We start from the raw sequence: 144,179 nt of genomic DNA, 5'->3' as shown, positions 1-144,179 counted from the left end.
TCTTTCAAAATTCTGGGAGTGGCTTTGTTAAAGGATCATTAAATTTAATTGCATATAAACTAGGCCAAATTTTAAATACTTTTCAATAGTGTTATCTTCACATAATAGTTTTAAAGATTATTTCCTGAAAAATAATTAAGAAATCACTGACCTAAAATATTACTTCAGCATTAAAGAAAAGAAACGACTGTAACATACACTTCAAATAACAAATATTAAATGGGTGTTAAGTAAGATGAATAAATAAGTGAATAGTGGCTAAGTAAAGATATTTTAAAATTAGTACTCCAAAAGTATTTGAAAAATATTTATCTTTTCTCACAAAGAATCATAACTTGTAACAATCTTGAGATGACATGTTATATATATCCAGAGGAGTGCCAAAAGTATTTTCAATGATGGTACCAGGTATGATGTGGTGAAATGGCCCCAAGAAAACACTGTTACTAGCTTTATAAATTATGCAATGCTTTTGAGAATCATATATTTCAAGAATCATAAAGAAATTCATATCATAGTTCCTCCATTTCTAGAAATTTGTTCATTTATTTACTCAACAGATTTTTATTGAGTAGTCATGCTAGGGGCCTGGAACATAGATACCAACAATATATATTCCCTTCCTTCAAGAAGCTAATATATTGGGGTGCCCAGGTGGCTCAGTCGTTAAGCGTCTACCTTCGGCTCAGGTCATGATCCCAGGGTCCTGGCTGAGTCCCACATCGGGCTCCCTGCTCAGCGGGAAGCCTGCTTCTCCCTCTCCCACTCCCCCTGCTTGTGTTCCCTCTCTCGCTGTGTCTCTCTCTGTCAAATAAATAAATAAAATCTTTAAAAAAAAAAAAACTTAAAAAAAAAGAAGCTAATATATTAACTGAGGGCAGACTTGAGGTGAAAAAAACAATAAAATACTACCTTTTAGTTTAATAATTGCTTTTGTCAGATACAGTACAGAATAGATTATCCTAAGGAAGCCATCTAAAACAGCAAAGAGAAATTCATGGAGATGTTAGTGGGACACCTGTAATAACAAAAGCAAAATTGAAGGGGAAAAAAAGGTCAAAAACCCAAAATATATTGGCTTAATGAGACGGTTTATTTTTTTTTAATTTTTTGTTTTTAAGGATTTTATTTATTTGTCAGAGAGAGAGAGCACAAGCAGAGGGAGTGGCAGGCAGAGGGAGAAGCAGGCTCTCTGCTGAGCAAGGAGCCCGATGCAGGACTCGATTCCAGCACCCTGGATCATGACCTGAGCCGAAGGCAGACGCTTAACCAATTGAGCCACCCAGGCGTCCCTAATGAGAGAGTTTAATGAGAAAATTCTGATAAGGATAGACTATGACAATACCTTTAAAAATGAAAAATCATATTCACTAAAAATATGAGGTAGATGATTTATACAATATGATTATGACACATAAAAATACATAAAGATAATGGATGAAAATTGATCAGCTCAACTAAGAGAGCATTTTAATTAAAAATAGCATTTGATGTTAAGTTTTCTTTCCAATAAAAGGTAAACTACTTATCTGATAGCTTCTGGAAAACTAAAGAGAAAAACTATTCAGATTATAGAATTATAGAGATTCTGCCTAAATATTAAGGTAAAACTCTGATGTGTAAAATTGCAAAATGTTAAGACAACTTAAAATTGTCTTTGCACCATATCTTCCAAGTTAAAAATTCTTCTCAATTATGATCATTATAAACAAAATAGTACTGTTAAAAAAGTGGGTGTTGGTTGGTGGCTATTTCCATAATTTTCAGGTGAGAAAAATGAAACCAGTTACTTCAGTGATGTGTCATTTGCTGGTTACTGGAGCAGAAGCCTCTTTATCTCAAGTCAATAATGATTTCCAATGGGCTCACTAGTCTCTAATCAAAACTGTTAAACATAACTTTTTCTTTGTCTGCCCAACTCTGAATATAAAGCGCTGTGTTTTTTCCACCAGAGATTATTTTATAGCACTATAAAGTCACTCTGGAAGTCTAACTATGACTCTGCTTTTATAAACTAGAGAGACACAAAATTCTGAAAACAAATTTTAGCTAGTAAAACTTCTCAAGAAGATAAAATCCCATGAGCTTTTATTATCAATCTCTATGCACACAACATATTCTCATGATCAAAGCAAGGTAACTCTCAGAATTATACTATAATCAGATCAACTTTTCACCATTGACCTCTGCTGTTATTAGCTGGAATAATACTCTAAGACTTTACAAAATTATGACTGAAAATGCTTGTAACTAATTGCACTTGTGAATTAAATATCCATGTTTGGGTGGTACCTTTTTTTCCTCTAAAACTATTTGTAGTTGTACCAACAAACTTGATGGGTAGAATTTGACCTCTGAGAGGCGCCTGGGTGGCTCAGTTGTTAAGCATCTGCCCTCGGCTCAGGTCATGGTCCCAGGGTCCTGGGATTGAGTCCCGCATCGGGCTCCCTGCTCAGCGGGGAGCCTGCTTCTCCCTCTCCCACTCCCCCTGCTTGTGTTACCTCTCTCGCTGTGTCTCTCTCTGTCAAATAAATAAATAAAATCTTAAAAAAAAAAAAAGAATTTGACCTCTTACTCATAACTTTGAAAACAAATGTCCCATGCACAAGTTAGGCAACTATTTATAACAATTATGTTGGCTCCTGCTTTAAAGCAAATATTGTATAAAGTTGTTACATACTCTAATGTTTCCATAAAAAAAAAAAACCTTTAACTCTGTAAAAGTTGAAAAAGAAAGTTATATTTCCAAATGAAATTTGTTTTTAATTTCTCAAAGAAAACTACCTCACATGGTTAGTAATTTGACCTTGCATAGTCTAATCAGAAAACTGAAACAAATCTCTTTATTTAAAAAGAATTATGAATTCCAAGTACTGAGAATATCAAATTTTCAAGAATTATATCTGTCTATGCTTTCATAAAGCCAAATTTGTGAGACAGAAAATGTAACACTAATACTTTTCTCATTCTTTAAAAATAATGACTAATAAGAAAAGTAATAATGGTACTAACATTATATTTCTTACTAATGTTCATCCTTATGATTTCTGAATGTTTAAATATTTAGTTACCCCTGATTGTCTTTTCCCCTGTTCACTTGATTAACCACTCCCAAGTCCATATTTTAATTAATTTTAATCAGGGTAGATTAATAAATCCCTGTTTGTTCATGGGAACCAACTGATTCAGAATGAATCTTTCCTAATTGTTTTGTGTTCACATGGGTGTTCACTTTGGCTCCTCTCCAAGCTTCCAGCCAAGGGGGAAAATTACCTTTCCACACCCAAATAAAAACAGAGTCAGAGAATAATTCCTTTGGTGAGCAGCGTCACTGAATAAGCAGTTTTAGCGTGGTGTGTATTTTTTTAAATGAAGATCTGTGTATAGATTAGTCAAAAAGTAGTTTTCACATAGAATACCAGATCCTGCTGTTGCTTTTTTTTTTTTTTTTAGAAATCACATTCTGAAATTTATAATCTTTATTACCAAGTTTTATACATCCCAAAGGACATGTTTTTTCCTGGATGAAACAGTTTTCTTAAAAGCAAACTGGAATTCTTTTCCCAGCCCATGTTTTGTGTCCTTCACCTCTAATCTTCCAAAATAACATCTTCTTTTGATACCATCATCTTTCATGCTGTTCTAAATGAGAATGTTTTTGAGTTCTTTTTTTTTCTCAAAAGGTAAATATTAGTGTCCCAGTTAAAAAAAAAAAAAAAAAATCCTGACTGCAGTATGACACAGAACTTCTTACATAATTTCTTGCCTATCTGATAATAAAAGTCCAGAATCAGTACTTGTCTGGTTTGACCTGGAAAAGTACCCAAGCCCTCCAGAGAGGACTGGTCCAAGCTTCCTATGTCTGGGATCATTTTGCTTTAGGAAAACAACATAGTTTGAGTGCCCATAAAAAAATAAAAGAGCAATATCTCTATGAGCTGAGTTGGTATGTTAGAGGAAGATGAAGAAGCTTTCATAGAATAATGGGGACACATTGGTGAGGTTTTAGAGCCTTGGGTTCCTCTCCAAACCCATCTCCAGAAGTAACAGCCCCTCCTTCTTTCCAAGGTGATGAATCAGACAACCCTCTCATCTTGGGAGTGGTTTCCAGAGTGGCGGCTGCCAAAACGCTTCACTTGAGGGCTGATAAACACTTCTTGAAAATGGTGGTGATGACAGACTGGGTGGGTTTCTGTGATCTAGCTTATGAGAGTAAGATTCTAGATGCAGGATTTGTGAGGAGAGCTGAAGAAAATCCATATGTGTGGATATAGGAATACAAACAGAAATTTTAAAACCGTTCTATCTTCCACAAGGTGGAAAATAAATTATTTCTTTTCATGTTAAGGTCATTCTGACTTAAGATAAACATATAAATATCAACTATGCCATTTGTATTCTTTCAGAGTTTGGGGGAGCTGCATAACCTTGAAACATAAATGTGGTGGTTTTTACCAACTAGCGGCCAGTTTCTGAGAATTTCCCCCATTTTGTAATGTTAGCCAGCTAAGAAAACTAGGTCTCTTTAACTTTCTTTAGTCTATGCCAAGATCTCAATCAGACTGGGTAGGTTTCTGTTTTATTTTTCACAGATACAATAAATGCAGGATTGCATATGCAAGGACACAAAATCCACACCCTCGTATGAATGAATCTCAGGGAACACTTTAAAAACATTTAAAAACATCTCTCCATTTTCCTTAACCACATTTTTTCTTCCCTTATTTAATGTCCTTTTACAGTAAATTCTTTATTAAAAAGAGAGACACATAAATATTCTATTCTAATACTCCCAATTAAAGGGTATATAAATGGTGCTTTCTAATTGCATTTTTCAATATACAGTAAACTTTGTGGCCAATTATCTCCCCTTCCTTCCTTCCTTCCTTCCTCTCTTCCTCCCTCCCTCCCTTTCTTCCTTCCTTTCTTCCATGCTTTCTTTCTTCTACATACTGTTTTCCTTTATTTAGGAAAACAATCCACAAGCATTAACTAAGCACTTTCCATGAATTTACTCTCCAATATTAATTTCTTCTTTCTTTGAAAACATTAAGTTACAATATGAAAAACTCTGTGAAAGACAAGTAAGCCCCGATCTTTTTCTTCTAAGAGCTTACATTTGAGTGTGTGTATGTGTGTGTATGCACACACACACACATACACACACACGTGTGCACGCATGCATAAAAGAAAGGTGAATACTTGGGAGGGAATATGTAAATGGTCAACTGCAATTTAAGTCAGAATGAAAACAGCCATAGACATATTTCAGATGTGTTCCTTCTGATTGTAAGACATATCCAAAAGGTCAACAGAAGGAGGCAGCCTCTGGGGCTGGAGGTGGAAGCCAGGTGCTAAAGTGATGGGCAGAGAATGAGGTGGAGGCATTCTTTGCTGAGGCAGCCATGCTAGGGAATGCTGGGGGATGGCAAGGGCGCTGGGTGAGGGAGCTGAGTTGTCTCTCGGTAATTTAGCGCATTCCCATTTGCTTTTATCTCCAGGGAATTGAATGTTTCCAAGAGATGACCTTGATGACCACACATACTATCAAGTTAATCCACATACACATTAGTCCTGAATGAGTTGGATTTAATTTCTCTCAGAAAGTAGCCTCTCATCCAAGACTGGTTGCTTTTATAGTTTGAAGTTTTGCATTTAGTTTAGACCTTGGGAAGATAATGTTTGGATGTGGTTTGAGCCTTCAATTTTATGTACTTCTAAATCCTCATTAAAACAAAAAACTCAAAGCTAAAAATATTCAATCTAGAAATCTAGAAAAAAATTTTTAAGACACTTATTTATTTTAAAGAGAGAGAGAGCATGCACAAGAAAGGGGAGGGGCAGAGGGAAAGAGAGACAGAGAAGCAGACTCATGGCTCAGCACAGAGCTTGACTTGGGGCTGGATCCCAGGACCCTGAGATTACCACTGCAGGTGAAACCAAGAGTGGTAGGCTTAACCAACTAAGCCACCCAGACACCCCTCCAGAAATTTTCAAGTGGATTTCCCAGGATTACTTTGGGGGGTGCCTAAAAGAGATTTCCTTGAATTCTATAGATTCCCAACATCGCTTTCTCCATATTATCTTCCTTATTCTTTGATCATATTTTTTCTGAAAGGATTAAAAATCATTTATTTCACTTGATTTACTCTTTTACACAGCATTTATGATTGTATATTATGTTCTGAGCACTGTGTGAGAACTCAAGGAGCATAAAGAGTTTTGTTGGTTTTTGTTGTTGTTTTGTCTTGTTTTATTTTTAGGGATAGAACTAAAGCCTAAAACCTAAAAGGGAGAAATGCTCTGTCAGAAGTCCAGAGCACCCCAGGAGCCTGTAGAAAGAGTATTTACTGTCTGTCTAGAGATTCAGAAAGGATTCCAGAGCTCAGCCCAACGTGACTCTTTGAAGATAAGAAGTAGTCAAGCAGAGGGAGCAAAAAGTAGAGGAATATAAACTCAAAAAAGAATGTTAAAAACTGTGAGAAACTGAGTATGATGGAAAAATGTAACCATTTTTCAATAATAAATGTTTGCTGACCGAATAGACATGAAACTAACTATCCTTCCCAAGCTTTAACTTTCTAGACTGAATAAATACATTTCATTATATTAATCCTACTTTCCCATATAAATAATTTTTATGACTCCATTCTGGATTTTCTCAATATTCTTAGAATATTTGTACATGTTATGTATCCAACAGAACTCAACACTGCAATAAAGCTCATATATAGTTTGAGAGTAGAAGAATATTCACATTGAAATTCTCCAAATAGGGGCACCTGGGTGGCTCAGTTGTTAAGCATCTGCCTTCAGCTTAGGTCATGATAAAAGGGTCCTGGGATTGAGCCCCGCATTGGGCTCCCTGCTCCGCGGGAAGCCTGCTTCTCCCTCTCCCTTTCCCACTCCCCCTGCTTGTGTTCCCTCTCTCACTGTGTCTCTCTCTGTCAAATAAATAAATAAAATCTTTAAAAAAAAAAAAAAGAAATTCTCCAAATATTCTACCTTATTTATTATAGGGTTGCTAATTGATTTCTGATGTTATTCCAAAAATTAGAAACAAATTTACCCTAGAAGAAGAAACAATAAACCCGAGCCTTTATTCAATGACTAATATGCCTAACCTCTGATAACCATACAATTCGAATGGCAGATTATTTGCTCACTAGTATAACATCTCCCTGACCTCCTATAGACTCTTCCCACTATCACTATGAAACCCTATGGTTTCATATACTATAAAACCTTAAGTAATTATCTACTGGCTTCATGTACAATTCCATATTAGTAGAATCTGTGGTTCAAAGAGGATAAGTGACTCCTTCTTTGATCTTTTCTTGTAGCCAGCAACAGCTGGATTACTCTGGAAGATTCACAAGGGTCTTATTTGTTATTTCAAAGGAACCATGAGAGACTATGGACTCTGAGAAACAAACTGAGGTTCTAGAGGGGAGAGGGGTGGGGGAATGGGTTAGCCTGGCAATGGGTATTAAAGAGGGCACGTACTGAATGGAGCACTGGGTGTTATACGCAAACAATGAATCATGGAACACTACATCAAAAACTAATGATGTACTGTATGGTGATTAACATAACATAATAAAATATAAATACATAAATAAATAAATAAATAAATAAATAAATAAATAAATGTAACTATAATCCAATGGTGTTAAAGAACTGAATGTGACCAAAGTTTAGAGCTAATATGAGCTAACCAAGTGCAGCCTTGAGTCTAGCATGACTTTTACCCTGATACCACATTAGCATCATTATCTATCAAAGTTTCTTAAAATGTGGTTTTTTATCTGGTGGACAGATGGGTAGAGTTGATGGCAAGGTTTGTTTCTTGTTTTGTTTTGATGTTTGATGTATTATAGAGCTTGATGCCTTGGCAGCAAAAATGTGATGATACCTGGCTTAAAGTACGTATTAGTCTTCCCTGTTAAGATTTTACAAAAGATCTTTTCAGAGACAGGAGCTAGAGTACAACTTCTTTTACTTCATAGTTAGTTCTGTTCACACCAGAGCCTAGGAGTCAATAGGTCATCCTGGAATCAACCTGGGCTTTATAGTCACTAGGAATTTTATTTGAATACCATCTGCCTCGCTTCATTCAGCAAATATCTCTTAAGTGTCCATTTTATGCCAATTCTCATTTGGATTCTGGGTATAAATAGTTCAAAAAGAACACAAGTTTCCTGTTCTCATAGAGTTTAAACCCTGCAATTTTAACCTCTTTGGTTAAACCTAACAATATTATTGGGAGTTTAACTAAGATATGCTATGTAAAATACTGAAACAACTTATGTCAAGTGTTTAGACAGTACTTCAGTTTCGAGGGAGAATGGTATCCTCCTACCTAACCATGGTTACGCAAAGCATTTCCAATCTGGTATTCCACTCCTTGAGAGTGTCATCAAAGGCTATGTTGATAAAGTATTGATCTTTATGACATCAGCTTCAAAGATTAGGGGCTTACACACAGAGTTGGTTTGCCTGAAAGACCCCTTATTATTAATTTGCTATTAATGAATTTCTTTAAGTGTTTTTTTTCAACAAGCTAAGTGTCTAGCCACACATCAGCTCTTGGAGGTAATTTCTTTTTGAAGTGTTCTATTGTATAATGGGTCAAACACTTGAAAGAGAATAAGCCTGGCACTATCTCAAATTTGGGGGGAGAAAATGGGCCAGTCTTGTCAATTGCCTGGGTCTGCTTCATAGAGAAGATGAGAGAGTATGACTCTGATCTAATGACATCAAAGTTCCCTTATGCTTGCAAGATCTTGTGGTTCTACTTCCTTTAATCTTCTCACACATGCTTTTTAAGTTGCAAAGGATATTCCTCATTTGGAATGCTATGTTCATTCATATATTTTATAAATTTATAATATATTTTTTATTTTTTTAAAGATTTTATTTATTTATTTGACAGAACTAGAGAGCAGGAGAGCACAAGCAGTGGAAGCGGCCTAGGGAGAGGGAGAAGCAGGCCCCCCATGGAACAGGGAGCCTGATGCGGGGCTTGATCCCAGGACCCTGGAATCATGACCTGAGCCGAAGGCAGTCACTTAACCTACTGAGCCACCCAGGTGTCCCTATAATATATTTTTTAAATTGCTTCTCGATAAATGAACAAAAATTTAGAGGCTTCTTTACTTTGGTTTCCTCTTGTCATAATTTCTTCCATTTCTTGTATCTGTGCACATACAGTGTGTATATATGTGTATGGCAGCAAGTATCGGGCCAGTTGAAGCATTTTAGGGGAAATTCGTGTGGGAAAGACACGAGTGGTAAGAGCAAACTATCACTGTTCTTTTTTCTTGTTCCAACTGTGGCCTTGAGGAAAATTTCCATCTCCTGCTATGATGGGTGTCAGTCTACAGACTATAAGATTTCTGACTTTAACCTCCACCTTGAGCTCCTAAACCTAATAGGAAAATTTTGGTTATGATACAAGTCAAACGACCTCAAATAAAACTCAAATTACTGAAGCCAAATTTATTGGCTCATGTAATACTGAAAAATATAGGGGTTGATTTGTCTTGGATCCAGGGACTCCGGTGACATCATCAGTAACTATTCTGTCAACCTCTCTCTTCTCTTTTCTTTCCCTTTTCCTTTTTTCCCGTTCTTATCTCCACCCCCCCCACATACACCCCACCTTCCCCCACCACCCATTTTCTGTGCTGTCCTTGTTCTTAGCATCATTGTCTGAGCAGGCCCTTCCTATGTTGCCCTGCACTGAACCAGGAGGAAGGGCAGCCCCATCTGAACAGCACGTACAACAACTGGAGAACCAGCAGATGTCTGGAAGAAAAAAAGAAAAACATTCATGATTCTAATTTCCTAAGCCATTTCCCCATATCCTTTTTGAGATGCATTTGATAAGACAAAGCAAAATGTTAACTGAAAAGAGTCATGCCCTACTCCGTAAAGTGATAAATACATCATTTCAGAAAAAAAAAAAAATGTATTTCAGCATTTAGCCAAGAATCTATTTTATTCTTTTCTTTTTTTTAGATTTTATTTATTTATCTAACAGAGAGAGAGAGAGCACAAGCAGGGGGAGTGGCAGGCAGAGGGAGAGGGAGAAGCAGGCTCCCCACTGAGCAGGGAGCCTGATTCGGGACTTGATCCCAGGACCCTGGGATCATGACCGGAGCTGAAGGCAAACGCTTAACCGACTGAACCACCCAGGCACCCAAAGAATCTATTTTCAATAGGTTTTTCCTCAAAGATTCAGAATTATAAAGCAGAGAAGAAATCTCCCTTTTCTTAAAAAAAAAATCACCATTTCAAATGAAAATGCTTAATCAGATTTTCCTGTCAAATCATCTCAGTCCCAAAATGAAATGTTATAAAAACAAAACAACAACAACAATAACAAAAACAGGCAGGATTTAAAGAATACAGACCTTCAAATTATTATATTTCTTATTTCAGTTGATCAATCAGTCATTGAATATTCATGAGTCCTATTAGCCTGTCTCTCCACTAGGCATTTAGGAAACCTATGTGAATAGAATACAAACCTTGCTTTTATGAGTTAACAGTTTAGCATGGAAACAGGTGGACAGGTAATTACATAACAGAATATGTTAGGTATTATAATAGAAATAGGTATTGGAACACTAGTTCTTCCTAGGAAGTCAGGAAAGCCTGCAAAGAGAAGCCATTTGAGATGCATTTTATTTTTAATTTATTTATTTAAATTCAATTTCATTAGCATATAGTGTATTATTAACTTCAGAGGTAAAATTTAGTGATTCATCAGTTGCATGTAACACCCAGTGCTCATTCCATCAAGTGCCCTTCTTAATGACCATCATCCAGTTACCCCCATCCCCCCCAACTCCCCTCCAGCAACCCTCAGTTTGTTTCCTATGGTTAAAGAGTCTCTTGTGGTTTGTCTCCCTCTCTGTTTTCATCTTATTTTTCCTTCCTTCCCCTATGTTCATATTTTGTCTCTTACATTCTACATATGAGTGAAATCATATAATAATTGTCTTTCTCTGGCTGACTTATTTTGCTTAGCATAATACCCTCTAGTTGCATCCACATTGTTGCATCTCTACAGTTTATCAATTTGAGTGCATAACTATAACCTCTGGCTCATTTCTTGGGTGGTTCACTACCTCCTTAGAAAAGCCCCCAAGTAGATCACACTGAAAACCACACTCATTACCCTTTGCGCTTGTTCAGTTCATCATGAACTCAACAATTAGACCAAAGCTCCTCATCAGCTACAGAGACCAAACTTTGGACTTCACTAATGCAGCAACAGCTCTTTATTCTCACACACTGCATCCAGTACAAACTTCCATTTCTCACTGTTGGATTTAGCTCTTAACTGGCCTAAGAGCACTAAGCCATCACCTTGAGTCATAAGGAGTGGAGCATGTTGAGATTCTCATTCAACTGATTCAATCCTTTCCTTACCTCTCCCCCGCAACTTCTTTCACCCCCTTAATGCCCCCCTGCCCTGTCTATCCCTCTATCTTTTCCCTGCCAAGTTTTCAACCGTGCTGTTCTCATCTCATGCCATGCAAGTGCGAGCATACTTAAACATTTTCTCTCCCTTCTCCCAACCTGCATCCTGTCCTTTCCAGGACCAACATGTCTCATCTCAGCGGAGCTCTCCACCCCTCACAGCCCAACCCAGAGTCTGAGCACAGGTTGCTGCATGCTCTGGGGCTTCTCTACCTCCACCCTGTTATAGCTCTCCACCCACCGCCCCTGTCCTCTGCCCAGTCTACACCTGGAGGCAATTGCCTGCTCTCCCAAGCTACTTAGACCTTTATCTTCACTCCCCAACTGGAGAGCCAGTTTTACTGCTCATTGTTCACCAGAGGGGGAAGAAGCAGAAGAAAACAAAACTGAGGCAGCACTCCGACAGCTTTCAGGAGGCAGCTGCAGGGGAATTCAGATGCTCCAGAATAGTGATTTTCAAAGGGGAACCCCCCTTTTTTGACCGTAACCCATCATGAGAAATGCATTTTACACTCTGACCCAGTGCATACACATACTAACTGAAGAAAAAATAAATTAATACAACACACTAGAACAAAGAACGAGATGTACCAACTACTTAACGCACAGAATTAACTCACATGAACAAGCACACATTTGCAAAAACTGTAAACTTATATGGCATACATGAACTCTTTATTCTCTTATGTACATTTCTATGTTATAATGATAATAGGTAACACAAATGCAGCACTTGCTCTGTGCGTGGCACATATTTTAAATCACTTAATTCCCCTAACGCTCCAGGTTGGCCCTGTATCAGCCCTATTTTACCAATAGGGAAACTGAGGCACAGAGCGGGGAACTAACTTTCCCAAGGTCATGTGGATAGGAAATGACTGGACCAGAATTTGCATCCAGGCTGCCACACTCTGGCCCAACTACTCTCCTCTGCTACATTTAGACATGTAACTTAAATCACTACATAGGGTTCACAAAACAAAGCATATTGCTATTTATGGGTGATTTAAGGGTCTTTATAGGTTATCATCATCAGTGTGATTCTGCTTCCATTCACTTTCTTTATAATCTTACTCCCTGCAAGATGAAATTAACAGTAAATACATGTGACAGACACATTTTTTTCAAGTTTTGAAGATGGCTATCTTAATGCAATAAATTAATGTTAAGAATTAATATATTTCTACTTAAATATAAAACACTTCTAATAAGTTACATTTCTAGATCTCAGGACAGTTTGATATCATGAACAGAATACAAAAGACTTTCAGTAGTAATTTACTAGTGCATCTTTCTATTTTTCTTTTAAACAAAAAAGGGGAAAATATGTCCATTAATGCTATCACTATAAATTGAATAAAAGCTAGAAAAATGTACTCCTACAAAACCATAACCATGTGCTAGTGACCAAGCAATTTTAAAATCACAGACATTGGAAAACTAAACAAAAACCAAGTCTTTCACTTAAAAGAAAAAATAATACCAAAACTTGGGACCTATATTTCAATTATTGATCTTATTTTTCAATTATTGGCTTAAGTTTCCATTCTTTTTATAACTGTGAAGATAATACAATGCTTTTTGGTTCCTTTAATTCTAGGAATGCCCAGGTAGTGTATATATCTATCATCCTGATTGTCATGTTAGGGTAATTTCAATCTTACATCTGAGTGTTATTTTTTCTGTCAATAAAAATGGCTAAATTTATGAAATCTCACATTGAGAAGCTAAACCAATGTGGAAGAAAGCTCTACAGGATGCAGAAGACCTGAACTGACTTTAGACAAGCCCTTTTTGCCAGATTTGATTATTCTAAAACACACTGAGTACATACTATATGGTAAATTCTGGGGTATAAAAAGTAGTAATCTGCAATATATTGGATAGAAAAGTTTGCACTACATCAAAAACTAACGATGTACTGTATGGTGACTAACAAAACGTAATAAAATAAAATTTTAAAAAAGAGAAAAGTTTGCTATGCAAAAATCATCGGGGAATTAATTATACATTATGATAAGAACTAATTCTGCAGCTTTATTTAATGCAATTCCAAAGTTTTCTTTCTCTTAAGTTTATACCAAAATGTATTTATTACAAAATAGTTATTTCCCAGAATCACAAACTCTTAGAAGTAGGAGTCTTATTCCACCTACCAGAACATTTCCACTTTGTGGGAAAAAAGCTTTGAGACCCAGAGAGATGGCAACTTAACTCAAGGTAGAATTTACTTAAAAGGATATGGTAAAAAGGCTTTAAAAACATTAACCACAACTTCCCTTGCATATTGCCAAGAAAAACCCATTTTTCATGTTGGAGATTTTAAAACGGTGCTTAAAAAAAATCAGTTGATCTTCTTAATATTTCCATGACTTTGAAGTATTTAAAGTGCTTTGTCTTCAAACTAAGGTCTATGTGAGTCGGTACAGAGAAATAACAGGGCCACTGTGAAGTTACACTAATGGGTCACGCCTACTCAAACACACACACACACACAAACAAGTTTAACAAGTTCTTGCTGAGAACATACATTTACTAGACCTATTAATTTAGTAAAATAATAGTAATATTGTTATAAAGCAACTGTAGTAGGTGGTAAGATAATGAGATAGCAGTGGACATGGGACAATGGTCAAATTTCTCCCGCAATTCACTAGTTAGAGACAACCTATGCATGAATGTGAGGTGACATTTATGGTTTTGTTTCTATCTGGGAAGTATCTCTAAAGGAACAGATATGCCATTAAGCAGTAAAAGTCCATTCAGTTTCTAGGAGTGGCTCTAATTTCAGAATCATTTTGAAATCAAGGGTTTACCCATTAAATCAAATATTCACCTCAACTTAGAGAATCTGGCAACCATAAGTCACCACTTGTCCCCCTCTTGCTTTCAGGGGGTGGATCTGGGGATCTAGGGGATCTGGGAAGGTGGGGATCTGGGAAACTGCAGTATGTACCAACCTCACAATTTATCCACTGTCAAAGTTCAGGAAAGTCATTACCTGGCTAGACTCTGCAAATTCCATCTTGATGTATCAATAGCCCCTAGTAAGCAACCATCCCTTAATTAGGGTATACGAACAGGTAGTTTGAGAAGATGGATAAACTGTCACCGTCTACTTGTCTGTTCCTTGCTGGCAAATATTGGCTGGTTTTAGACATAACCAGGCCCCAGAAGCAGCCATTTATCTTTTAGCAAGTTCTGATAATCTTTAGTTTTAAGGGCCACAACTTCCTGAAATTCAAGGACAATAAACTATATATATAAGATTCTTAAATATAAAGATGTTTCAGAAGATGGTGACTGCTGCATTTCATAGTGTCTGCAAAAGAAATGAATGTTTCATTTAACTTACACTTTAAATTTAGGAGTGAAGGAGGTTTTCAAGGGCTTTCGTTAACTTGGACACTCTTTGGTCTTCTAGCTCTGTTGCAGTAAAATGCATCAGGCTAATAACCACACTACTGGAATTTCTGATTTTATGTTTGCTTTTATTTTTCAGTACTTATTCTGTTAATAAGCCTGAATACAAAACAATACTATAAGGAACTAGTTCTATACATTTATTAATTTTTGAACTTTGGAAAGTTTAAAATTAACAGTTTCACATCAAACAGGTGATATAAGAGGGTTATTCAAGCATCAAGTCAGAGAGCCAATTAGAGGAAAAATCTTTCCAATTTTTGTAGTAAAAAACATTTTTGCTGCATCCATTTTTTCCCTGCATTCATACTTGAAGACCATATTATTTATTGGGATCAATAACATTTTATTTGAAGCATTAAGAACTTTATGTAAAAACTAATGAGAAAAGTAGATTCACTGCACAGAAATAAATTTATCCATATATTTTATTAAATGGTTAATCTCACAAATATTTATCGGGTTTTTATGCAATATTCTGTGGTATATGCAGTATCTAGTTGTAGGTACTCAATAAATCCTAGCGGAATAAATGGAAGAATAATTTTAAATCTCAAAAACTCTTTGGAAAATTCCTTATGGGTGAAAAAAAACAATATTAGCGAATTACTCATTATTTGTTTCAAGATAAATATGTCTTAGGCTAATTCATGTTAATAGTTTAAATGGCTAGTGGTTCTTAGGTGATTTCTATTTTTAAAGTATTGAATTTCCCTTTTAAGTATTTAGGTAGTTTGTATTTATATAAAAACTTTTTACTAGATTATACTACTAGCTTCTACTACTACTAATATCTGTCAAGAAAATACTTAACTAAAGTAACGAATAATTTAATTTATATTTTATTACATTTATTTTATTTTACAAATAGAATCATTTTTATAAACATTTGATAATTTGAATAAATATTTAGAAATATTACTAATTATTTAGTAAACAGAGAATATATAAATTTGGATCTATCAATTAGATGGATAAATGTAAGATATCAGGGGCTCTTTGCAATAATTTCAACCTGCCAAGTTCCTGGCTTGCAGACTAGGCTGCACTGACCAGAGGAAAATAAATAGTACAAATATAAATACAAAATAATACTGTCATTTTCTCCACAAGGGCATCATGCTCTCTAAACTGTGACTTCCTTATGGATATCTTGGATCTCCAACTCCTAACATAGCATTTGACACATACTAAGAACTCAATCCACATTAACTGCATGAACAAAGAAGTTACTGAATTTCACTAATTGTCAGGTTTCTATAAATTCATTCTCCATCACTTTCTCCATCACTTTCTCAGTATTCCACTGACAGGATCTTTTTGTTTTAATAATTGATGGGTATTCTTAAACCAAATGAGTGTTTGCTGGGATCTGAGTGTGGGTGAAGGAGGGGGCATTGTGAGGAGCAAGGGGAATGAATCCCTGCTGCAAGGTGGACCACACCATGGACCGGACCATTCTATGGCCCACACTATGTGGTAGTGCAGCCCTATTTGTACCTCCTGTCTCAAAACAGTGAAGGTCTCTGGGAAATGTTTTCTTTAAAGAGTAATTAACTGCTGAATGTGAAACTGCTTTTCACAAAGAATTCTGGCTGGGAGGAACCCTGGCCCAAGCAGGGCTTTGCATATAATGTGCCAAAGTCAATGCCAAAAAGCCCTCATTTCTAGAATTAGGGAGAAAGGCTCATGGAGATTTTACAGTGGTATATCTAGCCCCAATTCCAAAAGTCTTGATAACAAACAAAAGGCAATGAGAGGACAATCTTTAGTATGCTGTGAGAAGTTTACAGAGAAGACACACACCCGATTCATACACGGGGAACGAACACACACACACATACACACACACACACACAGAGGGACTGAGGTCATCCTCCGGAGAGAAGATAAGCAACAGTAATAAATTGCTAGACAAATGTTTGGAAAGGAATACCTAGCATTTAGGAGAGTTGTTTTGGATTCTATTACATACATAAAATGAACACGAAACTTTCCCATCAGGAACCTCATTTTCAGCTATTGAACAAACACCGGGAAAGTAGTACTTGGCCTACAGAAAAGTAATTCTGATGTGAGCTGATGTAAGCAAGCTAGTGATGGTTGCAAAGGCATCTGCTGGGGTGTGTCTTGAGGAAACAATGGAGGAAAGAGAGAATGATAACCCTCTGGCACGACATGCCTGTAAGGCCCTTTGCAACCTACTCAACAGCAGGAAAAGGAAGTTCACTTGTATCTCCTCTTGGATTAAAATACAACATGGCCAATTACAGAAGAGCTAACTCCAAGAACAATCCTGCCAGATCCTACCTCTTTCAACTCTACAGGTTTGGGCTTATTGTGATATTGGTACAATTTCCCTCTAGAACAATGCACTCCCCTTGCCCACATCCTTCTCCATCTCCAGACATTCTCCATATTCCATAAGGTCCATCTCTATGAAGACTCCTCTCACTCTTTTTTTTTTTTAAGATTTATTTATTTATTTTAGAGAGAGAGAAAAAGAGCATGGAGGGGGTAGAGCAGGGGGAGAGGGAAAGAGTCTCAAGCAGATTCCACGCTGAGCATGGAGGCTGATGCAGGGCTCGATCCCAAGACCCTGAGATCCCGACCTGAGCTGAAACCAAGAGTCGGAAGCTCAACCGATTGTACCACCCAGGTGCCCCAAGACTCCTCTCACTCTTCAAAGCAGATTAGTGTTTTCTCTATAGAATTATTTCTATTTTTTTTAATTTAAATTCAATTTAGTGTATTACCAGTTTCAGAGGTAGAGTTCAGTGATTCATCAGTCTCATATAATACCCAGTGCTCATTATACAAATTTCTATCACAGAAGTTGCAGTGTAACATTTTAATTTTGTTTTTTACCTGCATATAAAAGAAAAACACTGTGTGTTAGTTAACAGCACATATACCTCAGTTATATTCATGTCTTCAAATCCTAGCCCAATGTGTGCTCAATAATTCTTGTTGATGCTTCAGCGCCAGTGAGTGTAACTCTCCCTGACTCCCTGGCAGATTCCACTGAGTTGCCAAGTTGTCACTGATAACCCTTCTTGCAGGAGATTAGCACTACCACTTTGCCCTCCATGTTCTCAAGGAATCTTAAAGCAACATCCCTATCATCTTCTTCAGGATTCTTTTTTTTTTTTTTTTTTAATTTATTTATTTGACAGAGAGATAGCGAGAGAGGGAACACAAGCCGGGGGAGTGGGAGAGGGAGAAGCAGGCTTCCCGCGGAGCAGGGAGCCCAATGCGGGCCTCGATCCCAGGACCCCGGGATCATGACCTGAGCCACAGGCAGACGCTTAACAACTGAGCCACCCAGGCGCCCTCTTCTTCAGGATTCTTAGACAGTGAGTCTTGGGTTGAATGGGGCAGAGATGGTTCAGGGAGAGGGAAGAAGAGTTACTTAGGTATCTCTAATAAAATAAAGCCCATGAGACTACATGCTAGGGTTTGAAAAACTATTACACCAGGCTCAAATGACTCCTTACGGCTATGAGACCATTCATAACCTGGCTCCCGCTGATCCCTCTGGTTTTGTCTCTCATACTTCCCTCCTCATACTTCATTGCTATTGAACTACTTGAAGACCCATCAACTCATCATGATTTCTCATGCCCCTCATTTAATTCCCACAAACTGATGCTATTAAACAGATTTCATTATCTCCATTTCTCAAATGAGAAAACTGAAACATGGGCATTGATTGATCCGGCCAAGGTTGGATAGTAGAAGGTCAGGATTTGATCTCAGTTTGTCTGTCCTTGAAGTCAAGCAATTTCTCCTATTTAACAGAAGCATTCAGGTTGTTCTTTTTTGTGGGTAATGTCAGAAACTGGCACTAACAGTTTAAATAACAGAATATAGATCTAGGGACTAACAGATCTAAGGATCACTGGGTCTCTGTAATTTGTGATACACACCAAGATAACTTAGGAATAAAATCAAGGTTTCAAACTTAAGATACATCCAATCCACTTTGGGCACTAACTAAATATATAGTTTTCTGGGCCTTGTACTCTAAAAAATATGTATTTGGTAAATGTAAGATAAGACCTAAGAATTAACAGTAAGACCTTTCTGAAAAATAATTTTCCATATATTTTTATTGTGCAAGGCATTTATTACTATGAAATTTAATACCTCTAAATGGAAGTAAATATGTTTGATGCTAAATACTTATATTAAGATTCTGTAGTTACTCGGTATTAGTCTGAGATGAGTTGATGATATAATATTGACACAAGATTCCTGATAGAATTGGGTGTTTCTCTTATACTTACTTCTCAATCAATATCTCTGAATATACACAGATTTTCCTGGGTGTTCTTCTCACTGACTCTAAATCCACAATTCTGTGACTCACAATATACAAGTCTGACTGCTTGGATGTGCAGTTACAGAAGTTAGTCATCAGCATTTCATAGTAGCTAGTAGATTATATCATGGAATTCTGATGATGTTTGCAGATGCTTGAGCTGAAAAACCCTCCCCAAAACCAGAAACATGTTTTAAAAACCTGTTCCCAGGTTTCTAGTTGTAACTCTGTCATAATTGCCAAAAAATATGCACTGTTCACTGACTGCAGTTACAAATTTATGCTTGAAATCCTCAATAGTAGAACATTAAACAAAAAAAAAAAATCACTGCTGAGATCAAGTGATGAGGAAATGGATACAACAAATATTGATTATTTTTCAAGAAGTTGTAATGAAGTAGAATTTACATGGAAGTAACTGTAAGACATCAAGTCTAAAAAATGCTATAAGAATTAAGGTGGCAGAATTTCTGAAAAAAAGGGGCTTTAATTCAGTTTAACTTAATATATTTATTGGGCATATATGGGTTCCCAGGCAACTCTAGGAAAGCAGAGGGCAGACATGATCCCCAGTTTTAAAGAGCCTTTTCTCAGGAAGCGTATATATATAATATCTAGAGTACAATTCATACCATCATAAGCACCAGTTCCTATGGCCACACCTAAGTTCTTATGGCCTCACTCTTTTGCTTCTAATACATATGTCTTTGACCTTAGTAAGATCTCTAGACTCCTAAACCCTGCCTTTCTTCAGAATTAATCACTTAGGGGATCTATTCCTCACTTCCCAGGACATACTCCATAGTCTATCTCTTTGGATACTCTTGACAATATTCACCTTCATGTTATTCACAAATTCACCAGTAACCGTCTATTTCATCAAATCATCAAATTTGTCTACTTCTTAGTTTTTACCATCATCCTTTTAGATCTCCTAACAAAGTTTAAGACACACATTCTTCTTGAAACTCTTTTTTGTTTTCACTCATTTATTAATTAAAAATATTTATTGACCACTATCATGTGCTAGATTCCAGAAACAGTTTTGATGAAAAAGAAAAAAAACCAGCATGGTTCCTGTTCTCATGAACGTAAATTTATAGTGGTGAGGACAGAGAGTCACAATCACACAAACACGTGTAAACTTGTAACTATAACTGCAAAGGAGATATACAAGGTCTTGACTTTTGTTCCCCTTTACCCTAAAAGCCATTAAAAGTTTTTAAAAGAGATTGATATGTTTAGGTTTGCTCTTGGAAATACTTTTTTCCGGCAATAGTGTAGTAAACAGATTAGAAGCTAGCCAGAATGGGATGCAGATCTGTTAGGAAGTTACAACAACAATCCAGGTGAGGCACCATAACTGTTTGGCTAAGATGGTGGTAGAGTCAAGATGGAGAGAAGGAAATGAATTTGAGAGCTATTTTAAGTGTAAAATCAATAGAACTTGGTGATAGATTGGAAATGGAAGGCTAAGAAGAAAATTTGTTGATAATATCTCTCAAGGTTCTGTCTTGCAGAACTAGCTAGATGGTGGTCTTATTGCCTGATTAAAGTGAAGGAACCTTGCAAACTGCTGTAGCCACTGTGGAAAACATTATGGAGGTTCCTCAAAAAAATTAAAAATAGAGCTACCCTATGATGCAGTATTTGCACTACTGGGTATTTATCCAAGAAATACAAAAACACTAATTCAAGAGGACATATGCACCCTTATGTTTATTGCAGCATTATATACAATAGCCAAGTTATGGAAACAACCCAAGTGTCCATCGATAGATGAATGAATAAAGAGGTGGTGTATATATGTGCATGTACATCTATACACACAAGGGAATTATTCAGCCAAAAAAAAGAATGAAATTTTGTCATTTGCAACATGGATGGATCTAGAGAGTATAATGCTAAGTGAAATAAGACAGTCAGAGAAAGACAAATGCTATATGATCTCACTCATATGTGGAATTTAAGAAACAAAACAAATGATGAAAGGGGGGAAAAAGAGAAAAACCAAAAATCAGACTCTTAACTACAGAAAACAGAGGGTTACCAAGGGGGGGGGGATGGGTGAAATAGGTAAAGGGGATTAAGAGTACACTTAATGAGCACTGTTTAATATATGGAATTGTTGAATCACTCTATTGTACACCTGAAACTAATATAACACTGTATGTTAACAACTGGAATTAAAACAAATCAAAACAAAAACAAAGTGAAGGGACCCTTTCTGAGAGGGAGAACATGAGTTTTCAACACTTTATCTGTATTTGAACTTTCCAAGAGGAAATGTCAAATAGGCATTTGGATATATAGGTCTAGAGTTGAATAATAAAGGCCTGGACTGAATAAATCCACCCGTAGATTGTTAGTGCATGAAATCAATCTAGGGGAACAGGATACAAGACCAAACTTTATGAAACTGTGCATCAAATGTATGGTTGGAGAAGAATATGCCTGCAAACAAACAGGAAAGCAAGAGTCAGAGAGTTGGGAAATCAATCAGGAGAATGTGCTCCATTTTTCTCTTATCTTCAGGACTTTCTAGAAACTACTCATCTTCAAATTCTTCCTGTGATTTAAATTACATTGGATTGAACCGGTTTGACCACATCTTCACCCTGCCCCCCCCAACAATATTTATTTATGTATTTTAATTTAAATTCAATTAACATATAGTGTATTATTGGTTTCAGAGGTGGAAGTCAGTGATTCATCAGCCTTACATAACACGCAGTGCTCATTACATCACGTGCCCTCCTTAATGTCCATCACCCAGCTACCCCGCCTCCCACCCCATTCCCCTCCAGCAACCCTCAGTTTGTTTTCTATGATTAAGAGTCTCTTATGGTTTGTCTCCCTCTCTGATTTCATCTTGTTTTATTTTTTCGTCTCTTCCCCTATGATCCTGTTTTGTTTCTTAAATTCCACATATGAGTGAAATCACATCTTTAAAACACTGTTTCCATCTCTTTTGCCAACTCTTCTTCTTCCCCTTTACCAAGCAAACGTAAACATGTAAGTTTTCTCTTCAGATATTTTCATGTCTTTCTCTTCAGGCTCTTCCTAGGTGATTCTACCACTTACACAGTTTCGTTGTCATCTTGAAACTGACAACTTTCATGTATATATCTCTAATCCTTATCTCTCCATCTGTCTTTAAATGGACACTTAAGATTATCTCTTCTATTTTTAAAAGGTCAATTACAAAGCTTCAAATATCTTTACTTTTTATTATAATATAAAGGCCTGCTAATAATAAAATCAGAAATGGATCAGAATACAAAGTTAAGCATACAATTTCTCTTCCAATAAACAGATTTTTGTGAACAATCTCAGAAAATTTCCGTGCAGATATAAAAATGTATATACACAACATGTATTTTTGCAGTGTTCTACACCTTGGTTTTTAAATTTACTGTAACTTAGACCTCTTTTCATATCAGAATATTTAGATTTGTCTCATTTTTTTAAAATTCCACTTATAAATGTACCCTAACTCACTTAACAAATTGTGCTCTGAGACATGTGGGTTGTTACCAATTTTTCACTATTACAATAATGCAATGAACATCCTTATATGTGTATTTTTTTATCAGTGTATCTGGGGCTAAATTCTGAGAATAGAAATTGTTGCATCAAAGCGTATGTATAAATTTTTGTCAGTTATTGTCAAATTACCTTTCCAAAACATTCTGCCAACTGCACTTCCACTTTCAGTCAAGAAGATGACTTCCCATTTTTCTACTTCCTCTCCAACAATGGGTATTAGATAATATTTTAGGAAATATGTTATCAAATGTTCATCTGATTGGTGAAATATCTTTCTTTTGTTGTTGTTGTTTTTGTTATGTGTATGTCCAATTCTGAGTAAGGTTGAATATCTTTTTTTCTGCCTATTAACTATTTTATGTTCTTTTAAGTGAAAGGCCTTTTTTTTAATCCTCTGCCTATTTTTCTTTTGAGTTGTCAACTTTTTCTTATAGATGTGCAAAAGCTCATTATATATTACAGGAACTGGACTTTGTTACACATGTAAAAAATCTTTTTTTCTAGCTTGCTACTTTTTTCTTTGCTTATGCTTATTTGCTATATACATGTTTTAATTTTTATGTTACCAAAATTTATCAGTCCTTCACTCTAAAGATTCTGGATTTAGATAGACATTCCCCATTTCAAGGTATTTAAATTTTTACTTAATTCTTTTCTTCTATGAATGGCTTCTCTTTTTTTTTAAGATTTTATTTATTTATTTGCTTGAGAAACAGCGAGAGTGAGAGAGCACAAGCAGGGGGAGCAGCAGAGGGAGAAGAAGCAGACTCCCCACAGAGCACGGAGCCCAATGTGGGCCAATCCCAGGATCCTGGGATCATGACCTGAGCCAAAGGCAGACACTCAACCCAGGCACCCAGGCACCCCTGAATGGCTTCCTTTCAATTTAAATCTTTTCTCCATCTAAAACTTTTTCTGGTATAAGGAGTAGGTTAGTTTTGTTCTAAGTAGATAGTTACCTGCCTCAACACTGTCTTTTGAATTATGTACATTTTTCTCAGTGATTTGAAAAGACATCTATATTTCAGACTAGAGGTCCTTTCTTCATCCATACGTTAAATATATTTCTGGAACCATTAATCTATTTCATTGATCTTTTTATTCATTTTCTGATTCCAAATTATGGTAATCACTGTAGCATGGTGGTTAATACCTTAGCCAGGTTTGACTTCACTCATTACTGTGCTTTTCAAATACTAGAATTTTAATTTCTTTTGATTATTTTTTATCCTACATGAATATGAAATCATTTTGTCAAATTCTACAAAAAAAGAATTTTGGGGGTCTCATTATCATATGGTGTCTTTCTGTAAAAAAAAAAAAAGGTATGTCTTTCTATTGATTCATGTCTTCCCCATGTTCCTTGGAAATCCTTAAAATTTTTATCATAGGGGAGAGGAGGGAAAACTCAATGGGAAGAAATCAAGGAGGGAGACAAACCATGAGAGACTTTTGACTCCAGGAAACAAATTGAAGGTTGTGGAAAGGGAGGTGAGTGGGGGGATGGGGTAACTGGGTGATGGACATTAAGTAGGGCACATGTTGTGATGAGCATTGGGTGTTATATGCAACTAATGAATCACTGAACACTACATCAAAAACTAATGATGTACTATATGTTGGCTAATTGAATTTAAATAAGAAAAATTTTATCATGCAGGTTCTATACATTTCTCCTCTGCTTCACAATGAGATAGTTTATGTTTATAGTAACTACTATAAACTATTATATTTCTTTCATTATAATCCCTAACTGATATTTATTTAGATTCCTGAATTTTGTTTATTAATTAGGTGCTCATCCAACTTAAATTTTCAAATTGTTTGCAATAATTTTTTAACTGATTTTCTTGGAATGCTCATATAGAAAAATACATGATCCGTGAATAATCATAATTTTAAGTCATTTCCAATATTTTTATTTGACTATTCATTACAGAAAATATTAAGTAATATAACAGTGGGATCTTTTTCCTGAATTTAATAAAAATGTGTTTATCATTTTGACACTGAGTAGAATGGTAGATTTTTGTATGATATACAATTTTTTCCAAGTTAAGGACTGTTCTATTTCTTCATATTCATTCTTTCATTTAAAAATAGATGATGAATTGGGCGCCTGGGTGGCTCAGTTGGTTAAGCAACTGCCTTCGGCTCAGGTCATGATCCTGGAGTCCCGGGATCGAGTCCCGCATCGGGCTCCCTGCTCGGCGGGGGGTCTGCTTCTCCCTCTGACCCTCCCCCCTCTCATGCTCTCTCTATCTCATTCTCTCTCTCAAATAAATAAATAAAATCTTTAAAAAAAAATAGATGATGAATTAAATCAAGCTTTTTAAAGCATCTTTTTTCTTTTTTTTAGATTTTATTTATTTATTTGAGAGAGAGAGAGAGCACGAGCAGGGGGGGAGGGAGAAGCAGGCTCCCCCCCCCTCCCCCCCGGAGCAGGAGCCCTACGCGGGGCTCGATCCCAGGACCCCGGGATCATGACCTGAGCCAAGGCAGCTGCTTAACCAACTGAGCCACCCAGGTGGCCCTGGAAGTTATTTTTTTAATTTGAGTTATTACAATGGTTAGACACTGCAATAGGTTTTTCTAATTTTGAACTACCTTACATTCCTAGAGAGCCTTTCAACTAGTCATAATGATTTTAATGTGCTCCCCAAAGCCATATGTCAATACACCATTTCAAATGTCAGCAATTATATTAATGCGTGAGATTGTTCCCTTTGGTTTTGTTATTATTGTTGCTTTTTGTTTTTGTTGTCTTTGTCTAGTTTATTTTCAGAATCATATTTTTATAATCTATCAGTGACTAAAATTATAAATGAAAATCTCTTAGTTTTATTTCCCCTGCATTTGTTCCCTTGGAGCATGCTATGCTTTTTTTACTTGATGAAAAATATTCATGACAATTATTGAATATTCATGACAAATATTCTCTGTGATATTTAATTATTATTTTTTTTAAATCTTGCTTCGATTAAACTATTTTTTATTTTGTATACCCTGGTGCTAAAAATCTTTAGAAAAATGGACATTAAAAACATTATATTTTCTAGGGTTAAAATATCCCAAATCAAAATTTTTTAATTGTCCCATAAAAAGTTCTTTATGACTAATCTTCATTGCCATTGAATGTTCTATGATTCAGAACAAAGAATCAAACATTATATGTTTAGTTGTTTTTTTTTTAAGATTTTATTTATTTATTTGACAGAGAGACAGCGAGAGAGGGAATACAAGCAGGGGGAGTGGGAGAGGGAGAAGCAGGCCTCTCGCCAAGTAGGGAGCCCGATGCGGGGCTCGATCCCAGGACCCTGGGATCTTGACCTGAGCCGAAGGCAGACGCTTAACGACTGAGCCACCCAGGTGCCCCATATATGTTTAGTTTTAATGTCTCCGTAGTCTCCTTTAATCTGGTACAGCCCCCCTTTTTATTTTCTATATATAACTGATGTTTTTAAAGGATCCAGGCCATTTTATTATAGAATATTCCCAAATTTATATTTTTCTGATTGTTTTCTCATTTAATGATTCAGGTCAAACATTCTGGGCAAGAACATTATATCAGTGACATTGCATAGTTTTATAGCATCATGCAAGGAGGCATACATTGTCAGTTTGTCCCAGTGCTTAGTCTCATCAGCTGGTGAGATGATGTGATATTTTGAGATCATGGAAATGCCTGATTTCCCAACAAATTTTCATTCAATAGTATTAACACCCATTAATGATCTTTACCTAAATCAGTTATTATTTTGCTGGGGGCACTATTAAAATTATCTAATTCTACTTTTCTCCATATATTTATTAGCTGGCAATCTCTCCTAAAGAAGAGCTTACTCTTCACCTCACTGCCCTTAAATGAGGAATGCTGTGGGCTCATGTATTCTTTTTTATTCTATGTGTCATAACTCATTTGCATCATTATTGTTTTTGATGCTTTTTGCATCAAAGACACAAACCTATGATTATATAGCAGAAGTCTTTGTTATTAGGAGATATATACTGTCATGATATCATATACGTCATGATATGTGCAACTTACTTCCAAATTATTCAAAATATATGAATACACAAATTATACAAAATACAAGAGAGAGCTAATGTGGAAAAGCAATTGCAAATTGTAAATCCGAATGAAGGTTTGAATTTTTTTAAGCAGAACAGGAACTAAACAAAGTACAAACAGATAAAATGTTAAAAACTGCTCAGTTCTTCCACCAAAACCTCAGTTCCTTTTTCTTTCATTGCACCTAATAGGAGAAGGAAGGAAGTGTTTCCCACTAGCCCCCAGCACCTTATTCCTTTGCCTTCCATCCAATCTGCCAGCTGGTAACTGTTTATTTTACTTTTGTCACACTTCTATTTCCTTTTCCTTTCCCACTAAAACCACACTACTTCAGGTTCTTCTCTATGCATTCCAAAGTTTCCATGACAAATTCCCACAGCACAACATTGACTAGGTCCATACCTTGCTCAAAACCCCCAGTGGTTCTTTGTCTGCCATGGAATATCATCCACATTCCTCAAAGGGGCATTTAAAGTCCTCCACATTCTATTAACACATCAGTTCTGGTCCCTCTCACAAATGGTACATAGAGGTCCAATTTGACTCCTTTTGGCCTGAAAAATTCGTATTCTTTTCTACCTTCTTTCTCATCTATATCTCCATTTGTTGAGAATGTAGTCAACCTGAAAATTTCAAGTTCTACCTCTTCCATAAAGAGTTCTCCAATTCCCTTAATGTGGAAGTTATTTCCCTTTTGCAGGGCTCATAAGACACTATAAGTCTTTCCTACAGCACATATCTCAATGTGTCTTATCATAGAGAGAAGCCTCATCATTCCTTTTGAGATCCAGTCAAGGTCATAGCCTTCCTAAAGACAGAAACTTCTATTACCTATTTTCATCTCTCCTGACGACTAGTACAGTCCCCAGTAGGCCTCAAGAAATATTAAATTGAATTTTTAAAACTACAGTCACCAATAGTTTCTGAAAACGACAAAATTTTTACCTGCTCGTAGACTATACATACACCCCTAAATGGAAAATACTCCAGACAGTATATCAGTATCAGTATATTATTCAGAAACCTATTAGTATCATCATCATCAAAAGCAGGGTCTTCAGAAGTGAACAGCAATGGTGGAAAATCTTAAGAATGTGGAGGGTGATTGCATTTTGTTTTCATCAGAGACACTAAATAACCTGGAGACATAAATTTGCTGCTGAAGAGTTCCAACATAAAGTCATGTCGATCTAGGAGGAAATATGAAGTTACTGTGGTTTTGAAATGAGACATGACATAAGGAGGGCAATGTTTCAGAAACGTTATTCTGGAAAATGAATGCAAAATGGATTAAAAGGGCAAGTGCTGAGGTACAATTAGAAATGTGTCACAGCAATGCCAGGTGGAGAGGGTCTGCAGCAGCAGAAATGAAGACAGAAAGGTAATGCGGAGACAAAAGAAGATAGAAATTTGAAAGCACAACACATGAGTTGATTTAGGCAAACTACGAAGAAAAGAAGAAAAAAATCCAGCATTTGAGAATTCAATTTTATTACGTCATACAGCTGTAGTTATAAGATTTCTCCAACGTCACCTCCAACTAAACAGGGCTAAGGGCTCCCAACACACCCCCTGCTTGCTTCTATTTAGCATGTTAGGGGAAAATCTGTTGTCTTTCCCATTCCAGCTAGCCTGGAGCCAGTTGAGGGCAAAGACCATGGTATATTCATCTTTATAGCCCCAGTCCCTAGTATAGTCAAGGCACATAGAAGGCCAAAAAAAAAAAAAAAAAAGGTAATAGAACTGCCCTGATGGTAATTTACTACAAGTAAAAGGAAGGACTGAATTTGCACATAAAATCTAAATAGTACACAGGGGTGGTAGCTAATAGACAAAGGTGTGTGAGTCTTCCAGAAGGGAGAAGTAATTTTTCTATTACACTATGTTTGCCTACCTCTGTAAGGGCAAAGTTCAAAATTATTTTGAATGTTCCACAATGCCTAGCACAGCAGTTAAAATGTAGTGGATGCTCAATCAGAATTATTTTTAAATTTTTTAAAAGAATCAACAATAATAGCTTAGTTTCTTTGACCACTCTTATTTTATCATAAAATATTTAAGCATTAAGATAGAGCCCCAGGTTCATAAAATAATCTGAGACTTTTCCTTGTTCACAAATATTCTTTTTATATAGAGAAAAATACATTAAGATGTGATGCTATCAAAATCTTATTCTAGAATTCACTAGAGAAAAATAAAATTAAGACTTCCCTTAAATCTGGTTTAAAAGAAAGGCAGAAGAGTTGGGCCGTAGATTATTCTAGTCAGTTAAACAGTCTTTCTGAAAATATAAAACCAAAAATATATTTTGATCATAAAGATGTATCTTTTCCTCAGTGATTAATTGCTTTAATTTTAGTGGTTACTTTAAGTTATCATGATTTCTGTTCCTACACTTTCAATCATTTTGTGGATTCTCCTAAGGTCAACTAATTTGTCAGTGAGTCATATTTTGTATTGTAAATTATAATCTGTTTACCTAGTGCAGGGGTCAGCAAACTTCTGTAAAGAGCCAGATAAGTAGTTATTTTAGGCTTTGCAAGCCACTTTGTCAAAACTATTCAGCTCCACTGTTATAGAGAAAAAGTAGCCATAGACAATACATAAGCAAATGAGCATGGTCATTTTTTAATAAAATAACAGAAAAGGCGGGCGCCTGGGTGGCTCAGTTGGTTAAGCGACTGCCTTCGGCTCAGGTCATGATCCTGGAGTCCCGGGATCAAGTCCCACATCAGGCTCCCTGCTCAGCAGGGAGTCTGCTTCTCCCTCTGACCCTCCTCCCTCTCATGCTCTCTGTCTCTCATTGTCTCTCTCGCAAATAAATAAAAAAAATCTTAAAAAAAAAAAAAAAAAAAAAAAAAAAAAAAAAAAAAAATAACAGAAAAGGCAGTGGGCCAAATTTGGCCCATGGCTATAATTTGCCAACCCCTACCTTAGAACATTATTTTAAATTTTATTATGAAAATTTTCAAATATACAGAAAAACAAAGAGGAAACCATATACTATCATTTAGATTTGGCAATTAACCTTTTGCTGTATTTACCTTATCTATGTTACTGCTAAATTACCATAAAGAAAATTTCTGTCACCAGTTTTGCCTCTGCATAATTTAGCATGTATCTTTAAAAATAAAGACATATTGCTACATAGCTTAATAAAATTTATAATAATTCCCCAACAGTCTACATTTAAATTTCACCAAATATCTCCAAAATCATTTCTATAGCTGTTTGGTTCAAATCAGGAATCCAATTAAGGATCAGACATTATATTGGTTGTTAGATATTAAAAGAAAAGTATCCTTTAATCTAGAGCAACAGCCTCCATCCCCCAGACTTTCTTGTGACTCACTAAGAAATAGCCTGATTTTAAACAATGTGAATAAGATCTGGAATCGATGTATCTCATAGGAACATTAATATAGAGACAAACACAAAGATTTTTGTTTATATTATCCTCAACATATTTACCTCAATTTTTCTATTTTTAAGATTTATTTTTATCTTTCACCTATTTTTTTAAACAACTTGTAGATCTGATTAGGGTAATTTGACACATATATGCAAGCAGAGTTTCACATATGACATAAAAGCTTATTTCACCAGGTTCTCTGAAATACATGAATTCACGCTATGTATATGAAGCAGGTAGAATGGTCAGGTACTTTAATTAGGCCAAAGAAATTCTAGATCAGGGGGCACTTGGGTGGCTCAGTCGGTTAAGCTTCTGCCTTCGGCTCAGGTGAGGATCTCAGGGTCTTGGGATCGAGCCCCACATCAGGCTCGCTACTCAGTGGGGAGTCTGCTTCTCCCTCTGCCTGCCATTCCCCCTGCTCGTGCTCTCTCACTCTTGCTCTCTCTCTCAAATAAATAAAATCTTTAAAAAAAAAGTAAAATCTAGATGGGTAGAATCCATCACCTTTAGTGAAAGATGCTGATTATTTTGTGTTGTAAGAAGGCGTTACAGTATCACATGCTGTGAACAAATACAGAAATATAGGCACTGGAGATGACATTCTGGAGTTTGCAAGTACCTTATAAGAGAGAGGAAAATCCCTTCCCAGGAGAGTTTTGATCACTGTGAGAAAATCTCTTATCAGGGAAATTCCAAACAGAAAAATTACCCCAAATTTCATAAAATGTCTATGAAATGAGAACTGTTGTTATGTACATGGAGGTCCACACACCAACCGATTTTCAGATAGAAACAGGGTCCAAGAAGCCGACTCGTGCCGCACAGTTACATGACAGTGTGTTATGAAATTACAGATAAGATGGCTGGAAGAAATAATTGAGAAGATGTGAATGTGCAAATGAGAGGAGTTTGTGTTGTTTTAAAGTATCTTAACTCATTGGCATTAGGAAATAGGATCGGGAAGGAGTCAGGAAGAGGGAGTGGGCCAACTCACATAACAAGAGCACATAAAGGAAAGGGAATCAAAAGGTGTTGACTGTAAACTCTGAAAGATAGAGGTCCCTCAGTTGAGAAAAGGAATAGAGTAGATTTAATTAAAGGGAGTTGAATTTATAAAGAACAAAAGGAATGAAGGCTTAGAACAAGATAGAAGATAATAAAAGCAAGGCTGTTCTAACCTCTCTGCACTGTGCCGATATGTTAACTACTGGTCACATGTGGTTGTTTAAACTTAAATTCACTAAAATTAAATGAAGTTAAAAATTCAGCTCCTCAGTCATATTAAGCCACATGTCAAATGCTCCGTAGCCACAGATGGTTAGTGGCTACCATACTGGATAGCACAGATAGAGAACATTTCCACATTTCAGGAAGATCTATTGGACAACGCTGTTCTAAGGAGATTAAAATGGTAGTAAAGAGAAAAAGGCAGGGAAAGAAGTGAAGGAGAAGGAATGATGATTCATAAACTCCCTTTCCCCCTTGTGCTCACTGTCACTAGTCCTCATGTGACAGTTAAGATAGGCACTGCTTTACTATATTAAGGTTCTGCCACACCTCCTCTCCAGAGAGGCGCTGGAGAGATCGCTGTCTGACAAATGCTCTAGGTGGTTGGGACTCTTGGAGCAGGGCATTGAGTTAGGGGTGGAGCCAGGGTTGGGATGAGGAAGGACCATTCAATGGCTGAAGAGGGCCTGTGCACAACCTAGCACCACACCCAGAACTCAAGGTGGATAAAACATTCACTTGTCACTGGAAAAGCTGCAAGAGTAGATTCTCTCATCTCTGGTGCTCAGTGAATCTTCAGTCATTCACACTCATACAATCCTACTACTAATAAATTGCTCAGACTAAGTCATAGGTTGATACTCACATTCTATCTTACTCCACTAAGAGAAATTTGGCCTGACCATCTCCTTTTATTTCATTAATTCATACCAACCAATTCTTATCATAAGCATTCTTAGTCACTGAAACTATATATAGGCATCATAGCTCCTTCTCCCTAAGCTCCATGAGGAAGAGCATGAAATTGCAAACCACTGCTGAGTAACCTTCTTTCCCACACATCTGTCATGAAATGACAGCATTTTGTAGAGCCTCTGACCCTCAGAGACATCTTCCCTTTCTGGGACGTGGTTAGGATCTTTTTGACCACAATCCACGTCTTCCACACTGCCATTTCAAGACTTCCCGCCACTCACAATATTTACAATGGATGTAGCCAGATGAAGAGAGGATAACCCAAAATACTTCCAAATGCTGCCCTGTGAGAGTCACTCTTTTCATAATCTCAGGGCTGCATCCAGTCTCCCATTTGCATGTGTGTGGGCAGCCATTTCTTCAGTGCATTGCCCATGTTCTAATTGGCTCACTATCCAGATTCTTGGCTCTGTGCTTGGGGCTCGTCATTGACTTTTCACCCACCTCACCTGCAGAGCAGCTTTCCGTGTTCCCATTAGCATTTCAGACACTGATCTTCATTCGTAAAATGATCAACAAGATTTTAATTGGTGGCTCTGATTTTTACTTTTAATCTGGCTTAGAGATACTTTAAATTTTGTTTTACTACATTTGAAAAGGGCAGAATCTTAAAGAGAGAAAAATAATTGGGGACAGAAGATACTCAGAGAAAAAATAGAGGCTTCCTTGGACTCAGGCTGTCCACTTAAAGGAACTGTGACTTACGCAGGGGACCTTATCATTGTAAGTAGCATAGTTCTGCTTGTTTGAATTAATACTTTTAAAAAAAATTCCCACTCTCAACATCAGTAAATTTTCTGTTTCTTTGATAACAGCTTAGAAAATGACTGAGTATTTCGTAACATCCACTGAAATGGACAGTTTATGACTTTCGATTTTGATCTGAGTGTCTGGCTATGAATATGAACTGGATAATCCTCTTTGAATAATATCAGCATCCAGACTACACTTGCCTTTTTAAGAGAGAAGAAGCGTAACAACCTGTAAATAGAGCATAGGGGGCAAAGCACCTTCAATTGTACGACTCTCCATACCTCTGATCATTTTAAATGCCTGACACTGAAAACCTTCATTAAAGGAGTAAACCTTCCAGCCCCACAGAGAGCTGCCTTTCAGTTGGAAGAAGGGTGTGTCCCTGAGCTTTTACCTGGGAGCAATGATGATCTTGTCAAGCATTTCAGTGAGACCAGCCCAAGTTTTTAGGGTGGGGATCTAGACAGGTTATACGTAGCTTCGTTCTTCTCCCAGAGAAGGCAGAAACACCTCAAAGCCTGCATGTAAGAACATCTACTGAGAAATTATTTTAATCAGACACCAGTTGAGTGGGGGAAAGAAAAAGAACAGAGAAGAACAAACAAAACTCCCTCAGTCTTGGATGTAGGAGAACCCAGCTGCAATGGACTGGCACTCTTTTACAACTGCTGCAGGGCTGTTCATTTTTCTGGTAAGTGGATTCTGTTCAAAACCCTCATAACCATGCTCATTAGAAACAAGGGAGAACTTTTTAGAAAGTGTTATTTAGTGTTATTTCTAACCTAAACCCATTAAAAGTTTATGTTAATGACAAGGTGATTTTATGAACTAGATTTTTAAATAGGGTTTCTCTCTTTAATTGAAGACTCGAGCATATTAATGCATCAGAGTTAACTCATCATATCACATCTCTGACACTGAAGTCAGTGCTAAGTCATGCTGGGAAAATACTGATTTGGGAAAATCTTACCACCACTTGCTAGCGTTTTGTTGTTCAAAGTCTTTTTTGTAGGTGGGCTCTTAAGCTAATATCACAGGTGTGTCCTGATCTTTACCCTAAACATTTTTCCATTCTTTGGGTATCTTTGCTGGCAGATATACTGTAATTTTAAAACACAAAAATAGGATACATATAAATTTAAACCATACATATAAATTTAAACTGGCCTCACAATCCAAATAAACTCATCGGTTCCATATGTGGTTGGGATCCTTATCACTAACATCAAAAGCTCCACACTGCTAAACTGTGATTTTATTTAAAACATTTTTTTTAATCTCAAAAAACATGGTGGTATGGGAGATTTATAAGTGATATAATAAGTGAAGGAATAGCTATAATTAAGGTGTAAGTATAATTATGATGATACTGGTTCTTACTACTGGAAAGTCAGTAATGACTGTGATATAAAAATTGTATATTTGATGTTTAGACAAATGTAATGCGATGCTTTATCACTGTCTACCTTACACGTTATTAATTTTCTCTTTTTAGAGATAACTAAGGTGCTGCATTAAATTTCACATAGGTTGGAAATTTTAAAATCATAGTCTTTCTCACAGTAAGGTTAATGTAATCTGAAGAGGCAAGTGCCAGGTAAATCGCCCTCCAATTTGGCGGGATGTAGTGCTGTGGTTCATATTTGTTTCTTTTTTTTTTCTCTTAAGATTTTATTTATTTATTTGACAGAGACCCAGCGAGAGAGGGAACACAAGCAGGGGGTAGTGGGAGAGGGAGAAGCAGGCTTCCCGTTGAGCAGGGAGCCCGATGCGGGGCTCGATCCCAGGACCCTGGGATCATGACCTGAGCCAAAGGCAGATGCTTAACGACTGAGCCACCCAGGTGCCCCTCATATTTGTTTCTACTTGCTTAATTTTTGAACTGGATTGTTGGGTTTATATAATAACAAGTTAGAACTTTGATTCAACTTATGCTGGCTAGTTTGAATTCATTTTATTAAGTAAGAGAGGTTATACCAGTGGATTTGTTACAAATAAGCATCAATAAGCTGGTAGCTTTAGTTCCAAGATGCCTTCAAAGACCAGCCCTATATCATGGACTTTTTAATGGATCTTTAGGACCAGTTATTATCATAATTTGGGATGTGGTAAGGATTAATAAGCACTATACACTATGTTATTTAAATATAGGAACATCTGTATATTGCAAGGTAATCAAATACTTTTATTTTTAATTTCATGTAAATCTGATCCATTGAGGCCTATTATAGCTTCAGTTGATTAGAGTTTATTCAGATGCTTATGTGCTTTCATTAAATGTATAAAATACCTTATTTCTTTATTTTCGTGATTATTCCTAATTAATTTCATCCTATGAAATTCCTTTCAATAGTCACTGTCTAGTTAGTCATTCTTCATAAAATGTACCATTTTATCAAAATCATGTATCCTCATTGACCTTTCTTCTTTATAGAGAGGTTTCTGGACATTTGTACTTTATTGTCAAATTTGGATAGTTTTGGTTTTTTGTTTGTGGACCGTTTGTTTGTTGCCATATTTTACTTTGGAATCAATCACAAGTTTCTCATTCCTCTGATGAAAATTATTTCTCAAAGAACTTACTCTATAATGAATTAAAATGTTTCTTTTTCATACTATTGTAACTTATTTTCTAAAACATTTTACTTTCTAAGGTTTGAAAAATCATCATTTATTTTTACTACCGATTTTACCAGATGATTTGGATAAATGTACTTTGGAGTTATACAATCTATTTTTGCTTTAAATTGTTTTTTTCCCCCGGGGTGCCTGGGTGGCTCAGTCAGTTAAGTGTCTGCCTTTGACTTGGGTCATGATCTCAGGGTCCTGGGATCGAGTCCCTCAACGGGCTCCCTGCTCAGTGTGGAGTCCGCTTCTCTCTCTCTCTCTCTCTGCCCCTACCCCCTGCTCATGCTCTCATGCTCGCTCACTCTCTCTTTCTCTCTCTCTCTCAAATAAACAAACAGAATCTTTAAAAAAATACAATAAAATATTTTTCCCTGAAAATTAACTACCACTATAGCAAGCTCTTCCACTTACCTTTCTGCTAGTCTCACTATGAATGTTTGCTTTTACCAAAAAAAAAAGAAAGAAAAGAAAAGAAATCTATGTAAAGTCTTTATTCTTCTCTGCTCAAAGTCTGTAATAAGTGAAAATCTACATTAGGGAGCATACTTGGACTATTTTAAAGACCTTTAAGACATTTAAACTGGTAATATCTTTCATGCAAATCCATTTGAGAGCTGAGAAGCCAACTATTTACATGTATGTTGTATAGTCTGCTTAATATACCTGAAAGTTTTAGGCCGTGGTCAGACTAGTGAATTAGATCAGGGAGAATAAAGCAGAAGAATCTGCTCTCAAAACAAGCAAGATGGTCACAGGACTATTTCATTTTTAGACAAGCCTCCTAGAGAGACAAGAGTTTATACCTGTTATAACACTGCAAGCCAAAGAAATGTATTGACCCCTCATTTATTTTCCTTTCTTTTCTGTCTCCATGAAATTAGTGTATTGGGGAGGGGGGATGTGGAATGTATTCTAGACCAGAGAACAATGTCACCTAGGTACCATACACAAGAAATTTCTGTGAATGGTTGTGACAGTGAGATAATGTATGGCCAGGCCATTGTAGGAAAGCAAACAGAAGCAGTAGAATTTTTATAGTTCTAATGATTTCTGAAAATTACTTGCAACTTTGCCAGATTCAATTAGTCAACACAAATGAATACAAACTCAAGTTGTCTTTTTCTTTATAGGTTAACGTCTGCAGCTTATCTTAAAAGAACAAGTAAACCTGTCTTTACTGATTTCCAAGAATAATCCAATTTGTACAGTTTATCATACCAGCTTAGCTTCTGCTCTTTCCATGGTTAATATTTCCTTTCTTTTTTTTTTTAAAGATTTTATTTATTTAATTGACAGAGAGAGACACAGTGAGAGCAGGATCACAAGCTGGGGGAGAGGGAGAGGGAGAAACAGGCTTCCCACGGAGCAGGGAGCCTGATGCGGGGCTCGATCCCAGGACCCTGGGATCATGACCTGAGCCGAAGGCAGACGCTTAACACTGAGCCACCCAGGCGCCCCTAATATTTCCTTTCAAAAGAAAACCTCTGACCACCTGATAAACCAGCTCCACAATTTGACTTAGCTGAAATAATTTAGGATAGAAGCAGGAGGTTTCAAAATATTTCTCAGCATTCAGACTAAAATACACAGAAAAAATACATACTTCATTACATAGTTCACCAACTTACTTGAACCAGACATCTTAAATTCCCATAATCGTGTTCATTGATGGAAGAGAAGCAAGAGGACTAAAAACTAATACAGACCAGCAAAAAAGTAAAAATCAGAGCCACCAATTAAAAGAGAGTCTTTTAGAAGACTAGCAAAAGAGAGGATTTTTTATGCTTTCCTGTGCATGTATTATAGTAATATATATTATAGATAATAGTACGTCAGTAAAATATTTTATAGAAAATGTTACTATTTCTGTTCACCTGTTCCAGCAAAATTTACAATTTGTATTTAAGGAAAATCATTTCCATTACATGTATTCTTAAAAGCTTTATTATTTCACTGAAGATTTAGGATCAGCATCTTCTTGCACCTTTGTGAAAACAGGGACTACAAATTTACCATCATTTAATTGGTTTGAGTTGCCACAGAGTAAAACATTTTGCGATGCCTGATTTAGGTAATAGAAAAACCTAAACCACTGAGAAATGCTGTCTCGAAAAATTTGAAGGCTTGGCCCCTAAGGGACAAGATTCACCTATTTAACAAGGCTTATGAGTGTAAAAAAGAAAACACTCTTGTCTATACCCAGAGCCCTTAATTTCAGGTAACTCTTTCTCCACTATACATTCTTTTTTTTTTTTTAATTATTTTTTTTTATTCTTATGTTAATCCCCATACATTACATCATTAGTTTTAGATGAAGTGTTCCATGATTCATTGTTTGTGCATAACACCCAGTGCTCCATGCAGAATGTGCCCTCCTCAATACCCACCACCAGGCTAACCCATCCTCCCACCCTCCTCCCCTCTAGAGCCTTGTTTGTTTTTCAGAGTCCATCGTCTCTCATGGTTCGTCTATCCCTCCGATTTCCCCCACTTCATTCTTCCCCTCCCGCTACCTTCTTCTTCTTTTTTTGTTTCTTAACATATATTGCATTATTTGTTTCAGAGGTACAGATCTGTGATTCAACAGTCTTGCATAATTCACAGCGCTTACCAGAGCACATACCCTCTCCAGTGTCCATCACCCAGTCACCCCATCCCTCCCACCCCACCCCCCACTCCAGCAACCCTCAGTTTGTTTCCTACAATTAAGAATTTCTCCACTATACATTCTTGAAGGACATTGGTGCCTAGTATCCCCATGTCCTAACAGGTATTGCCTAACAAATAAGCAGAAAGCATGCTCAGCATTGCAGTTACTCATTATGCTTCTGTCCATGAGGGAATGCCCTACAGAGTGCTGGGACATGCCACTCTTGCTGGTTATGCTTGCCACGCAAATTCCTTTAAAGGACTTAGGCAGGTCGAAGTAGTTGATCTATATTCTCTATTGGTCTTTGAGAATAGGGTGCAAACTTATACACTTGTCTAATGAAAAGCCACATCTCCACAAATTAATGGCTGCTGGTTGCTCATAAAACTACTTGACTGTAAGTTATTTGAGGACAGATTCTGTGTCTGAATCACTTTTGTATCCTTCGTAGTCCCTTGCACCAGTGCAAGATTGCTCAATAGATGTTTAATCACACAAAGTTGGGGCATCAGAAGGCAATTTGGGGATAGTTTATATTTCTCTTCCCCTACACGTTCCAAAAAATCATCAAGGAATTAAACATAGAAATAATCAGGTTGAATTTCCTTAACACTTATTTTTATGGTGTTTTATTATACTTACTTTACATTTCATCTAAGTTTACCATAGTATTTTTTAGAGCTTAAGCCCTTTAATCTGGTCTTTATTCCACATAATATACATTCAATACATATTTTTGTCAAATAAATAAATAAACCAATGAGCAAATAAGAAAAATCAACCTATCGAGATGTTGTCAACTCCAAACTGATAGTAATACAAAGACAAAAAGGTTTTAAAAAGAAGCAAATTGTTGTATTTTGGCTCGGTCTCAAGTTCATCCTTGTGATGTAAAATACGGTTATCAAATACGTCAGCATTTGATGCTTAACAACCAGCGAGTGGCTATGGAAAACCAACTCCCAATTAGTATATATTAGTATTAGTAGGTTTTCCTCATTGAAATTACTTATTACTTTTAAGACCATTTTATTATTTGCAAAGAAATGTAAACCTCAGTATCAAAGGAAAAAAAAACCTAAAAATGAATATAATTAGAGAATCATTGAAATTAGCATGTGTCTTGTGACTTTTTAAGTTTTTTATATGTGGATTTGCTCTTCAAATAGAAATGAAGGACAGACTCACCGAGGATGCACTTCAAGTGAATTATATCCACTACTTTTTTAGAATTTTTGAATTAGAAAGGGCTTTAGTCTCATGAACAGCCGAGGAAACGGAGGCACAGAGGGACACACCCAGTAGGCAAGAGAGATGAGATATACTCAGCCTAATAATGCCTGTATTCATTTCTAAGTGAATCTCCAGCACGAGCCTCCACAGTACATATTTTCAACTCATTTAGGAATCCAAACTGCTCCCCTGCTTGACAGAAAATAACCTTATCTTTACTCTACAGACAAGGTCTAAATCAATCGAGCGATGTCCTTCAACTACCTCTCACGGCCTATTGATTTTAATCTCCATCCTTCCTCTCTTCCTCACCCTCTGTCTTCAGAGTCTTTTCTTTCTGCCTATTCCCTTCTGCTCTCTCCATCACACTTCCACCAAATACTTTCTTTTTGAACCTCTCTTTCTAATCAAAATCTCCTACTTTCTTCTTTCTTCGCCTTCAAAAATCCATGTCTCCCTCTCCCAGAATATTTCCTTGTATGCCAGATCTCATTCTACCATTCCATCTTTGTTTCCTTTTACAATCAAATTTCCTGGAAAGGTGGCCATCTTTATGTCCTTTCCCCCTCCATTTTATTCACCAATCCCTTTCAGTCAGGATGGACTCATTCCATGGAACTGAAAGGATTCTCCTGAAGGTCACAGGAAACCTCAGGATTCACTCCACTCAAGTATTTTATGTCATCTGACACTTGTTCCCATCCCATCTCTCTTTCAGTTCTCCCTTCCTTTGACATCTGCAATATTGCATTATATTGTCTTCCCATTTCTTTGGCTATTTCTTTTCTCTTTTTCTTTGTTGCTTGTTTCTGTCATTGTTCTTTATTCTATCACTGTAGGAATTCCCCTAGTTTCATGCTCAGCCACAGGCTGTTTCTTTGTTGTATTCCCTACTTTAGGGTTTTCGAATTCTCCCATGATTTAAACTGTTCTACCTGAGCAGATGTCCCTCAAATCTGTGTATGAGGACTGAACTATTGTTCATGGTGCGGAGACATATTTCAAATTGCTAAGTACCTTCACCTGGCCGTTTCTGTAGCATCTCAAAGTCAATGTGTTCTAACCTGCTAAATCTCATCTCTTAGTTTGAAACTGCCATCACTTGAGATTCTTCCTTCTCTTGACTCCCATGTCCTACTTGTTCTCAAGCCCCATCAGTTTCAGTTGTGTGGAATCTCTCCCTTGATCTTCCTGGTCTGTGACCACTACTACTGCTCCCCTTCTTCTCTGCCTTATCTCTGATCTGTTTTGATGTGGAACACTCCACTACTCATGGCCTATAATCCTGCCTCTTCCCACAACCTGTGGTGAGAGTAATCTTGTAAACCCACAATTTTATCATGCCTTTTCCATGATCAAGTAACTTCGATAGTTTCCTACTGCCCACAGGGATTTGGTGTTAGAATTGGAAAGGTAGCTATATATAATTCAGTTTACCCCTGTCATTTTACAAATGAGAAAACTAAGGCTTGAGAACTTAGGAAGTACATTGAAAGCTTTCTGACTCTACCAAATACTTTTTTTATCTCATTATTTTGCCTTTGAAAGTCCAAGAGTGACTTTGTTTCATCGTTTATTCTAGACTCTGAGCAAAAGACAATAAGGCTACGTCAACACAACATATTTTTAAGCAGACTTGGCAGTTTTTTAATTACTAATTCAATTGGGACACTGACACTATGGTGAAACTGACTTGGTCTTCTGCCTAAATTGCCTCTCATGGGAAAAAGAATGACCCAGCTTCATAAAGTTGGAAGGTTTATTAGTCATCTGACATAGTTCTCCACAACAAACAGTAGGCTCTGACACTTCAGTGCAGAAGGGAAGTGCAAGACAGATAACAGATGCCTACACAACTCTGTAGCTATGAAGAAATGGCTTCCAAATAGACAAAGAAGGTATCCCCACACCCCCATTCCACACCCACAAATGAGAGGAGAGAGTGTTCATGAGTTCATAGGTAGCAAGAAGTAACATTATCTTAATTCTGCACCCGAGAGGGACTCAACAATAACATTTCAGTTACTCATCCAAACCATTTGTGCCATCTACTTCTTTTCCCCCTGGAATTCCTATTACTGTTGTTGTTGTTGTTGTTGTTGTTGTTATACATGAACATTCTTAATTGTAAGGCTAATATGAGATGAGATTAAAATCAGAATGGCTTGAATTCTCAAAGTTGTAATGTCAATTCTCCGCTGTATATTTTATTAGTAATTTAGTTGGAATAGGCTATCTTGCATTTCATTGTAAAACCCATACCACAAGCACAAATTTAGGCTGAATTGTATTGGGTAATATTTAGCCATAAATTAGTATTCCAAACTCAATTTCCTCATCTGTAAAATGGAGATAATGAAATTATAATATTGACCACATGTATTTGTGAAGATTGAATGCATGGATTTCTCTAAATACATTGTCTAGTAATTAGTCACTATTCAGTGAATTGTAACAGTGATAATAATAATAAACATTAAATATATACCATGAGTATATAATTCCTATAAAAAAATCTCTTTCCACTACTCTTATTAACCAAAAAATACATATTTTCCTGAATTATCAATTATAACAATTTTTGAAAAATATGTACTTGAAAACCAAAATTTTATTTTTATCTATTGGTGAGATTAAAACTATAAAAAGTAACTTACTATATTTTGAAATTACTCTTATTAGTATTTTTAAAATGCAAGCTAAAATTTCTTCTATCAGTGATAAGAAGAAGTCTGTGATAATTTTCATACATTGCAATTCTGAAAGAATTCAAATAGTTGAAAATTTTGTATTTAGGGATAAATAAAAACTAAGGATTTACACCTTCTTTAATGACTCCAAGTGCAAGTTAAAACTTAATAAATGCAAATTAACCTTCACATCTACACCTAATTTTTTATTTTTTTATTTTTAAAGATTTTATTTATTTATTTGACAGAGAGAAACAGCGAGAGAGGGAACACAAGCAGGGGGAGTGGGAGAGGGAGAAGCAGGCTTCCCGCTGAACAGGGGACCCCGATGCGGGGCTCCACAGGGCTCGATCCCAGAACCCCGGGATCATGACCTGAGCTGAAGGCAGATGCTTAACAACTGAGCCACTCAGGCACCTCTACACCTAATTTTTTAGATAGGTATTTTACTCTGTCTTAAGTATATTGACATATTAAACTTGATATATAGATGTCTGTCTTTTAGAAATGCCTTTGGGTTTTAGAGAAAAGTAATTTAAATTATCCTGATCTTTCACTACAAATCGTATGTAAAGATTGAGGCCAAGTTGAAACAAGGCAGACCTCTGCTTGAGTAGCTCATTTGTTGGGCAAGGAAATTGTTTAACGCTGGAGAAGAGACTAATGGAAGTTGCTTACCCACTAATTGGTCCCTACATGCCTACAATTTCTTCTCCTTACTATGGAACTATAGAAGGATGCATTTATATCTGCAGGAACTCATTTTTACAGAGGAAATTATTTGCTTTTATTTTAGAACTTTTTATTCTCATATTTCAAAGTAAATCTATCATCTTAAGATTTTCAAAAATACTAGAAAATCTTCCATTTAGAATTAGAATATGAAAGAGCAAATATTCTGGAACTTTTCAGATATTTTCCGTTTCATGTCCTTTCTTCACTCCAAAACACTTTTTTTTCTATTTCCGTCGATGGCTAGTCAGATCCTGGAACTATAGTCAGAAGTTTAAGTATCATAACTTACTACTGAATATCACTGAATAACATCAGAGTATCTCTAGCTCCTTAGGCACAAGATTTACAAAGAAAGCCTAAATTTCCAACCCTCACTCCCTCTGGGTTCAATACCCTAGTTCATATCATAACAAGTATCTGCATAGGCAAAGAATGAAAAAGAGGTTAAAAAATAAAAGTGATTAAAAAGAAGGGCATAACTGAAAAGTAAAGACAAAAAGAAAAGGAATCCATAGCATCATCATTAGACCTGAGAGAGAAGCCAGATCCATCTGCTATCCGGACTGATAGAATAATTCTAATTACTCACAAGATTTATTTGACTTTTTAAAATGATTGGATAACATGAATTATAAAGCACTCAATAAAAATTAACTGTTGTTATTATTTTGTTTTTTATAGGTGGTGGTGGAAGTTAACAGTGAATTTCGAATCCAGGTAATATACAGCAAATCTATCTTTTCCAAATTAAAAACAAGGAAAATGGTTTGGGAGTAAGAACACATTTTCCAAAAAAATTCATCCTTATAAGTAAAAATATAATGTTATGCTAAAATTAATAGATTATCAAAATCACCAATTTTCCCAATTGAACATCCTCTCTTTCTGATATTACAATTACCCTCTCCTTCAAAACCTTCAGTGGCATGTGAATTATGAATAAAAGTTAATAGATATCACTATTTTATCGTGCCCATTCAAGGTAAGAGATTACAGCACCAAAAATGGCACCATCAAGTGGCATTCAATCAGGAGGCAAAAACGTGAATGGATCAAGTTCGCTGCAGCCTGTCGTGAAGGTGAAGACAATTCAAAGAGGAACCCAATCGCCAAAGTAAGTATCAACACCAAAGTGTAAAATCAAAAATCAGAATGGAGGGGCACCTGGGTGGCTCAGTTGTTAAGCGTCTGCCTTCGGCTCAGGTCATGATCCCAGGGTCCTGGGATCGAGCCCCGCATCGGGCTCCTTGCTCAGCGGGGAGCCTGCTTCTCCCTCTCCCACTCCCCTTGCTTGTGTTCCCTCTCTCGCTGTCTCTCTTTCTCTGTCAAATAAATAAAATCTTAAAAAACAAAAACAGAATGGATGGTGTTAAATATCAAAAGAACCTGTCTCTTAAGTATTTTATGAATATAACTCACTGAGAAGTTATGATACAAAACAGAACTATAGTCACTCAGATTATGAAAACTGAAGCCATGAAAAGGATAAATTAAGAAATTTAGGCACTGGGGTAAACAGTTAAACACTGATGCATCTCATAGGTAAAATAAATACACATGATCATAATTTACCCCAAATTCTAGGTAGATAAATATAGTGATTTAAATAATGAATTTAACAGCACACTCAGAGGGACTATTTTAATCTGTATTCTTTCTGCCTTCACCTACTAGAATTGAATTCCTACTTTTGGCTTTTTTTAATAAGAATTCACAATGTACCCTCTTTCATACTCTTTTCCTTTCATTTCCCTTTGTCTTCCTTTGTACAAACACACACACATACACTCACAAATACATCCCCACACAGAGATATATATACACATACATAGACACATACACAAATATACACACACATTCAGACAGATATACAGAGACTCCCCAGTTAGATTTGCTTAGAGTCATACAATATTTCATTTCAAAGAAAGAATCCCAGCTTCTATAGACCACTTATTTGGGGCAATTTCCTTACTTTTCTGATAATACATCCTCCCCATTTTCAGAATTAAGGGCTTCTACACAGAGTCAGATGACTCTTGCCAACTACATAAATCTACTTAAGATTTTCTTCTAAAACTTTACATTTTAAAAAATTTTTGGATCGGGAGATCAAAGTTATATAATGACAATCCTGGTAAACTCCTTAAGAGGGCAAGGAGTTCCCTACTCTAGCACCAGGGCTAGTACAGAGTAGGAAAATAATACGATCAATTGTAAATGTTGAATGAATGAATAAATGAATGAATGAATGATGACTGCCTAGTCCTGGATTTATTAAAAATAATATTTTTTTCTTATTTGGTAGAAATAGAAATTGAATTTCTTTTATTACATTGCTAGTTATTATGGAAAATACTAGAGTTGTAACTAGAAAAATAACTATTTCCAGCATTTCCCAAAAGATAACAGGTACTTACATTTGACAGTTCTCGAGAAAGGTAGCTGTTGTTAATCACACCTAACAATTTTTATTTGCTCTCCGTAACATTTTCACCTGCGCTCTCTCTGCAGATTCACTCAGATTGTGCTGCAAACCAGCAAGTTACATACCGCATCTCTGGAGTAGGAATTGATCAGCCACCTTATGGAATCTTCATCATTAATCAAAAAACTGGTGAAATTAATATCACATCCATTGTTGATCGAGAGGTCACCCCGTTTTTCATTGTAAGTAGGCTCCATGTCAATATATATATTCAGGCTTACATTATTTTTGGAATACCTTAACTTCGGATCATATCTGATTTGATTTCAGAAATCCCAAAATTATTTTTGGTTGTCTCAATTCATGAGCATCTCATGACCCAACAGAAACGAAGAGATTAGTAGAAATGCCTTGCTGAAATGCCTTAGCAAAAACATTAGCCTCAGTCTGTCCCTGGTGGCAAGCTGGAATATCTGTTTGGAAGGGCAAGGGCCTAACTCTTACTTCTTTTTCCTTAATTCACCTGAGAATATTGGTTCTCTTTAGCTCTCAAGTAATGATTTTTGAGCCACTAAGGGAGCCTCTTCTGAGTAAACATACTTTATTATAAATCCACATTGCTCCAGCTCACCTGAGCTCAGAATGTGCTTTGGAAATACTCTAATCCATCCTTAACTGAATCATACCTCCATACTTGACCGCGGCCATGGTAAAACTTCAAACCTCATTTCCACTTTAAGCAGCTGACATGATGACCAACTTCGTTAAAAAGCCTGAGGCCTTCCATCACACACTCCCACAGTTCTCTCTCCCCTGGTTCAGAAACGTTCTGCCGTAAATCCAAAAACAGGATTAATTTTCTGCTTTTTCCCACAGCTTACCCTCAAGAGGTATCCATTGTTCCATAATCACCCGTTTCTTCAAGAGCCTTATTCTATCAACTTTGTTTTATCATCTCTTTTCTGCTTGCTCCTTGCCTGCTGCCATTTCCATTTATCATCATGGTCAACACTTGTTAATACTTAAAATAAAAGGGAAATACAGAAAACCTTCCTTGATCTTGTAGGCTCTTCAATTAAAACCCCATCCATCCCTATCCCCAAACATGTTCAAATAGGAATGGATGCTTGTGCTTTCAGTCATACTGCCTAAGCTACTTTAATTCCTTAGTCTTCTATTCCAAATCTGTATTCCTGCCTTACCTCTGACAATGTTTAACAACAAACTCTCGAGGTCAGCATGCCAACCTATTAGCTTTTCTGGAAGCACAATGCATTTTTATATGAATATACTACACAGGTAAAACAGCATACATTATACTTATATACACTTCATATATAAATAATAATAACAACAACAACAATAATAATATGAACACCCACATAGTCACCACCTAGCTTATGAATATTACCTTCCTTTGAAGCCCCCATGTGACTCTCCTTTACCCCATCCTCAAAGCCAATAGCCCCCACCCCTAATTTCAAACAATGCAAATCCCTTTGCTTGGAACATCTTGCCAAATTCTCTTTCAAGATCTTTCTCAATCATTACATCCTCCTGTGATGTCATACTATTTTTATTCTTCTTTTAAATAACTTATCATGTTACTTTTTTTCAAATGGTATTTTGAGTTTGTGTTTGCCTCCCCTTATCGATTATAAGTACTTCTGGTACCTACATTCTAGTAGGAAATAATATGTCTTAGTTTTTTTGGTTACCCACAGTGCCTAGCATAGTGCCCAAACAAAGTAAGAACTTAATAAATATCTGGACACCAAATAATTATTCTTATCTTCTCTCCTAGATCTATTGCAGGGCTCTGAATTCACTGGGTCAAGATTTAGAGAGGCCTCTTGAGCTCAGAGTCAGGGTTTTGGATATAAATGACAACCCTCCGCTATTTTCTATGTCTACTTTTGTAGGACAAATAGAAGAAAATTCTAATGCAAGTAAGTAATCCATCTTATTAAGTAAACAAGAATATACTGACTTCCAGATCACTCTTAGCCAAGCAATGAGAGGCCAAACTAAGAAGGCACTACTTCATCATGAATGTAAGAGATTAAGTATAGAAAAGCATTCAGGACAGAAAGGCATGAGAAGTCTCCATAATGGCTTTCCCTTCAACTGTGGTGGCAGCTCTAATCTGGCATACCCATGGAGCAACTCCAAAGAAATGAGAAAGATTTTCTCATGTAACTCACACAGCAGCTCTTTTTTAGATTCCTAAGGAGAAATCCCAAAATACTTTGTACAGTGGTGGCAGGAGTACTGGAAGGAGATTTAGCCTCCCAGCCGGGCTGCTCTGAAGGACAATATCATCCACTTCTGTTCATACTGACTTTTTTTTTATTATTCATTTAAGAGAGAGAGAGAAAGAGTGCAAGAGCGAGAGTGGCAGAGGGGGGGAGAGGCAGAGAGAGAGAATTTTCAAGCAGACTTCCCACTGAGCGTGGAGCCCTTCATGTGGCTCTGTCCCGTGACCCATGAGATCATGACCTGAGCCAAAATCAAGGGCCAGACCCCCAACCGACTGAGCCACCCAGGTGCCCCCCCCACCCTTTTTTTTAAACCTACTTTAAAGTCATTAGTAGAAATCACTTCCAGGCAATCTATTTTGTGACCATAATCTTCAAGAGCTTTTGTTGACAAGAAATGAACACTAAACAAGCATTGTTTTCCCTTTTTATATATGATGAAATAAATACAGGCCTTGCTTGCTTTTTACTCAAGTTACCAATTTTATGTATTTGAAATGTACTATAAACTTAATCCTGTTTGGCCCACCATGCATATTGAAAGCTGATTGTCTAAGTGGAGTTAGTTGAGAGGTACCAGAAAACCTAGAAACTAGATAGACTATTTACCTATAAGAGTTTTGGCAATCTAAAGGTACAGTGTCCTCCTTGTGGATTACTGTAAATGGCAACATTTCAACTGCCAAATATTCAGTCACTTGAGAATTAACTGCCTAGCACACTGGTGAAGATTGTCCTAAATATATTAAAAATAGCAGAGATGATATCTCATTTGAATTCAAAATTTCAACTTACCATAGTTACTTTTAACCTTTGAGTGGTATAATTTCTTATAAATTCCAAAAATCATCACATTTTACTTTTATTCATTAAAATACTAATACTATACCTATATTTTGAATAGGTATCCATTCTAAAATATCATTTTAAAAAATGTTTGTTGTAAAAATTCACACAATATGGAAAGTAAATATGGAATAAAAATCCATTCTTTGTTTTCCCTAGTACCATTCTTAAGAGGCAAACACCATCATTAGTTACTTAGATACATATGTTTATGATTATATAAACATGCTTTTGGAAACAAATGGGAAGATATTTTATATACAAATCCATAATGTAAATTTTTATTTAAATATATTTTTAACATTTTTCCATATTAGGAAATGAAGATGTCTTCATTCTTTTTAATAGCTGCATTGGATTTTACTATATGAATGTACCATAATTAAATGCCTACTGAAAAAATTTTTAAAAGAATGCTGAAATGAATTACACAAACACACACAGAGATTGAGAGCGAAAATGAGAGGGAGAAGGGAGATACTCTGTTGCATTTTGTGTTTAAAGACAGGACAACTGTGCTTGAAACAGAGTTGAGTGTAGAGATTTCTAGTTTATGAACACTGGCAGCTTTTCCTTCTTCAGTGTCCTTCATCGAAATGGCTTATAAGATTCACAGAAAAGATAAGGGATAAGACAAAGTATGTAGTTAAACAAGCACCTTTTTCAACCTAATAGTTACCTAGCACTTCACTAGGGACCATGCAAAACAGAACAATAATACACATTTATTGAGTATACATCAGTCAATCAGAACTTTCTATGATTTTCTCTCATTAAACTGATCAAGTCTCTCATGAACTCAGTGAGGACAGTACTGTTATCGTCCCCATTTACAGATGTGGAAACTGAAGCCAAAGTCATAGAGCTAGAAAGTTCTATAGTTGTGAAAGAGTTGGTCTGGCTTTAATATCATTTTATTTCACGACAGCCTTAAAAAAAAAAAGGATTATACTAGAATAAGAAAAGGAAAGGCAGAGTTAAAACATTTCTTTATTTTCTAACTATCAGTAATGTGTAAGTTCCTGATAAAATGTGGTATTTTTGTCAAGGCAAAGGTATAGAAAGGAGCTAAGCTAATGATATGCTGAAGAAGTAGAAAGGAGAAATCGTAGCGCATACATTATACAGACGAACCAACCCTAATACCTTGTTAGAAAAGCAGTATACTATCCTATAACGAAAATGCAAACTGTCCACTTACAACCAATTTTCCTTGATTTCTAGATACACTGGTGATGAGACTCAATGCTACTGATGCAGATGAACCAAATAATTTGAACTCAAAAATAGCCTTCAAGATCATAAGACAGGAACCTTCTGATTCACCAATGTTTATTATCAACAGAAACACTGGAGAAATTCGAACAATGAATAACTTTCTAGACAGAGAGGTAATTTTCTTTTTCTTTGAGTGGTTTGTTAGTTTCAAAGGAAGTGATTCTAAAAGCAAGAGTACCTAAGAAACAAAGAAAAAGAAAACAATATGTTATAATTATATAACCTTTTCACATAATGGTAATGACATAAGAAATACCTTCAGAATGAAAAAATAGGGATTCCTCAAATACATTTTAAACCGTCATTTTTCATTCAATCCTACTTAATATTTATTTGCCTTAATTTAAGAAAACTATATTCTGAAAGTACACAAGAATATACATAAGGCAGAGGCAAAAGCTCTTTTTCAAAAAAAAAAAAAGTGTGATCTATATTGAAATAGATTTAAGAAACAATTGTTATTATGTCCCCCATCTTGGCAAGTCACAATGCATGAACATGGTAGAAACTCCAAGAATTCTTACAGGCTAAGAAACTTGCTTCTCTTTCTTTAACCCAGAATACCCTAAGCTCATCTGACAACAGAATTCTTCTTTTTCCTTCCTATATCTCACCTACTGACAGTCCCCTGATTACTTTGGGAAATGTATCACAGAATCAGAATGATGGATAGCAACTGAGTAACATCTAGACCAATCTTTTCATTTACGAATAAGAAAATAATTAGTGATTGTTAGCAAGTTAGAATCAGCATGGTTTCTATTAATAACATATGGTCCCATTGAATATAAAAGTACCGACTTTTTCATTTTAAAAATACTGATAGGATTTACCTGATCTGTGTGTATTTCAAGGATATAAATGAAGAAGTTTTACTTTTGAATTTGTACTTAATTAAATTTTATTTTAATTACTATAGTTACTTTGAAATGACAATTCCGCTGTTAATGACTCCTAGGCTTAAAATAAATCAGATGATTTTCACTCTTTAATGATCCAAATCCTATCAGTTCCTAAGTTACCTATATCTCCTTTTGCACTTGTTTGAAAATAACCATCAGAAGAAACTGACTATTAATGTTTTCTCGCTCAAACTTCCTTAAAGGGCCCACTGAGAGTCCTTTAATGTCAAAAGAGGTTTAGTGGCGAAGAGCTCTAGAAATTAAAGGAAGTAAAGTCACTAGCAAGCCACCAAAGCAGATTATTTTTAACCTGGAGTTCATGGAGAAACCTCAAGATGACTCCTAACTATGAATCCTCTAAAATTATACCCACAGTTTTGAATGAGGATGCGTGCATTCATGTGTCTGGGAAAGGCTTCATTGCTTTTGCCAACTTCTAAAAATTTAAGCACCATTGAGTAGAATCAAGAAGATAGATTATCAATAACTCCACTGCTTCAGCCCACTACCCCCACCTCCCAGAAATATAAACCATTCATTATCTCTTTATTTTTCTTGCACATTCCATGGCTGATTATTTACGGCATGGAATTTTCATGTCATAAATACTTGGTAAACCTTAATCTCTCTCCTCCTAAGCATTTTGGTCCACTTTCCCCTTTATAAACTTTTTCAACCTCTGGACATATAATCAGGCATGAGGCCTTTAAATGTGTTCTTTCTTTTAAATGATGCTGGATAAACATTTTAGGAAATAGACGTGGCAACTGCCATATTGATTCAGGTGAGATCTGCGGATTTTCAATATTCTGTGTTACTGCATCTTGATCATAGATTTAAGTAAATGTTGAGCCAACATTTTAAAAGAACTTTGCATGAGACAGAATAAGGACTGTGTGGATCAACTGTGATACTTTTTTGTAATGTGTGCTTTTAGCAATATAGCCAGTATTCCCTTGCTGTGAGAGGCTCAGACCGAGATGGTGGAGCAGATGGTATGTCAGCAGAGTGTGAGTGCAACATTAAAATCCTCGATGTTAATGATAACATCCCATACATGGAACTGTCTTCCGTAAGTATTTGACCTTGAAATTAATAACTTCAATTCATTACATTCTAAAATTTGTTCAAACAATTCTGTTTACAGAGGTCCATGTTATCTTTAGTCACATACAACCCAAATGTAGACACGTACTTTGTCTTGTGTTTGTTTATATAATACCTAGGAAAAATATATGTATTTGGACAGTGAAGCGTGAGCCTATAAACACAGATTTCATTTCTAAATAATGAATGACTATTAAAATTCTTTGTAAGTCCAGGATAGTTCTTCTCTCATTCACACAATTAGTGTTAAGATTTGTTTGCTTCTCGTTTCAGTATTCCGTTAATGTTCAAGAAAATGCTCTATACTCAGATTTGCTCCAGATTAGAGTAATCGATTTGGATGAAGAGTACTCAGCTAACTGGATGGCAGTAATTTTCTTTATCTCCGGAAATGAGGGAGGTTGGTTTGACATAGAAATGAATGAAAGGACAAATATGGGAATTTTAAAGGTTATTAAGGTATGGTATAATTGTCCTAAATATTTTGTTTTCTCGGTCTCTTTCAAAATGTTAACAATTCACAAAATTGGGGGGGGGGTGAAAGAATAAAAATTACCATGTTTTAAAATGATATATGATTATAGAGTTTTTAAATAGTTTTTCTGCTTATTATCACTTTATGAAAACAGGCATTAAACTTGAAACTCTCTTCTATTAATACACTACTCCTTCACAGATCATATAAATTAAGAGCATTTCTAAAAATGAATCTTATTTTATGCTTAAGGTTTTGTTTTAGATGTTTGAAGAATACTTTTTTATTTTTTTTTAAAGATTTTATTTATTTATTTGAGAATGAGAGAGAGAGCATAAGAGGGGGGAGGGCCAGAGGGAGAAGCAGACTCCCTGCTAAGCAGGGAGCCCGATGCAGGGCTCGATCCCTGGACTCCAGGATCATGACCTGAGTTGAAGGCCGTCGTTTAACCCACTGAGCCACCCAGGCGCCCTTGAAGAATATTTTTTAAGCAGATTTCACATGGCTTTAAAAAATGTGTCTTTGCCAACATTGTACATTAATTATTACGCACTGAGAATATTTCTCATGTAAATTAAAAGTTGTTTAGTCCTCCAGTGTGTTTTTATAAAATTAAAATTAAATTACTGTAATTACAAGATTATCACATTCCCATCTCCCTCCGGCTGCTGACCAGGACTTATTATGAACATAAATATACTAGAGAGTTGGTCCAAGTCAACAGAATTCTCCTATGTCCCCACTATATTAATGATCCACTTCATGTACCAGAGGTAGAATTTCCTCTAAGATTTGAGGGGAAAAAAAATGTGACTCTTAGGGAGCTAATAGTGAAGGTTTGAGCCTGTGTTAGAAGACTCGTGGATTCTTTATGGTAAAATGTAGTCCCTTTTTTTAACTATTTCCTTCCTTCAGAATAGTCCTGGGAAATAGACTTCTAAGGAATTCTGTTCCCAGAAGAATGTGTGATCATTTACCTCAGTTATTCATAAAGTGTCCCCATGCCTATAGCTTCCATTTACTGAGGCAGAATGCAGATGCTTTCATTTATTCCTCACAGCATCCCTGCAAATTAAGTTATATGCCCATACTGTAGATTAATACACTGCAGTTGAGAGAGAGTACATTATCCGTTCAAGTTCTGATAGCTCGTAAGTGGTACAGCTGACATTCAAATGTAGGTTTCTCTAGCTATTAAGTTCATATAGTCATCACTATCCTACCTATGATTCCATGCTGGGGAAACAGTCCTAATCTATTTCACCCCAAACTACTATATTACTTTATTTTTTTTATTTTTATTTTTTACTATGATATTACTTTAAAAAATTAGTCTATTTATCCTCAACATCTCTATCGGTAAAATGGGAGTAATGTTGATTTTTCTCCCAAGCATGACATCATATATTAATTCCTTTGTTATGTGTGTGCGTGTGTGAGGTATGTGTATACATGATTTTATAGCCATTCTTGGAATTACAAATAAAGCCAACATTGGAGCCAAGATTGAAGGTTTTACTAAGTGGAGAGTTTGATGTGTGAATCGAGAGTCATCTAAATTACTCTCATGTGAAAATTTAGAAAAATATATTTGGAACTTATGGGCAAAATGCATAGTTGTTTGTGAATTTCATAAGTAGTAGATAGTGACACCAACTTTCATAATGAAAATGGCTACTTGAAATAATTTTTTTCCAGAATATGTTGAAGAAAATAAGGATTTTTATTATTTTTATACAACTATTACCGGGCTTATTGAAAGAAGTCACATTTACAGGAGTAAAATTTCTACTAAATAGTTCTTTATGGATAAAATCTGTCAAGTGATTGAACCTACTATATATTCGGCCCATACTTTGTAATAAATAGAGCTACTTTGTGAGAAAAAATGGAATGACAGAAGTTAACATAAACTGTCTTTGCACTACAAAATGCATGGATTTGAACATCTATATTATTTTAAGTTTTTAAATTGGTTTTATGGATAATTAAAACTCGTCATATATTTTCAACTTTTTTGACTAAGGATTTAGGGCAGTTGGATTTTTTTCTTACTATATTTTCATGCATTTATATTGTGTTAAAGATAAATAAAGAATAGAGAGTGTATTTGTATGTATTTAAATTAAATTAAAGAAAGAGATGTAAGAGTTTTCTTGCCTATTATCAAAGGATCTGTCTTTTTTCCAGAATGTTTTTTTTTTTTTTAGAGTAAAACTATTTCACTCTGTATTTTCTAGCCCCTAGATTATGAAGATATGAAGAATCTGCAACTTAGTCTTGGTGTCAGAAATAAAGCTGAATTTCACCATTCAATTATGTCTCAATATAAACTCACAGCAACTGCAATCACTGTGACGGTGTTAAATGTAATTGAAGGTTCGGTGTTCCGTCCAGGTTCAAAGACATATGTAGTAACTAGTAACATGGGACAGAATTATAAAGTGGGAGACTTTATAGCTATTGACTTGGACACAGGTAAAGCTTCAACAACTGTTAGGTAAGACTGACATTTTCCGAATAATTTTTACCATATGCTGAACTAAAGTATATATGTTCTTTTTAGAAATTTTAAGTATCTGAACTAAAATATTTTTCACATTTTTGAAACTATCATTCAATCATAAAAAACACTAACTACTGAATTGTTATTTAATTTAGAGCTTTGACCTTAAGAAAACACAAAACAGTTGCGCAAAAAGTAAAATGCAAAAAATGTGAAGATGTAAAATATGGAAAATACTGGACCTTGAAAGTTTGACATTTCTGTATTTATGTATTTTATTGGCCAACTAGCTGATTACCACATATCACGGTTATTCCCCTAGAAGATTTTATGGACTGATTTTCCCATTGCAAACGTGCCCAGATTGAAATCAAATAGAATTAGTTAGCTCATTTCAGTTACTCTCTTCACTTTACTCAGCATTTAATATTGATAAACTCTCTTGTACTCCACAGATGTGAGTTCACGGAGGGCAGACCATCCCACTCTCCACCCCACTCTGCTCCTCTCGAAGTTCTAGTCTTTTGAGTTTAACAAATACATAAATGAGAAGGAAATCCAAAGAAGTCCTATGAAGTCATCGTGTATATGGGGAGGGAGAGTGAAAATAGGGAGCGAATGAAGCCCCAAGCTTATGGAGAAGTAACTTCTTTGATAAGAGAACAGTTCAGAATTAGAAGCAGCCCAGGAGGTCCCAGGATCTGGGTCTTCCAGGAGAGTTCTGATGCTACCAAAACCAAATGAAAATGAGACTGCTAGATTCAAAGATTATTCTGACATCCAAGTGGGCATAAGAGATCATTCCGTCAGAAATGGCTGCCAGCAATTCATTTTTCTTAAATTTAAACCTTTTCTATTTCTGAATGTCCTCAAACAGAAGGCACCTGCCCTGAAAAAAAATAAAGTCCCTAATAATTGACAATGATATCCAGAGGTTATAACCACCGACTTGAAACATGTTTTATAATCAAAATTTCTCTGTCTGTCTCTTTTAGAAAGCTAACATTAATTCATACTGTTTCTTCAAATACAGATATGTAATGGGAAATAATCCAACTGACCTACTCAATGTTGACTCAAAAACAGGCATAATTACTTTGAGAAATAGAGTTACCATGGAACAATATAACATGCTTGGGGGAAAATACCAAGGAACAATTTTATCTATAGATGGTAAGAAATCAATTTAACTTTTTCCCTGACTAGAGGAAATTATATATACACTCGGAAATTAAAGTTTCATTTGTTGTATTTTGAGATAACACTTTCCCAACAACAGCAAAAAACCATAGAATCAAATTTTAAATAATATGAGAGACAGTATAACTCAGTGGCCAAGTCCATGAGCTCTGGAGCAAGACTGGATTGGTATCTTGTACCATCACTTAGTAGCTATGGGATTTTAGAGAAATCATTTAACCCATTTATTCCTCAGCCTTTTCTTCTGTAAAATGAGACACTAACATTAGGGATTTAGAGATATTAAAGAAGTTATTACATGTAAAGCACTTAGAAGAGTGCTGGTATTCCATGTTAGTTCTTATTAATGTCAACAAATGAAAATTTTTAATAATATTCTGAAGTTACTTTCAAATAATTAGTCCAGAAGCAAAGTTAACTTAACTTTACATAATTTTTGGAAAGTTGATGTACAACTTTGTGTGAACAATTTGGAAGTAGCATGCTTATATTACTTTTCCAAACCAACAAAAATAAAATTAGGCTGGCCACCAAAGGGATGGGGAAATGGGGAGATGTTGGTCCAAAATACAAACTTCCAGTCACAAGACAATTAAGTTCTGGGGATCTACTGCAGAGCCTTGCCTTGCGATTATTAATGACAGTGCTGTTGCTACATACTTAAAAGTTCCTAAGAGAGTGGATCTTAAATTTTCTCATCCCAAAAAAGAAATGGTAGTCATGTGAGGTGATGGTGATGTTAGCTAACACTACGGTGGAAACCTTATTGCAATATACAAGTATATCAAAATGACACACTGTGTTTATACAATGTTATATGTCATTTATAGTATCTCAATAAAATTGGAAGGGGAAGAGAGCAGGAGAAAAGTTTATCATGGAATTTTTAAAAATTGCTTCAGACACAACTACATATAAATAATTGTAAGTGGGCTACAGAAAAGGGTAATGTTCCATCAGCATCATTCCTACACTGTAGTAAAAATTATAATCACCAATGTCCAGCCAGAGTCTCAGAGTTATGACATATTTCTAACCTAATAGCTGTATAGTGGATGCTAGACTTTGGAAATCTTATCTCCGAAGGAGGAAAAAAAAAAAAAAATCACACCTTGAACTTTCAGTATTGTGGGTTTTCTGCACTGAGCAGTTCCTAATCAGAGATTATGGTATATTCAAATCCTACGGGAAGTAGTGCAGATGTGATGAAGGAATCCCTGTCAAGGTAATCTAAGAGAGAATAAAGCAACTAACTACTGCATATAAAATACAAATACAAGTAACTTCCATTCATTTAAATAGTATGTGGAATAGGACTGATTTATTTATCTAAGGTGAATGACAGCACACACAACATGGCATTTACTGTCAACGCTTCTCAGCATACGGGATGATCTCTCAGGAGCACTAATCTTCATCACGGTTTGATTTAAAAACTGAGTCACAAACAAGGGATGATTTGGGAAGTTACTGAATCGATGAAAATAAAGACACTGAAATAAGTTACTGATGCAAAAACAGTGGCTTTGAATTTTCGATGAGTACTGCATTGAATGCATTAAATATTTCTTCCGTTTTGAATCTTGTTGCAGATACTCTTCAAAGAACTTGTACTGGAACAATTAATATTGTTTTTCAAGATTTTGACTGGGGTAAGGAGGGAAATGTTACTGGTGGTGACACCAGTCCTGGAAGCAGTGAGACTACTAGTGGAAGTATCACTGTAAATACGAACGTAGATACCGGTACTGACACAAGTGACAAAACGTCCACGGATGATGACCTGGGGACCCAGACAGGGACAACCGACAATCCACTATCAAGTTTATCAGATAATGTCCATTTTGGTCCTGCCGGCATTGGACTGCTCATCATGGGATTCTTGGTCCTAGGATGTAAGTACTTTTAACAATTCTATTCATATGTGTCCCTCTTCCCCTGAAACTATGGGGAGAAGATAAGCTTTCTGATCCTTTGATAAAATATACTTTACCAAATCTTTTTTTTTTTTTAAGATTTTATTTATTTATTTGACAGAGAGAGACATAGTGAGAACAGGAACACAAGCAGGGGGAGCGGGAGAGGGAGAAGCAGGCTTCCCGCCGACAGGGAGCCCGATGCGGGGCTCGATCCCAGGACCTTGGGATCATGACCTGAGCCGAAGGCAGACGCTTAACGACTGAGCCACCCAGGCGCCCCTACTTTACCAAATCTTATTTTGTGCATTTATCAAGAAATGCCTGTTTGCTGTTGGGTCTATAAGATGAAAAAAATCAAACTGCTTGACCCCTTAGAGTGCAATGGGGAATAAAAATTTGCATTCAATTTCAGTGCCATGGGAAAGTGCCATAACAGGCTGGTTCGGATTGCTATTTGAGTGAAGAAGACAATCAGAGATGATCCGAACAGTCAGAAACGGCTACATAGAGAAAGCAAACTTGCAGAATATAACATAAAATACATGAGAAGACATCATTCTCTAATTTCACTTTTTTAGCCATATTAATTATTAACCAACATTTTAAGACTTTAGAATTAAGTATTTTATAAAAGTAACTTAATTACCCAGGTGTTGATTATCTCTACTGCAAGTAATATATGACTTTCACTTTGAACTTGTTCTTTGTATTGTTGATTGCCTTTGGGTAGCATAGTTAATAAAGATTTAAAAATTATATATTTAGGGTCAAATACCTCTAATTCAAAGCTTTCTCTAAGCCTAGCAAATCTTCAAGAAAGCAAAATACACAGGATACTTTTCCTCCTTTCTTTCCTTTTTCCCCTCTCTTACCATCCCTCCCTTATTACTATCCTTACTATGTTCCTTCCTCTCTACCTCACTTCCTTCTTGTTTCTTTCCTTCCTTCGTCATATTTTCTACTTACACATCCTTTCCTTCATCCGTCCATTCATTCCAGATCATTTACCAAGATTATATTATATAAAAGGCTCCGTGCTAGAAACATATTTAGGTGAATAAGAAAACCCAACTGATTAACAGAAAGACATTGTTAGGCAGTGTAATGTTCTCTATTTGTGCAGGAGTAATTTCAAGAAAAAAAAATCCATGTAGAGGAAAATAATAGAGGGAATAATCACCCGAAGCATGAGTAAGATTTTACTGCTGAAAGTAAAAAGGCAGGCATGTGTGTAAGGAAAAAAAGTAAAGGCATGCAGGAGTGAACACAAAGACTCAAACATATTGCCTGTCCTCCGCAGCTCTCCTTTTTGTCTCCTTTAATATTTTCCAGAGAAATGACAGTGAAAAGACTAATCTGTTTTAACGGTATAATACTATTTGCCATTTGAATACCATATAACAAATTACAATGGATTGCAGTCTAGTATACTGAAGCTCACATTGATTTTGGTATCTGACCGTTGTTCAGTTTGTTTTCTGAAGCTTTCCTAAGAATTTTGAAGCCAATGCAATGATATTAGGGTTTCAGATTTAATCATAAAAGAGCAAGTTGTTTTATTTTAATGTGGTTCCACTGTTAATATTCCAATATTCCTATCCTTTCACCAACAGTGGTCCCATTTCTGTTGCTGTGCTGTGATTGTGAAGGCGCCCCGGGCGGGGGAGCTGGCTTTGAGCCTGTCCCCGAATGTTCAGATGGAGCAATTCACTCATGGGCAGTGGAAGGCCCACAGCTGCCTCCCGGAGTAAGTGCTAACTTGTAAGAAAGGGCCTTTGGTAGGCCCCGAGACTCAGCCTTATGCACATGAACCAAGATGCTGGCGATCATGCACAGTCTGGCTCTTCTTCATTCTGGGATAGCCCATGGGGAAAATGAAGAGAAGTCAAAGGTGCATCCAAATAAGATGGAAGTAACCAGGAAAGGCTTTCTAAAATGAAGTGTGGGTTTTAAATGGATTTCAGAAGTTTTGTAAATAGTATTCTTTTAGAATCTGCGTCTATTTTGAGAACAAACCCACTGTATAAGGATAGACAGAAAAGAGCCACTACAAATGGGGATATGTTTCTTGTCTTTTAGGATGTGACCACTGTCTGTGTACCACCCATACCTCCTGATAATGCAAATCTAATTGAATGCATTGACACCTCAGGTAAGAAGGTTTTGTTTTGTCTTTTTAATTTTAATAGCTCAAATGACTAAGAAGGAATTCTGCTCTGTCTCTGCATACCTTACTATTTCTCAGTTATCTCATCTTTAAAATTGTTTCTATCATTCATTTTTAAATGACTAATATGCAAATCAAATGGGAAGGGAAAAACCTCCAGGAATTACTATTCTTATATGTTGAATTTTTAAAATCTTCCTCAATCATCAGAGAGTACTTAGGAGATGACTCTATTAGGACCTCTATAAATAGGAGAGAAGAACCACAGGTCAATTCTGGTCCAGGTTTTCTGTCTAATAGAGCAAACATTATTCACCCAAAAAAATACAGTTGACCCTCGAACAGTACAAGTGTTATGGATGCTGATTCCCGTCAATCAAAAATACAAGTATTAGGGGCGCCTGGGTGGCTCAGTTGGTTAAGCATCTGCCTTCAGCTCAGGTCATGATCCCAGGGTCCTGGGATGGAGCCCCGCATCGGGCTCCTTGCTCGGCGGGGAGCCTGCTTCTCCCTCTCCCACTCCCCCTGCTTGTGTTCCCTCTCTCGCTGTGTCTCTCCCTGTCAAATAAATGAAAATCTAAAAAAAAACAAGTATTAACTGTTGACTCCCCCAAAACTTAACTACTACTTAACTACCAGACACCTTACTGTTAACATAAACAGTTAACACAGAGGTTGTATGTTATATATACATATTATATACTATGTTCTTACAATAAAGTAAGTTGGAGAAAAGATATTGTTATTAAGAAAATCATAAGGAAGAGAAAAACATTTCTATTACTGAACTGTATCCATAAAAAAAAAAAAAATCTGCATTCAAACCCACTCTGACTTTAGCTGCTATCATGACAAAAAAAAATAAACTTCATCTATTCTCAGCATGAGCATAAAGTTGACCTGAAAAGATTTGTCCTGTTTCTCAAATTGGAAGTAAGCAGATGAAACACTATCAGAATCTTTCCAAGTTCTTGGCTGAGGCCTTGTGCCGGGGGTAGAGTTTCTCCTTGCACAGGGTTAACCAAGACTCTAACGACAACATGCCTTAAAACAGGGGTCTAGACCAGTTCACAGGCAGAAACAAGGGAACAATTCGAATTTCACAGCAAGGGAATAGCTACCACGCTAATAAAAAAATTTCTTTTAAACTTTTCAGATCTTTGAAATCAGTTGCCTTTTCTCGGAGTAAAAAAGTTAGTGATTCTCTTCTTTTTCTCTCAGTCTTTTTCAAACTTGTCATTACTTTCTTACTTTGAACTCTTTAAAATAGGAGAGACGTAGGAATGCTTGTAGGACTGCACCTTACTTAAAGCACTAGACACACTGGCCTCTAAACCTATTTCTCTTCCGGATGTTTCCATTTGTGTTAATGACATCAACATCCTCTCACCTCAAAAGCAGCAGCCCCAGTTGACTCTTCTATCTCCCTATTCTTGACACCCAATCCGTTCTCAAGCCTTGTCAAATCATCAAATCCATCAGGATTTACTTATGCATTTATCCCCTCATTACATCTACCAGCCTTTACACAAACCTGGAACAAAGCACGAGCGCCACCAGAGTCCTAAAAGGATGAAGAACACACTGTCCCTAAAAACCAAGATCTTTAAAATATTAAAGCCATGGGGCACCTATCCCACTGTCAACACTTTCCCTATTCATGGCTCTTGCGTAGTCTGAGCCATCATTTGGTCTAACTTGCCTCGAATATGGTAACAGGCTTCTAATCACCCATCACATCCAAGTGAAAACCCAAGAGTCTCCGTGCAAATCTTTCCCCTCACCACAGCCATGGCTCCTCCTCTGAAAGCCAGTGGTTCTCGGGTCTTCTTCTGAATGTCCTATGCTTCTGTGCCCTGTGTTGGGGGGTATTCTTATGCTATTTAACTTTGAGAATTTGGGTATTTCCCCCCAAACTCCCTCAATTTGAAATCAAACCCACTAACGCATAGGTTTTTATAACGCCTATGCAGCCCCCCCCTTCCAGCATGACACATAATTAGCAACAAATAATTAACATCAAACAACTAACAAATTAACAAACTGTTTAATAATATTATTTCAAACTCAATATTGTATTTGTAGCCCTGTATGTATTGTCTTTATTTTACTTCAGTGAAGAAACTGTACATTATAGAAAGTTATTCGTTTTTGGTCTACAATACACTATAGAAAGTAAACTTCATTTTATCAACACTTCTAGGGGTTTACACAAATGAGTATGGTGGCAGAGAAATGCAAGATCTGGGAGGGGGAGAAAGAGCAACAGGATTTGAACTAACAGAAGGAGTTAAAACGTCAGGAGTACCTGAGATATGCCAAGAATATTCTGGAACATTAAGAAGAAATTCTATGAGAGAATGTAGAGAAGGAGGTCTGAATATGAACTTCATGGAAAGCTACTTCTGTCAGGTAAGGTCTCAAGCGCCATGCCTTCCTCACCATCCTGTGCTTCTGGCTCTACTCCAGGCTGCCACTATTTCTCAACCAGCTTTGGCAGACAATTATACTGCTGCTGGATAAAATTTCTTTAATTCTGAACTGATCACTCTACTCCTCTACTTAAAAACAGCCAATGGCTCCCAGCTCATTTGTCCAAGGCAGTGAAGTCCAAACTCCTTAACACGACAATTAAGATTATTCATAAAATGACCCCTTCCCTCAACTTCAGTTACTCCTTACCACCAACCCCACATACCAAGTGCCTTTGCCTCATTCACACCATGCCTTTGGCTATGCTGTGCCCCTCCCAGGATGCTTTTATCCATCATCTCTTTCATAAACTCCTATTCAACCTTTAAGACTCAGTTCAAATATCACTGCCTCTCTGAAGCTTTTACTGGTAACCCTCACATCCCAAACAGAATTGATGTTTCTTTATCTGTATTTCTGTAGTGCTCTGTGTATAGACTTTATAGAACCTACCATTGCTAAAATATGTTTGTATGTCTACCATGGTTTTTAGTGCTTTGTCCACATGTTCTCTACATCATGTTGCCAGTACCTAGCTCAGTTCCAGGCACATAATAAACATTCAGTAAGTATGGGTTCAAGAGCCATAGCACACTTCCAGAATATTCTAAGAACCAGCAAGAATTAATTTTGCCATCCTCAGGTAGAGACAGAATTGTCTGTGGCTACACACCATCTGATACTTAAGCCTTCAGGGATTTCTTATCTCTGAAACTGTCTCTGATAGATCTACGTCCTTCTACATCCTGGCCTAAAATACCTTCTTTAACTCTATTGGTTTAGAGGGTGGCTGATATCTTGAAATAAAACAGTGATAAAAGCCTTTCAGATGGCAGTAGATAATAAGAAGAAACTTGTTGCTGAATCCACAGGAATGCTTCCTATCCATGTCCCTACAAATGCATGTTATTTTCATGAAAAGTACAATTCTGCCTCAAAACTCTTGCACTTTGCAACTCCTTCTGCACAGGACATTCTATGTGCTTTCCTCACCCCGCTGCCTTATTCTAACCTCTGATCGAACATCACTTTATGAGATGCTGCCCTTGGCCACTCTATCCCTTCATCCTGAGTTTACCACCTCCCGACAAATATGTTTATGTATTGTCTGTCTCATCCTACTAAAAGGTAAGCCATATGAGAGAGAGACTTCATCTGCTTTTGTTCACTACTGCATTGCCAAGTTCCTAGTTGAGTGTCCGGCAAATAGTAAGGACTCAAAAATACTTTTGAATGAAATGTCAAAATGACTTGGTTTGCTAATAAAGATATTTCTGATACTTAACCTGAAAGTTTACAATCCAGTATTATAAACGACAAAAACGAAATAAAAGTGCACGTTTGGGGCACCTGGCTGGCACAGTTGTTTGAGCGTCCAACTCTTGGTTTCAGCTCAGGTTCAGGGTTGTCAGATGGATCCCCACATCGGGCTCTGTGCTCAGCGGGGAATCTGCTTGAGATTCTCTCTCCCTCTGCCCCCTCCTGCTCGTGCTCTCTCTGAAATAAATAAATAAATCCTAAAGAAGAAGAAGTGCACATGTCTGTAGGCTTTACCTTTGAATCGAAGGAGGTCCTATTTTTAAGAACTTCCAGTTCTGAATCCCAAAATGGCATAGATCCAGAGTCAAATGTTCTGTTGTTTTGCTGAAAAAGCAAATCCTCACAGAACCACCAAATTCACTCCACTGGAGGAAGGAAAGTGCAATCCTGAATGAACCCAAATCAACTATGAGCTACCTTTTTTATACAAACAAACAAAAAAAAAAAGAAGAAAAGAAAACCCCCCACAATTTGGTGTACTTCATGTTCAGTACTTCTAGTACCTCCTTCTAAATTGGTTACAAAGTAATTCATGTGATTTTTTGCATGTGCTTTTGTATCCAAAGTGCACTATGATGAGGGAAGTCCATTTAAATAAATTTTAAAAGTCAAAATGTATTAATAGGATTATAGTTAAAACAATTTCTAACCAAATTCTTTCAAGAAATTATATAATGAGGGGCACCTGGGTGGCTCAGTCGTTAAGTGTCTGCCTTCGGCTCAGGTCATGATCCCAGGGTCCTGGGATCAAGCCCGCATCGGGCTCCCTGCTACGCAGGAAGCCTGCTTCTCCCTCTCCCACTCCCCCTGCTTGTGTTCCCTCTCTCGCTGTCACTCTCTCTGTGTCAAATAAATAAAATCTTAAAAAAAAAAAGAAATTATATAATGATTTTTAATGCATCTCTAGGAGAGGTTAGAATTTTGTCTAATATATTCTTCTTTGGTAATGCCCCCGAAGAAAAAAGAATGATAAAGACTTCTATTATTGTTAAATATGTATCCATAATCTCATTTTCTCTCTCCTCTACAAATCCAGAAAGCATATGCTTATGCAGATGAAGACGAAGGACGCCCGTCCAATGACTGTTTGCTCATATATGACATTGAAGGTGTAGGTTCCCCTGCTGGCTCGGTGGGTTGTTGTAGCTTCATTGGAGAAGACTTGGATGACAGCTTTTTGGACACACTGGGGCCTAAATTTAAGAAGTTGGCAGATATCAGCCTGGGAAAAGAAATTGAAGCATATCCAGACCCTGATCCCTCTTGGCCACCTGAGAGCACCGAACTGATTTGCCCTCAGCAGGGAACAGAGCCCATCACTGGTGGACACCCACCCATCTCCCCACATTTCGGCACCACCACAGTCATTTCTGAGAGTTCCTACCCCTCAGGACCTGGTGTACAGCAGCCTATGCCTATTCCTGATCCTCTGGGCTATGGTAATGTCACTGTGACCGAGTCTTACACCACCTCGGGCACTCTGAAGCCCTCTGTCCATGTTCATGATAATCGACACACATCAAACGTAGTGGTGACCGAGAGGGTGGTCGGCCCAATCTCTGGCACTGATTTGCATGGAATGTTAGAGATGCCTGACTTGAGAGATGGGTCAAATGTTATAGTGACAGAAAGGGTAATAGCACCAAGTTCAAGTCTACCCACCTCTTTGACCATGCCTGATCCTAGAGAGTCATCAAATGTGGTCGTGACAGAAAGAGTAATCCGACCAGCTTCTGGCATGATGGGCAATCTAAGTATACACCCTGAGCTATCAAATGCCCAAAATGTGATTGTGACAGAGAGGGTTGTTTCTGGCTCTGGCATAAACGGAATTAGTGGCCCAGCTGGGATGAGTGGAGGCAGTGCAGCTGGACTAAGTGGTGGTGGCATTGGGCTGAGTAGCCTGGGAGGAGGTGGGGGCCTGAGTAGCAGCATGGGGGGCACAGCCACCATTGGCCACATGAGGAGCTCCTCTGACCATCACTTTAGCCAGACCCTCGGATCTGCCTCCCCTAGTACAGCCCGAAGTCGAATCACAAAGTACAGTACAGTACAATATACGAAGTAGCCAGGATCCCAGCACACTTGTTCTCAGTAGTGGTGATTTAGATTCAACTCCCACCACCAAAAAACTAACAATGTGATTTATGATGCACAACTCGGTGCTAAGTAACTGTGGAGTGAGGTGAGAAACCACAATGAGAAAAATAGGTGGAAACAGTGCTGTTGGACAAGAGCTCTCCTTAGCATATGTAAACTTCTTTCTTACATTAATACTAATGGAACCATGACAGTGAACTAAAACTTGAGACAGGATCTTCTCTGTGCCTGTATGCCCTGTAGGGTCTTCTTTGCTTCTGTGTGGCCTGTCTGGTATCTCCAGCATATGGAATAAATTAAACTCAGTCACACAAAAGCACTGGCCTTAGGATGGCTATTGGCACAATTCTCCTCACTCTGTTTTGATTTGCCATGTAGCTCAGGCATTATTCAGAAAGGACTAACCGTGTACTATGAGCTCATGTATGCAGGAAGAATTTGAAATATGTGCCAAGCACCTGGTCCATTTCACAGATAATAGAAATAAAAATCCAACCATATATTCAGACCATGATTAACCAGTAAAGAAAACAAATCTGGCTACACAACCCAGCTCATAAGCCACCAAACTGGACTACCCTAATAATTGCACTAGATAAAATAAACCTCAAATTAGGAAATGTTTCCTGGGAGGAAATTTCCATAAGAGAATGGCAATAGGGTGAGATTCGTTTGGGGAAAATTGGCAATGTCTGAACCTGAATCTTAAGATGGGCTTCAGCTAAAATTCCCATGGAGCCAAGGAGTTTTCTGATTCTAGTTTGTGTTTAGTAGTAGATGCAGTGTTTATGAATATTGCATACTGGCGAGGGTGCAGGATATCCACTCACTTTTCTCCTTATCACTGTGGCTCTGACCTAATAGTGTAAATTTGCCAAGTGTACTTCTCTGACTGAAGCAAGTAACATCTGACATGGTTGTCATCCCTAATGGTAAATTACCTTCCAAGGAAGCAGATGGAAACCACATCGTATTTTCAGATGTGTGTTTAGTAAGTGTTACTCATCTATATCCAGCTCTTTATTATACATCTCTTAAGTTAAAATAATTTACTTAAGCTGAGCTGTGAAAAAAAGCCTGCAGTATGGTTAAGCTTTGGGGGAATTTTTTTTAAGGGGGTCTAAAAAAAGTTTTTAGAACATGTAAAATGTTTAATGGGAAAAGTTAGAATTGTTCTGTAAAGTAATACTGTATTATTAGTTTTAATTGAGTTTAGTACTTTTTAAAACAACCCTCTGCTGCTATTTTAAAGGGGTCAACTAAAAACTTTTAACAGAGTTGATGGTATTGTGTTAACACAAATGAAATTGCACTAGACAACCCCATATCCTTACTTTATCTCACTCCCTAACTAAATTTTCTCACTAGAATAAATCTTGCATTCCTGATTTGATTTGTCAATAAGCTCTTGGCTTACATAATGCTCCAATTTATAGATAATTCCCAAATTATATAGTATGATATATTTTTCTAGCTTCAAAATTTAATAATGTATTATTTATGATATGTCATTTATGTTTTGCTATATAGTATTACCTGGTTTAAAAAATCTCTAAATAGAATCAAAGCATTTTTAGATGGGGTAAATTTACTCTAGCAAAGTAAACGAATTTTTTTCTCTTTTCTAAATTCAGTGTTAATATGAGCTCACTAAAGTGAAACTGGATATGACAAAATCTCTTGAGGATTATTCCCCGCCAATTACTCAAATTCCCCAGGGTGTTACAAGATAAAAGAATAGTCATTCAACTTCCAACACTTGTCAAAGGGGGCTAGGGAGTGAACTATTTTATTAGAGCTATTTTGCTCTATCTTATAGCAGATGATGTCAATATTTTCAAAGCCACAATATACATCTTATTTTATGTCTGTAGACTATGTGAAATTTTGATAGTCTGTAGCATGCCAAAATGCAGAGGTATAAATAAAATCATTCACAGGGACTCTTTCTTTTATTTCTTTCTCTCCCATTTGAGAGGGGGGGTTCCATTAATGATGGATAATCTTTCCAGAAATAAAGTCAAAATGTATTTGTTGAAATATACTTGAGTATGCGGGACCCAGGAGTTTGAAGGAATAAAAGTAATTATTAGTTAATTAATTAAAGGGAATGGTATCTGACCACAAGTAGCTTATGTGTCACTTTGATTTATCATCAGAAGTGTTTGTTAAAGACTCCTGATATCTTCCAAAAAAGTTTTTTAGGTTGTCTAACAAAAGCTAGAGTGACCATCTTCAGTAACTCTTGTTATTAAGATCCATTAGTAAAAAACCATGGAAGATATAAGAAGTGACAATATTAGTTGTCAATCCTTCTAGGAAGATACTTTCAAATAAATTTTTTGTCAGGATTACACACTGATGGTCTAACTCTTTATTCTCAAATTTTAAAATTATCTTTTTAAGATACAATTCTAACAATCACTTAAAGGCCTGTCATTTTTTTCAATAAACAACCTTTGGGCAGAAATCGGTTCTTCTCTGTAGATCCTTTACTCCAACTCATGGACCTTATAGGTCATTCTACAGACCTAAGATAGGGAAATTATTTTATAAGTAAATAGTTATAATTCAAATCTATATTGCAAGCTGAATCTTAGATCAACATGCTCTTAACAAAAGGAAGGAAGAAATAGTAATTTAAATGTTATGTGTATATAGTTTGAAAACAAAAAGTTTAATGTTTATAAAACATCTGACTTTCTAAAGAGGTGGCCCTTAGGGTCAAAAATTAGTATATCGTAAATACTTTATAATTTAATATCAACCAAAATACCATCTTGAGCTAATTTTGACATTGAATTCCAGATACATCTGCTACATCTTATTAGCCTCTATGTATATTGCCTGATGTAACTGTATGTGCACTAAAAATCTGCAGAAAGATTATCTACCTGGGGATATATATAGGCCTTCATCTGGACCTCTCTTCTACACTGGTGTATAGTTTTTATCCTTATAATCTCCATTCAATGTAATTTCCTGACATAATTTTAATTATATAGCTTCAAAAATTACATATTCGTTCTAACTAGATGTTTTTAGTTATATACACAATTCATTTCTGAATTTATACCAACATCTGAAGGTCAACCAGGGTGTAACACATATGATACCCTTTGGCTAGAGTAGGAACTAAAAGGTTTTATAATCATTGGCTAAAATAGCCAATTTAGGAAACCCAAAACGAACTTCTAAAAGTATTTGCCACATTTTCCCATGCCTAAATTCCCATGCCTATTTAATAAATTCCAACCTTTGGTAGGATTTCCGGTATTTTTAAGACTTACTTCCCTTTGCACTGCAATATACCAGTCCACATACATTACTAGTCCCCATGAAATAGAATCTGCCTCCCAGTTCTAGATGGTTCAATTTATGTTGGGACAAAAGCATGAATGGATCAACCAAATAACCATCAAAAATTTTTAAAACAAGGAATAATCTATTGTTTAGCTGTCTGTATTCTTTCCATTTAGTTATATCTGAATTACTGAACACTTCATCATCAAGCAGTACCTAGTCTAACTTATTTTTCTTTTGCTATTTTACAAGTATTTTTAAGCTCTAATATTCATCTTCGGTGATGTTTAAAACAGGGTGTTTTTTTTCAGGTTTCAATATAAAAGTTCTTGGCTTATTTGGGTGCTAGTTCCTTGCTTGGTCCTCCCTTGGCTATTTTAAGTCGGTTTGTAATTTCCAAAGGCTTATGTTTATAGCAATAAAATGATTGGTATGCTTCCATTATCTTTTCTGAATGGTAAAGGTGGGGAGGTTTAGACTGTAAGGAATAATTAGAGATGGTAAAACTTATTTTCATTTTCCATTTTCTACCTCTTTTTTTTTTTTTTCAACGTTTACTGAGGAGCCTCCTCTCTAAGAGTGCTTCCCAGCAGTGTCTGGGTGCAGGCATGAGCAGCCTGGGTATGTCATTTATAACACATAAATGACAAATAGGATTTTAAACATCCGTTGGATGCTTTTAGCATCTTTATGCTTTCATCTTTCTCTCTTTCATACCCTAATGTTTATTTTTGTTTACACTAGCATTATATTTCTTTTAAAATGGATTTTCTTGGGGCATCCTGGGTGGCTCAGTCGTTAAGCGTCTACCCTTGGCTCGGGTCATGGTCCCAGGGTACTGGGATCGAGTCCCGCATCGGGCTCCCTGCTCGGCGGGAAGCCTGCTTCTCCCTCTCCCACTCCCCCTGCTTGTGTTCCCTCTCTCGCTGTGTCTCTCTCTGTCAAATAAATAAATAATCTTTAAAAATAAAAAAAAATAAAATGGATTTTCTTATTTGCCTTTCAAATCCCACCCTTTCATCTTTATTGGGCGTACATCTCCTTTTTTGCTCTCCAATACCACTTTCAGAACATGATCACCTTCATCTTACACAAAACCTTACCCTTTTCAGACTCCTGTGATCTGCTTGTCTCCCTGTCTTCTGCTTGTGTCATTCCCTGACCTCCCAACAAGGTCCTCACTTTTACTGAAGACTCAGCCAGGACCACAGTTCGCTGTGACCTTTCCAACTCCCGAGAGCATTCACAGGAACTCAACTGACCCCATGGGTGAGGCAGCCGACACCTGGAATTCTCAGTTCTCCAACCTCCATTCTCCCCATCCCACCCCAGGAGGGCAGTCTTCTGGATGCCTGTTTCAGTCTTCCCAGCCTCTGACCACTTCCTCCTTCTCCTTCCAGCTCACTTGTTCATGGATTCTGATTGCACACCTCCTCTGCTTCATCGAAGCTTCCTTGTTTTGACTCCTCCCACTTTCCACTATCCACCACCCCACTTGCCTCCATGTCTAATCAAGCTTCATGAGTTCAAATACGCTATCTCTTGGTGAATGCCTTCGAACTCCTTGCTTTGCTCTCCCCTTTTGTATCCCAACTCTTTCACCCTCCATCTCTGTCCTCACACAAACAGCTAAACAAGTGATTCAAGGCAATTGATTTTTTGTTTTTCATTTTGAATACTCACTCTCAAATCTCAGATTAATATAAAATGCTTTCCCACAATCCTACCTACCTCTCCGATAGACCTCCCATCTCATTGTACTAGGTCACTATTCCATACCTTCTCTGTCCTCAAAACTCCCACACCTCTTCTTTCCTCCTCACTCTTAGTTGACGACCTAATCTTATTGTTCACCAGACTTACACAGCCACCTGTACTTGCACTCTCTCCCTCCGTCTTATTACAATGGAGTTAGTGTCCTGTTTATATAAAAAGACAATCCCCTATTTGTGCTCAAGGACTTTACTCTTTCCCTAATAGTCCTTTTTTGAAACCATCTCTCTCTCTCTCTCCCCCTCTGTTTCTTTCAGAGCATGTTCATCAGCACCCCTTCCTGGAGCTACTGCTTCATTTTTTGTTTGTTTCATCAAACTTCTTTTTTTTTTTTTTTAAGATTTTATTTATTTATTTGAGAGAGAGAATGAGATAGAGAGAGCACATGAGAGGGGGGAGGGTCAGAGGGAGAAGCAGACCCCCTGCTGAGCAAGGAGCCCGATATGGGACTCGATCCCGGGACTCCAGGATCATGACCTGAGCCGAAGGCAGTCGCTTAACCAACTGAGCCACCCAGGCGCCCTGTTTCATCAAACTTCTTAAGACTCAAATACACATGCCTTCTTTACTTTCCCATGTCCTATCAAACTTCAACCCATCCCATCAATCTGCCAGAATGGCCCTTGTCAAGTTTGTCTAAGACTTATAGATTGCCAAACACAAGATCCATTTTTCTGTCCTCATCTTTCTTAACTTCTGGGAGGAATCTGAAAAAAGTAACTATTCTTTCTTCCCTGTAACACTTTTCTTGGCTTTTATACCATCTTTTCAAGATAAAGCTTACATTTCATTGGCCACTCTCTCTCTTATTTTTTTTGTTTGTTTCCCATCTACCCAATTATTAAATGGTGATGTTCCCCCTAAAGATGCCCTCTGCTCTTAACACTCTACACTGTCTCTATGAGACCTCATCAAAGCCCCTTTTAAAATGTTTAAAATTAAACACACTTGTATCCCCAATACCCCGCAATAAATATGACCCCACAGATCCATTGCTCAAGACAGAAACTAAGCACTCCTCCTTGATTTCATCCCTTCCCTCACATCCCCCGCCTTCATTTCATCCATTAGTAAATGCTAATGACTTTGACTGATTCTATAACCAAAATATAGCTCAGGCCATCCAATAGTTTCCATCCCCATCTGCCATCACCCTACTAGAACTGTCTCTTAAGTAGTCTCTCTACTTCCATACTGGCCTTCTTCAAACAATTTTCTACAGATGAGCCTATGTGGCCTTCTAAAACATAAATTAGATTAAGCCAATCCTCTATTTTAAGAATTTTAATGGATTTCCATTACATTAAGTTCAAATTTCATTATGAAGTGTCTTGAAAAAACTCAAGCATAATAAACACAAGTGTAGCATATTAAATTGGTCCAAAAGTTTGAAAATGAGCCAATTTCTGGGTATGTACTTAGTGACTGAGTTCAAATAAGACAAATTCTAGCTGACCCTTACTTTTCCTAATTTTACAAACAAAACTTAATTATGAGAAACTTGGTATATCCCCGTCTGTGCCTATGTGCTAGTCATCCCTTCTTATATAATACCAAAGAAATCTACAGATTTAATGTAATCCCTATCAAAATACCAACAGTATTTTTCACAGAACTGGAACAAATAATCCTAAAATTTGTGTGGAATCACAAAAGACCCCAAATGACCAAAGCAATCTTGAGAAAGAAAAACAAAGCCAGAGGTATCACAATCCCAGATTTCAAGATATACTACAAAGCTGGAGTAATCAAACAGTATGGTACTGGCACAAAAACAAACACATAGATCAGTGGAACAGAGAGCCCAGAAATAAACCCACAATTATATGGTCAGTTAAACTTTGACAAAGGAGGCAAGAAAGTGGGAAAAAGACAGTCTTTTCAACATAAATGTTGGAAAAAACTGGACAGCTACATGCAAAAGAATGAGACTGGACCACTTTCTTACACCATACACAAAAATAAATTCAAAATGAATTAAAGACCTAAATGTGAGACCTAAAAGCATTAAAAATCCTAGAAGAGAAGACAGGCAGTAATTTCCCTGACATTGGCCATAGCAACATTTTTCTGGATATGTCTCCTGAGGCAAGGAAAACAAAAGCAAAAATAAACTATTGGGACTACATCAAAATAAAAAGCTTCTGCACAGCAAAGGAAACAATCAAATAAACAAAAAGACAACCTACTGAATGGGAGAAGATGTCATTTGCAAATGACATATCTGATAAAGGGTTAGTATCCAAAATATATAAAGAATTTATACTACTCAACACCAAAAAACCCCACAAATAACACAATTTAACAATGGGCAGAAGACCTGAACAGACATTTCTGCAAAGGATACATACAGATGGCCAAAAGACCATGAAAAGATGCTCAACATCACTTATCATCAGGGAAATGCAAATCAAAGCCACAATGAGATATCACCTCACATCTATCAGAACAGCTAAAATAAAAAAAAAAAAAAAACATAAGAAACAACAAGTATTGGTGAGGATGTGGAGAAAAAGGAACCCTTGTGCACTGTTGGTGGGAATGCAAATTGGTGCAGCCACTCTAGAATACAGTATGGAGGTTCTTCAAAAAATTAAAAATAGAATTACTATATAATCCAGTAATTCCACTACTGGGTATTTACCCAAAGAATACAAAAACACTAATTTGAAAAGATATATTCACCTCTATGTTTACTGCAGCATTATTTACAATAACCAAACTATGAAACCAAACTATGAAAGCAGCCCAAGTGTCCAATGATAGATGAATGGATAAAGAAGATGTGATATATATATATCTGTATATATATATATACAGGAATATTACTCAGCCATAAGAAAGAATGAAATCTTGCCATTTGCAACAACATGGGTGGACCTAGAGGGTAAAATGCTAAGTGTAATAAGTCAATCAAAGAAAGACAAATGTCATATGATTTCACTCATACGTGGAATTTAAGAAACAAAACAAACAAAGAAAAAAAGAGACAAACAAGAAAACAGACTCAAGATATTATAAAATATAAAGAACAAACTGGTGGTTGCCAAAGGGGAGGATGGGGGAATGAGTGAAATAGGTGAAGAGATTAAGAGTACCTTTGTCATGATGAGCACCACATAATGTATAAAATTGTTGAATCACTATATTGCATGCCTGAAACTAATATAACACTGTATGTTAGTTATACTGGAATTAAAATAAAATAAAAATAAATAAATAAAATAAAACCTTGCCTCAAGAACTTTCCCATAACTACTCAAAATGTCAGACTCTAATTCTTGTCAAAGGTCACATCTGGGGGTGCTTGGGTGACTTAGTTGGTTAAGCATCTAACTCTTGATTTCAGCTGAGGTCACAATCTGAGGGTCATGAGATTGAACCCCGTGTTGGGCTCTGCACTCAGTGAGTGGGGAGTCTGCTTCTCTCCCTCTGCTCCTCCCCCTCCTCATGCACACACGCCCACACGCTCTCTCTCAAATAAATAAATAAATGTTTTAAAAAAACTGTCATATCTGGTTGGGCCCAGAATGTAATTTGTCACATTTTTCAGTGGAAAATACTTAGCTGTGTTCAAATTAATAGTTATTTTTTTCAAAATATATGCCAGTTTCTACTTGACAAATTACTGACCTGGGCTTCTCGATTTGTTTTGATCACATCTGAGGTTGGGTTTACCCAGAATTAGACCCTGAGAAACAGGATTTGTGGGCAACCTGAGGGGGAAGGGGATGGATGTAAAGGAACACTGCTAAGTAAATGAGAAATAAAATAGAGAAGGGAAAAGAGCCAATAGAGGCCAGTCACCCCCACGGTCAACTAAAGCTCAGCCCTCCTGGGGAAAATGTTGGAAGTCAGTGTGGTGCACACACCGCAGAGTTAAACCATCCCAGAAATGAGGATTTCACAGGCCTGTCCTCCACATTCCACTGTAAATAAGAATGGATTGTAAGTTAACATACTGATAAACTGGATAACAAAACCCGGTGGTGTAAAATAGGAAAGTCTTCAAGTCCCCCTTGTCATTAATTTGTACCTTTATGATATTATATGATTCATGTTAATTAGATGCCTGTCCCTGTAAAGTGTTTAGACATGTAATCATTCTCCCCTAAGAGATGACTTAGCTTTACTGTTATAAACTTAGGAGTGACCTTGATAGATAATTGGTTTAGATGTTTGTTTACTGCTAGAAAGAAGGGTCATGAGTCCATTAAAGTCATCATTTTTTGTATAGGCAGCCCAACATTTTAAAAGCTTATTTCCAATAACATCATGTTATTTCACTCAGTTTCTAAGACATGTTCTTCACCTGGCTTATTTAAAAAGGTACACCAAAAATTGTATTGCCATTCTTTGGATGTGGAAGTGATTAAATAATAAACTTTGAAATTATGTGTGATACACAGAGGTCAGCACAGCAACAAACAACAACCCAATAATTATTTGTTGAATACATACATAAATGCAATCCATTCACTCCTCGACTTTTCTAAAATCCATCCTTGCATTGACAGTCTATATAAGAACTGAGCCCCCAGATTACACTATACTGCTTGTCAAATTCCACCATTCCCAATAGGACTTCTCCTTCTAAATTATTCTTTGGCCTGATGATTCCTCTTTAAAATGAGGAACAATATAATTTAATTTTGTTAGATTGTAAAATACATTTTGACCAATGGTCTTAAATGTGCTTTGGAGAAAGATTAGATATATAAAAATTTAGATCTTACTAGGATGTAGTTGGAATTAAAGGTAAACTAAAAAGTAGTTTATTTTCAAATACAACTAAACATTTTTCAAGTGGAAAATATTTGGAAAATAGAGTCCAAAAAAACTTGGGATGAGAAGGTGGCTTTCTTCATATGACAGAGGTCATGGTGGCAGTTGAAAAAGCATTCCCAGAACTCTGTGAGATTGATAAATCAACAAGCAGAAACTCAATAATTATTTGTTGGATACATAAATAAATGCAATCCATTCACTTACTCAATTTTTCTAAAATATATCACCTGATAAATTAAATCAAATCTTTGTAGAAGTTCAGGCCTTTCCATATGCTGTTCCCTGAGAGAATAAATAAAGGTATTTCCTCTCCTGGTAAAAGAATATCTTACTAGATACGCCTTCAGCTTAGATGAAAGGCATGTCAAAATAACTATTCATCTTTGCTTTCCATTCATGATCAATAAACAATTTTCGAGCTAGTACCTTGATTGCTAGGGTAAGTGGAGGGCATTTAGAGAGAGAATATAAACTTTATAGTTATCCCGCAATGGAAAAATCTCCTCATGGCAAATTAATAAATTAGTATTTTACTTCATAAATCATCTTCTATAAACATGATTATTGAACACCAATCACCAAGAAAACTAATCTACTTTCAATATAAAGATGAAAATAATCTGAGGCTAGAAAGCTTGAATGTAAAGCTTGCCAGCCACCCAGGCGCCCCTAATGAACCAAATTTTTAAAAAGATATATAATGTATTTTGGGGCACCTGGTTGGCTCAGTCAGTTAAGCAGCTGCCTTCTGCTCAGGTCATGATCCCAGGGTTCTGGGGTTGAGCCCCACAACAGGCTCCCTGCTCAGCGGGGAGTCTGCTTCTCCCTCTGCCTCTGCCCCTCCCCCTGCTTGTGCTCTTTCACGCGCTCTCTTTCTCTGTCAAATAAATAAATAAAATCTAAAAAAATAAATAAATAAAAATAAACTTTTTTTAAAAAGATATATAATGTATTTTAAAAATCATTAAAACCAAAATGAAGATCAAAAACCAATTAAATAGAATAAAATTTCAAACACAGGTACAAAACTGTCAGAAATTAATGTGCTATAAACTAGAGGAGCAAGCAATAAGGAAAACTATATTTATTGACTGTCACTACAAATTAAATATTAGTATATGGAAAAATAGCATATCTTTTTTTCTAAGATTTTATTTATTTATTTGACAGAGAGAGGCACAGCGAGAGAGGGAACACAAGCAGCGGGAGTGGGAGAGGGAGAAGCAGGCTTCCCACCGAGCAGAGAGCCCGATGAGGGGCTCGATCCCAGGACCCTGGGACCATGACCTGAGCCGAAGGCAGATGCCTAACAACTGAGCCACCCAGGAGCCCCCCAAAAATAGCATATCTATATCTAATGCCATAGGCTTTAATAAATGGCAAGTCTGTTACAGACATACACACTCTAGAAATGATGAAGAAAGAATACTAGTCAGAGAGTGGACTATGTGCTAGTTTCTCTGTATAAATGTATCTAATTTAACTCCCAAAATCTGCCCAGGAAGGAAATAGATGAGGTAATTGCAATTTACAGAGATAAATTAACTCACTCATAGAAACAAACCAAGTTAGTGAAATTTCTGGAATTTGAACCAGATCTGCATCTTTATCCCTTTCAATCTGCTACACTAGCATTACACATTTACCTTAGCTCTAAATAGATAATTCTATGAGCATCACAAACTAGAAGTTATAATTAGAGATAAACTACATAAATAAAATTAAATTCTACACGACAAAAGCTAACAGATGTGATAATAACACATTCTTTCAAGATCTAGTGATGTAAGCAAGCTATAGAATCATCAGAAACCATTCTTCGAGGAACCAGTTCCACATCAGCGTTCAGTAGGGGAGTTGAAGCTGAAAGGCAGACTCCTTAAAGATACCACCTTTCTTTTCTTTTTTTTTTTTTTTTAAAGATTTTATTTATTTATTTGACAGAAGAGCACAGGCAGAGGGAGTGGCAGAGGGAGAGGGAGAAGCAGGCTCTGCACTGAGCAGGGAACCCGATGCGGGACTCGATCCCAGGACCCTGAGATCATGACCTGAGCCGAAGGCAGACGCTTAACCATCTGAGCCCCCCAGGCGCCCCACCTTTATTTTCTGTCACTAAGCTTCTTCCCCCATAGAGATTTTTGGGTATGAGGCAGGATGGAAAGGCACAAAGAGAGAGAGAGAACACAATAGCACGTTCAACGTAACTCAGAAACCAATCCCAACTAGATTTAATGAGTAAAAACCAACAGAAACAAGGGAAAGCAGAAAAATACCTAAAAAGACTTCAGATACGAAAATCATCAGGCATATACTATCAAACAAATAGAAATCTAGTAAAATGTATATACCTAGTGAGGCTGATCAAAACAAAAAGAGAATGTACAAATAAAAAATATCAATAGTTCTTTAAAATAGGACCTGATTGTAGATTCCACAGACATTAATGAAACAAGAGGAGATTATAAATAACTGTTGCAGATTTAGATGAAGTGGACAAATTCAGAGTAAAAAGTACAATTTACCCAAACTTTCAAGAGCCAAACACTCAAGAAAGAAATAATTTCAATCTTATACAACTCTTCTACATAAGAGAATAAGACCTTACAATCCTCAACTCATTTTATAAGGCTAGCATAACTTTTTGACAAGTTCGACAAGATCAGCATAAGAAAGGAAAGTTATATGTTAATTTCATACATGAACATGGATGGAAAATTCTGTTTAGGGGAGTGGGAGGTACAGGCTTCCGGTTACGAATGAATAAATCACAGGGATGAAATGTACAGCATAGGAAATAGAGTCAATGGTATTGCAATAGCATTGTATGGTGACAGATGGTAGCCACACTCGCGGTGAGCCCAACACAACATATAGGGTTGTTGAATCACTGTATTATATTTGAAACTAATGTAACATTGTGTGTTAACTATATGTGAAGGAAGGAAGGAAGGAAGAGAAAGTTTAGTAAAATTGCTGGATATCACAATTAAAAGGCCAAAATCAATTGTATTTCTTTTTTTTTAAGATTTTATTTATTTATTTATTTGAGATAGGGACAGAGAGAGCACAAGTGGAGGGAAGGGTAGAGGGAGAGGGACAAGCAGACTCCCCACTGAGCCCGGAGTGGGGCTCAATGCGGGGCTTGATCCCAGGACCCTGAGATCATGACCTGAGCGGAAGGCAGACGCTTTACTGAGTGAGCCACCCAGGAGCCCCAAATGTATTTCTATATGTAAGAAAATAAATGTTAGAAACTGTAATTAAAGAAAATAAATCATTTATACTAGTAAGATAATGAATTTTTGTTGTTTTTAGTCACTAAGTTTGTGATAATTTATTACCACAGCAACAGGAAGCTAATAGACAGGACTATTTATAACAGTCTATTCCAAATAAAAACATAATCATTTTCAAATGCAGAAAAAAGGAAAGAAAAATCACAACAAACTCAAAAGAGAAAAAAAGCAAAAAACAGTTTCAACGTATTTGACAGAAGTTGATTTCCCTTATATATGACGAGTATTTACAAATCCATAGTAAATGCATCAGTAACACTGATGGGGGGGAAGGAAGTAAATTTTTCAAAGAAACACAAATAGCCAATACCAACCCCTCATGAAGAGATGCTAATCTCATCATATTAGAAAAATATGTTTACCAGCTGCCGTTTCTGCCTACGCCAACCTAGGCTTCATTATCCTGACTCGGTAGTTCTTAAAACTTCAGCCTGCACCCCCAGAATTATGTGAAGAGCATGTTAAGAATAAATAATTTTGGTCCCATCTCCAGACATTCTGATTCAGTAAGTCTGGGGCCAAGAAATCTGTATGTCCTATATACTGGACCATATGATTTTTGGCACAAGTGGTCCAAGAAACAGTTTCAAAAACCACTGCTTAGCTTTTGACCTTCCTACTCCTGAATTTCTTCCTAGACAGCCTAAGCCCACATCCCACTTCAGAGTGTGCTAGATGCATAACTAACAGCATAAAGGGTAACCTATAAACACAATACAACTTTGCCAAAGAGGGGGGGTCACCGCCAGAGCCACTGAAGCAGCCTGCATGACACTTAAGTAATTACCATAGTGCAGAAGGTGCGGCCACTGACATCATGACCAGGAGTCAGGGGACAGACAAAGATGATATTTTTGTGGGATAAGGATGCAGCAAGTATGTAATAAGCATGTAAGTGCACACTTTAATTAATACAGAGCAAGAAGCCACACTAGTCTTTCTGCACTGACTGAGAAGACATCCCACACCAAGGACAGGACATCACAGAGAGAGTCAACAAGGCCCCTCTGTCAGGGGGTGAGTATGATTTTAGGGTGTAAACTGACATCATCCTTATGGTATTAACGTAACTCTTTAGGAAACTGACATTTAATCTCTGTGATTTCCAACACCTCCTAAATAACCTGGTTTGCAGGAACCACAGTTGCCATATATAAATTGGCTTTAACGAGGAGACAGGTTGTTTACCTTCAGTGCCATTAACTCAAGGTGGACAGTCAGAGGTGTATTCACAGCACGGCTCTAGGTCAAAACCAAGACAAGCTTTGTTTACATTTTTGTTCATGCCCCTAGGCCCATGCTAATGAAAACCCTTTTGCTTGAGTCAACTCTAGAACCTACTTGCCTACTGCATTTGACAAACATAGTTTAGGACCATAAATATTTTTTAAATTTCCTTTCTTCTAACACCTGCTATCAAGAAATAGAGCTGCCCTTGGATACTTAAATAATACCCACCGGTAACCCTACACTGATAACTTGATGGCAAATGCTGCCTTAACATCATGTTCACAATATTTGGCCTAAATAGATTACATTTCTTTTTTTCAAAAAGAATTTGTACTGGCATGCATTCAATTACCCTTCTTTGACGGCATTACTTTTAAAAATACGTAAGTGTTAAGATACTTACTCTTTTAGATGGACATGAGGTATGGAATGAGAAATGTCCCACTACTTTAAAATGTCCCAGTACGAGACAATATTACAGAAGCACAGAACAATGCTTAAATATCAAGAGCATCCCTGAAATTCTACGTAGGAGCAAATGAGATGCTACTGGTTTGATATTGAACATTAATAAGAGGACAAACTTACTTTTAGAATTTGCTTGCAGTGCCAGCTATTAAACTTAATAGTTTGGTAAACTCTAAACTCTGTAGAGAGTTTTTGTAAAAGATAATAGCATTTAGCCATCAACTCTTTTTTATTTTGTTTTCACATATCCAGCCAACACTGAATAGTGGTTTGGTGTTTATATAAATTGACTATAATCAGGAGGTAGAATTCTTGCCCTACTTTGGCACGAATAAACTGTACAGCCTCTCAGGGTTATACCTGTAACATGGATCGGAGAGAAGGAAGAGAGGAGAGATTGCATTAGATCATCTCTAGGGTATTTTTAAGCATTAATATTTTAATGTTCTGTTTTTATGATGGCTGGTACCCCAAAAGAGAAAGAAAAGTAGCTGCTCTTTATCTACCTAAACTCAGAATCATGACCTAAGTTTTGCCCAGAAAAGGATTTCAGTTAGTAACTAGCCACAAACTGAAATCCTTTCAGGATTCTACTCTGAGATCACTTCCACAACTGTCCCAAGGAGTAAATACAAATGAGGTGATGGGGCATCAAGTGTCCACTTCTCATTTACTGCACAACCTTTTAAATTTGGCTATAATCATAATCACCAGATTCAAATTCTGAATCACTGAGTACTGGAGTTACAAATGGGGAAATCTGGAGGAATCACCTAAAAGATCTAGTACCTATTTCTATTGTTTGCTGTTTCTTTTCTTTTTTCCTTTTTTTGAAACTCACCTTATGAATAAATAGCAAGTTGGGTAAGTAGAAAATTTTATATTTCAGGAGAAATCAACCAATCACGATACAAACAAAGGGTGGAAACCCTTGCAAATACCTCCATCAGACATAGCCAGGAAAGAGTATAATTTTTCCCCTTGTGAAAAACAATAACACAGAGAGATCTAGATCTGTTTCATTAATCCTCTTAAGCAAATGAAATTATTCTAATTCAATATTAACTAAATATTGAACTGAACTATTAAATAAAACAAAAATGAATTTCTTTAGCTGGCTACACAATAATCAACTTGCCCTACAATGCCTATTAATGTAATGCACTATTATATGTTGACTCAGAGCCAACATACAGTGGTGGAAATAAAACCATCATAACAGTCCCTGACTTCTCCCTGAACTTTTAGTTCCTTCTTAAGCTCTGACTGACCCATTGTTTATAATCATAAATCTGCTAAAGGATCCTTACTGGCTTCTCCCATTCTCCACTGTTTTGCAGTTAGTCCCATTGCAATAGAAAGGTCTCCCAGATTCATCTCTGCTTGATGGCCAGGAGCATCATACTGAAAATACTGAAGCTATACATTCTCTTCTATGCCTTCATATTTTCCTTTGGATACAGACACCAAAGGAAATTTTATGTACAGAGGCCACAGTCAACTGGGTGGCACATAGAAAGAAGATGTCAGCCATTTATTTTTTAAAGCCTAAAATTCCATTTATTTGAGACACTTTATATTCTCCTCTTATATTTCTATAATTCAAATCTGAAGCAGCCTTGCACACTGAATTTCCACAAGACACAAACCATCTCCATAGCTGTTTTTGGTGCGTTTCTAGAGATAAAAATGCACACCGTTAGCCAAGGACTAGCCCTACTCACTGATACAGCGCAAATTCTCATCATCCTTCCTTCTTTATTCCAAAATAATTCGAGCGCTTTGTGCAAAAATTAAAAAAAAAACAAAGCCACAACACAGTCTTAGCCAATGAAAAGGTCTTTGGTAGGCTGGATTGGAGAGAACCACTCCACACCACCCTGTCTCTTGGAAATCATTTTAAGCAAAAACACCCTTTGTATTTCTCACATATAGAGAAACACAGGGAAAATGCCACTGTGTCCCCAAAGCCCAAAGCTCACTAGCACTATTGATAGAGGTTATATTTCTTTTTTTTTTTTTTTAAGATTTTATTTATTTATTTGAGAGAGAGAATGAGAGAGAGAGCATGAGAGGGGTGAGGGTCAGAGGGAGAAGCAGACTCCCTGCTGAGCAGGGAGCCCGATGCGGGACTCGATCCTGGGACTCCAGGATCATGACCTGAGCCGAAGGCAGTCGCTTAACCAACTGAGCCACCCAGGCACCCGATAGAGGTTATATTTCAAGAATAAAAATATTTAATTTAATGCTGCCCTAACCTTTCTATAAAAGAAAATTTTTCCAAGGTAGATAAAATTGTCACATTTCAAACCTCTGAACAATTCATGAAAACAAAGGATGAAAGCTCAGTTGTGTGTAAAAGAGTTGTAAAAGAATTTTCTTAAAGCTTATTTACTCAAGCATAGCTTTCCATAACTCTTGGTTTAAGGACTTATCTAACACACAATGAAAGAGTAAATTAATATCTGGAGGACTACCTGATGTACTTTAAAACTTGATATCATACGCATGCTTTATCAGGTCAGATTATATATTTTTTAATTAGGTAGGTATCTTCAAATATTAGATTTGCCTGGGGCAGATGTATCCAAATACCACCTTTTTGTAACAATTTACTTTTCCCATTGTTTAAAGATAATTTCCTGCTCTCTTTCTTATAAATCTTTTCAACATATAATTCATTTATCTTCATTTTAGGATACTATACCAGCCCTTTATTGCCCTCTCCTATGCTCCCCAAAATGCCAAACTAAGATTCTCAAAGACTAAGTGTTATTTAGAATACTTTCCACTACCAGCAATAGAGCCCATCTTGTTTCTTAATTGCAGCAATGGGGTAGTGAAGACAAGAGGCAGTCTCCAACCAACATGTATTAGCAGTTAAAGAACATTCAGCTACATTTTCTTTTTATGTTTGTTGATGATGCTTGCCAACTTGCAATTTTTTCATAGGGAAACTATACCTATTCTAAACTCACTAACAAAGGGTTAGAGAGAAATGAAAAAAGGGAAATGATTTTCAGGAACATCCAGCCGCTGCTCTGGTCTTTTCCCCCTAAATTCTCAGGTTCTCAATTTCAGCTTTCTCTTAATAAATATTTATGAGGGATTCAAATGTGTTCCTCACCCATGTTATGTACTTTTTTTACCAGTGGAAATGCCATGAAGAATGAGCAAACTCTGTCTTGCGGTTACCTTAAAACAGTTTAGTTAATTAATACTATATATAACAGGTTCAACAGTATATTGAGGAAAGAAGTTGCGAAAATGTGGGAACAAACATACTAGTGAAATCAGAGTATCTTTATCCTAACCTTATTTTTTTCAGAACATCTTTAAAGTTGAGTAATGCAGTTTGACCATAGGACTCCTTAAGGAGGGAAACAGGAATCACCTGAATTAAGAGATGAGAGTTTCATTATTCTATCTCTCTCCCTACACCATCCTTTGGGCCTGATACCTTTTCACAGTGTCCTCTGCTCAAAGTGTCACCCTTGAAGTTGGTTCTGTAGTGGACCTGTGTGTGTGTGTTGTCAGTATATATAATTTTGCTTTTACGATGCTGGCAGAAGAAGCAGCCTACTAATTTTATTCAGCATGATGATAGGCCCTAACATTTTAATTATTTTTCATGTTGTGAGTAATTTATTATTCACTGGGTATCTTCCCTGTAAATCTTGTCCTCACTCTATAAGATTTTTCTTTGGTGTCCAACAAAGGGTTTCATTGCAATAAGAATCAAGGTGTGTCTATGTTCTTACCCAGAGCTCAAACAGTGCCAACCTTCCAGACCAGCCCAAGGGTTTGGGGTGGGGAAACAGAGTCATTATAGAACATCTTCAATGCTCTGCGCAGACAGCACCAGAGTTCTCACCCATGCCCTCCTAAAAGGGCATCTTGAAGCCCATCTTGCTGCAGAGCCGAATTCAGAACCCAGAGGACTAGGACTAAAATCAAATCTCACTGGGGTTCGTGTGCAAGAGAGACTCAAAGGAATGGATTGGCTCCTTTTCAGGAACATTTGCCTTTTGATCGTTTTCATGGTAAGTAGAATTTAAAGGCCTGGAAAGCAAATGCAGCCTTATCTCCTCTGCCGGTTTTCAGACTTTCCACGTGGGATTTATTCCTTTCTAAACCTGTTCCTATAAAGAGAGTCCTGTGAGTTCAGCCAGTGGTGACTTGAAAGTACTCTCCATGCTTGAGGGACCAAATGCCATAGAAAAGCAGGGGGAGAATCTGGCTAAATTAGAATTCAGTGGCATCACAGACATAATCTAATTCAGATTCAATATCAGAACAATTCTAAAATTTATAGTCAGAAACAAAATTATTTTTCTCTCTTCTTTTATTTATGCTTAAACCAAACAGATTGCTGTCAAAATTCCCAGTGCAAATGGATTCTACATGTGTAGGGAAGTAAAGTTGGTCAAGGCCATTTCTTTTAAACAGTTATTTCCCTGTGAGTTTGTTTCAAGGTGAAGGAATGGTAGCTATGTCAAAATTACATTGTGAATAACTATGAAATATTTAAGTCATATGAGAATTTTTTCCTATCAGAAATGGCTAAAGAAAATGAAGAAAACCAAGCCATCAGGACAAACCCTTTCTGGCATTATTAAAGCATTCCTACAGTCCAGGAAGGAACCATTTAGATGATATATTTCTTTAAAATAAACATGGCATTTTGGATATTGTACTACTTTCCTCCAACCCTTGGTTGCTCAAGGCATGAAGTACTTTCCAGATAGGTATCATGCATAGTAAGTGTCCTATCCTTGAAAAAGGTAAGGCAGCTCCTAATGCCAGGGCCCTAGAGAACAAAGATCAGGTTGGTCAGTTCACCAATTTTCAATTAGAAAAATCTATTTTAAAAATTCAATTAAGGGGTACCTGGATGGCTTAGTCAGTTAAGCATCCGAATCAAGTTAAGCTTGATTTTGGCTCAGGTCATCTCATGATTGTGGGATCAAGCCCCGAGATGGGCTCTGCACTCAGCAACGAGTCTGCTTGAGATTCTCTCCCTCTCTCTGCCCCTCCCCCCACTCATGTTCTCTCTCTTTCATAAAGAAATCTTTGAAAAAAATGAATTAAACTACGTTAGATTACATTAGACATAAGTCTATTGATGTTCAGAACAATTCAATCAACACAGTTAAGAAAAATTAAAGGGAATGATAAGAGGAGGGGATCATTGAAATTGTACATATTTTTTTTCAAAGCAAATAAATGCAAATACCCTATTGCTGGCCTCACCTCAGTCTCCCAGGAATGTCCACAGTGATGCTATGATATTAGCTTGGAAAATGATTCTCACCATATTCAGGCAACTGGCATTATATGGGACTCATCTGTACATCAGTTCTAAAAAGCAGAGGACAGCTGGGCTAGGGAGATATGGGAACACATGGCCATCCAGTTGGCCCAGCAGGTGCCATTCTTCAGGGCTTCACAGTTACCACGAGCTTCAAAAGCAGTGCAGGAGCCTAACACTGCCAAAGGGCACACAGCCCAAGTTTGGAAAGGAACAGTGGTAGAACATTCCATTCTCTGAGTTTGGGAGACAGATTATTAAATAAGATCATTTTTGAAAAATATTTGTAAACTGAAAAACTCCAAAAAGAAGTGTAATGCTCTGTTATAATGATCATTTTTATTTATGTTACTAAAGGAAAAGGAAAGAATCTGACTTAATTTTTAATAGAAATTAAGAATCATCCATATAGGGGCACCTGGGTGGCTCAGTCAGTTAAGCATCTGCCTTTGGCTCAGGTCATGATCTCAGGGTCCTAGGATCGAGCCCTGCGTCGGGCTCCCTGCTCAGCGTGGAATCTGCTTCTCCCTCTCTCTCTGTACCCCGCCACTCATGCTAGCTCTCTCATTCTCTCTCTCTCAAGTAAATAAAATCCTTATTAAAAAAGTATTTCAAAAAAAGGGAATCATCAGTGTAGACCTCTTGTTATACTTCTGTGGGCTATCTCCATGATTTTAAACTCAGATAAATCTTTTGTTTTTGTAAGGAAATCTGACTGCATGCATCTAGATTTTAAAGGCTACTTCTGAGCACTAAATTTTGCCTCCTGTTCTCTGCACAGGCATGTTTTATGACAATATTATTTAATTGAAGAGTTAATTTTTCTTCTCCTTGATCTTGAAAAAGTATTATATTTCAGATTCTCAGCATCTCTTTTTGGTAGTATTGCTTTATTACTCTTACTAATTTTCATGTTTCTGATGCTTAATTTCTCCCTACTCCCCACTGATACTACAGTATTTGTGTTTTACATTTCTTGGTAATTGTGATAGATTTAAGGTCTTTTCTAATAGATTTCTAATAGAGCTTTTAACATATCAAATAATAACATCTGTAATTAGAAGTAGAAACTTCTAGCATGTATCAAGATTGGAATAAGTTAGGGAAAAATCAGTATAATATTATGGATGTTGTGGAAAATAGGCACACCTACTTGCCTTTCACTTCTTGAACATGAACTCTGCCCTTTTTTCATTAACTAAATCAAAGGCTATCTGGGCATCACAGCAGCTTATGCTAATGAGGGTGGGGCAGCTTCTCAGAGATGGGTACTTTGTGTCATCTGTATCTCAACCACAAAGAGTACTTTAAACAAGATTTTGACTGACATGATCTATAAATGGTACCCAAAACTCTAAGCTACAATAGGGTGTCTCATTTTATCACGAGAGCCCTTTGGCATCGTCCTCCTAAGGACGTTCACCACGTTTTGCTTAAAATGGGTTGGGGTGGTCAGGTACAGTCAAAACTGAACTGGGACTCAGCAGCCTCAAGGGTGAGTCACAGCTTCCCCTCAAAGAGGCTGGGTAACTTTGGTCAAAGTACCCAACCTTTCAGGGCCTCATTGTGCCCCGTGTCAGGACACACTGTTAGACATGATGTCATGAAGCTTCTGCCAATGCAGAAACTGAGATCCTTTAATGACCTATATTGAAGAGTCGGGTAGTAGAAGTTCATCTCTGGCTCCCAAATATTATTTTCATAACTTTAGTCAAAGAATCTAAAGATTTAGGTCATGCTGTGGATTGTATAAGTTTTACTAGGAAAGAATCACTTAAGACAGAACAGTTATTAGCTGTGAGAGACCTATATTTTATCAAGTTGATACCATAAAAAAAAAAACCCAGCCAAGTAGCTCTTATCAGATAAGAATTTTTGTGCATATATGGTGATCATTCCTGCTACATATGAGATGTAAACATTTCAACTAAGTCTTCTCCTTCTTGGAAAGTAAAGAAGGTAGATGGCTAAAGCATATAAATATTATCTCACTGTAAATTGAAAACAGACATCAGAATTTAAAAACATATTTAGAACTAACCGAGCCACTTACCAATTTAGTTCTCACATAAAACAATGTGATTCTGCCATATAGAACAGAAATTTGTTTTATTTTATTGTCAGGCAAATCTCTAGGAGTATAGACTTATGGGGACACCAACAACAACAACAAAAAAACACCTTATCTGATTTTGTTTTTCACTTGTGCTAACCAGAATGCCCTAGATAATATTAAATGACTGGTTTTAGTACTGCTTGTCACAGAAACACTGATGTCCCAATTGGGCCAGTGCTGTATCCCTTCCATGCTTCTTTTATATTGTCTATTACATTCCAATATCTTTTCTCAGTTACTGACTTTCCTCCTTCTTTCAACACATAACACCAAAGGTCACATGGAAGCAAATCCCACCTCTATTATTTTTGTTGTTGTAAATATAAGGAAATATAATATATATTTTAATCCCAGTTGGCAAATTTATATTTTTGCCTTCAGATTCCTGAAGACTATATGTTGGACCAAAAAAAAAAAAAAAAGTTATATCCCAAGAGATATCTCGTATTATCATCATAACATGACCCATAATTTTACTATAGTCTTCTCAAGAATATCTATCTGTAGAGCTGTAGGATAAAAATCCTGCTCTAAAAATACTTCATGCCTCTTGAGATTCTATGATGTTTCCCCTTTTTCAAAGATATTTCTCTTTTTAAGAGAACTCTTCAATCCTGATTACGTAGTCTTCTGACTCCTTGTTAGTCCCTAAGTATCCAGGCAGGAGTTCCTTACAAAGTAATGAAACTATTGTTTGAGCTGCCGGGACATTTCCTTCCCTTTCCCAAGTGGGAGCACAGTTGGAATATTTCATGCACAGGGAGCACCTCTGATGAGAGGGTTTGTGGAGGGAGTGATTGGAGTGAAACCTTCAGATATTACCTGCATGAGAAGTATTTGCCTTTCCTTTCTACATGGAAAATTACACGGCTTACAAACTAAAATGCCACTACTCGATATACCTTCAATTATAAACAAAAGTGGTATAATTAGGCTTGTACTTGGCATCTCTAACATACCTCTGTGTGGATACCAATGGTTTTACACAATTATTTTTATAAGTATTATTCAGGAGAGAACTGCTTATTAATAAGTTAGTCCTAGGTGTGCAAGTGACTTCAAAAACTGACTTCAAAAAGGTAAGTCACAAAAATGAAAAATAGCCTTGTTCAGTAGCTACTGCTTTAAATCACTCAGTATGTAAAAGAATCATGTGTAGTCTAATATTGCAGGAAGCACACATAATGACTTAGATTCAAATATCTTGTATAAAAATCATCCTATTCTCTCTAGGAGAAAGTACTGACAAAGAAAAATAGGCCCAGGAAAACTTCAGCAATTTGCCAAAAGTTAGATGGCTACAGAATATTGTCTATCCTTTTATTCTCCCTAGAACGGGTACATCATTATAGGTTGGAACTCCCACACAAAGGATAGTACTTGTTGCATAATATTTTATCAGTGAAAATTTTTAAATAATGAATGGGTTTCATTTCTAATTTATCTTTCTTACCAAGTCACTTCACCATATGTCCCACCTATATGCTAATGGGCCACTTTAATGTGGCTAGTGAGCTTGAAGGTTTAAAATTGAGACAACCGGGGTGCCTGGGTGGCTCAGTCGTTAAGCGTCTGCCTTCGGCTCAGGTCATGATCCCAGGGTCCTGGGATCGAGCCCCACATCGGGCTCCCTGCTCAGCGGGAAGCCTGCTTCTCCCTCTCCCACTCCCCCTGCTTGTGTTCCCTCTCTCGCTGTGTCTCTCTCTGTCAAATAAATAAAATCTTTTAAAAAAATAATAATAAAATAAAATAAAATTGAGACAACCATGGAGCTGGATCTTGGGGATTTGGTCTGCCACTGCATTCCCATTTTACTGTCTTACACTAACAAAGCACTTTACAGTTAACAAAGTCATTTCACACACATAAAAGAAGTCCTCAAGGATAAAGAGAAGTATCCTTGTTTTACAAATAAAGAAATTTTCAGGGCATAAATAATTCATAAATGTACCATAAGTGGTACAGTCATCAATACCACATGTCCAAAACTTTATCCACTGTTCCAGCACTGACTCCTTCCCATACCTGGGCGGATGCTCTATCCTATCCATGCTTCTTCGATAGTGCCTATAAGATGCCCATCTCTTTTTATACATCTCTGCTTTCCTCCTTCTTTGAATGTGGGAACCCCTTCTGGGCAGATACTCCGTCTTAGTCTTCATCACATTCTTGGAGAGTAGGTAGCACAGGCACATACGTTTTAGCTTCTGAGTTCTTATATTGCCAGAAAAAGTCCTTTTCATGTTACTTCCGCTGATGCAATTTATGGTAAAGACATCCAAAGGAAAAAGGAAGATGGGAAACCCTCTCATCAAACTAGGCCACAGAGAGCATAGCAACACTCAGCATACCAAACATCTCTCTGGGTTATTTCTGCTCCCTCAACTGCACGTGCCCCTAACACCCTTTTTCCTGTATTCTGCCATTATGGCAACTGGTTCAAACCTCTCCATTCTGTGTGATGTCTTTTAGCCAGGCTCTCAGGCCAAACCACACCTTAGCATGATGTGTGACCTACATAGACTCCAAAAAGGCGACTTTTATAGACAGGGAATTTCTGCAATTAGCCAGGAACCCATAACTATCCTGCACAGTTTAATTGAGGTTCATGCAGGTAGGCTACTACATGCAATTTAGAAAGATGATGTCATTTCACGTTTCTTCCAAAACACCTATTCACAGGTATTTCCTGGAAAGTGAGGAGTCTCCTGACAGGGCTCATGATATTGTAGGGCTTAAGAATAAAACCCACAGTTCGTTCAGTAACACCTGCCCATAAAGGGACAGGATTTGGAGAGTATGGCTATTAGGACTCTCATCAGTAGAGCCAGCTGAGCAGAAAACAGAAATACCAGAAGTGTACCATCCCAGTCAGGCACAACGTAAGTTCTCCTAGATAAGAACCCTAGGATCTAACACTGCAACTTCCCCAAACTAAAAAAAAAAAAAGTCAGAGACATTTACACCTTACACTCGCAGACTCATAGGGCAACCATGGATCGTTGCTACTCTTCAACTGAGTTGGATTCTGTAGAGAGGACAAGAGCAAATAAAATAAATTCAAAACATTGCCTTTATCCCTTTAAACTGAGGACTAATCGGGTTGATGTGGCTAATTTCAAGTCTTTAAAAATGAATGACTAGTACTTTTATATGATAGGGTGTGCTGTGAACATACCCTCTAAAGCACAGAAGGAAACTCTTCTTTCACTCTTCTTCCTCTTTATAAATATACTGAGCATTTACTGTGCCTATCACTTCCACACTTTTATTCTTTTTTAGATCAGAACCTGAATCAGAGAGAGGCTAGGAAATTTATCCAAGATCACACAGCTGGTAAACAAAGTCAAGACTCAGACTCAGTTCTTCTGCGTCCAATGTGTCTAAACCACATTGCTTTTTATGAAGCTAAATTATAATTTAGGGCTATTTATCTTTGAGATATAAATTATTTGACTTAGATACAGACTTAAGAAACTTGATACCACCTTAATTGCTGCTATAACAATAATCTTCATTTGGGGCACCGATATCTCTGATGTACATGATCACTTCAGAGGGTACAAGTGTACAGATAGTCCTAAGTGAATCATTTACTAGATCTTCAGCTCTCATATATATATATATTCTTTCCTTAAGTCAATCTTATGATCATGCACCTGAACTTGAGGTATCAAGCTAGTTGTCCTCTCCCAAATCTCTCTTTAAAAAAAGTCACACCTCTCAACAAATATTATTATGTTGCACTGCAATGGATTATAAAAGTATCTGGGGGCACTGAACCAAGGGATAATTCAAAGTATCTATGTCAGTATTGAGAAAAAAATGACTCTAAAACTCATGAAGTGTCTTCTTGCAAGTCATACGATTCTCAATTATTTATTTTCAACAATATTAAAAGAGGACCCAATAGAATTATCAGCATATAGGTCATTTTAAAAATCATTTTTAATGATAGATGAAATATTATTAAACATTCTCAAGAATGTAAATTCTATAAAAATGTTTCTTTTCATGGCAATGTTAGTGTTTAAAATTATCTGCAGGATCACTTATAAGAATATGAAATCCAAAGATTTATTTTGGAAATATAAAGAAAGAAGATACAAGTAAAATTTTGTTCTCTTAAATTTTACACCTGTATTCTATTTCTTAAAATATTTTTAAACACTAAATGCCTCTGTCAGATTCATTATTAGCAATAAATTCCAAATAGTCACTCAGCAAAAATAAAATACCTATTTTGTCCTACTTTTAGATCAGAATAAGACTTTCACTTACAACACATACCTCCATGTATACTTCCCATAAATGCACAACTTGAAGCACAATAAATCTCCATAATCATTGATGTTATATTTTCATCTAAAGTCTGTATATATAGTAGAACTAATTTTATGAAGACCAAGCAGTTGGATAAGAGGCAGGGGAAGAACAGTACTAAATTACAAATATTATTTTGTCTTCTTTTTTTTAAACCCCCACTTTTTCTGAAAGGTCTACATTTCACCCAACTATTTACAAAGTAAATACAGATTATAAACAAAGCCAACTTCTAGATTTCAAACCAAGTTTATATATTCCATTTTTCTTAAACAGAGTTTTGTGACAAAGATCAAGTCTAATAAGACTTTAATCATCCCACAGAGCCATCACATGGCCCTGTAGAAGGCAGTCCCCTCTAGCTATTTTATCACAGTGCCAATGTATATGTAAGGAGTAGAGTTCACTTCACTGCTACCCAACTGGTTTTCTAATCTATCATCTATCCATTTGTACAAAACCATAATTTAGTCACATTGACACTAAAAGTCCTATGGTACAAATGCATGATATATGAGTTTAGTCATGCCTTCAGATATTGCTAATCAAATAGTTATTTTCTCATGTGCGTTTATCATAATTAGATTAATGCTTTACAGATAAGGTAAAAAGTTGAAAAGAAATCTCAGAAAATTACCATTTAAGGTACATGGGAAGTCTAAGAAATCATTTAAATTTGGAGAGAGAAAATTCTCCACAAGGTAGAAGTGTGTCTGAGTGGACATGGAATGCAGCCCACTCATTCCAAGGTTGCTCCAAGTTCAATGCTTAATCAAGAGTAGGGATAGTGAGTGATCACATGCATATCATGAACCAAAAGAAAAGGATATCAAAAGCCACTGTAAAACAATTTCTTTCAAAGAATTATGTGGATTATTTCATACATCTATGTATCTGTGTATATTTTTCCTTTTATATCTTCTACATTTTCTAATAATGCCACACTCAATTTTTGCAAGGCTTAGTATCTTTATCATTTTTATAGTGATTGTCCATTCGTTTCTACAACAAATATTTACTGCATGCCTAGACACTGGGCATTCTGATAGGGGAGAGAGTAAGAACATGATCCCCAAAGTCCCAGCTTTCTTGGAACATGTATAGTAATGGACAGGTACAGATAATAGAGAAGTAAATGGATAGCTTTTCAAAATAACATCGGACACTGAAAAATGCTAGGAAGACTCCTACAGAGGAAGATGTAACAATGATGGATTTGACAACCATTAACAGAGTGGTGGTCATGGATGCTGAATGAGCATGGAGGTCGGGAAGTCAGGGATGTCTTACTAAGAAGGGGACTGAGCCAGTGCTTTGAAAATCAAAGCTTGAGCTTTCCAGGCAGTGACTCAGTAACCTGAGACAAGGGAGCACTTGGGTCCTGGAAGAACAGAGAGCGGAAGAGACAGAGATAAGGGATAGAGTTGAGAGATCGGCAGAGCCAAATCAGATAGAGCTTCTTTGCTATGAAGGCAGTGTAAATTCCATTCTAATGGCCCTGGGAAGTTGCCTTGAGAGTTTTAAGCAAGGGAGTGACTTAATCCAATTTGTGCTTTAAAAAGCCTAACTTAGCTATTAAATCATTTTTATTTGGCCCTTGCAAAAGATCTATGATGTAGCCCATATATATATAATATCAGATTTAAATAAGGACTTTGTATTTGGTAACTTTTTCAATCTTAAGAGAATTGGGGATAACCAGTTAGGAAAGAATCTTAATGAGAAAAGATTTGGTACTCCTAAGGAACATATATAAAAGCTATACATTATACTCCACAATAAATATGTTTGTACAATATTTTTCTTTTTTCTTTTTTTTTAAAGATTTTATTTATTTATTTGAGAGAGAGAGAGAGAAACAGCATGAGAGGGGAGAGGGTCAGAGGGAGAAGCAGGCTCCCCGCTGAGCCGGGAGCCCGATGCGGGACTCGATCCCAGGACTCCGGGACCCTGACCTGAGCTGAAGGCAGTCGCTTAACCAACTGAGCCACCCAGACCCCCTGTACAATAGTTTTCAATGGAGGTACAATTCATTAGTTAAAAATAAAAAAGCTTCTATGCAAGCAAGAAAGATTTTCCAACCGTCCTTTAAAATTAGCACAACACAAATGCAATGACATGATTGTCTATGTAGAAAATTGAAAAGAATTGACAAAACAACTCCTGGAACTAATAAGCAATTACAACAAGGTTGCAGGATACAAGATTAATATACAAAAGCCAAATGTTTTTCAATATACCATCAATGAACAAATGGAATTTGAAATTTAAAACACAGTATCATTTAAATATCCCAAAATTAAAATTTTATATATAAATCTAACAAAATATATACAAAGGTATACATGAGAAAATCTACCAAATTTCGATGAAAGAAATGAAAGAAGAATTAGAGAGATATTCCATGTGTGAGAAAGAGAGAAGACAGTGCAGGAAAGGGAGAAAATAGAGACTAGTGGGAAGCTGAAGATGAGGAACAAGAACCTCTAACAGTGGGCTCTGCGCCAAGTTCACCAACCTTCTGGCATCCATCAAGGAAGGCCATGCTTCTAGTTACATTAACCTCCCACTGGAAGACAGTGCCTGACAGTCTCATGTCAGATTTAGTCTGTAGCACTAACTAGTCAGTTCTCTGTTACCCTGATAACCCAAAGACCTGAATGGAAGACACCTGTTAGAGTGATACATTAGGCAACCTTCACAATGTATGATGTCTCTATGTATTCATTGATGTGGAACTTTACCACAGTGATCATTGAGTGCAAAAAACATATTACCAAATGGCATATTATAACTCCTTCTGGTTAAAAAAAAATATTACAACTTGTATATGTATGTGTTTGGGGAAGAAGAAGAAAAAAAGCCTGAAAAATTTTTCCAAATATTAACAGTGGTAATCTCCAAGTAGTAGGATTTAGTGTGATTTTTACTTTTCCTCATACCTTCCAGAATCATCTAATTTTCTAACAACAAAAAAACACCTAAGCCCCAACAGGCATTATTTATTATGAAATAAAACATCCTTTGCAATCAAATAAAACCAGCTTCCATTAAATACTGAACTTTTGGGACCCTTGGGTGGCTCAGTCGGTTAAGCGTCTGCCTTCAGCTCAGGTCATGATCCCAGGGTCCTGGGATTGAGTCCCATATCGGCTCCTTGCTCAGCAGGGAGCCTGCTTCTCCCTCTGCCTGCTGCTCCCCCTGTTTGTGCCCTCTTTCTCTCTCTCTGACCAATTAAAAAAAAAATCTTAAAAAAATCAATAAAAACTGAAGTTTTTTTCCAGGTCTAGATCTTTTGTTAATGTCTAATAAAAGTACATGTTAGGGAGAAAGTGAATTAAGAGGAAACACTATGCCCCACTGCCAAATTTCTAATCTGTGTTTTTCCCCTTTCTGGACTCAGGTGCCATTCCAAATCCCCACCAGAGCCCCACTCCCTCTTATACCCCCCCACACACCTGCAGACCTGCTCTGCATCCTCTCCCAGTCAGTCTCTCTCCAGTCTCTCCCTGATTTCACTCTGCTCCCTGACTCACTGGAGTTCACCTTAGTACCTTATCACCTCTCTGAATCTCCCATCTGCCTTGGTAACAATCCCCAGCTAAAGGATAGCCCTCACATTCCTTCTCTTCCTGCTCCCAGGCTGCCAGGTTCTATTAGAAAAAGGACAAAACAGATGGGCTGCACATCATATTCTTGCTTCCTCATCTCAACTAGTCTTCAAACTCTTCAACAACTATGGACTAAGAGTTGGTTTCCTCTGCTTCTAACTTTTGGTGCTCAAGTGTTCCTAACTTGAGAATGCTAGGTGGAACTACTGCTCCTGATTTGAGGCATTCGTTGGCTTCCCGTCACTTTCGCTCACCTCTCCCCATTCTTGCTCATTCCAACTCCACAAAACGGTGGTATGATTTTTCTCCAGTTATATCTCAAAATGATTTTCTCCCTTTATTCTTCTATTTCAAAGGAAGAAATAGTCTACCTCATTACCCAATCTCTTTTACTCACAGTTTTGATCCAGCCATTCATATCGTCTTTTAGTCACAGTTGTAACTGTTCCTTGATGTGTTCCTCCTGCTCCCCTCCCTTTATCCTCTTCCTCTTATCACTCTTTCTCCACAAACCCCTTTTCCTCTCCCTTTAAACTGTATATTTGGTCATGATTTCCCAACATAAAAAATACGTCTTGATCTAATTAACTCCTCAAACTGCTCCTAACTTGAAAATGTAATCTCTGCTTGCTATTTCCACTTTTTCAGTAACTCGTCCCTTGACTCTAATTTGGCTTATGCCACCAGCAGAAGTTAGCAATGACTGCTTGCTTTAAGATCCCACAACCTTCTCAGTTCCCATTCACCTTGACCTTGCTATGCACATAAATCATTAAATATTACCTCTTTGTCTAACTTCTTATCACCTCACTCCACTTATTCTGCTTCTTTTCTTGCTACTTTTCCACCTACTTATCCAATCTCTCCTTTCTGAAGTCAGTTTCCTCACCGACCCACCACAACCACCACAATCGCTGCCATTTCTTAGCATTCTGACACTGACAGAATGTGCTGTGCACCCACAACCCTGGTGCCTTGATCTCTCTATTCCCCTAGTCTCTCAGAGCCCTTGGCTTTTAGACTTCTTCCTTCCGTACACTGCACAAATGTCAGCATCTCCCATAAGATTCTTTTCCCTGCCTACTTCATTTACTTTAAACCATTTCATGTAATATCCTCATTTCCTTTAACTTTAAATAGCACTCTCCTTTGGAAAATTCGACTTCTTTAGCTTTGATATCTATCCCAAAGTTTAGAATCACATTAAAAATAAATAAAACAAACATCAGTCACCCTCTCACTGCAGTGACACTCTCCTGCTGAATTTTCTGTTTCTATTGTCCCTGAAAGCCAAGCTTACACCACCAGAACCATCTGACCCTTCCTCCCCTGGCACCCATGGTCCATAAGCCCTATCTGTCCTTTGGGAATGTCTCTGTCCTCTCTCCATTCCAGTGCCACTTCAGCATAGTTAGACTAGTTGTTGTTCTATGCCCTACCTAAGCAATTGCTAATTACTAAGTGTCTCGACTTCAAGTGTTTTTCCTTTAAAATCTACCTTTTGTATCAATGCCATGTTTTACACACACTGCTTCGGTCACTCCTAGTCTCTTATCCAATAAAGTCCAAACTCCTTGATCTGGTATATAAAGCACTTCATGATCTGTCTCCAAACTGACATTCCAAACCTTGTTTCCCATGTCTCCTTAATACTTCTTCTATCTTCCAGCTAATATATTAGTTATCATTTCTGGAATATCCTTGACACCTGTGCTCATGTTTTACTCTGGCTGAAACTTTCTTTTTCATCAATTCCTCTTATCAAAGCAGCTTCATCCAGAACCCCTTTAGTCCCTACTTTCCTACGAGGCCTTACCAAAATTCACTTTGAACACTTGAGTTGTCCGCTATACCCTTCCACTGAGCCCATGGGTGACTCTGCTGAAGCATGTATCCTAACCTGCCTTGCTGTAATTAAGCGTCTTTCTTCCCTAAAAGTTTAAAAGCCTTTGGAGCGCAAAAAGTCTATTATTTATTTTGTATTACCCATGTTTATTCCATATTATGAACAAAATGCATATTTAAGAAATGAATTAATAAAAGAACATTGTCAATGGTTTTATGATACTGCTTCCTTTAATTATGCAAATTTTTGCTAACGTTGTACCTTCTGTAACAGGTGCTGCTGGAAGTAAACAGCAAATTTATCATTGAGGTAATGTATAATAAAACTATTTTCTCAATTTAAAATTGAAAGAAAATGGAATTTTGTAATGCATCATCTATCAAATATCAGAATATTTGAAATCATAATCATCTAGATAAAAGGTAAGAGAAAGAACCTCTGCCAAATTGAAATAGCAATGGTAAAACCCATACTCCCAAATATCCATGTTTTCAGGCATAGTTTGTGACAGCTCAATGTCATAGTAACTCCTACTTTTCAAACTATATTAGTAGTTTATCCATACATTTCCCAACTTAAAGCAAAACAAAAGAAGCGCAATAACACATTAGGATGGGAAGAGGTTTTTTAGACAGTTACATCATCAAGAAAGACAACTGGTGATCTATCAATGAGGGAAAGATAGAAAAGTAAAAAAAATATGTAATCATAACTAAGTAGAACAACAGAGAATCTGGTGCCAGTTAGAGTGGGGCTCAGGAAATAAAGCAACCATCCTCGATCTCTGGGAGGGCTTTACTTTATTACAGTAGTTAAACTTTCATTATGATAGTCCCAAATCATTGAAGAAAACAAAATTTCTTTTCTAATCTCTGTTGACAAAATAGAGAATATGTGGTACATTTCAGGAAGTTGTATCAAAATGGGAGGAAAATGTACATGCTTTGGCTCTTGAAAGGATAAGCTCCATTCACAGGGAACATTTCCTTCCCACAAAGTGCTAATTAAATGAAGCCTTAGCTTAAACAAACCTACAACCATCTGTGTCTCAAATAAGTACCTTAGGAGTTACTTAAAAATTTATATATATACATATATTTATACATATAAATATATGCATACATTTATACATGTATACAAATGCTTATGCATGTAGTAACATTTCTAAACTCTTGAATACTATAAAATTCTTAGACATCCTCCAACGAAAGCAACATAAGACTATAAAGAGAAAAACATAGCTAGCAGAGATACAAATGGACAACATTGAGAAGTCACATATTTGTCCATGGGATTATTACAAGTACCATCAATTCAGTTAAAATACATATTTTTCTAATCCTACAATAATATATCTGGATGCTTAGCCAGAGTGGTGTCCTTACCAACAGAAAAGAAAAATCCCTTCCCTCTTTTAGGTGAACATACTCACCAGCACAACTTTCCTTTTGCATAGGACGTACTCACTGGAACGCTAGTAGTCTTTTAAACTCAGGAGACCAGAAAGCCTGGTCAGAGTTCAATAAAGGGTGACGTAGGCAAGGCCTCTACGTTTTGAGGACAGAATGAAAAAAGAAAAATCATAACATATTATCCAATATAAGACATTGTGAGCACCACACATAGCTAATGAAATTTGTTTCACTAGAATCATATATTTAGAAGTGAGATGGATTCCAAAAGGCAGGTGACTGGCTATACCTATCTAGAGTCATGAAGTGTTTACTAAAAACACTTTCTGTGTTCCTCAAATTCAATACCATTGCTTCTTCTGGGTGCACCTTGTAATGTTGAATAAATATCCTTCCTAAGTAAATGTTGAATAAATATCCTTCCTAAGTAAAACTGTACTAACACTGTACAAAATGTGAACTATTTTGCATAAGGTGAAAGAATTAGACATTGAAAATGGCACTACAAAATGGCAGACCGTCAGAAGACAAAAGCGGGAGTGGATCAAGTTTGCTGCTGCCTGTCGAGAAGGAGAGGACAACTCCAAGAGGAATCCGATTGCCAGAGTAAGTGGTGAAATAAACAGGAGCATGCTGTGCTGATAACAAATGATTTTGCAGGGCAGGAAAGCCCAGACGTTTTGGAGATTGGCAGCCTTCACTACTCCATAGTGATTTAGGAAGATGAGTGACATGTATTCAGTCATCTGCTCATGTTGCTGAGGCACTGTTCTGAATATCACCTTTGGGGAACTGATACAGAGCAGAGAGTCTTTGAGTAATCCTAGAAGAGACACCTGGATCTCCAGCACAACTGGGCTTTATCTATTCATTTGTGTTCTGCTTATCTGTCTTATGTACATGTTATAGGAAAGGTAGGCATGTAGTAATAATCTTCTGACTATCCCTCCCCCAAATCAAAGGTTTACAGTATTGATTAATTCTCTCCAAGAAAAAAAGAAAGTGTCAAAAGTTCCCACTAGATTCCTATATCCAGAAATTAGGAGAGACTTAAAAAGTATTCCAAATAATGGTAATTAATAAGGAAGGAGAGTTAAGAAAGTGTAGTAAATTGATCCATGAAGAATGGGATCCACATTGGCAGTATCACTAGCTCTTTCTGGGCATCTAGGCCTTGCCCCACTAGTGAAATCAGCAGAGCGATCAACCAGAATTCTCTCCTGAAAGCTTTACATTTAAACATTGTTTAAATGTATATATAAAGTTTTACATAAATATAGTAAGCATCAGCAGTGATGTGACAAATACAGTCTCAGCTCAAGAAGAGATTATATATTTTCTCTCGGAAGTTTTCAGAATTTGGGAAATTTTTGGAAAGCTTTAAATAATTATTGTTTCCTTTCGACTCACAGTTATAGCTTTATGTTCCTTCACTCTCACTGCACAGCATATTCTTTTCTTTTTATTGCATTTGGAGGATTTCCTGGATTTTCATCTATATAAATAAAATCTCTGGATTAGAGTGGAGCTAATCCAAGTTGTATTTCCAGTTGTCTTCATTTAGTTGTGGATATTTGGGTCACAAATCTTAGTATTTTACTGAATGTTCTCATCTTCAGTATACAGGTGAGATTTCAAAATTTAAACTATTTTTGTTTAAAATTATGAGCAATAGATATAAAACTATTAAGACAAAACCTATATGGCAGAATATTTGCTATAAAATCGATTTGGTAGATGAATGAAAGATATGGTAGGTTTCAATTCAAAAAATTATTGCCTGTATCTCTAAACACTGTGTTTCTCTTCTGGTTTTCTTAAGTTATCTAGAATTTTGATTACATCTGCAACTAAAATCTAGTCAAGGTACATATCAAAATGACTCAATCTTTTAACAAATACTAAAGATGGTGATTTCTTCTGTCAAACTCTTTATATGCAAAGAAAATCAGAGAATTGAACAATGTGTTGTTAATAATAACAAATCCAGCATCAAGCATGTATGTGCCTTATGCCAGGCATTGGGGTGGGGTGTATGCATGTTACCTCATACAATCCCCACAACAAAATTAGGATGTAGGTGGGATTATCTCATTATACACTGATACGTGGCAAATTTAAGTGAACTTTCCATGGTCACACAGGCCTAAATCATGGTGCCAGGTTTCAACCCAAAGCCCATCTGTCTACAAAGCTATTCCCTTCTCATTCTATTATCCTCTGCAGTTCATGATCTGCTTTCAATAAGATCACAGTCCTAGCCATTTTCTTTATAGATTCGATCAGACTGTGAAGCGAACCAGAAGATTACATACCGCATCTCTGGGGTAGGAATTGATCGACCACCTTACGGAGTGTTCACCATTAATCCTCGGACTGGGGAAATTAACATCACTTCCGTGGTGGACAGAGAGATAACTCCACTTTTCTTGGTAAGTCACAGCAGTGTGTTTTAATTTATGCATTTTATTTTTCTTCCCCTTTTAAAACACAGTAAAGCTGAAACCAGATAAAGGGATCAAAGAGATGAAAAGAGTATGAAAACATAAGTTTATAGTTCAAGAGTGTCTGGCGTGTTGCATTGGTATGCCATCAAATGTCTTGATAATGTTTAAATTAATAAACTGTAATATAGTCTGAATTCACTAAGTAAATTGTTTCTTTGCATATTTCCTGAAATATTTTTGAGCATGTTACTTAATTTCCTTTGATGGAAAAAGACAATTTTTTCCCCAACTCTCCACAGATCTATTGCCGGGCTCTGAATTCACGGGGTGAAGATTTAGAAAGACCTCTTGAGCTCAGGGTCAAGGTTATGGACATAAATGATAACCCTCCAGTTTTTACACAAAATGTGTACACAGCCAACATTGAAGAAAACAGTGATGCAAGTAAGTAGATGACAATCCTCTACATTATACCACATTGATTTCTCTTGGCAAAAAGCTGTAGGAAATTGACATCCAGGTAATTTAAAGATCAGAAAAAGTCAAACTTGTATTTTGAACAAACCCTACAAATTCTAACTTAAAACTTACCTAGAAAAAAAAATTGTATCTAAAATGTTAAATATCCCCTTATTTGTGGAGGATCCTTATACATGTGATTTAGCAGGAGCTCTAGCTCCTTCCTTAAAGATTGTTACTGGCTCATGATTAACTTAATCGAAATGAGTAAACTGAAGAAGAAACCACGGATGTGGAAAAGGGCTCTATGTTGGCCTATTCCTCAAACTCTGGACTGAAGCACACCAGAGAGTCATGAAGGGTGCATCTCTGACAGTACCCATTGGGTTGGTCCCAGAGGATAATCACTGGTTCTTCCCAGTCTACACAGCAAGCTACATTACATTCTCTCATTTTTTTTCGCTTTTTCTATCCTGCTTAACACTTTTCTCCCTCTATCAGTTCTCCTGAACGTCTTTCCTTTCTGTTGCTATTTTCTTCTGTTCTCCCCTTTTTCCTTCTGCCTCTTTCTTTTCCCAATCCTCTAATATTCCTTTTCCTTTCATATCTATGTCTGCATGTATACCTCTAAATTAGATTTGGAGAAAAGAATAGAAAAAGAAATTTCAGAAGAAAGGCAGATAGAAAGCAAACTAGAGATACTGATGGAGGGTCAAAGAAAGAAGGATGGAGAAGTCTAGAGGAAAAGAGACAAAAGGCAAGAAATGCTGGAGGAGAGAAGGAAAAGGTAAAAAGGCAGGAGTCGAGAGGGGGTGTCTGCAGAACTCCTTCTTCAGAGACCCTAAAAACGGTGATGTTGAAAATAAGAAACACAAAATGTTTTATAACAAAGGATGGGAAGACATACAGAAGTAAAACAAAAGTTTTGTCCAAGAGAGGCCAAACAGAGAGAAGGTCTCCAAAGCCCATTATTGTTTCCTCACTAATATACTCCAGCACAACCTGATGAAGGGAAAGAAGGTTAAACCCACACGCAAACCCACACCCAAGTCCACGTCCACCTCTGCTTGGTTGCTGGTTAGCAGTCTTGTTAACACTCCCTCATGTGAGAAGAGTGAACCACAGGGCCAGGGCATGTTTTCATAAACTGTGAACTCCATGAAAACTGGCTTTTTCTATTGAAAGGGTCCCTGGTTCTCTGTGTTAGGGTTTTTCACTTTGAAACTGGGCTAGGAAGGAGAAAAACATCAGGGACAAGCCAGGTCTGGAAAATCTGTCCTGTGGGCTGATGTCCTAGAGGACTGCCTAAGATGCTTATTCTTTGTCCCTACGAATAAGTAAGAACTTTTTCTATTCCTGTGGACAAGTCTTCTTTTCAACAGTTATATGTTTTTGATGAATCAATAAAGTACTATCATCCACCAAGGCAACCAACAGTAATTCTCTACTTTCTGGATGAATGAAAATAAAGAATATAGGTGCTCAATAAATAATCTTAAAATTGAATTTAATTAAGCTATAATCTTTCTTACTTAAGCATTTTAAAGTAATGTCACATGACCACAGCAAAAACAAATGATAAAATCCGTTTTTCAGCTTTATGATAAAGGCTATGGAACTTTTCATACATTAATGATTACTCTAGTTTGCTCTTAATTTACCATTTAATCACTTAAAGAGTGCAAGTACTTTATAAACCGTAAAGGATTTTATAGAAGCAAACCACCATTATTTTTGCAATCAAGGGTGTAGCTGAAAGTTATGATACTATATTCTCATGGGAACTAAAACAAAAGAAAATTCAGGGGAAGGCCAACCACTCTTTCCTCCTATGCCTGATGATTTGCTGAACTGATTCTAACAGAACCCCAAACATTCTCCACCTCCATCTTCATTTCTAGACACACTGGTTGTAAAGTTAAGGGCCACAGATGCAGATGAAGACAATCATCTGAATTCTAAAATAGCCTATAAGATCATCTCTCAGGAGCCAGCAGGTGCACCAATGTTCATCCTGAACAGGTACACTGGAGAAGTTCGCACGATGTCCAGTTTCCTTGACAGAGAGGTAAAGCCTTCTATGAATGAATGATAAGAAATAAAGAATTCCATTTTCAAAAGACAAAGATAAAATGACCTATGTATGCCCTTCCTCCAATGTAAAGGAGGGAAGGAAAAATAATCCAACCATGACTTTTCAATGAAAATTTTAAGAAGAAAAAATTATATTAGAGTCTTACATACAATTATAAAAGGAAATTGGAAGAACAACATCAGAATGTGTTGGATTTCATTCAAAATGAGATCTAAGTCTTACAATTCTTTTTCATCTTAAGCAACACAGTATGTATAACCTCCTCGTGAGGGGCTCAGATAGAGACGGAGCTGCAGATGGACTGTCTTCTGAGTGTGACTGTAGAATCAAGGTTTTAGACGTCAACGATAATTTCCCCACCTTGGAGAAAACTTCTGTAAGTTGTTACTCTTATAATCCTTTTTTCCTAAGTGTCAATAATTGATTTGCTTTCTTGGCAGTTTGTGAGCCTGGTTGTGTTATATGTATGGATGGACTCAGCTTTGCTGCATAAACCTCGGAACTTCTTTTGTATGATAATAATAGACCTCATATAATCAATAATGTTGTACTAACTCTGTATGGTGACAGATGGTAACTAGACCTACTATGGTGATCATTTCACACTGTATATAAACATCGAATTACTACATTGTACATCAAACTAAAATGATAGTGTATTTCAGTTGTATTTCATTAAAAAATAATAATATGCCTTACTAGTCATGTTTACCTCTGAGTCACTATTCTGTGCAACTCACATCTATGAAAGCAGCAGACCATCTCCTCTGTACTCTCTACTTATAGAAATGCAGGATTTTATTAATATAAATCTGCGAATCATGTAACATTATTGATCTATCTTTATGGGTCTGATAATTTGCTGAATTAATTCTACAAGAGTCCCAGACATTCTCAACTTTCATCTTCATCTTTAGGCATAAAGAAGCATAAAAATGAAAATAGCAAGGCCAAATCTGGCTCAAAAAAAAAAAATGTTGGTTAAAAAAAAATGTTTTATTGGACCACAACTTGACTCATTCCTTTATATGTTGTCTGTGGTCCTTTGATCCTACAGCAGCAGAGAAAACTAGTTACAACATGAACTCTCTGGGTCACAAAGCCTAAAATATTACTATCTGACCCTTCATAGTAAAAGGAGGGAGTAACTCAAGGAAAATTAAAAATAAGCAAGAAAAATGAAACAAAGTGACAGTTTGACCTTGATTTCACATACAGCACCAAAACAATCAGTTTTATTATCTTATAATCATTTTATTCTTATATTTCTGATTGGAATGTATGGCATTTAATAATGGTGCAAAAATTATTGATGGAGTTTGTTGTTAGTATCTTAAATGACAGTTATGCATTAGTAAATATCTTTCCTCTTTTGAAACTTTATTGATTAGAAAATTGATCTATGTCATTTCAGTATTCAGCAAGTATTGAAGAGAATTGTCTAAGTTCAGAACTGATACGATTACAAGCAATTGATCTTGATGAAGAAGGCACCGATAATTGGTTGGCAAAATTTTTAATTCTCTCTGGAAATGATGGGAATTGGTTTGATATTCAAACAGACCCACAAACCAATGAGGGCATTTTGAAAGTCGTCAAGGTACAGTATGGGATCTACAATACTTCTAAAGTTTTAAAATACTCTTACAGACAGAATCTGCCTCCAGAAAACACTCTATAACCTCAAATACTACTTATGTGGACGAGTGCAGTAACTTAGCTCACTATGTCAGTCTGAGACTTGCAGCTCAGCAACACACTCTTTATTACCAAGAGCAATAAGAAGTAAGGAGGGTGTTTTGTTCTCACAGTGCCCAGTATCTAGTTGAGAAGACAAGGCATGCACTCCTGAATTAGTGAGTTAAAAACAAAGAAGTAGCTGTATAGATGTTATAATGTTAAACATAATTAATGGCCAGATGGGTGAAATATAAAATAATTACTAAGAGGTGAGATCTTTCTGAGCTGGATTTGTCTGGAAAGATTTCGTGCAGAGAATACAGCTTAAGTAAGACCTTACAACTGAGATTGCTAATGTGAGAACTGAAATGAGCAAACTCACTCAGGTGAGGAAAGGTAAACCATGTTCAGGGTACTGTGAGGAATTCTTTGAGGCCGCAGCAGAGTGTTCATGAAAGGAAACAAAGATGCAAGAACAAAGATGTTGAGTTAGAGTCGGTCTACTGGTTTGACTTTTTCCTGTAAATTAATTTTTCTTAAACTACTTTACGATTTTTACCTTATGGACAGCAATCAAATCTAAAAATACAAATTAGAAACAACTAAAACTGTGAACCAGTAAGATTCAAATTAACTTTAATGTAATAAGGGAAATTAATTTTTTTCTCAAACGAAATTAATACTAACAACATAAGCGGAACTTACAGTTATGAAAATATATACTAATAGACAAATGCACACATTTAATTTGGTACACAGGGTGAACTGTAATTATTACATTCTGTTACTACTTTTCTTTATCCCAATTGCTATATATCAGGAAGCCATTTGGCCTTTATCTAATGCAAACATATCATTTCTATAGAATCTTTCTCCGTTCTTTTTGCAGTTGTCTGGAGCAGTTAAAGTATTACTACTTTACCACAAAACACAATCAACAGCACTGAAATCATGCACTGCATTAATTTATGAGGTGGTCACCAAAATTATGGAAAATATCTATGTATACCTTCTAAGATTGTCATTCAAATGAACACACAAAATTTCAAAATTCCTGGACAGAACACAAGGACTCTAAGAACATACCAGAGCCTTCCTATTTGAGAAATACTGCTTTAGGCCATAGGTCAGCAAATTATAGTCCAAAGGCCAAATATGCCTGCCACCTTTTTGCACATAACATTTTACTGAAACACAGCCACACTCATTCATTATTTTCTATGTCCATTTCTACCTTCCAATGGCTGAACTGAATGTTTAAGACAAAAACTGTATATGACCTCCAAAGCCTAAAATATTTACTATCTGCTCTTACCCAAACAATTTTACTAATCCCTACTTCTAGATGAAGAAAACTTGGGGATATTAAAAAAAAAAATTGCAGTCACATTATGAGCTCAACTCCGGAAAGATTAAAGAAAATAATTACATACTGTAAAGCAAGTCCTGAAGTGCTAAGAACCTGATCTAAGGCAATAGCAATACAAATGGAAATGAGGGAATAAGAATAACAGCCACTGGCAAATTAACATAGGTAAGGAAGAGACAAGAAATCACCTACCATCCTATCAAACTCTGAATATTTAGTCAACTTTGTTTCCAGGGATCAGAATTTGTTCAACCTTGTATCTCAGTTAAAAACCAAGATCTAGACATGTCATATAATTCTTACCCATCTTCTTACCATCTTCATCATTGACTTAGATTGTTATCTCATAACATGTAACTGTTCTTTGCTTTGGTTTGCCTCCGAACCTACTAAAAAACATAGTAAGAACTTTGCATATAAACAACTCGATCTAAAATATCATTCCACTCTTAGCACCTGGCCCAGTGTCCAGAAGATAGTAGAAACTCACAAAAGTTTGAGGATGGTGTGGCTTTCACCCAAATGGGTGTCACCAGGCTTGATTGCATATTTCATATTTCCTAAAAAATTATAAAAATGAGAAAGAACACATGTTTATAATGCAGGCAATACACTATAACTTGCATGATGTGTCTTCTGTGAGAGCTAAAAAGTGTTTTGCTTTTTTTTTTTAACAGACTTAGCTCATCACAAAGAAAAACTATGGGAAATTCAGTTTCATGAAAAATTGGTCAAGGTAGTGTTAGATGTTATGTAGACAGAGTGTCTCTCTTTCTTTCCTGGATGATAACTTCTCAAGTCTATTAAAGAAAGCAGGAAAAATATGCTTAAGAATATCAAAATAATATGGAAAGGCTAATTAAAATAAATATAAAACCTTAGTATGCATGTCAGGACACAGCCAGAGGAATTATGTATTTAGAGAACATATGTGTAATTTCCTGAATTTGGCATTTGGAATGAGGTCACTAATGCCCTCCTGCATCTTCTCCATTTTCACCCAAGCTGCCATTTAACCTTGTGGAAACTTGCCCCTCAATCATGGGTTTTGACTAAGCTTTCCATAAGTCTTTTCTTAGTCTAAGGATATAACCCTTTTCTTAGTCAAAGGATATTACAGATGATTCAATTCAACTCAGATGTATTGAGAACTGCGAGGTGCTAGAGATATGAAGGTGAATGAGACATGGTTCTTGTTCTCAAGGAACTTGTAGTGTAACAAGAGAAAACCTTTAAGAAGGTAAAAGATCTCTCTGTCATTAATAACTTCCTTCCGGTATTTATTGATAAATGTGTATGGAAATACTAACAAACAATATAAATGTGCGTGTGTGTACACACATTCATTTCAGCACTGAGAAGAAAAGCAAAATGTTATCCAATTGGAATTCTAACAAAGAAATGTTGGTTCTCTGTTTTTATAATAATTCTAATTAGCATTTACTAAGCAGCCACAAAATACCAGCTAGTCAGTCATATGCATTATAGAGGTTTTATGCATACTATCTAATCATCCCAACTCTGGGAAGAAAATACTCTGATTCCTTTTTTTATAGAAAGTGAAACAAAACCGAAGAGGAAAACTAACTTTTCTTAAGTTCACCCAGGTGGTCAATGACAAAGACGGGATCCAACCCGAGCTCTCTGTTTCCAAAGCCTTACTGAAATGCCACCTCCGTGCCTCACGGTGGAAGGTGGGGCCAGGAAAACAAGTCCGGCTCAAGAACTCGTGCCTTGAGACATTTCCCTCTGTTCACAGTCACCGACTGTGTGTGCCTGCTGCTGTCTTCCAGACCCATTTACAGCAGATAATGTCAATTCCTGCAAAGCAGAACATACACACCCACACCCACATAACCACTTCCTCAGTCCCCGGCCACAGAAACACTGCCGTTTGGTGTACAGACTGCTAACCTCCTCCCTTTCTCCATCCTTAATTCTGAAATGAGCCAGCATCCCCCTGAGAAATAGCAGGGTCCTATTAGACCCAAAGCAAAAACAAACAAAATTGCACGGGAGACTCTAACAGCTAAGCTTCTATGTTAAAATGTAACATAGCAAAAAACTCCCCAGAGGCCAAATCTTTTTCTGAAGGGGTCATCTTTATCCTGAGCCCTTCCTGAGCCTCCTGTAGACTCTCTAACATTCGCTCCACCCATTCTGACACAGATCTGCGTATTCCTTGTGAGTATTCTTCAGTCAGCCTTACGGTGCAGAAACCGAGTTGTTCTAGCCACTCCATTCTAACTCCAAGCAGAGACTCATAGTTGTTTTTATTGCTCTTCGCACAATCCCAACTTCTGCGCACAAGCGCAAAACTCTTGATAAAAAGACCCACTTGCATAGGATATGAGAGAGTCTCTGCTATTGGAGGGAAGATTAGCCCCCAACCAATTTCCTGTCACTATATTCTGTGAATGTCTATAATTGACACGATGTTATATACATATTAATATATTTTTCACATCTATCCAAAAGGGAGAGAACTATTCTGACAAACAAAAAGCACACACGTGTGTACACACAAAAAAGCTCCAAGAGATTTCTCTACCAGAAGAGAGGATCTCAGATCTTTCATTTGTTTAAAAGACAGCATGGAATTCTAGAAAATAAAAGCTGAGTTATAGAAGAGGGGTTTCTTCTGATAGAAAATCTATTTTTGAGTATACCATTCATAGTCGGCTCTGTGCAAGGCATCCTGTAGACCAGGGAGGAGAAGAGATGTGCAAAAGAATCAAAACCCCAAACCTGAAGGGGCTGAGCTGAAATCTAAGAAAATCATGTGATCACAATTGAATTCCTGTGAATACTTCTTTGTTATTAGCTCTTGTGAAGAAATTAACTAAAATTTACTGAGAAAATATTTATGATGTCATAGAATTTCTTTGAGAAGCAGAGATTTACCTCAGGGTCTTGCTGATGGGGCTGCTATCTTGACTTCTGTTGTTGGTAAATGTGGTGCAAGTGATGCTTACATTAGCTTCCAGAACACTTCTAAACAGACTTTGTCCAGGACTCCCTTTTTCACAACTGCTTTCTCACTTGTTGTGCAAGAGGGAAATCTCTTCCAACTGAAAATCCATTTTTTAGTACACAATTCAGTCAGCTCTGTGCTGAATTGTTGGTGGTGACTTTTCATGTCACCACATCAATCATTCTGGATCAAAAGATTCCATTCACCTTTCAAAGAACCCATTTCAAAGGTGGCTTTTCTCTGGGAAAGGTATTTATTTATTTGAATGTGCCCTGTGAAGAAACCTTCTTGTCCACACCACCAGATCCAGCACAATGAAATTATAGTTTAGGGCTGCATTTAATAATCATGAATTTTCTTTTAGAAGTTGTTTGCATCATTTTTTTTTAAATTACATGTTCATTTACATCATATATATTGGCTCCTTTATTCTGCTGATTTCAAGAGATTCTCAGATGTGGATTCTACAAAGAAAACCTGGGTCCTATTTATTCATTCACCAGGTGTAAACCCCTTTTATTTCATGCTAAGTTTATTTTTTATGTTTCTCATTTGGAAAGACATCGTTTTTGACTTCAGGGTTTTTATAAAGAAGTTTAAAACTCTAGGATTTGAGTCCAACTTAAGTCACAGGTCAAAATGACCTACATATCTGATTATGCCAAGAGATAAAGGGAATAATATGTCTGAAATATCTGATGCAGTAATTAGGAAAGTTTTATCCATTAAAAATCTGAATTACATAGCTCCTGGACTTCACTCTCGTGTTTGCTTTCTTATCATGGCTACTTATTCTATCAAGAGAGAGTCCTTTTGCTGTTTTGGAATTTTTTACTTTCCATCATTTCAGATGCTGGATTATGAACAAATGCCTAATATTCATCTTGGTATTGGAGTGAAAAACCAAGCTGAATTTCACCACTCAATTGCCTCTCGATTCCAAATGCACTCAACCCCTGTGAGAATTCAGGTTGTTAATGTGAGAGAAGGACCCACATTTCATCCAAACTCTATGACCTTCAGTATACGAGAAGGAATAAGAGGGACTTCCTTATTGAATTATGTGCTTGGCACCTATACGGCTACAGATGTGGACACGGGAAATCCTGCCACCAATGTCAGGTACCACAAATACTGTGTTCATGTCAAAGTGATAAAATGTGGTTTTGTCCAGTGTTAGCTCACACAGAATGTGCTAGATTATGTGGGTTGAAGTGCTTTTTGAGTTTTGCTTTGCTTCTCTTGTTCATTTGCTTGTTTTAGAACGCTTTTGTAGCACTGACATTTTTCCAAGATTTAATAGTATTTTAGGGGCAATATGGCCTCCAACTGGTTAGAAAGGTAATTGTGCCCAGGGAGAAACTATGAGGTCAAAGGGCTACCTAAGAGACTTTGTGAGTCTCTCTAATCTTCTGTGGCCAGTTGCTACCACCCTGGCCCCAGGCTGATTAAGCCATATTGTAAACTATGAGACATCATAAAAGATGAAGCACTGCTTGTTTCCTTAAAACCCATGTTACTTAATGACTTTGGGGCTAATCTCAACCCCCAGTTTAATTTAAAAGGAAGAAAAAAGAACAGGAGAAGCTGAAACACAGGCGTTTCAGAAATTTGATGAGTATAAAGAAAGTCAGAATTGCAGAAATAGAAAGGTAAGCATTTGAGGCACTAGGTACACAGATTATATACATGAATTACATTATATTACAAGATATCCTAGAAAATGACTCTAGTGAAATATTTAAGTATTCTTTCCTTATCTCTCTTCTTTTCTCTGAACAGTTTATTGACTTGTAAATTACTTTGATATTAACAGTTTTGATTACTTAATGACTAACAAATTGACAGACAACAAAAATTATGAAGTCTATCAATATGGGATAGAGGAAAGGGTGTGTCAGATAAGTGCTTTGGACCCTTGAAATTGTGCTTGGTACAGAGATCTTCTTCCACTAAGGTCAAGCACTTTGAATCCATTATTATATTATAGTATAGTATATTATATTAATATAATACCACAATCCCTAACAAGCCAACAGTGAGGTACCCTAAAACAAATACGCCTTAAAATCTAGGAAAAACAAAGTACATCACATGTGAAAATGAATAAAGGATATTCCCTCAGTAGATATTGCTATAATAAATAAATCTGAAAGAGACTCATACATTTTACTAACAATTATAGTAAGAGCTAGAAGAGTGAGAATCATGAAATTTTAAAACTCTGTTGTGAACCTGTGTATTAATAAGTTCAACACTAAAATTTTATTGATATATATATATTTTATAAACCAAGGCAATTATCACCATAAACCATACAAACACCATATTTATGTTTAACACATTGTATGTGACTTAAAATTATTAACTTTCATATGAGCAAATGATGAACTTATTTGTTTAAAAAACAGGTATATCATAGGACATGATGCAGGCAGCTGGTTAAAAGTAGATTCAAGGACTGGTGAGATAAAATTTTCTAGGGAATTTGATAAGAAGTCAAAATATATTACCAATGGGATGTACACGGCAGAGATCCTCGCCATAGACGGTAAGAAAATTTCTTCTCAATATTTTAATAAAATTATTATTATTCCATTAAATATAAATGTAATTCTAATATTGATATTAGATTGACTCAAATAAAATATATCATTTAATGTGTCTGTCTACAAGACTTAATAGAGAGTTCTAAATACCTTAGACTAAGAACTGAACTCAGTACACTCATAACCATAATTTACATTTAAATCATAATTTATTTTATCTACTTCCAAAAAAGAACTGTATGTGACTTACAGCAGAAAGCATAAAAGTTTAAGTCTATAAGTAAAATTCAGTTTCTGCTTATGGCCTCATTTCTTGAAATGGTTAATCCAACTTTCAGAGTATGTTAGGAATGTTTACATAAGGTAAATGCTACAAGGTGTACACAAAGTTCATTTGGGGATGACCTATGGGAAAGGCAGTGTCCCAAAGAGTATAGTTTTTTTAAGGATTTTTTTGTTTATTTATGAGAGATTGTGCACACACATGCGAGCAGGGGTGGGGGTTGAGAGGGAGAACAGAGGGAGAAGGACAAGCAGACTCCACACTAAGCGTGGAGTCCGAGGTGGAGCTCCATCTCAGGACTCTGAGATCATGACCTGAGCAGAAAACAAGAGTCAGATACTTAACCAACTGAGCCACCCAGGTGCCCCAAGAGTATAGTTATTTTAGAATCACTAAAACTGAGCTACAGTGAGAAGCCTGTGTAAATGCACCTTAAGTGGACATGTTGTAAAGCACAAGATTATTCCAAATATAAGAGCCAAATTAAAAGTCATAACTGCAGACACACTGAACTTTTAACTGAGCTGCTTCTCATGTGGGAAAATCTATTAAGCATTCTTCCTGGTGACTACAACAGGAATTTATTTATCAATAATCATTCTCTAAACAGTGCCTAGGAAACCAGCTACTACAGAACAAAACAAAAGAAGGTCAATAACCAGGAAAGAAGAGTGAAAACAGGTGTTCCAGACATATACCTAATATAAGATAGATACTACGGGTTTGTATTGTCTATCTGAGCTTTACAGTGGCCAGAGACAAAGATAAAGAGGCAGTATAAGATTTAAAAAGAAACCATGATAATACCCAAGTAACTGTGGTCCATAATTCTGGTCTTCATCCTGTGAGTGTCACTTTTAACACCTGGGTCAGTTATCAAAATATTGTAGTTTGATTTATTATCAGTATTCTGGAAAACCTATTCCTATAAAGGATTCTAACCATGTTGATCACGGCCTATGTTTGCACACTGGTCATATGTGAATGTCTTCAAAAACTAGAATAAAAATTAGTCATTGAGTGAATAGAGGGAGGAAAAAACTATCAAAATGTACAACAGAAAACTAAAACCAAGGGCTATTGTTATGTACCTAAGCAGAGTATCTGCACAGACACAAGCCAACCAGATGAAAAAGTGAACTAAAAGCCCAGATTCCTATTTCTTGGTCCTCTGCCCTTTCTAATAAACTATATTAACCCAAAATTTGTTCCAAGTAGGTTAGGAAAAAAATTTAATAGATTTATGTTTGTTTTCAGAAGTGTCATTTCAAAGAGAAATAGCATCTAAGGGATGGCATTAAAATAAACAGCAAAACAGAAAGAAAAAATATACAAACAATTATTGCATTTGAATTTTGGGTATTTTCCTGCAAACACAGAACTCAATAAGCATCCTGAATGGAAGGCTATAGGCTGGACTGGGAGTCTTGTTCACGGGGACAGGGTAGGAACAGAAAGTTGTGAGCCTTTTCTGAGGGACATTTACTTTTGTATCTTGGGATATGTAGGAGTTGGCTGAATGAAATTGAGATGAAAACATTTTGGGAAGAATGAATAGAATGCACAAGAGTCTTGGGTTAGGAAGTAACTTGTTCCAAGAACTAAAAAGAAGCTAGTGTGGCTGGAAGGTAGTGAGCAAAGGCAAGGGTGGCTTCGGGTCATTGAAATAAGCAGAAACCCATCAGGCACCACCTCAAAGAGTCATTCATGTTATTCCTCTAAGCTGCAGCATCATCATGGAATATAAGAAAGAATTTTCTCCCTCACACCATTTACCCCAACACCCATGATCCTCTGCTGTTTCAGATGGCTCTGGGAAAACGGCAACAGGGACCATATGTATCGAAGTTCCTGATGTCAATGATTACTGTCCAGTTGTTTTGGCTGAAAGTGATTACATATGCATTGCCTCTCCATCGATCCTTATTTCTGCAAGAGATGTTGGTGATCATTCTTATGGGTCTCCCTATACCTTCTGTGTGGTTGATCAGCCACCAGGGACAGCTGACTTGTGGGATATCAGATCAATAAATGGTAAGTGGAATGCAAACTTGCTCATCTTTAAGACCAAAGCAAAAACAGTGACTAAATAGTTAGGCAAGACGTGTAATAACACTTTCTATCTCTGATTCTATGATTCTTGGCTATATTCATAATAAGTAAGAAAATCTTTCATATTCACACTTAGGATATTTGGAAAATTTTTAAACTGAAATAAAAGTAAAAATGTTTTATCAATACTGCAATTACAAATAGTAGTATGTAAATATCAGTTTATCCACCATTTTGTCTACATGGGGTGCTACACCAATATTTGATCAGTTTGAAATAAACAGAACCCTTGACTAACTCAGCATATGTCACAATTGCCTATTTTGAATTATTTCAAGCAAATCACTTAAAAGTTTCTGAAACTCAAGTATCACATAAATACATCTATGTATTTGGTACTCAGGTACATAAGATCAATGAAATTCTTTTTAGAAAGAGTGATAAGCTCAGACTTTTTGTAAAGGTAAAAATTTAAATCCAAATTGCTCAATATGGGAAGAATGGTTAGGCAAACAGTAGAACATATTATTGGGATGTAGTATGAACAACATTAAAATTAGAATTATGTGAAGCATTTAGATACAGAGAAACACATAAACCAAAGTATTTAAAGAGTAAAGATCTCCAAGTAGTTAAGTGTATTGTGCTAAGTGTTGCTATGTAAAAACGAATGCCTGAAGGTACTGAGAGTGAATTTCAGATGACATAACATTTTATATACTTAGGTTCTAGTTCCTTGAGATGTTAAATGTATCATAGAAAATGAAATGCTGTAAGAGAACCTCATTTGGGTTACAATAGCTCTCTAATTTCATATTCATTTGAGGCAAAACTAAAAGATGTTTAGGGGGTGATGGGATGGGGGTCAGACCTCAGAGCCCAGAGTGAGAGGAAATATTTCCCACCTCTCTGAAGCTGCTAAGCTTCTCCATTCAGAGAATGGAGAAACCCTAAAAGGATGCCAGAAAAAAATGCCACCCGTAAGGACTTAGTCAAAAGAGGAAATTAAGCAACTTGTTTTCATAATAAAACTTTTTGGGTCTTTTCCACAAAACCGCTTTAATATTTTAAAAAGCTAGGGACATTAAAGTAACCCCATTAAAATCAAGACAACTTTGAATTCACCCTTCCTATAAAGCCCAATATCCCATTCTTAAATAACAACTGCTAACCATGTTTTCCTCATTAAGATCCTAGATATTATGAGTAAAATCGTTTTAAAAAAAAGGTTCAATGTGGAGGTTCATAAAGGTATTCAAATTATATTATAGATTTGCCAATAAAAAATATAATCGCATTGGAGACAATATTCCTAGAGTCCTATTTCGATGTTGGTGTTAAAGAACAGAATAAACTTTCACCTAATGTGCTATAGCATTGCACGTTATTCAGCTCTTGCCTTGTGCACAGGTTACATTTTGGTAGACATAGCTGGCTTATCATATAGCTAAATGAAATTAAGAAACCATAATATTTATAATTATTGCATGTTATGGATCAATTAATTAACATTCGTGATTTAAGTGTAAATTTAATCATCTCTAAACCCTCCCTGGGCTAATAAATAAATTTCAACCTATGTTTTAAGCAATAATTTCCATGCAAATTGATAGGCAATGGTAGCAAAAAGATTTAGGAAAATAATAGTTACTGGAATCACTTAAATTTAAATGATAGAACAGCGTCTTTGAATAAGAGATCAACAACAGTCTTAAGGAGGGTATTTGCAAACCATAATCCTAAATAGAAGACTTTTAATATTTCCTTTCTGCTCGATAGTCTTCATTCATTGGACAAATATTTATCAAATATTTATATAATACGCCAAATATTGTTGCTCTGGAAAATAAGCAACAGGGTCCTAGCCTGCTTCAGAGAAATACCAATTCAGCAGGAAGAAGTATTCAACAATTCATTATAAATATTAAAAAAAAAAAAAAGTAGAGGGTGCTGTATGACTAAGGGAACATGATAAAAATCAGGCCCTAGGTGAGTCTTGGGTATTAAGAAGGGTTACCCCAAGGAATTTCAGTTTATTTTCTCTTTCCTCTCTTCTTTTTCAGCCACCTCTGCAATCCTGATGGCTGAGCAGCCTTTAAATCCCATAGTTTACCAAATCCCAATCATAGTGAAGGACAGCTATAACCGAGCATGCGAATTGCCACAGATTGTGGCATTAGAGGCCTGTGATTGTGACAACAACCACATGTGCTTGTACTTTAGTACCACGGGCATCAACATAGAGGACGGCAGCTCAGCTACCAGTGACGTATATGGGACTGTCACTGATGAACAAGCTGGGGGTTCAAATGTTGGTCTCGGACCGACAGGGATTGGCATGATCGCTATGGGACTCCTACTACTACTTTGTAAGTACTGGATCGAATCCCCCTTTTCAGCAATTTTTCAAAATAAGAATGTAACCAGGCTCACTGTGGTGGCTAGGTTCATTTGGCCATGTCCTTTTGGTATCTGTAGCAATTCTCAGGGGAATTTGGAAGAAAACAGTGGGACTAATAAGGGCATGTACTTGTTCAGTAATGATAACTAGAATTAGTGAGGGTCATAGAGATGAAAAACACAAGCAAATTTCTAAGTATAATACAGCAAAACATAGAGTAAATCCCATCATGAAAATTTCAGCAACGTGCTTTAAGAGAGGTAAGAAGCAATTCAAGTCCAAGTGGGAAAGGTTGGGAGTCTTTATGGAGAAAGTGGCTTTGACCCAGACCCTACACGCTGAAGACTTTCTTATAAGGAGGATGGCATTTGAGGGAAATCTGAAAGGAACAACACAAACATAAACAAGGAGAAGGATCAAAGGCATTGAACACTCAGGAAATGGACAGGCTAAAAGGCAGGCTGGGAGTCATCACGCAAGAATGTTCATGATAAGGGGCGCCTGGGTGGCTCAGTCGTTAAGCGTCTGCCTTCGGCTCGGGTCATGGTCCCAGGGTCCTGGGATCGAGCCCCGCATCGGGCTCTCTGCTCTGCGGGAAGCCTGCTTCTCCCTCTCCCACTCCCCCTGCTTGTGTTCCCTCTCTCTCTGTCTCTCTCTCTCTCTCTGTCAAATAAAAAAAATTAAAAAAAAAAAGAATGTTCATGATAAGCCAAACATTCTGGGCTTCAGTCCACAGGCAATGAGAAATCAGTGAGGATGTGTGAGATCAGGTGACCTGTTCATGCTGGCATAATAAGAAGCAGGCAGAAGAGCCTAGAAGAGAAAATGAGCCTCTGGACTCTTGATAGGAGTGTCTGCAAGTAGGACATAGAATGGTGAGGTCCCTAAGCAAACATCGCAAAAAGGGTCCTCCTCTGCCTATACCATTTTTTAAAACATGTAGATCCTCAGAGGAGTAATACATTTTAGGCTGCGCCTGCAATACTTTAGATTTTGTGGACATCAAAAACTGGATTCTAAAATTAAAGCGGACTAAATCCTTCAAACTATAATATGAATATGTTTCAATGGAAAAGTACACACTGAAACTTTACCATTTTGAGGAATGAAAAAATAACAGATGACTTTTGGGCAGACTTTCTTTCTTAAACTAATATGAACTTTCAAGATTATACCAAGATCATGAGTGATCATCGTAACGGTATTAGAGATATTTTCCCAGAACACGACAATAGCAAATGAGTCGAGGTGTCAGCTTGCCTTTAAGCCAGCAAGTCTCCGTCTCAGCTGCACATCAGAATCATTGGCAATCTTTAAAATTAATCCTTTTCAAGCAGGAGTAATCAAGATGAGACCCCAGGTGTGGCATGTGTAAGCCCTCTGCTGAGGCTAATGTGCAGTTCAGGGATAAAAACCCAGGATCAGCCGCATTCCCAGTGGACTAGCACTCAAAATTTCACACCTCTTCCTTAATTAGGCCAAGGAAACATAAGAGTTGTGAAGTCGGTTGTAGAAGTGGCATACCCTTTTGGAAAAAGTTATTTGTTCTCAACGGAAAAGCCCAGGCTGTGGTCTGGTGGGGGAGGAGCAGTGTGATGGAGAGAGGAGGGGTCACCGCCCAAAACATCTTCTCAAAGGGCCTTCATTTAAGACTTTTGATGTTTGCTCCAAGTGAGATTAACTATTTCAACGAAATCAATAAAAGCCCTGATTTAGCAGCTTTGATATTTTCATCCGTACCTCTAATTAACTCAGTGGAATGCATGTTATACTAGGGAATTAGGAAAGTATAAAAAAAAAAACTAGAGTGGACCCAAAGAACTAAACTGAGTGTATACTAGAATCTTAGAAAAGTTAAGAAATGTCGATATTTAGGGGCGCCTGGGTGACTCAGTCATTAAGCATCTGCCTTCGGCTCAGGTCATGATCTCGGAGTCCCGGGATCGAGTCCAGGATCGAGCCCCACATCGGGCTCCCTGCTCAGCAGGGACCCTGTTTCTCCCTCTCCCACTCCCCCTGCTTGTGTTCCCTATCTTGCTGTCTCTCTCTCTGTCAAATAAATAAAATATTTAAAAAAAAAAGAAATGTTGATATTTATGGATTAAAGTGTAGAATTGAGGTAAATTTTTCATCACAGTTTGTAGACAAAAGTCTTAAAATAGGGGCGCCTGGGTGGCTCAGCCGTTAAGCGTCTGCCTTCGGCTCAGGTCATGATCCTAGGGTCCAGCCTGCTTCTCCCTCTCCCACTCCCCCTGCTTGTGTTCCCTCGCTCGCTGTGTCTCTCTCTGTCAAATAAATAAATAAAATCTTAAAAAAAAAAAAATCTTAAAATAATAAATGTAAATAGCTCAATTAAGTTTAGTGGGTGATATTTGATTGATTCAAAGTATAAGGGTTGAAGAGGAGACCTATTTCTAGGTCCTATACTGAAATTTGTATTCAATCCTTCTGATAGCATATATTGATTATGTATTTAACTTATACGTATGTACATGATGTTTGGCTACATAGGTTTGTATATATTGGTTTTTATATGGATATGCAAATATATATATACATATCCACAGAGACAGTCTATGTGTATGTTTATACATACCCAGGTACCTGTGCATCTACACATGCTTATGGAGATAAGTACATATTTATTCATATGTATATATAGCTAGCAAATACATATACATACACAGACAATTATAGGTGTGTACAGGAGGGACTAGGAATCAGAAAATTGGATTTGAATCCTGGATCTGCCAGCAACCAGCTGGGAGTGCTAGAGCAGAGGGAAGAAAGACCCTTACTTTCCTAATCTATCAGTAAGAACCCTGGTTACATGATCCCAAATTCCCTTCAGTCTAGCTTCAAAAGTCTATGTGATTTGGTGGTTTGGTGTTTATAAACATGGATATGTATATTCAATCCTTTAGGGAAATCCTTTAGGGGAATCCTTTAGCATTCAATCCTGATGCTTTCTTACACTTGCATTTAACCCTTTGGTTCTCAATATAATGCCACGTTTTTCAAAAACGGAGACATTCAGTGACTTCCCAAATTGGGCAATATGTGCGAACTCTCTTTCCACTTTCTTGGGTAGTGTCACCACTCTTGCTGCTCATGTGTTGTTGCAAAAGAAGACAGCCCGAAGGCCTGGGGACGAGGTTTGCTCCTGTGCCAGAAGGGGGAGATGGAGTGATGCAGTCTTGGAGGATAGAAGGCGCCCATCCCGAGGACAGGGTGAGTGCACTGACGTGTTCCAGGGAAGTGTGGGGTTTCAATGGAATTGAGCATGTCTTGACAACTATACAAGACACAAAAATAAAAATATGTCAGTGTTTATATGTTTAACATAAAGCATGCATTTTAAAAATATTTTTCTTTCTTTTCAGGATGTGTTGAATATATGTGTACCCATGACAGCCTCCAATACTCAGGATCGTATAGATTCTTCCGGTCAGTGGACAACAAATTCTGTCGTTCTTTTTTTTTTAATTTACAAAATTATTCCACCAGATAAATTTCATGTATAAGTAATTTTAAAGAAAACAGTATGTCTGCCAATCTCTTTGGATGACAGCATAAAGGCAGGGAAAGTTACGTGTTTGAGGTTAGCACTCTCTTTTTCTTAAACTACAGGCAGCGGATTATGGTGTAGCAATTTAAAAGGCAAACTCTAGAACTAGAATGTTTGAGTTTGATACCCAGCTATGTCTTTGCGCAGCACTTAACCTCTCTGGGCCTCAATTTCCTTATCTTTGAAATTGAGTTTGTGATAATATCTACTTCAAAGTGTCACTGTAAAGAATGACACATACACAGACATATACACATACGTATGATATATATTGTATGTATTAGATATTATATAAGTTAGATATTACATATGTATATGTGTGGTTTGTGAATATATATCACAAAATATACACATATACGTATACATACAAAATTTATATATATATATATATATCACAAAATACACATTAGAACAGTGCCTTGCACAGAGTGGTATTATAGCCATTATCTGTAATGCAAGCTGTTCAAAAAAAAAATAAGAGAACAGAAAAAGCAGCAAATATGCTCTTCTAATATACACTGAAGCACTTTTCTTAACTCCACACGTGCATTTGCCTCACCAGTTATATTCTCCTAATTTACCAGCTCCATGTACACCTAGCAATACTGTAAAATACCCAGCTAGTGGGCAACGACTGAACAAAGAGGAGAGGTTGCCCGATTCGAGAGCAGACAGGAGATTTCTCAGTGGTGGTTCCTTAGTATCCCAAACCAGACTCTGGAGGGCTGAACACGCCTCTGGAAGCCAGCTGTTCCTCCAGCACTGGGGTGAACGAGGACTGTTTCCGTTTCTGCCGGCCTTGCTGTGGAGGGCTCCTGGGTGGGGTGCAAGCCCTCTCTGACAGCTGGGGCAGCTTGCCAGATGCAGTGATGGAGAGCCCCGGGCGGAAGCGGAGGTCCTGCTCCTTCTTGGCGAGCTCTCCACCTGTGAGTCTAGGGGAGAAGCTTGTGCAAATGTGAGGCCGAAGTCTGAAAGCTGACTCCCTCTGTACCATTTACTTTTATTTCATCAGCCAGCCCGAGACTGGGTAGAATTCGAATGGCCCCTTGCCTTGCTTTCCAGGACCTATTCGTGCGGGTAGATGTGGTATGTAACACGGCACACAGTGGCCAGCAGTGTTTCCCATGGATGAACAGGGCAGACCATTCAAGCACTGTCACCTGAACACTCTCTCCTTTCAGAAATCTACACTAACACCTACGCGGGCGGAGGAACGGTGGAAGGGGGTGTGTCAGGAGTGGAACTCAACACAGGTCTGGGGACAGTCGCTGGCCTGGCCGCGGGAGACCCAGCAGGAGCCCGACGGAGAACGAGTTCCACAATAGGGACCCAGTGGGAATATGCAGACACAGGTCTGAACATGGCTTTCCTGGACAGCTATTTCTCTGAGGTAATCCCCCTGCACACGGTTACTCAAAATAGTCTGGAGACTGAATGATAACAACAATGGCAGTAGGTTCTTCTGAAATACGTTCAGTTATTCTCAACTCTATCCCAGTCCTGAAAAAAAGAAAGTATTTCATTTCTCCTTAAGATACAGAAAGCCAATTCGCCAAACGCATTTCATATTCAATTGACCTACATCCATTTTTTGTTTGTTTGTTTTCTGTTTCCTTCCGGTTTTCCTGCTTTGTTTCCCATATCAGCAGCAAAACAGGAGGATCTTGATCAAGAAAAAAAAAATGTGTATCCGTGTCCCTGTCTTTATGGTGTCCTTCCCGCTCTGCAGGTATCTCCAATAGAAAGGAGAGAAAAATAGATTAAAGGCTAGGACGGGGAAAGGAAGAGAATGGTAACTCAGGAACAGAGCATCACCATGACTTGATGATAGATCAGGGCCTAGAACCCCTGTCTCCTATTCTGTATCCAGTACCCTAACCCAAGGATACCTGTCCCTCACTAAGAGAAGGGATCATGGGTCTATGAGCATTCTAAAGAAGAAAGCTCCATAGGCATTAGATTGGCCTAACAGAGTAGCACAAAGGATAAATAAATCCCCTTGTGAATCCTTACTAAGTATGCTTATTTCATTTAATTAGCAATCCATTTCATATCACATTTCAACTGGTTTGTTTTACCCCCTATATGGTAATACATGAATTTCACCACTGATCTTAACAACAACAAAAAAAAAATGCTAAGGGTGTTGTGGTAATTCTAAGCTCTTTCCTAAAATTGGTGGTTACAAATACTATCACAGACTATGCATGAATAGCATCGACTATTTAAATGAGTGATCAAGGGGCGCCCGGGTGGCTCAGTCGTTAAGTGTCTGCCTTCAGCTCAGGTCATGATCCCAGGACCCTGGGATCAAGCCCCACAATGGGCTCCCTGCTCAGCAGGAAGCCTGCTTCCCCCTCTCCCACTCCCCCTGCTTGTGTTCCCTCTCTCGCTGTCTCTCTCTCTGTCAAATAAATAAATAAATAAGTGATCAATATCACTAAGTATACTCAATAAATGGGCACAAATTATATACGTATCATAGAAATGTCATAGAAATTATATTTAACGAATCATTCATAAAAATCACACTCATTTTAAAAGAGCTTTACCATTAATGTCAAAATTGCACTGGGCATTCTGATACGTCAAATAAAATCAAAATGTGTTCTCCTTCTCTGTGTGCACTGAGGTCATCCTTCCCCAAATATTTCAGCTCTACACTTAAAAATTGGCACTACATTTCAGAGGTGGTGAGGCACAGACTCTCCCTCTACTAGGTGGAACCTGCAGGACGGTGAAGTGCTTCCTTCCTGCCACGTTTTACACCACCACCCTCCACCCCTACAGCCAACATGTGCCCCATGCAGGAGGGGATTATCCTCTTACAGAGGTGTCACTTCAAAATATTAAACGGCAGAGCGCCCGGGTGGCTCGGTCAGTTAAGCGTCTGCCTTCAGCTCAGGTCATGATCCCAGGGTCCTTGGATCGAGTCCCACGTCAGGCTCCCTGCTCAGCGGGGAGTCTGCTTGTCCCTCTCCCCCTGCCATTCCCCCACAACTTGCACTCTCTCTCTCTCAAATAAATAAAAAATAATAATTAAAAAAATATTAAACAGCAAAGTTTTAAGGTAATACCAAACTCATGAAGAACTGATTTCAAGACTTAAAACCATTTATTTCCAATGGTAGAATTTAGAGTCTAGTACGTAGTACAGACCGGAGGGTAGGGAGCACGATATAGTGTAAAAAGGATAGTTGGACTTGAGGTAGCATTCTACAATTATTTGAGTCTTGGGCACACCATTCACGCTCTCTGGGCCTTCGGTTACCTTATTTATAAAATAGAGAGACGGTAAGATTATGTCAGGTCCTGCGGGATTTCATGGAACCCAACAGGGCCACAGCAGCTGAGCGAAAGCGAGGAGAGAACTATCAGCCACCCCACCCTCTTCAAACAGAGAAGTTCCCTTTCATCTGTTCTACATAGAGGGCTTCTACCTAGGATTTCATTTAAAGGGGCTGTCATTAAAAATAATTTGAAAGTCACAGTAGGTAACCTCTTATTGTCTTTTCCTGTTAACCTAACTCCAAAGACATCTTGGGTCTCTTTGCTTAGGTCACATAAAACCACTGAACATTTGGACATAAGCCTCTGAAACTTAAAGATATTGACATCTTTATACATGCTTTTATTCCAAGTTGATCAACTACCTCTCCTTAAGTAAATAACATGTTGAACATAACTAAATATATTTTGTTATTTCTAGATCACCTCAGAAACAAAAGACTATAAATCCAAAACACTAAAACCTTGCCTTTGACAAATCTGGATTGTCAAAATCTGAATAAATGTAGAAATTATTATTTGTTGGGCGCCTGGGTGGCTCAGTTGGTTAGGCGACTGCCTTCAGCTCAGGTCATGATCCCGGGGTCCTGGGATCGAGTCCCGCATCGGGCTCCCTGCTCTGCGGGGAGCCTGCTTCTCCCTCTCCCACTCCCCCTGCTTGTGTTCCCTCTCTCGCTGTGTCTCTCTCTGTCAAATAAATAAATAAAATCTTTAAAAAAAAAAAAAGAAATTATTATTTGTTAGCTTTCAAATAAGAACAATTCACATTTATTCAAATTCTATGCACCATTAATACAGACTGATCTCCTTTAAAAATTCCATTTAGAATTTCAGCAAAAACTCATCAGTGTTTTTGGTTTTTTTTTTTTCAGTTCATTCCACTAAAATCTCAAATCAGACACCTTTAAAGCACTGTTGTTATTCTTTGGTTACTTTAAGGAAAAAGAAACTTCTAATTTCCTGTTTTTCTTCTAATTTTAGAAAGCGTATGCTTATGCAGATGAAGACGAAGGTCAGCCGGCAAACGACTGCTTGCTCATTTACGACCACGAGGGAGTGGGGTCTCCCGTTGGCTCCATTGGTTGCTGCAGTTGGATTGTGGATGATTTAGATGAAAGCTGCATGGACACTTTCGATCCAAAATTCAGGACTCTGGCTGAAATCTGCTTAGATACAGAAATTGAGCCATTTCCTTCACAGCAGGCCTGCATACCTATCAGTACCGACCTGCCTTTGCTGGGGCCTAATTATTTTGTTAATGACTCCTCAGGAATGACTCTCTCAGAGGCTGAATTCCAGGAAGAAATGGCAATACCTGAACCCATGATCCATGGGGATATTGTAGTGACCGAGACTTACACAACGGCTGACCAATGTATGCAACCCACTACAATTGTTTTCGATCCTCAGCTCGTACCTAATGTTGTAGTGACCGAAACGGTAATGGCACCTGTCTATGATGTTCAAGGGAATATCTGTGTACCTGCTGAGTTGGCTAACACACACAATGTAATCTACACTGAGAGAGTGCTGTCTAGTCCTAGTAGGCCTGACATGAGCAGTGGTAGCATGACTGATGGCTGTGTGGGACCTGTAATGAGCGGCGGTGTTTTGGTAGGGCCCGAAATTCAAGTGACACAAATGGTGAGTCCCAACATTCACAGAAGCCAAACCACTGGTTCCACATCCCCAATGACATCTCGACACCGAGTAACACGGTATAGTAACATACATTACTCCCAACAGTAAGTGTTTTGGGGTCAGTATTCTACAGGGAGACCTTGCACCTTGTAATCACCAACATATCCATCAAAGATGTATAATGTACTATATTTAACATTTTAACAACCAACAAATATTCAAATATCCTAAGGTCAATGGCACTCTTTGAATATATCTTTTGGGGGGTGGTATGTCTAAGCACTTTAGATATAAGCCTTTTATAATTCTTTCTGGTTTTAAAAAATGTGCCAAAAACTTAAAGAAAATGTGTTCTGTCCTTTGATACTGTCTAATAAATTGCACATAACTCATAAGGCGAATCTTAGAGGTCTTCAGGCCTATAGGACTGGTCGTGTAAGCCAAGACGCCCTTGTTCTTGGAGGCTGCAAAAGAAGTCTTGCCTGCATTTACCAGTCGTATTTATCTTTTGAGAAATATTTGTTAAAATTTTTTAATTGAAAAAGTGAACAAAGTGTACATTTCTGAAAGGAGATTGAAAAGGAAAATAGAGCATCTCATTAGCGATCTGAAATCATTTGTCCCTTCAAACAGTTTCTCAAGATATGCAATATTTCGGGCATGATTAATATAATACAGGGAAAGAGTTTGCCAGCTGAGTGCATCACTGAAAAATGGTTCACTGAAAAGAATTACATATGTATAGATATGCATATATACATAAATCAGTATGGATGAATTTTTATCGCACTTTATTGATTTATATCAGTAACTTTAAATGAATTTAGGATAGTAAAAAGAATTATGACAACAGTAGGGTACAAATAGTTCTTAGGGAAAACATTAGAGTATTTCCTTCTTACAGAGAATGTTTTTTCTATTCTTGCTAATTGTGTCAGAAAACCATATGAATATGGTTTATTCCATTTTGTTGACCCAAATCATAGAGCTTTGATTTGGTGATCAGATACTCTCCAAAGCACCTGGTAGTTATGCATGTATTCAACAATATTTACTTAGAAGCTACTATGTATTGAGTGCCGGTCTTATCTCTATGAATAAATAGATGAAGAAGACAAACATGATTTCTGTCTTCCTAGAAGTTCTAATTCATTTCTCGACTTAAAACTCTGGGGATACAGCTTTGAGTTCCTACCAAGAATAATTAACAAAATATTTAAGTCCATTACCAAGTTGTGTTTCTCTTTTTAACACTGCTACTTATGTAATGAATGAATGAAATGGAAACACATGCACAGATTGCTTGCTTTTAGTAGGTATAAAGCAGGCTTGAGAAAAACAAGTTCTAGCAAGACCATTTTATTTAATTCTGTAAAATATGTAAACTATATAGTAGTAACTATAATGTGACGCGTAAAATAACGTAAATGAAATAAACTTATTTTCAGGGCGTATTCCTTTTGGAAGGAAGTATCTGTAGTGTTTCTTGCTTAATTTGTTCCTTTATAAATAAAACTACTATCGAATTTGGAGCATCTCCCATAATCTCTTGCCCAATTCTCTCATTTTACGGAAGAGGAATTTAGAACCTGAGAGGTAAAATGACCACAACCTGCTAGTTGTGGTACAGAACTCTGAAGCCATTGCTTGGGTACTCTGGCCCGGGTTTCCATACTATAACTTCATCAGACATGGAGAGGATCAAGTTTGGCCTGTTGCATGGTCTTTGCTATTTCCTAATTGGAAGAAGAAGTATCTCAAAAAAAGACAATAGGTTTTGTGAAGTTTAAGTGCAGAATGTCTAACACAGTATAATGCCAGAAGGTTATTTACATGTTTTCTCATTTTTTCCAAATTACATGTACTACCAGTTGTTATAGTCATTCCTTACTGTAGTTACTCACAACCAAGATCCCGCTACCTTTCATAGCTCTATAATTTGATGAATCCATATGGTAGCCAACAAGCATTAGTACCATGGTCATTTTAACAGTCAACAACCAGCGATGCAACACCTTGCATGCATTCAGTGCCATGGCATATCCTGAAGAGGATAGTTCTCTCTTGAAGTCTGCATTCTACTGGGCCAACAATTTTTAAAATTATGAAAAAACTAGTGAATAATTAAATGTAAGGTGCTAATGGGTTTAAAACTGAAAACACTATAAGATTTGAGAAATGACAAAGAAAATAGTACTAAGCACTTAACTGAAACCACTTGTGAGAAGGCTAAGAAAATTTCTCTATGAACTTTTTTATCAATACACAAAGATTTAAGGGTGCTTCCAAAAGAGGAAATCTACCTCTAGTGGATGTTTTCACTTATTCTGTTCATGGAAACAAGACCAGAACCAATTTATTTTCTCTCTCAACATTATCAGTGAGGAGGAACTCCTCCATTATTTCTAAGATGGTCCGTATCACTCACATATGATAAGCCTCTGAAGTTGGAATATTATTAAAATATCATACCAAACAAAATAGAAAGCATAAAGTAAGATTTCCCCTTCACTGCTGAAGAGTTAGGGTATTGATTTATCTAGGATATAAAGATGATATAGCATTGATAGCACTGATGTTAAGGTTTGAAAATGGACCCAGAAATCCAAGAAATGAGATTTAATCAATAAATATAATAACATACAGTTTGAGTCATATCTCTTGCCACATGCAATTACCTGAAGGGAAGGCATTATCAAATGCATAAATGGGTTCTCTTAGAAAAGACTTATTAGGTGAAGGGAAAGGAAGACATTAAGAACACAGAGTATTTATAGGGGTGCCTGGGTGGCTCAGTCAGTTAAGCATCTGCCTTTGGTTCAGGTCAAGACCCTAGGCACCTGGGATATGATCCCAGCCTAGGCTCCCTGCCTAGTGGGAAATCTGCTTCTCCCTCTCTCTCTGCCTCTCTCCCTGCTCATGCTCTCTCTCTATATATATATATCTATCTATCTATCTCAAATAAATAAATAAAATATTTTTTTTAAAAAGAGTATTTATAAACTTTTCAGAAAAAAATGATTTGAAAAAATTTCTTCTTTTGGATTAGATATTTCTGATTGCAATATATTACTGAATGTAATAATGTTTTATATATTTCTTCTATCACATATATAAAAAATATGTGATAAAGAAAGAAATGTTTTATTTTCTCTTTGGCACATGTAGGGTTCTAAACACAAACACGCATCCAGAAAACCTTTCCCCATTGTGTTGCTAGGTGATTATCATGTCTATCATGATAGGTATAATACAGGAGAATGGATTTACTTGTAAATTGAAATTCAGAATAATTTATTTACTCATCAATGGTAAAATTTCTCAGTAAAATCATTTTCTTAGTAAATGCTCACTATAAACAAGTCAACTGAATAAATTCCAGAAATTGTTCTAGACATTGTATAAATTACAGAATTAAATATCCTCTTTTTCCCCCATGGATTTAAATTCAATAAAATTATCATTATTGTTCCTCTACCAGAGCCACTAATTTCTGTTGAAATAAGAAAATGATGAATTTTCGTAAGGGGAATTGAGGAAGACTTCTTGAAAATGGTGAGATCTGAGCTGGGCCAAGCAGAATTGCTTTAGTTTTTAGGTATAAAAACTAAAAACATAGGATATATTCCAAGAATACTAAGTGGTCAAATTAAATATAATAAAAAAATGTCTAAAGCAAAATAGGCATGATAAAATTATTACATGGTCAGCCATTTGATATGATGCTTACTGTACTAATTACTCAGAATATATTGTCCTACTGAATTCGTAAAACACCACTATGGTATGACTGATACCCATGTCATCCATGAAGACACTAAAGCATTGTTATTTTTATGTTAGAGCTTACGTGAGTAGCAGAGTTAAAATTCAAACCTAGGATGGCCTACTCTTAACCTTCAAATTCTTTTGACTTAATTCTGGAAGGATATGTGAGAAAGGCAAATGGTAAAGAAACTTGAATCCCATTAGGGGTTTGGTTTTAACTTGGTATAAAATGGGAAATAAGTGAAATTTTGTGTGCTGGTGAATGGCCAGCTCTCATTTTAGGAGATGACACTGGGGCAACCATCAGGGTCCTCATGAAGCTGCTGTGCTGTTGATCACAGAGACACCCCCGAGACCAGAGAGCCAAGGACCCTCCAAAAACTCAGCATTCCAAGGTGAGATTGCTGGCCCCAAAGCCCCAGCGATCCTCTTGGACCACCACTGTGATGAGCAGGTATATGTTGGGCCGTCTGAAGTGACTCCAATCAATCAATCAAAGTTTTTCTACAGTGAATGCCCTTGACCTTCTTTTTTTCCCCCCACTTCAAGTGAGGTGTATGGACTATTTGCAGTTCCTGGAATAGGGCATGCTTTCTCATACGTCTGTCACTCTGCCCCTCCCTGGTTCCTTAACCTGGAACCCTCTTCACTCTCCTCATCTACTTAGCTTTTCCTACTTACCCTTCAACACTCAATTCAAGCATTGCCACTTCTTGAGAGCATTTCCTGGTATCTCTTTCACTGACCCCAAGCTGCTGGCTTAGCTAGCTCTCCTCTACACCCCAATAACACACGATTTTAGCCTATGCCTGCTGGTCTGTGAGCACCTTGGGGAAAAGGGTCCTGCTTTTCTCCAGTGTTAATGGAGTATCTAGCATATAACATGCACTCATTAATTTGAGAAGTGAAGAATATAGTCCAATTCTTTCAGGCACCTAAAAGGAATTGTCTACCATCTAACAACATTGCCTCTAGATAGCAGCCCTTTGAATGATCTTTGAAAAGCTTGTATAAATGCCATCCTTGGCAAGAAAATATAAGTATATAACTCACAAAGACAATTAATTTCAGGAGAAATTTACCTTTTGCAGAAAAAGTAATAAAGCTATTGAAAACCTCATGTGCTTTTCAAAATTATGTTACAGCTGAGTAAAGTAAATTTTAAAATGTTACAGAGAAAGTGACTTTACGTTCAGGATTTACAGGATAATACATCAGAAGAAAGTTAAAATTTCTGAGAATTTGAGAGACAATAAAGGAGAGAATTTGAGAGATAATAATAAGATTACCTTGCATTAGAGCCATTGGTTGTGGGTTTTTTCTCTTTCAAAACCATTTCTTCTATATAAGGTCGGTGACAAAATGTGTGTGTTTGTGTGTGTATCAGAGAGCATCACAGCCAGGAAAAATAGAGTTCCCAATACTAAGATAAACATTCTTTACTTTTTATGAAAACCAAATAAATGAACCCTAAAAATTATACTTATATATTACATGGAAAAAATTCCCAGAAAGCCAACACTTATTGTCACTACATATGGTATAATTTCTTGAATGTTACAATATTTAAATGGTTGTTACAATATCTTAAACATGGACTAATTATTAAATACAGGCAATGAAAACTAATTTGCTAAGACAACTTCTTTAAATTCTATTTCAGCTTGTTTAAGGGGTCCCGTGGCTCCATTGGTTGAGCCTCCAACTCTCAGTTTCACCTCAGGTCATGATCTCAGGGTTAGAAGATGGAGCCCCGTGTGGGGCTCAGCACTCAGTGCAGAGTCTGCTTGGAATTCTCACTGGGTCTCCCTCTGCCCCTCCCCCACCTCTCTCTCTTTCTCTTTTTCTCTTTCTCGCTCTCAAAATAAAATAAAATAAATCATAAGTAAGTAAGTAAAGAAATAAGTACATTCTACTTCAGCTTATTTGAAATAACGGTAAGACTGAAGAAATGGAGTTCACACCAGGAAGGAATCCTTGATGGGGTTTGCCAGCGCTTTTGTGGATTGCTAAGAAAGTGAATAAACAAAAGAATGTGAGGTATCTTATCATTTTAAAAAATAATAAAGGAAAAGGCAATAAAACCCTTCTCATAATTACACAAATAAATTCTCTTTTACAGATAAAGATAGCAATTGTCTGGAACTCAGGCATCATGTGCTAACACAAAGTGCTTGTGCATTAGCTCATATGCACGTGGGATTGTGCGTAGACAGGCAATGTAAGGAAGGGTAGATAAAGTGCGTTGAATAAAAGTGGAACAAATGAAAATTGAAAATTGTATTTATTGTTGTTGGTATAAAAGATCAACTCTCAGCATTGAAAAAATTTTCTTAAAAAGAGGTTGGGTTAGATATCCATAGAGCTGAGTTTCTCTGTGATTAGCAAGATGACTAAGTTAAAGGCAAGAGACTTTAGGCTGACTATGTGTTTAATAGGGAGGCAGTAAATATGCATGGTGAGTGATGCTGAGGTGTTGGTACAAAAGTCACAGTGCACACATGTGATCATCATAAATACTGGTTGACTGGGAAGTCTTCATTATGTATTAAACACACAGGAGGTACTGACTGGGTGGGGACTTTGGCATCAGTGAGACATGAGCCACCAGGTGTGGGGAACATGAGAGAAGGTGTTGTAAAGAGAGAAGAATAAAAAAGAATAAAAAACCAAATATTTATTTATTATTATATGTAAAGGATTACACTAATTGCTTTTCAAACATATTCTCATTAATTCACTTATGATCTGTCTTTCTATATGGAGAAAATTGAGAAAAAGAAAACTTATGGGAACTACCATGACCTAGTTCCAAAGCTTATTCATTCATTCTTTAAATGTTTTCCAATCATTTCACTATTTACCCGTGAGCTAATTGCTAGGAGTAGAGAGGTAAACTAGGGTCCTTGCCATCAAGGGCTTCACAGTCCAATGCAGAAAGAAGTAAAGAGTTAAAATGTAGTTTGACAAGTGTTACCCAAGAGAATAAATAAGAGAGCTATGGGAAAAGACTGGGAGCATCCAGCCAAGTGGGAAAGGCTTCCCAGAAGAAATGATCTTTTAGCAGAGACTGGAAGAACCCATGAGAAAAAGCCAGATGAAGAAATGGGAAGGGGACTCAAAACTAGAAAGAATGGGAGAGAAGCAGAGAAACCGAGGACATGGAAAAAGAGATTAGCCCCTCTGAAAACTGGAAGGAGTTTGGTAAGGTTGGGGAATGAAGGAAGATGATTCTAGTAGAGACAAGAAGTCAGAAGCCTAAATATGTATGGCATGCTAAGGAATTCTTATTTTAATCTGAAAGTTAAAGAGAACCATTGAAATATTTAAAGAATAGTGAATTTGAAATCACTTGTGAAGTTTGCTCTGGTACAGATAGAAGGGGCACAAAGCTATTGATAAGGAGATCAGCGAGGAAGCTGTATCAATGAACCAAAGCAGTGAGGGAATGATTTGAGTTTCATCTACCCGTCATAATCTTTGAGATAATGGACCAATTAACTGCCCATATCACAAAATCATAGTATGAGTGTGTATTTCATGGGGCACCTGGGTGGCTCAGTAGGTTAAGCGCCCAACTCTTGGTTTCAGCTCAGGTCATGATCTCAGGGTCGTGGGATCAAGCCCCACATCAGGCTCCATGCTCAGTGGGTAGTTTGCTGGAGAGTCTCTCTCTTTCTCTGCCTCTGCCCCTCCTCACGCTCTCTCTCTAAAATAAATAAATCTTAAAAAAATAATTGTGTATTGCACATCACTAAATGGTGGCAACCAGTTATACCAGCCATGTCCCAAAGATGGCACTGTAACCTAAAGCCACCAAGCCCAATAAATGCCCTTGAAATAGTAGGGCCCTCCCTGGAGGACTATCTGCTAAAGGAGCAGAATATAGATACTAAGACCCAAACTTTCACTTCAAGAATCATATGTTTTCTACATTTATAAAGGAGAGAAATGAAAAATTTTGAAACAGGTCAGTGTTAAGATTTTAAGGGTTTTTTGTTTTTGGTTTTGTTTTTTTGCTATTCGTACAGCTTTCATTATTTTCCTAGTATAAAATTAGTGTGTAATTGTAGAAAATTTAGAAAATATAAAAAGGTAATGGCTGGCAATCATATACCATCACCCAGAGATAACTACTGCTAACACCATGATAGTTTTCCTTTCAGTTAACCCTTTCCTAGCTCTACCCTTCGGCTGACAGATTAACGCCCAAGAAATCCAAATTCGTGACTATTAAACTTTGTTTCTACATCCTTTCTCCACACCCTTATTTGTTGCATCTCACTTTAAAGTTGCAATTATTATATATAAAAGTTCGTGCCTATTTTATATTTAAAATTATTTTATTTATTTATTTTAGGGGGGCAGACGGAGAGGAAGTCTTTTTTTTTTAAGATTTTTTTAAAAATTTTTATTTATCAGAGAGAAAGAGAGAGAGAGCACAAGCAGGGGGAACAGCAGACAGAGAGAGAAGCAGGCTCCCCACTGAGCAAGGAGCCCAATGTGAGACTCGATCCCAGGACTCTGAGATCATGACCTGAGCCGAAGGCAGACGCTTAACTAACTGAGCCACCCAGGCGTCCTGAGTCTTTTTTTTTTTTTTAAGATTTTATTTATTTATTTTAGAGAGAGAGAGCAGGGAGGGAGGGGCAGAGGGAGAGGGAGAGGGAGGGAGAGAATCTCAAGCAGACTCCTTGCTGAGCAAGGAGGCTGACACAGGGCTCCATCTTACAACCCTGAGATCATGACCTGAGCCAAAACCAAGAGTTGGATGCTTAACCCACTGTACCACTCAAGTGCCCCTATTTAAAATTCTTTATAAAAGTGTTTTAAGGGATATTCATGCCATGAATGAACACTGAGGTTTCTTTCATTCCTTTTATATTGTAAATAATGATGTGGGACTTTACATGCACTTTACATTATTTCCATTGGAATTGAAATTTCTGCATTTATTAAAGAATTTGTACACATTACATTTATGCATTTATTAAAGAATTTGTATACATTATTAACAAGATAGTCCTGGATATTCCTGAAAACACCTTATACACTGAAGTACAATAATCACAGCAATAGTATATATTTTTTGATTTCTGGAGTTCCAGTTTCCCTTCCAATACTCTGATGGAGACCATGAATCTAATAGATGTATCATATAGTTATGAAGCTTATATTCGTTTGTAAGGATGCCAACATTATAGAGGAATATTTGGATAGATATGCCTTGCTATCAAGGCTTAAATTATCTGAGGTGAGGGGCGCCTGGGTGGCTCAGTCAGTTAAGCATCTGACTCTTGATTTCAGCTCAGGTCTTGATCTCAGGGTCATGAGTTCACACCCTGCATTGGGCTCCACATTGGGCATGAAGCCTACTTAAAAAAAAAAAAAAAAAAAGATCCCAGGTTATTTTTGATAGCCTTAAAACCTACTCATTTTTCTCAAGTGAAGACAATATATCTATGTGTTCAGCCCTGATCAATGTATAGTATAATCCTAGAACCAAAGTTATAGCCTATAATTTTCTAAGAAAGTACCAAATATCATCTAACAATTTGAACCATGAAAAAAAATCTCTCCCCCCCAAAAAGTATGAGAAAACCTAATCCACAATGCCACACTGGCATCTCCCAAGTACTGCCTATAGGCTGGTTGATAGAACCAGGTTCACCATCCACCAAGAAAGATTCTTAGATTTGGGTACATGCTTAGAGGAAAAGACCTATGCCCAGCAAAGATAGAACATAATCTGATATGATGACTGTAGATCCCATCCTGATGGGAGATTGAGATTTTTACACTGTCCAGAATACATTAAACTATGACTAATATTCCACAATGTGTGGCTTTCAAGTACTAGCCTATTCCTGATGTTTTCCATTTCCACAGTTTCAAACCAACGTTTCTCATCTGCCTCCCTTAACTTGGGAATTTGCTTCTCTGTTTCACCGGCACTGAGATTTTGTCAGGAGAGAAGTTACGATGACAAACGATGTTAAAAAATCACCATAAAATGTTTTGTTTTACCCTTGAACAGCGAGGATAGAAGACCTGGACACTTGAGGGAACATCTGGCTTATTCAGTAACCACTTTCAAAACAAGTACAAGCAAACTTTCCCCAAACAACGACCACAAGCTAGTAAGATTCATTAACTCTTGCTGATGGGTGTCATCTATTCAACAGCAGCGTACTCTTCACAGAGTGGCTAAAGCCAAGAGCTTCCACCAATTGCTGAAATCAAGCAGTTACTTAGGACCATATCTCACAGCAAACTCCACAAAAAGTCAACTGGCACCTTAACACTTTTTTCACCCACCCCAATTTCATAAAATGCGTCAGTGAAAAATAATTATCTAAAGAAATGAAAAGGGAAATCCATTACCATATTCTGGTAACTGACTACTTTAAGTACTTAGTGCCTTCCTCCCTCAATCTTCAGATTTTCTGGTTGGGAGACCCCAGGTAGCCTTGCTTTCTGTTGGGAGGAAGCAAGCAGGAGAATCTGAAAGAGGGAGCAGTGCTTTAGTAGAACAAGAAGGAACAGGACACCCACCCTCCTGTAATTCAATCCTCTCCCAGTCTCTCACCAAGTCAATTGTGCCTTTCTGCCCTACACCACAGGCTATTTCAGAAAGGAAAACTCAGCGGGTCAAGAAGACAGCACACTCCTCCCAGATTCCTCTCTCCCCTAGAGAGCAAAAGAAAGGGAGGGGAGAAAAGACTACAGAAAATCCCACTGGTTTAGGAATTATGGTTTCTGTGGCACCGAAAAGGGTGTCCTTTCTCTGAAATAAGGGTGTGTTCAGTTCATTGCATGTTTTGGCAGAGTACTTGTTAAGTGCTCTCAGCTAAGACAGGAAAGCATGTAGCTCAACAGGAAAAAGGCTAAGAAGTGAAATCTGAAGATGGAACCACTAAGCCCCATGATAGTCAGACTGATTAGCAGTGAATACATAAAAGAGAAAACATCCATCACTTTGTCAACTGGAAAATCCGGACAAAATAAAAAAATGCTTTATGATGAGTTTTGAAATTTGGAGCAATTGGTGATTCTTAGGGTTGGATGCATAATTGATAGTAACCTTATTTCCTGGATTTCCAGGACAGGTTCACAATGATCACCATCTCTTTCACCATCCCTTAACTTAAAATCATCTACCTGTTATCCATTACCTCCTCATTCTTGTTAGACAAGTTGAGTTTTAGAAAATGCAGTCACCACTGAAGGCATTCATTAATTATTTGTCAATTTCTCAGGCCAAGTTAGTCATGTAAAATCCTTCACAGCATGAATCGGTCACTTTCTTTCTATGCAAATGGGCACACCCTGATCTAAGATTCTAACACTATGTCATTCATCTTTGTATCTCTAGGCCCAAACTGTACCTCGTATATATAGAGACTCAGTAAATGCCAGTGGAATGAGTACTTGTTGATTGAATTACCCTTCTTCGACCAATTCTTAATATTGTTTTAAAAATTATCTCTTCTACTAGCTGTAGATTATAGGAGAATCTATCTTTCTAAAAGAGAAATCATAAAGAGATATTAATAATTTACCGGGAGGTAAAAATGATTAGATATTCACCTTCCACCTCTCAAGGCTTGCAGCTCTGCATAACCAGACTGAGGATTCTATTCATATTTGGGACCAATTCTTGGATGAGTCACTTAAAGCTGTTCACCTTACTTTATTTGTAAAACTAGAGAATTGGATTATACCAGTGTCTTTCACACTGTGGGTCATACTCCTTAATAATAGGTCTTTAAGTCAATTTAGTATACCTGGCTCGATGAACATTTTTAATGGAATTAAACCGAATATAAAAGAAAAAGAAATAGCAGAGTACATCACACATAGTAAGAGTATGTGTTTGTGTCTGTGTGCACTGGTTGGTGACAAACTATGTTTTTGACTATGGTTAAAAGAAGTTTGAAAACCACTAGACTAGATCACCTTAAATTTCCTCAGGTTCTCAAATGCTTGAATTTTTTAATAAGTTGAAAGAGAAATAAGAAGGGTTTTAGTGCTGGAAATGGGAAGCCCCAAAAGAGGGCAATGCCTCTTGGAGCAGAGCAAAAGCAGTTCAGATGAGAGATATCTTAGTGCCCTTAATATTATTCACATCACATGAAAATAAGCACTAGTCAGATCTCTTATATAGAATACCTTTTCCTGGGAAGCACTGGGAAAACAAGAAAGTTATCAATCCCTGGAATACTAAGGAAGAATTTGTAAAATGAGCACTCAGTGATCCTCACCTACCATAGACCTATTATGATTGTAACTAAGGAAAGATAGTTCATCTACATGGAGAAAAGCCAGTGGGTTGTAGGTGCATCATATCTTCGTTTACACTGAACCTAGCAAACCCCACTTTTGACAATCTTTGCTTTGATCTTCAACTTTTAGAGTATGAAATAGGTGGCACTTTGTAGATGCTGAGGCATGTACCCATGATCCCTGCTCAGTGGCAATTTGTCATTCTAACCTGGCCACAGGATGGGATTCTCACTTATGCCATACCACTGATGAGACATGCAATGGTAGGCAAGTCCCTTACCTCTCCGGACTTCTCCGTTACCATCTTCCAAATGTAAGTTTCTGGAACAACATATGTCCCTGGGTATGGAACTGTATGAACTGCTCCTGCTTAACAAGATAATCCCTATTACACATGAAGTCTTTCCTAAAATGAAAGTGACCTGAGGCATTCCAGGCATTTTGTTCAGGAAGAAACCAGTTGTGGAGGATCCTCTGTGAGTAAAACTCCAGGTATGTAATCCCCAGGATGTTTTATGGTCAAGTGAGAAAGTTGGGGATGAAGCCTTTTGGAGAGCAGTGAACTATTGTTCCCTGAGCAACAAGTCTTCCTACAGAACCTCCAGAATTCCTTGAGATTTTTGTTTCCCTTTTCCTGTGCTGCCCTTCTTCATGGGCAGGGGGCTTCGGGGGCTAAGTTCAGTGCCTCCACTGCCCCCACCCTCACCAGACATACAAGCTCTAGCAGAGTGGGTTTTAATTAAATTTAAATGAACAGTAAGCAAAGGATCTTTGCTTTATTAGTTGGATCTTTTTGTTTGTTTGTTTAGTTGGATCTTCTTTTAAGAGTAAGAAAACAGTGGGGGGATTTATGTTTTCTAGTGAAAAAAGGAAACATAAAATTTCCCTTGATAAACAGACTAATACAAATTTCAGATCTACATTCCACCCAGAGGTCATATAGAAGAGGGAAAAGAAAGAAGGGGACAGTAATAGAAAAGAAAGAATGGATGGAGGGGTTACCTGAAGAAGCAGGAAGAAGGATAAAAGGGAAGAAGAGGAACAGGAATGGAGAGAGTGGGCTGCACCCAGAAAGACAGGCTGGAGGGCTGGAGGAGAGACGTATCCAGAAAGAGGGTTCAGAGCCTCTACTGGGCTCACAAGCCTGAAGATGCCCGCTGCACTCTGGAACAAGCCACACCTGCCCAACCTGATCTCTGACCTCACCAGGAAGCCCGCACAAGGCAGAGCAGAAATAGTTCTTGTTCTAGGATAGACAGTCATTTCCTGGTTTGGAGCTGGGTGAACGAGTTAGTTGCCTGTTGTGCTTCTTATTCTTAATTTGTACTCCATTCCCGTTGTTGTTGTTCTCAGGCTAATCCTAAATGCCAAACTCAACTTTTATTCAGACTGCTTCTCCCTCATACCGGACTTAGAGTTCTGACTGCTAACATAACAAGAACGTTTTCAGACACTGAAACTTGTCTGCAACCTACAGGGTGACTTGGAATCTCTGAACCTGATCTCAGGAACCACTCCCCCACCACCACCCCACCCCTGCAAGGGCTCTCTGATGCATTTTTTCAATGTAACATTCAGATGCATGATTCCCAGCCCACATTTTGCTGACTTCCAATCCACTGATTTCATTTTATTTCAACAAATATTTATTGAGTATCTGCCATGAACAGACAAGGCACTGGGGCTACAAAGAGGAATAAGACACAGTTCGACCCATGGGGACGTTACTGAATAGTAAGAGGGATCAACTCTTAAGCAAATACTTCAGTATAATCTTTAAGAAAGCTCTACCCAAGTGCTATGTGTGGACACGCAGACACAGAGCCCCAGCTAGTCTGGGAGATCAGAGATGGTACCTGAAGTACATAGGATGGATTCTGGACAAAAATGTCTGATTTATCATCAAAAGGAAGATTAAAATGTATAAATAAAGGGATCCATCACCATAGCAACAGAGTATAGTAAATTACTATTTGACTGCATGTTTGTTTTCTCGTATCTTTTCCTATCCCATCATCATATCACCTGAAATGGTGAAAAGACCAGGATGATGTTAGATCCAGGAAGGATGCCAGGTCCTTAGGATCTAACCAAGATCCGGAACTTACTTAGCTCTCGGTCCAATACCTTAGATTGCTATGCTCGGAATCTTAACTTTATTTTAATATATTAGAATCTAATAAATTATTAGCATTTAAATAAACAACATTTAAATCTTTTCTTTAAAAGATTTTATTTATTTATTTTAGAAAGAGAGAGAGAGAGCACAAGCAGGGAGAGCGGCAGGCAGAGGGAGAAGCAGGTTCCCCACTGAGCAAGTAGTCCGATGCAGGACTTGATCCTAGGACCCTGGGATCATGACCTGAGCCAAAGGCAGACGTTTAACCCCCTGAACCACCCAAGTGTCCCACAACATTTAAATCTCTTAACAGAACTAAAAATTTTTTTTTCATAAGGGTACTGTTTTCTCATAAAAGAAGCAGAAAAGATTTATCTGTGACAAACATCATACCTGGCAGGGAGGAAGGACTGGCATTTTCTTACACTATCCCCAGGAGTGCAAATTGGTATAGCCTTTTGGATGATGATCTATTAAGACTTTGAACTGGATGTGTCCTTTGTTCTAGCAGATAATACTTGCACAAAATTTTTAAAGATATATTCATTTGTTCACCCTGCGAAGTCCTGGGAATATGCTATTAAATGAAACAGATGTGATTCCTCCCTGATAGAGCTCACAGTTAAGTGGTGGAGAAAGGCAACATAAGCAATCTGACTAAGAAAAAGCAGCTAACACATGGTCCTAAGCCTGATAGGCAAAGCAAATTGGGATGACTGATAAAAAAGATAATAAGGAAAAGAGTGCCCAAGTATGGGGAGTCGGAAGGAGAGACCTCACTGAGAAGGTCGAAGAAGCTACCACCTGATGAGTGAGAAGAAGCCAGGCAGGAGAGAAAGAAACTGAGTGAAGGTCTAAGGCAGAAAAAGAGCTGAGGGTTTCTGGAGAACAAAAGAAGACACATGTGAGAGGGATGGAGTGTGGGATATGGTTGGAAAGGAAAGCAGAGTTGATCAGGCAGTTCCTTGTAGGCCTTGCCAGGCAGTGCTGCTTCTGTTCCAAGTATGCTGGAAGCCACAATCCTTTTACAGGTAGCAGTCAGGGTGCCGAGTGAGGGGTGGACTGGGCAAGAGAAGAGAAAGGAGCAAGAGCTCAGGCATCGTCCCATTGCCTGGTCTACATGAGAGATGTTAGGAATCTGGCTAGTGCAGAAGCCCATAGAAGATAAGAACCTGATGGATTCCGAATACATTTTGCAAATAGATCCCACCTATTCACTTCGATCTCCAGCAAACCACAAGAACCAAATCAAAGCTATTCCTAAAGAATGTTGGAGTGAGCATGATGTGCATTTGAAAAATTCCTCCTTCATGCTTATTACCTGACAAAAATACTCCCAGAAAGAAGCAATTGCCTAATCAGATTAAATCGAAGCAAAAAGATGTTGACCCTAGTCTGCAGCTTATATAAAATTTTTTTAGATATGCAGTCACCTATAATCACCCTTCTGAAGTTTGGGCTTCAATCAATATATGATAAAAACTACACAAATCTTTTTAAAGAAATAATTCCAGGAATTACAGAAACATAGTGAATCATGTTACACACCATCTAATAGAAAATCGGATTAACAGCTCTATTTTCACTAATTATTAAAGTGCAGACTCTTCTCTGCTGATGTACAATTATTACATTCTCTGACATTTCTGCATGCCTTCAGGTATGATTGTAATGGAAGAAGTCTGATTTCCATGACCTTGAACAACCAAGGGTGATGGGTCACAACTTTTGCAGGCCACTTCAAGATATACGTATAATTCTGTTAATGCATGATTTGTGGAACTAGTATCTTAATTCATGGATTTTGGATATTCAAGAACGATTAAATACAAGAAAGTAGTAATGTCTGACATATAAAATATATTACATACATGTTTCCAGTCAAAACAAACAAAAACCAGTGAAGGCAAAGTCTCATTAACATACTCTACTTGGTGAATAATAGAATTGTTATAGATAATAAGGGTTTAGAAATCACAGAAACCTCAGAAGCTACCGCCCACTTGAATAAATATTCATTCTTATTGCTTCACTCCTTATGCTGTGGTTCAATTTTTAGCAAACTAAGGAATGGTTTCTTTAGCTTTATAACCTGTGATGTGTCCTACTGTCCAACTGTTATATTTTCAATATGGTGCATCAGTTGAACCACAATATACGCATACAACGGAGCTCCCTTCTAATGATTATGATTATTATTGTTATGATCCTCATTTCTATTTCAGCCTCTGGAGTAAGAGCCAGTTTTAAGTTGGGTTTAGGTTTCCAAAGCCATTATTCAGAGAGTAATAACATAACCACTCAACAGAAACCACTGGAAAATGCTCCCTTCTTTCCTTTTCACAAACAAATGAAATGGCAAGTGAAAACACTGCTTAGTCCAAAGGCATTATGCAAATGCTCTCCCTTGCAGAAGTAACCTCCACTACCTTCTCATCACCATGTAAATCAGGCCCCAACAACATGTTTTATTACCTTACTGAAGTCTCAAATCCTCCAAACAAAAGGAAGTGTTGGCTTAAAGTATTGTCAAGAGCACATGGAAGATCAGAGAGCACTGCCTGCCTGTAGAATGCACAGTGGGATTTGTTGTGGATTTCTACAATCCTCCCTGACTGGGACAAGTAGATGGAGCCAGGTTGCAACAGGCCAAGTCGGGTATATTTCTTCCTACAAGGATGCCCACAGTTTTTACATACCACCTGATCAATAATCTGGAACTGGTATTTTAAAATACAAAAGTAAAATATTTCCTTACCTGTGTTCAGGTAGGGAAGGAGTGGAAGCCCCTAATTAATTAAAGTTGTCAAAGAACTAGAATTTTAGAACAGGTAAATCAGAACAAAGTAAACCATGTCTAGAATCTAGATTCAATGCAACTTATGGGTATGACTAGGAATATCATAATTCACTGTTATCATCTTTTTAATCTCTTTTGTCTTTATTTTTTTAAGATTTATTTATTTGAGAGACAGAGAGAGACAGCATGAGCAGTGGGGAGGAGGCAGAGGGAGAGGGAAAAGCAGACTCCCCACTGGGGGGGGGGTCAATCCCAGGACCCTAAGATCATGACCTGAGCCAAAGGCTAGCTGATTGAGCCACCCAGGCACCCCTCTCTTTTGTCTTTAGTACAATATTTTGAAGAATTCCAAGATATTAAAGTATGGGAAAGAAAAGAATTCATTAAATTTTTCTCTTCTTTCCTGCCCCAAAGTTTACAATGTTATTCATAAAAGGCTCTGCACAACTCTTCATTGTACCACAAAAGCAGTCATTCGTAACACATAAACAAATGGGCATGTCTATGTTCCAATAAAACTTTATTTACAAAAACTTTATTACAAAAACACAACATTTTTCTGGAGATGGATCTTGGTGATGATTGCACGGCAATGTGAGTATACCATTAATTCCACTCAGCTTTACACTTAAAAATGGTTAAAATAATCAATTTTGTTATGCATATTTTACCACAATTTAAGAAAAACAAGAGTTTGCCCACAAGCTGTTTTTTTCCCTAACCTTTAGACTAGAAATAATTTCTGTCTAAAATACTCTGTGATTCATCAAAAACTAATGATGTACTATGTGTTGGCTAATTGAATTTAAATTTTAAAAAATTAAAAATAAAATAAAATACTCTGTGATTAAATGGTTTCCCTGAAATTAAAACGCTTCCAAAACCTGATGCACAAATACTTACAAAGATAAAATTGTTCTTCTACCAAAACTTTCTTTAAATATTCTGGAATATTTAGGGGCACCTGGGTGGCTCAGTCATTAAGCGTCTGCCTTTGGCT

The 144,179-nt window shown here is 37.1% G+C and overlaps 2 protein-coding genes across 2 annotated transcripts; both read left to right on the top strand.

Annotated features, from left to right (window-relative positions):
- Positions 1–43,608: 43,608 nt before the first annotated feature.
- On the top strand, positions 43,609–65,891 carry DSG1 (desmoglein 1; the record flags this gene model as incomplete). Its single annotated transcript, XM_045886392.2, is given in 14 exon segments — positions 43,609–43,665; positions 43,931–44,062; positions 45,460–45,615; positions 47,178–47,322; positions 49,702–49,868; positions 51,595–51,729; positions 52,038–52,223; positions 54,480–54,739; positions 55,779–55,918; positions 57,538–57,840; positions 59,478–59,611; positions 59,944–60,016; positions 62,235–62,443; positions 64,860–65,891. Coding segments are annotated over 14 exon segments (3,129 nt in total), but the record flags the coding sequence as incomplete, so codon positions are not given.
- Positions 65,892–66,836: 945 nt separating this feature from the next.
- DSG4 (desmoglein 4) lies at positions 66,837–126,314 on the top strand. The gene is made up of 16 exons (XM_045887951.2): positions 66,837–66,914; positions 98,262–98,297; positions 99,875–100,006; positions 101,677–101,832; positions 102,147–102,291; positions 104,208–104,374; positions 104,643–104,777; positions 105,816–106,001; positions 111,275–111,546; positions 112,836–112,975; positions 115,063–115,290; positions 117,372–117,677; positions 120,801–120,940; positions 121,093–121,156; positions 122,459–122,667; positions 125,547–126,314. The coding sequence occupies exons 1-16, from the start codon at positions 66,837–66,839 to the stop codon at positions 126,312–126,314; spliced, it is 3,162 nt and encodes a 1,053-aa protein (XP_045743907.1).
- Positions 126,315–144,179: the final 17,865 nt, after the last annotated feature.

Source organism: Mirounga angustirostris, unplaced genomic scaffold (genome assembly GCF_029215605.1).
Source record: "Mirounga angustirostris isolate CCGP_5_RB_7025 unplaced genomic scaffold, mMirAng1.0.hap1 SCAF_14, whole genome shotgun sequence".
Taxonomy (NCBI): Eukaryota; Metazoa; Chordata; class Mammalia; order Carnivora; family Phocidae; genus Mirounga; species Mirounga angustirostris.
The sequence above is the reverse complement of the archived record's forward strand: the minus strand, read 5'-3'. Positions and strand labels throughout refer to the sequence as shown.

Bases quoted from the DNA above. Each gene is read 5' to 3' on its own strand.
- DSG4 (XM_045887951.2), top strand. From the start codon at position 66,837: ATGGTTGTCATCCCTAATGGTAAATTACCTTCCAAGGAAGCAGATGGA. The intron at 100,007-101,676 runs GTAAGTGGTGAA...TTTTCTTTATAG, and splicing joins AGAGGAATCCGATTGCCAGA to ATTCGATCAGACTGTGAAGC. The intron at 121,157-122,458 runs GTCAGTGGACAA...CTCTCCTTTCAG, and splicing joins GGATCGTATAGATTCTTCCG to AAATCTACACTAACACCTAC.